This window comes from Neodiprion pinetum, chromosome 5 (genome assembly GCF_021155775.2).
Source record: "Neodiprion pinetum isolate iyNeoPine1 chromosome 5, iyNeoPine1.2, whole genome shotgun sequence".
NCBI lineage: Eukaryota > Metazoa > Arthropoda > Insecta > Hymenoptera > Diprionidae > Neodiprion > Neodiprion pinetum.
In genome coordinates, this window is record NC_060236.1 from 24,877,009 (window position 1) to 24,978,618 (window position 101,610).

The 101,610-nt window shown below is 37.4% G+C and overlaps 5 protein-coding genes and 1 long non-coding RNA gene across 11 annotated transcripts; 3 read left to right on the forward strand and 3 right to left on the reverse strand.

Moving 5' to 3' along the window:
* Positions 1-3,347: 3,347 nt before the first annotated feature.
* Positions 3,348-9,496, reverse strand: LOC124219304 (phospholipase A1-like). 5 transcript variants are annotated; one of them, XM_046626666.2, is made up of 10 exons: positions 8,593-9,496; positions 8,400-8,492; positions 7,318-7,768; positions 6,796-6,995; positions 6,051-6,178; positions 5,465-5,607; positions 5,030-5,209; positions 4,210-4,306; positions 3,666-3,793; positions 3,348-3,523 (listed from the first exon to the last, which is right to left on the reverse strand). In XM_046626666.2, the coding sequence occupies exons 3-10, from the start codon at positions 7,382-7,384 to the stop codon at positions 3,435-3,437; spliced, it is 1,032 nt and encodes a 343-aa protein (XP_046482622.1). In that variant the 5' UTR covers positions 7,385-7,768; positions 8,400-8,492; positions 8,593-9,496; the 3' UTR covers positions 3,348-3,434. The 5 variants fall into 5 exon arrangements, with proteins under 5 accessions (XP_046482622.1, XP_046482627.1, XP_046482623.1 ...); XM_046626671.2 differs by lacking the exon at positions 8,400-8,492 and having other exon boundaries at positions 9,199-9,496; XM_046626667.2 differs by lacking the exon at positions 8,400-8,492 and having other exon boundaries at positions 9,188-9,496.
* Positions 9,497-10,953: 1,457 nt separating this feature from the next.
* LOC124220240 (orexin/Hypocretin receptor type 1) lies at positions 10,954-55,938 on the forward strand. The gene is made up of 7 exons (XM_046628842.2): positions 10,954-11,734; positions 19,423-19,602; positions 24,560-24,654; positions 28,379-28,531; positions 36,691-36,885; positions 41,105-41,239; positions 51,133-55,938. The coding sequence occupies exons 1-7, from the start codon at positions 11,351-11,353 to the stop codon at positions 51,392-51,394; spliced, it is 1,404 nt and encodes a 467-aa protein (XP_046484798.1). The 5' UTR covers positions 10,954-11,350; the 3' UTR covers positions 51,395-55,938.
* A 14,768-nt stretch (positions 55,939-70,706) lies between these two features.
* Positions 70,707-75,867, forward strand: LOC124220246 (mediator of RNA polymerase II transcription subunit 15). Its single transcript, XM_046628850.1, has 4 exons — positions 70,707-70,805; positions 72,657-72,927; positions 73,465-73,826; positions 74,663-75,867. Exons 1-4 carry the CDS (start codon positions 70,794-70,796, stop codon positions 74,813-74,815), a joined length of 798 nt encoding a protein of 265 aa, XP_046484806.1. The 5' UTR covers positions 70,707-70,793; the 3' UTR covers positions 74,816-75,867.
* A 1,470-nt stretch (positions 75,868-77,337) lies between these two features.
* On the reverse strand, positions 77,338-78,965 carry LOC124220251 (prisilkin-39-like). The gene is made up of 2 exons (XM_046628862.1): positions 78,825-78,965; positions 77,338-78,052 (listed from the first exon to the last, which is right to left on the reverse strand). The coding sequence occupies exons 1-2, from the start codon at positions 78,834-78,836 to the stop codon at positions 77,534-77,536; spliced, it is 531 nt and encodes a 176-aa protein (XP_046484818.1). The 5' UTR covers positions 78,837-78,965; the 3' UTR covers positions 77,338-77,533.
* Positions 78,966-87,950: 8,985 nt separating this feature from the next.
* On the forward strand, positions 87,951-89,700 carry LOC124220247 (cuticle protein 21.3). Its single transcript, XM_046628851.1, has 2 exons — positions 87,951-88,077; positions 88,825-89,700. The coding sequence occupies exons 1-2, from the start codon at positions 88,066-88,068 to the stop codon at positions 89,575-89,577; spliced, it is 765 nt and encodes a 254-aa protein (XP_046484807.1). The 5' UTR covers positions 87,951-88,065; the 3' UTR covers positions 89,578-89,700.
* Positions 89,701-94,400: 4,700 nt separating this feature from the next.
* On the reverse strand, positions 94,401-101,313 carry LOC124220254 (uncharacterized). Of its 2 annotated transcripts, none has more exons than XR_006883544.2 (5): positions 101,179-101,313; positions 100,776-100,883; positions 96,378-100,156; positions 95,432-95,828; positions 94,401-95,361 (listed from the first exon to the last, which is right to left on the reverse strand). It is a non-coding gene; the product is annotated as an uncharacterized lncRNA (long non-coding RNA). The 2 variants fall into 2 exon arrangements; XR_006883545.2 differs by having other exon boundaries at positions 94,904-94,918; positions 95,188-95,828.
* Positions 101,314-101,610: the final 297 nt, after the last annotated feature.

Below are 101,610 nucleotides of genomic sequence, written 5' to 3' on the forward strand. Positions count from 1 at the left end.
AATATGATCGAACATCGTTTGTAAAAAGCAGATCTGATGGTCAAAGCATGTTAAAATTAACTTTTTGTTACAGAAAAGTAACAGAACCACCAACATTTTTATAGAAATATCAAATTAGTGAGTAAGTATTTATTTGTCACAATTAAATAGTTGGTACATAATTGTTTTAAAAAATTTCCCTCACCCAGAAACATTGATCGCGGTAAATATCATTTACCAAACTATAATTTTGTCCACAAATTGTACTGATCGCCAAACACCCTACTTTAAATTTTCTTTCAAGTAACACATCCGTCCGTGAAAACGGAATGAATTTCAAAATAATCAACGACTGCTCAATAATATAGCGATATTTAGCCGAAATGGAATCGCAAGCTCGTCACTAGCAGCCACGATGATTTTATGTCTACGTTTTAACTCGAGTCATATTTCTTACTTTTTTTTAGCACAGTTTTCAGCTGATGTTCGCTATTTTGTGCCAAAATTTTTAATCAAACGAACCACTGTGGCATCACAAGTTCACGAAAACACCTCTCACCTACGTTGACAATATAATCTGCAAGTGTAGTTTAATGGCAAGTAAATGCTAGAAGTGAACCGATAATTTTATCCAGCGATAACTCAACCGACTTTTTTATCTGCAGAGTACTTTTCCGCGTCAGACAATTTTCCAGCTGGATTTTCCTCGGCTTCCCTCTTACCGACGGATATCAGTCGCTGGGAATCTTCTCTGACCACCAAAGGTGTAGTTGTGCAGTACCAACCAGGATGCAATTCACTGTCTACGACTCGAAATATCTCGCAAACAATAAACACCCGTATGGTCGTGAAGATCGCTATTTTATCTTCTTGTAAAAGCCTGTGTATAGGTATAAAATTGAGATCACAAGACTGAGGCGACTACGAATATTGATTGAAACAAATTTAGAAAAACATTGATGAAAAATCTCATAAATTTTTAAACACTATGCAAAAATATGCAGTATTCTAAATACCCCACGGATACATGATTTGTCGAAAAACTAACTTTGTCTGCTTACTGACTTGTAGCTTCCAAATGAAGATTGACACCACAACGAAATATGCAGTCTATTATGTCAAACAAACGTACGGAAACAGGTGTTTCATAGATGGGCTGACATCCACCACATATATTGTACCGTTGACTTAAGACTATAAAAACAGTTTTACACCTGGTAAATTTTTGTGTATCAGTTTTCGACGGGCAAGTGGACCCAGGTGGGCCTCGGAGCGTTGGAGGTTTCTGCTCTATCGACTCTACCTAACGGACTTGTACCGACATTCGTAGCAACCGAAGTGGTGTCGGCATGGAAACTTGAGATTGAGACGGTACGAAGTGAATACGTAAAACTACGTACCGTTTGTTAATGTTAGTACCATATCTTTATTGACACTGTAATTATTTTATTTCAATAAAACGGACATGCCTTTTCAATGAGACATAATTTTCCTCAAATCGCTTGCCCTCATTTCTCTGTATTCGACCAAAATGTCTTGCAGAATTAAATACAACGAATTAATTTGAGACATGAAGAATTGTCATAATTATCGAAGTAATTATATTTCTTACAATCATTACATAGAAACAACAGTTTCGATTCCTGGCTCCGTCGTTAATTTTTCAAATCACCATGAATTTTCGAATTTAGATTCTATAGCATTTTTCTTCTCGCTAAATTAGATATAACGTATTTTCATATCACTAGATAGACGGCCGGGACCGTCTTACGCCAAAAATGCAGAGGGGTTAGCCTTCCTTTTTTCTCCGATTTTTGGGCCAAAAATTTTTCGTCTCAGAATTGATTCGTATGACTCTTTTCCAACCAATTGGACCCCAAGGAACTCAGAAAACGCAGCAAAAAGAGCGTGCGATCAACAGGAAATAAGTTACAAAGCAAAAAGCACCTGCTGAAAAATGTCGAAAACACAGGTGCTGGTTTCCTGGCTGTAATTTTTTGTCCGTTGATCGCAGCGTATTGGGACTGCGTCCAATCGATCTTTCTTGCAAAATCACGTCGGAATAGTGCCAGAAAAAATTTATTCCAGCACTTTTCAAAATCGCGAATCCTTTCGCCGTTACTTTTTTCTTCATTTTTGGGGCCGAAAATTTTTGGTCTCAGATTTGATTTGTATGACCCTCTGTTGACTAATTGGACCCCCAGGAACTCAGAGAATGCAACGAAAGTAGCGTGGGACCCACAGCAGAAAAATTGATCGCAGCTTATTGGGACTGCGCGCAATCGAATACCCGTGCAAAATCACCCGGATATTATGCAAGTCATGTTACGTTAACTCGTACAATATCTAATGCACCTAAATAACGGACATAGGCGTTTACGTGTACTGAGTTACACGTAATGAGTCGTCAGTTCCACGATGCGATAAAACGTTGGTACACTGGGGAATATTGAGTTCCAGGTATTAGAAATATTCTAGTCACAACAAAGAAATTGCCAGACTCTGGGTAAAAACTGATTTATAATTGTAATTGTATCAGTAATTTATTACAAGGCCGTAGGACAAAGTCCTCTAACGGCCAAAAGCATGAAAAAGTATACAGAGTGTACATAAAAAAAAGAGTAAAGAAAAAAATATAAACTTAAAACTGGCATATTATTAACATTACAAATAGTATGCAAATAGTAATCATAATGGTATTTATAATAATGTTATTAAAGTTATTAAAGTTATTAAATGGTCTCTCAACGTCATTTTTTTTTTTTTTCTAAACATCTTCTCAAACAGCCATTTAGCAGCTAGGCCATCGCACTCACTACTTCAGCACGCTCAGTAGCCAACAAATAGTGATGACAACTCGTCTTGAACACAGCTAACGATGAAGCAGTCGTTTTAGCCGGCGGCAAAGAATTCCAGAAGGAAGTGCCCATAATAAGGAACGAGTGCTGAAATATAGACGTGCGCGGGACTGGTGCAATGAGCGTATCAGTACGATTATTGTCTCGATGCCTGGCTATGTTGTGGTTCAACCTTACACGCTCACATAATAAAGAATTCTTACTCATAAACAACATTCCGTAATTAATGCAGCCCAGGAGATACAATCGACGATTGAGCGGCGCGAGCCAACCCAAATCAAGCCTGGGCCCGCTGATGTGCACCCGAAGCGGCCTGCGCAGTATAAACCACACGCAGTTATTCAATGAAACTGTCAGTTTCTTCTCAAGGCTTAAGTTTAGGTTAATTGAACCCGTAAACGCTTGTAACAGAATTTTTCTCAAGAAAATGACACATACCTATATGGATCAGAGTTCGTTTTCTTAGATGACATGTGATCTGGGTTCGAATTCACAGACCTCAACAAACGATTGTGTGTGTATAATGGAATTTTATTTTATAGTGCTACAGGGCTCTCGGCTCACTTTTAGACAGTTGCATTAAAATTATCTTTTGCTTCAAAAAAATGGACTATCGAATAAATTTTCATCCAGAGGACTGTTATCGGCAGGTATTACCGCAACATCAGAAGTTGGCGATTTCCCAGCTGTAAAACATGATTTCATGAGTGTTATGCGCATTCCACTAAAGTGTATACGTAAGAAAGATTGTAAAATTTGATACCAATGGTATTTCAGCAAAAAGTTGAATATCTGTGTATTTACTGTGGATAAATAATTGTGACTTACTGCAGTAGGGAGATTCGTTATTAGTTTCAATGTAGAATGTCCCCTGTGCAGAATATTTCTCGGCCATGGGTCCGACCACTGTCATCAAATCTTCGCTGCGTCCCGACTTCGTCATATTTTTATACCCACTGTAAATAGATAGTGAAAAGTATTAAAGTGAAAAACTGATCTACCTCCATCTTAGAAATGAAAGTTACAAATGTGAGTGATTTTTTTTCTGTTCGCGACGGTCAAAGAAAATATTGTTAATGGCACCGCACTGTTTCTCATTCATTCGTTCAACTGACGAAATAACTTTATATATTACTGTGGAGTCTTTTCAAAATTTTCCTAATTTCTTTCATACATTTTTTCTCACGGAAAATTCACTTTACAAGTTTTGACAGTGATTTTCATTTGATATTTCTGAGAACCGAATAATTATAAAAGTAAAAGACGTGAAATCGAACCAAATCAAAGTAAATCAAAGATTCCAGAGCAAATATTCATACATTTCTCGTAAATCATGTTGCAAAGAAATATGTATCAAAAGGTGATTACTCACTTATCCTTTGACCATGCCCTTCCTATGAAATTACAATTCGAATTTCTAATGGCTTCGATATAAAAATCGATAGCTCTTGCGTGCGAGCAGCCAGGTGCTGTGAAAAAAGAAAAACATTTTTGATTTGGGTTTAACGTTTTTGTATAACAATCAAACATGTGTAAAAACTATACACTCCCCTTGTATATATTGCTTTCATTATATCAACACTCAAAGTCATCATTTTTATCGTGTGAAATAGTCAACGTATATTATTTTACTGATTATGAGAGGTGAACACAACAAGATAATATATTGTCAATTATGTCATGACAGAAAATACTAAGTTTAGTTTGGATTAAGTTATATTCTCTAAATTTGCGACATCGAAAAACATATTTTTAAACGAACCGAGAATTCCGTCATTGGAATCGGAATTAAGGTGAAAGTTAGAATTTTGAAAAAGTTGGAAAGTCATATGACATTTTTAGAATCGGAGAAATGTCCGTAAACTCTTCGGCAGTGTAGATAAATTAAAACATGAAAATCTTTGTAAATCAAAAACATGAAAATTCTTGGCGACTTTCACAATTCAATAATAATTCAAATTCGCTCAATCACACAATACGAGCATAATTCTTAAGAGTTGGAAACAGTCACATTATTTCTACTAAAAACGGTCCGCAAATTTGTACGTTTGCGTAGAATTCTCATAGAAAAATCATTAATTCAAGCCAATGAAATTGCAAATTAGGATTTCACCGTAAACCCTGAAATATCGAACAGACGGTTTCAAAATCGATTCAATGATAGAAGTGTAAATGGCATGAACACAACTCACTCCTGAGTAAACAGCTGTGCTGGAATTCACCACCATTATAATAAATATCGACATGCCCGACGGGTTCCTGAAGACCAAGCAACGAAGATGTATGCGTCACTTCAACGAACGCAGCGTCCATTTTATCCAGACGATCGGCAGGGGCTACTTCTCTGAATTTGGGTCCAGCAGGATCGAGTCCTGAAAACGATTCGGTAATTTCTTACTCAGAATACGATTGTGGTCGAATTTAATAGCCAAATTAAGAAAGGCTGTAAATACTTGCAACTAAAAGTAAATTAAAGAAAAACAAGAAGAAAAACTTTTTTTTCCTCACTGCATATTTAATTATCTGTGGAATATTTCTCTCTCTCTCTCTCTCTCTCTCTCTCCCCCTCTCTCTCTCTCTCCCCCTCTAATAGCACAATTATAGCCTCTATTGAAAATTTATTTTACCCGTAATGCGTCCTAGTTTCCATCGCCTACGTAACTGGAGATCTTTGCCTGCAAATCCAGCGACATGGGCACCCAAACTGTGTCCTATGATCCACACATCTTTCGGCAGAATGGAATAATTGTCGACGAGCTTTTCGATGTATCTGCGGGCGAATATAATGTGAAGATATCTGAGATAATACGAATGTTGAAAAGATTCTATCGTCATAATAAACGTAAACCTGGGTAACTTTAACGTCAAGTTCTTGGTTATAGAAACTCGACTATGATATCTTCGTAAAATTGTTAACAAACTTCATCCTCGTGCAAACAGTTGGCAACAATTGAAACCAATCGAATAACGGGCTTGAAATTAATTCCGACAATTTTGTAAACTTGTTTGTTTATGTTTTAGATTTGTGATCGATGTAACATCTGATTTTTTGACCTGATGGCAATATGGTAAGACAGAGCTTGCATGATCGTGAATTTTCTATTACGCATAAATCAGTCAATTTCATACAGGCATTCGAAATGATCCGGCATGAAGTCGATGAAATATTGTCCACTGTAGATAAACACTCGACTTTAAAAATTATTACGTTACCTGGATACGGATTGACCGACTTCTTTAGTGTTTTCAGCTGCCGCGCCATATGTCTTCAATATCAGATATTTACTGCTCTCAGTACAAGCTCCGATTCTCCAATCGACCACGAAGATATTCCTCGGTTGCTGGAATAATTTTCCAATTTTTATAACATTAATTTGATCACAGGGCCCAAAATTTTTTAGATAATTATCGCAGAGCAGCGATAGAGGAAACAGAATAGCTAATATTGATTTTCAAGAATTAAACAATTTTCTAACATTGAATTATTAATTGTAAACTGTGTGGAAAAACTGAATCAGAATTCTGCAATTAGAGGGCGAGCAATCTTCGATTTTACGAAAAGCAGGAAATCTAAATAATCGACTGACTTGAATGTTTAAATAATTTCAATTCCAGCTGTAGCTTTTCTCCTTAAATCCAGGACAACTTTAAAATCTGTCGCTTGTTTCATAACCAATCAAGAAAATGTATCATGTTTTTCAGAATAATCATTCTCATCTAAAGGTTCCGTTACAAAATTTTCCATTAAAGGTGACACTGAGAGCCTGAAGTAAGACTTTTTATTTCCAACAGCAATCAGTATCTGACATTGTTCGACAAAAAAGTAAAAAAGAAATTTTTCGATTCGGTACCTTTTCGTTATAGCTTACCGTTGCTTCAGGGTCCAGTTTAGGGACTTGGAAGAAACGCGTGTTCAAAAATAACGATCAATCGATAAAAAGAGATAACATTAACTTACGTTTCGCAAAAGAGCTGACACAGTGTCATTTACCCAGTCCTTCGTCGCGTGGCTCAAGAATCCGTGTATAACAAAAACCGTATCCAACGAGGCATTGACAGGAAGCGTTGAAGGAACGTCGAAGTCTACTTCAGACGCGTTGGTAAAAATAGAGTAAAATAAAAGGTGGGGCTCGCCTGCACTCGTGATGCAACTTGTTTCTGTAAGAAGGGCAAATTAAAGTAAGAGAAAAAAAAAAATTAAATCCGAAGATGTATTTTTCGTCAGATTACACATTACGTAATAAAAGCAACTGCTGTAAGCAACTTTTCAAATGACATAAGAATTCTTCCTTTCAATGCAAGCAATGTTTTCCGCACCGCGAGTACGTTATTTCGTAAATTAGCAGGTTGTTTTTCATTCTGCTTTGATAATAGGTTGTACGAAATTACAGGTTGTATTGATTACTGGTGTACAAATGCAGCTTCAGTTGTAAATGATGGTGCTTTTGTAACGGATATGCTTAATACAACTGCAACTTACCAGTAACACCTTGGCCAAAACGTACTACAAGTGCAAGGATCAGCAGTAGGAGATTTAGCGAATACATTTTGACTTGAATTACTCAGTAAATTATACAGTCAATTATTTAAAATACAATTGTGACTGATGTTATTAGTTAACAATTATTTACGAAACGTTAAAGGCACTGCGGATGAATAATTTAAGCCTCTTTATCAAATCGGTTATTTTGACAGCTTCGAACCGTCTCGTGAACTCCTCGCGTAACTCAGAAAGATTTTATGTGTCACGAGTAATATTTTCAACGTTTACTTGAGATATCGGGATCGAGGGTATCACTGGTCCATTGCATTTAATCCAGTATACAAATGACCCAGTGACTGATACTCGTTAACGAGAACCAAGCAAACAGACTTAGGCCAGTCTACTGCAATTGTTCACTTCGGAATTACAAATCGATCACTGTGTTTCACTAGAAGCAGACGAAACGGATTAACTCAACGAATCCTGCAGTTCAAACGATGAATAAAACTGCGTTTCTTGTTAAGGAATGAACCGTAACCACCCTAGCAGACACATGAATAATTATGCACCCTATAGCAAATCAGAGACAAGATGTATTTTGCAAAAAAAGAAATGGAAAATATTTTTTACATCTCTGATACGGAAATGCTTCCTACAAACGGTTGAAAATGCTTGGAGTAAAAACGTGGTGCTAATTCTATCTCACTGGTTATGATTGTTCTGAGCGTTCAAAGATTGTTGGATGATATTTATATGGAGGTTTGCGGAAGTTTAACAACTGAGTATTCAGCCAGCTTGTAATCAACTCGAACGGATTTTCCTCATTATTCAACTTTCAAGTTGCAGTCCGATGTAGAAGTTAGTACGTCAGTATTGAAATGGAATATCTCGCCATTCCATTCCGGCAACGAATTTGGAAAAAAAAACCAGTTATTGCAAAGTTCTAATGCATTTTTATTCAAAAGTTCCTCGGAAAAGGTCATGGAAAATACACCGTTGTAACTGCTATGCTATTTATTTGCAATCGTGTGACGGAATTTTCCCGTTTAAAATACGCTGACGTATTTTTAACGTTATACTTTATTCTCCCGTCTTGTTATACGGTCATGGAAAGACCGTCTGGAGCTGGACGTCATGCATCAGACCAACTCCTGCGGTTAATTCTGTAGAAACTGGAGAAATTTTCTGGATTAATATTCGCAAGTAGACTGCGGCTGTATGTGATTCATAAATTGAGTATTTATAATCGTGCTTTACACAGCAATTTCTTACTTTGAGCTAATGTTAAGAGTTTTTATGTTAAACTTCCCAATATAGAGTATCTTCGGGACTAAAATTATTGTCCGTTATCGAGGAATGTCCGGTATTTAGAACAATATTGACACTTTACAATATTAAGGAATTCATTGTTGGGAGATATCCGTTAAGAAGAGTTTTACTGTCTCGTAGACTTTGCGTGTTCTTATCAGTTCCTTGTGACCACATAGCTGGCTTCCGGAGACAAAGGATACAACAACGCGTTTCAACACCGACGTAGGTATCGTATAAAGAATATTTCGAAAGACTTTACTGGAATTGCAACGATAAATCACGAATACTTGTGACTTTGGATAAATTCATTGCAGCCTTGATTGCAGGCTGCAATTATGTTTGTCTGCAAATAATTTCTGAAGACGTTAAACGGCTGTAGGCAATTTCATGTGATTTGAGACCACCGAGTTATTCTAAGAGAATCCAAACTCAACGCTGTTTCAAAACCGTAACGAATTTCGCATAAATTGGTTAAAATTTTGTGAAATAATGCTAAGTCTTTGTCAAAGTAACGGTTCAACTTCACCAAATCGACTTAACATATCACCTTACTAACACTTTACTAACGTAATTACGAGAAACTTGAACAAAAGTTCAAATAATCTCGAAGCCTGTGACTTCATAATAGTTTTCACCATGTGTGTAACACTTTCAGTAATTATTGACCCTTTGTTATTCACTAATTTTGATAAAACACGGGAAATGTTGGAGCGATTTTCGTAAAGATTGATGAAATTTGTCAACCGCTACTCTTATTGAAATCAGTTAAAATTCCACAAGACGTTGTCTTTTGTGCAATGCGGATTGACGACTAATTTTGCTGCGCGACTGCATCTGACCGTCAAAGACGACGTTCCTCGGAAACTGACTTTCATAATTACTCAACAGTACGCTATTCCAAGACGGTATCTTGTTAAATAGTGCCCTTGAGCCGTAACAGTCCTTCAAATACCTTGAAAGGACAAAGTTCAACTCCAGAAAAGACCTTGACTTAAAAAACGTGCTTCCAACTTGTTTTTACTCTTCACCACCAAAGGTTACTTGAGAAGAATACCGGTTTCGGTCGAAAATGATTTTGAAGAATTTCAACGATCGTTTACGAGCCGCCAATATCCGAAGAACAGGTTTTTATACAGATATCGGTATCTCTGTTTGTTAGTCTGTCTTTCCCGACAAAATTACCGCGATGAACTTGAAAACTTCTCAATGAATCAATCTGCCAATAAAATTTATAACACTTGACATTCGAATGCTGGGAATGAAACGTGCTAACATAATGTAATCCTTCAACCTGTGTGGGGGAAGTTCTAAATTTCTAGGAGTCTACATTCAAATTATGAGCACAAATATTGCTAAATTTTGTTTGAATTAAGTCTTCGCTTCTACCGGAAAACAACCGACTCGAAATTGAATAATAACAACCTATAACATTCACTTCTCTCTTAAAATAAAATGCATATTTCCTTTAGATTAAAATTTTTTTTTTTTTTTTTTTCATCAATTCGCAAGATAATTTGAACCGCATTGTGATAAATTTTTCAACACCAATTCTGAGAATTCCTACCCTATCTATGGAACAATTTCGCAGTACACCCTGTACCATATGCAACCTGCTGCGCGTGTACTAAGGTTACCAGTCGATACTATCACATTTCTCAAACCGACTTAGAGGTGGCGCTATTGGATGCTTTTGCAAGTAACATCGTTCTTTTATTCATTAGGATACGATTGTTTTTTGGTAAAGAATGTAAATGAAGATTTACCACTTAAGCATCAGCTGACATTCTTTATAACCTTGGAAAAAATACCTGATATTTTCTTTAGCGAACATCTATCGAATCTTACAAAAGCTCCCCGACGTGAAATACAAATTCTTTGATCTTGCAAAGGCTTTCATTACTAAAACAAAATCAGGAGTGGGAATTCGTTTACAAAAAAAAAAAAAAAAATTACAAGTTCGGCGAAACTTACTTCCCGAATACTTTCCCAATAAGAAATCTCTGGTTGCGCTCCTGCGAGTGAAAGTTTCTTATCTATTTGGTCCAAAGAGTCATTCGAAATTTTAAAGTTTCTAATATACAATGTGGTTTCTCTTTCGTACGCACTACAGATACATAACACAATTTTTGCGAATACGAGCAAAGCTTGGTTCGTTGAAATATCTTCTCAAAAACTTTCACCCTCTCCTTTGTATCCGACGCCGAGAGCTGTTGATCAAGACTTGCGCAGTAAGGGTTGGCGGTCCCCTTGTTTAGCAAGCTCAACTTTACCCCAAAGCGAGCATCGCGACGCCCGAACAGTTTACTACCCACCACCGGAGGCGTCGTACACTGGGGCGCCACCCCCAGTCTCGGGTCATTGAAATCGCTGTAAAAACATGGTGAATAAACAAACGAAAATACATCATTTGATACCGTTTCACCGGTGACGTGAATTTACGAGCTAAAATTATTCTCAGGGGACGAATAAATTTCTCGGCTCGGTGAAAAATGGAATTGTCATCGTCGTAACGTGGAAATGTGAAAGTTTTATGCACACCTACGCGTGATAAATATTACTTCAAATTTAATCAACGGTGAATCGTTCGACGTGCTCTAAAAATTTCTTCGACTACGAGAGATAATTGAAAGACTGTTAAAAATCGAGACGCGGTCACACATGTTTTCAAATTTGAATAATCGGTATTTCCTGTAGTCAACTGTGTCCGAACCGCATAACGATGACGCTGCACCTCACGGAGAAGGATATAGACGACATACCGAGTCAGTGGCTGGAAACTATTGTCCACTATATAACGGGCTTTCGAAATGACACGGTTGACTTTTCTCGGCCACACTTGCGCCCCTCGGTCGTCAATATCTACCCCCTTTTTGTGCTCATGTACGCCGCGCTGATAATCACAGGAACGTTGACGAACTTCGGTATGATGTATCACATCGTAAAGTGCCGTCATTACAGAGACCCGACTTACGCGTTTCTCATAAACATTGCCATCGCGGACCTGATTAAGTGCATTTTCGTACTACCGATATCGCTGACAGTGATGCTCGTTCAGAACTGGGTCTTTGGAAAGTTTCTCTGCTTCTTTTTGCCGATGCTTCAGGTGAGACTCGTTCATAGATGCGGTAGGCTAAGGATATGTTCGTTTCGTTCGTCGAAATCACCCGAAAATTTAGTGAAATTGAGTAAAACGAACCTACCCGAGATCTACTGGCACACGTTCCGGTTGGATGACTGTTCTACGAACGAATAGCGATTCCTCTCACGAGATTACGGTTCGCGAAATAAGAGGCGGAGAATTCAACCGAAGACAAATTTGCTGAGAAAATTTATTCCGGGCAGGAAAAGAATCTTCCTGACCTGAGGAAATTTTTTTTCTTTCCTTCAAGCTGTGAGCTACTTTTTTCAGGAGTAACATCAATTTATATAAACGACATTTGCCTGGCAGAAGTGCATTTGCTACTGTACTTCGTAATGGTGTACTCGTGTATTTGAATAACATTGTTAAAAATCAACAGCCGTGCTTCAAGGCAAGCTTCAATTCAAATTGCCACTCGTTTTATTCGATCCAAGCAGAGAAGAGAACACTCATTTACTTAATACGCATTACGACACAAACATTTACACGTTGTTCAAGTGCCGATGTAATTAACTTGTCTGAACATTTCTCATTCACGTTGCATAAAATTGTTACAAGGCGTAAGATATCGTTTGAAGTTTCACTCATTGCTAGAAGTAAGTAACTAACGCTGATTACTGATATAAATTGAATTATCTTCAGTAAGTTCTGCAATTTTGTGCAATTAGTTGAAACTTTTCACTACCGTTATAACTTATGTAATTAAACGTATGCACAAAGTGATGCGAAATAATTTCAACCCATGCCAAATGCAATAGAATACTATTTCATATAGTACTGCGAAGCTGCTAAAACTATGCCATCTAGTTACGCTGAAATATTGATAATGTTGAATTGACGTATATTCGTTAATACGATCAGAGTTGAATTATTTCAGAGAATAGAGATTTGTATAGATATTAATTGAAATGATCGAAACTGAGTATGAAAATATTGTGAAGTCATACCGTGAATTATAATCTCAAAATCCAACGGTAACTTTGACGTTTCATAACGAGGGTCTCAAAATAACTACAATATTCTCTCAAGCAATTATGTACGAGTGGTTCTAACCTAATTGTCAGCAATGAATTCGAAATAGAAGCATGTCAATAGAACGTAAGCCGATCACTTCGGATTATACTGTGAATATTACGGAAGCTTGACTAATTATCGCGCACGATATAGTTCATTTAGTTATTTGGAATTACAGTGTCATCAAAGTGAGCAAAGTTAATGGCATGATAGACGGTGATAATTTTCTTTTTTAATAATGTTTTTTTTCTCAATCTATTCAGCCTTATCCACAATCGACACAAGTAGTCGGAAGATCGGTCAATAATTATCCCCATCAAATTTTACTCAGTGTTACTCCTTGACATACTTTGGAATAATCTTACTTCAGCCTTTCGCTGACTTTTCGAATCGTGTTAGAAAAATCATGGTGTTTACGTGCAAGAATCTTCCGAATGAATTGCCTTTTCGTTGAAGAAAGGAATTTGAGACCGGACTATGATTGGATGAGTGAAAAAATTGAAATGATAAACGGTGTGATGTGTAACATTGTTCGCCCCAAACAATGGCCGACTATACTTATACAATAGTTCCATAAATATTTTAAAGATAGTTAAATGTCGCTTCGAAAACTCAAGTATGAATACCTGTTTCTATACCGTCAGAGATAAAAGCTTTTCGCGTTTGATCGAGATGATTCTTGCTTGCGATAAAATTATGATCTTGAAAGTTTCAACGAGTTCGTATCATTAAAGAGAGAGGGAAGAGAAAATTTCATGATACGACAACTGCGTTTCTCTATTTTATCGTTCCTTATCAGTTAAGCTCTGACATTTCTGACCTCAGCTCTTGATGTGAGATAGAAAAGACCGGAAACTTTCATAGTCTTAATCGGTTCTAAGCTTTTCTCAAGACTTTATTTAAACAGGATACTTGAATTGACCCTACTTGTAAGTTTGTTCGAGTATTATAAGTCGAATCAGAAACGTGAATACTATTTCATTACAGAAGAATTTTGGTGGGTAGGTTAAGTCGATGAAAAAAGGCCAGACAGATGAATGGGCTAAATTCAGAAAAACCGAATTATATAATTCACAATGACATGAGTGCACGTTGAAATTTCAGTAAAAAAAAAACATCGCCTTTGTTACATTCAGCCATATTTTTAAGGCGAGATATACGATGCCCCCGTTAGGAATTCGAAAAGGACGTCTTCTCCGTTCACATTGTTATAATTCATTTCTCTCTCTCTCTCTCTCCTTTCCACCCCGTCGTCTTTCTTTCATTTTCCTCCTTTAAGCCACAGTAGCTACATGCATCCGTTCAATTGTCCTGCTGTCCCTTCGCCTGCGTTTCTCTATTTCCTCCCTTAGATCTCTTTGGGGTTTATTTCTCTTCTGCCTTCCTTGTGGAAGAATTTGATCCAGTCATTTCATACGTATTTTTGTCGCGAGGCTCTCACCTTTCTCACTGTCTTATACGATACAACATTTTTTTGGTACTCTATCAAGGAGCCTCGGTATTTCAATTTCTCTCCGTCCAATTCTTTATCTATACAGTGTGTTTTTGAGTAAGCTCCGCAGTATGTTGTACCACTTGAATAAACGTTTGTCACTTACAATTAGAGAAGTTTTTGAACGAATCCAATTTTAATATTACAGTATGATATAAAAACTGCAGTTGGGAAATGAAACGTATCAAATTATTCAAAAATATGCGTAACTTAGTAAGTAATTTTGAAAAGTTAACCCAAACAAGTATCACGGTTTGACAAATGTTAATTTTTACTCTTAGCTTAGCTGGTTATTATTGATTGAACAAATTTTTAGGCACCTTGGACAATTGGATAACAACAGTTCTGTAGAGTGAATTTAATAAAACTTGTTCCACCTGCAAGTTCGAATCTGAAAGGTGAAAATTTTATTAGCTTGTTGATTTTGTACACTTTTAGGTTCAGCCTAATTAGCTGATTAGCTAATTTTTGCCGGCTAACTATTTTGACCGGCTAATTGTTTTAGCCAGCTAACTTTCAGCTAATTAACCCAGTTAATTATCTCGACAGCCTAACTCGTATAGCACTACTTTTTACAAACTTTACACGTCAGAGCTCGTAAAATAATATTCATAGTGGTTTCCTTCTCAATTTTTGGAAAATGAGTCGTGTCGAGTCTTGAGTCGTCATTTTATCTTCGTTTCAATCAATAAAGCGACATACCGTCCCGTATTTTTTCTCTCACGACTTTTTTCATCCTGATATCGGATTATTCAGCCACATGCTACATTACAAAAATTACCGTTGGAGCTTCTGCTCTACTTAGCATAGCAGCATTCATTCCCTCCTCAACTTTTTTCCGTCGTATCGACGACGAGCATTATTGTACGAATTTTCTAATATAAGTACGTACGTGTAACTTTATTTGCCATAGGATTTCACGCAGATTTACACTTTTCGAAACGAGGTTAAATATTCCTCTGTTATTTTATGCGCCAATATTCACTCTACCATGCTGATCGAATACATATACCCCTTTTTTATCAAAACATAGCAGTGACGGAACTGATACGACATAAATGTATTCAGGAGCTCTTGCGGTAGCTCTAATAAAAGGGATTCGAAGTTTCAACAATTTGCATGAAACGATAACGAACCACAAAATTCTTTGAGAACCATTGGGATTCCCAAAAACCAGAATCCACTGAACATTCCCAAAACTCCATGGAATCATTATTGGAATCACCGATAATAATGATTCTTAAAATGTGATAGAAGTTTATAAACTTTCCTGAACGCCTCATAAAAAGTAGCCAACACGTCGCGTCGTGGAACTTCCGTGGAAATCTCTCAGAAAAATTCTTTGAACCCCAACGAATTCCTGAGACTTCCGCGCACGCTTTGAGCTTCTTCTTTCTCTCAGAGTCAAGATACTTAATCGACTCAAAGGGAAGTGTATAAAAAGGTTGCGCATGACAACGATATTTCTATCGAGGCACACAGCATCGAACATCGGGAGACACGGGCCGGTTGAACTAACAATATCGCAAAATTCTCTCCTCGTGTAGCAATTGTTATAGCCAAGTAGGACGCTCCGAATTAACGATCTAATATGCGTACACAATTGGTTACTGCCCTATTTTCCCAGCCCACAAACCGAACCTGAACGATGGCCTCGATTTTCCGGGTGATCGTGCATCTATTTTCTATACACATTAGAAAACAATACATATTACCTGACACTCCAGCTTCGAGACTGGAGTTCGTAACAGTATCGATTGAAAGAAAAAATATCAACATTTTTATAATTATAAGTCATTTTTTCTATACATCCGGACATTTATTAACAATTTGCGGTCAAATGCCGGAATTTACTGTTTCAAATGGATCAGTGTTTAACCTCTGTTCTCTCCGCCGTTGAACATTTTATATTCTAAATTTAAATCGCAAATACAAGGGGAATAATGATTTTTGAAATAAATTCAAACCGCGCGTTGGAAATGAATCGACCGTGAATAATATATGCCCGTGAAAGAATCTCAAATTGTATTACCTAATTTCATACGGGTTGAAAAAATAAAGAATAGACGACGGAGCCCGTAATGTCGTTTTAAAGCAATGACATTCGTTCTCGATGCCATTTTCTCTCCCATCAATGCATAAAAATGTATGACTTGGACGTCGAATTCAATCCCATGAGAAGTATTACATTAAGAAAACGTTATTTTTCGTCCGTCATTCCTGCATGACCAAAAGTATAGATTCAAAGTCTAATTAGATTTTGTCGGTGAAACAGTGACTTTTAGAATTTCGTGGAAGAAACTTTACAGTGAATTCGAACTGTTGATGAACTGGCAAAATTAGAATACGACATATTTAACGTAGGAATTCTTTGCAATGCTAATGAACAGAAAGAAACCACGAATGAAATGAAAAGTGAGATTCAGGCTCCATTTCAACTCGTACATTAATTTAAACTTTTACATTAATAATTTATAAACGATGCAGATCACCCGTTAAGAAGTTTTCCTGCTTTCAACTTTGTTCCGAAAGGACAAAGAACAGTTTCAAACACTTAAGTGTCTGTGCCTTTTAGTTGGCTTATTGCACAATTTTCGTATAAATGGATAAATTCACCAAAGGGTGTAAGCGTCGGTCGGAAATTTTTTTCACAATTTACCTTCCACTTATTGAACTTTCAAGCACGTACCTTCGTCTGAAAAAGTTATGGATAAGGGATTTTCCGGCAAAAATTTTTCGCTCAAAACGGTATCGTCAATCATTATTCATTGCGAAATTTTATTATTCAATTATTTCAGTAAGATCCGTGATAGTTGAAGTCGTAGAAGTTCGATCGATTGAACAATTTATGTTTCTTGAATCAATTATGTCGCTTCAAATCGGATGATTGATAAATAAAAAAGTATCCAACCATTCGTCGCAAGTTCGAGAGAGTTATTGAAGAAAATTACATTTTCCAAACACTACATGAGAGCAAAAATGCCATAAATTTCACAAAATTGCGCATCCGCCTTACATGGAATCGCAGATATTAAATTCTGAGAAGATTGATGATACACAAAATTCGGTGCAATCACTACCTTGATAGTTAGAAGTTAACAATCTGTTGGAGTATCACGATATTATGGAGTGTTATTATAAAAAACTGTCGTAGACTAAACAATTTTTCAATATCTTATTACTTGAATGATTTTTTCCATGTGGTTGAAAATTACAGGGCGTCTAACAACACGATAATACCTGAAAATCCTTAAATGCCATGAAATTCGAAAAGTTGAATTTAAAAAGTTATGAAATCTCATGAAATTTTACTAATCAACCTGAAAATTTTATTTTCAGGTTGATTGGTAACTCAGATTTCAGCAATTTATAGAATATTGATACTCATTTACATTTTTATTAATTTTAAGTCTTTTGTACAGATAGATCGATTTGAAGAAAATGTGATTTTTTCTCTTCCCACGTACGCAGCATATTATTATATTTATTGCGTGAATTTCTAAGGTGATGTGAAAGTAAAAAAATCGACATGTTCATGTCAAGTTTCTTGCTACACTTTAAATATTTGTAAAATCGCATTCAAAAATTTTATAATGTAGTTGCGGATTGTCAAAAAGTTCATGAAAAAGTTCTTATTTTGTTCCTGAAAAAACCTTGAATGTCATGATTTCTTGATCGCCAAAAAAAGTTTTTATTGTTGTAATTATCTTTACTGGATTGTTCTTTGTCGGAATTTACAAAGATTTTTAATTTATAATACTTTGTTTCGGACATTCTCCCTTTTTCGATATGATACCGAAAACGTCCAGTAAAGAATGAATTATACATTGTACGAATTTCGTTATAACTCTGTAACAATGATCGTAACTTTTCAGTTTCGACCATTGTTCGTCGTTTGAGTTTCGTATTCAGAGTTTATACCGTTACGTTCGGAATCTTTGAATTCACCCTAATTTGGCCTCGTCTAGCCTTTTCAAACTTCCATCAAACTAAACCTCAATTTTACTTGACGCAACAAACTTGCTTCTCTGTTCGTCCAGCCGCAAAATTTTCATTTCTCATGGTTAGCAGGACATTGTAATTAAGTAGGTAGCGTTAGGATATCGAATATTAACGTTGTTGGAAATAGAGAAAGATTTGGGACACTGCAATTTTTTATTACAGCTAGGTCAAATTTGTTTTTTTACTGTCCCGCATTTTTGAGTCTAGCAAAGCGTTCGCATTAGTCTATTGTCTCAGCAACGCAAAATTATCGCAATAGTTACAAGAAAATATAGTACCAGTGACCCTAATTTAAGAAAAAAGCAGTTACACCTACTATAATTTATACATATCAAAATAAGGTAGAAAATAAAAGTAGTTGAAGACTGTATAATATCCGGATTTGAAAATTTCTCTTGTAAAGAGATAGTTGAACGTAAATGCATCGTCTTGAGGATACGAGAGACCGTGGCTGAACATTGGACGAAGTAATCGTGTTATTCGACAATCGTTCGTCGTTTTGCTTAAAGCAGCTTCGACTCCGTCAATATAATCCGAAATCCAATATTTTTTCCGTCTCTCTGAAGCAATAAACATGCAGCAAGACCCCATGAACGCAATATAACGGCACGTCATCCAAAAGACGAATATAATTTTTAAAAAATTATCTGTTTTATTTATCAGATAAATGCAGTTCAAAGGACCGGTTTGTCTCTATTTTAAATTTCAGCAGTTTCACAGTCGATTGTATACAAGGTCACACATATTTACGTACACAGAAAACTTGTGTCAAGTATTTAATTTCCAATCCAGCACCTAAGAATTCCTTTTTTTTTATATATACCTTTATTCATTAATTTCTTGGATATAAAAATGGTAGTATTTGCTACTTGAATATGACTCGTACATCTAGTCAAACGTAGTTAAACTACTAATTGAACACTTCGGGCGGGTAATAAAAAAATTAACAGCTGTGTGTATTTTTCATTTTGCTTCCTTGCTTGACGAAATAAATCTCGCAACCAAACAGTTATCTCACGATATTCTATTTCACGGTGTTCGGTAATCGAATAAATTTCTGAATTTTTGTATTACATCTACGATCTTGTCGATTGAAATCAGTCATCCCTTTTCTCGCTCTTACAGACATTGTTCCGTTTTTCAGGATATACCTCTTCACGTCTCGATGATCACTTACCTCCTGATTGCATGGGATCGTTTCCGGATGTTGAGCGACCCGGTAAAACCAAGAATTCCAGCATTCGTGTGCGCCTTGGGGACGTGGTTTTTTGCCGTTTGCATTGTCCTGCCTTATCCGATCTACACAACTTATCTGGATCTAGGGGTGAGCTTTATTCATTTACAAACGACGGGAGAAACGGGTTCAGAGGCATCCTTTTAGGGCCGGACTTTCGAAGAGGCTTGTGATTTACATTTGTACCATGAAGGTCTCGTCAAACAAGCCCCTGAAACTATTCGAGGCACATCTGTACCTTGTCTCAACCACTTTGTCTCGAACCTCACAGTGACTACGCGAGGAATCTTAAGCATCGAAAATGATGAACGCCATTTTCAAAGATTGGAAAAAATACGGATGATCAAAATCACAAAACAATTTTTTTTTCAGAAAATTTCGATACTCCTACAAGCAACTCAATCTGCACGAGACAAATGAAAATAAACTGGCTTTTAAGTCCACTACCAGTATAGGGATACCTTATGTTTGATGCAAGAATCTTTTTTCTTTTCTCGGAGTGTGAACTCGAAACTTCATGACAAATTTGTCCCACGAGTTTTCGTTTTACATGTCAAAACCTGGGAAGCAGCGCATGTCTTTTCGCGCAATAATAAATTTACGAAGCACTCTTCGTTAAAACACCAGGTGTTTCAGAGTAGGCACTAGAATACAATTTTTCTGGGAACATGTTGCTTTTTGCGGTACAAGCATAGAAAAAACGAGATCCTCTTTGACGTTAAAGAAATGAATAAAAAAAGAATCCAAATTTGACATTGTAAAAAAATCCGATGACAGATTCAGTTCCTAAGAATTTCGTGACACGAGAGCGAAATAATAACAGAAAATTGACGTATGAAGACACGAACGTGGAATATCAGTTAGCACTAGCCCTACATCAAGAGTCTCTAATTGTGAGCAAGGTTTGACTTGTGCAATTTCAACCCGCAGTTTTTATTTAAAAAGAATTTTCTCATACGAGCACTGCGCTTTACTGTAGCCGAAATTCACCACCAGTCCAGCAAACATATTTACATAAACAAAGCCATTTTCATATGCCGAACCTGTACTACCATAAGGCTATTCATTATATAACTTTTTTACCATAAGGCATTTACCTGTTTTACCATAAGATCCCCACCTGTTTGACCATGAGATCATATTTGTTCACACGAACGTATCGTGTGTACGTGCAGTAGTACTGGTGGCACTCTGAATCTAAAAATAACTCCACTCTACGATTATTATTTTAATGAAAGCAGCTTATTGAAATTATTCCTGAATATAAAAATTTATAATAACTTCTTTCGCACATTAGTTCTATTCTCCCAAGTATTTATTTTGCAGTATTATTTATCTTATTCTTAGTCAATGGAACCTGGATTTTTTTTTTTTTTTTTGACGTTCAAATAGTAACAGTCAGCTAAGAATTTTTTGAAAACCTCGAGAATTCATAACAATTTCTGATAGTATCATTAATTTTTCGTAAAAAAAATTTTGTACCTTGGTACTGACTCAGCCTTTTGATAATATGTAAGTTAGGTTGTACAAATGAACCTGTTGTGCGCAGTTGGTGAAATAAACCTGTCTATGACATAAAAACTGAAGATCACTTTTATTCAATCTGGTATAATTTATTTACGTGGAGTCGCAAAAATATGGCCGCCCTCGAAAGTTCTTCGTGATAATCCACAGGAGGTTGAAATTGGCTTTTGGTATAAGCTAATATATCAAGAAAATATAAGAGCAACGGTACCTCGAACGCCGTGTTACCCATAACTTCAGGCAAATTTTACGAGTGAAAAACTTGGCTCTAATTGCCCAAAGTTTTATGGATAAATTGATCCAGCACTTCGTAAAAACGATGCAAAAGTCGGCAAACAAAGATTATTCACTACAGACTTAACAGATTTAAACATTTTACACCCACATGATGCGAGTGTCTTGTAATTAATTCAGATCAAGCTTAAGGTCCGCGACTAACGTTCAATAAATTTGCCAAAGCTGTTACACTCTACAACCTTCTGTAACGTTCTTGGGTTTGCTTATTCTCTTTTACACTGCGAGAATAACCGAAAAGTCCAAAAGTAGGATTGAATGAATTTAATGTGGGTACGATTAGAATATCATTTCGATGTTTATTGCGAGGCGGATTGTTTGAAAGTTGGAGATGAAGTGCATTATACAGTTTAGAAGGTAGATGCGAAGCAACTTGGGATAAGTAAAACGAAGCATGAGTGAGTGCAGAAACAAGACAGCGGGATCAAGGTTCTGGGAATGAAAGGAGATAGTCATGTTTGCAGAGGATACACAAGAGATTGTTTGGTCTAATTAAACGAAGAGGCGTCTAATTAACAATAATAATATTCCTATTGTATTTTCCAATCTTATCAAATCGGTCAAAATTGATCTTCTTCTCACTTTTTTATCCTCATTGTCCGAGTTGTTGTTCAAGAACGAATTTGTTCGGTAAAATTCTTTGTCAAACAATTGGGAATTTTCGGAATGAGTGCTCAAAGTCGACGGGACTCTACATCTACGGAGAGTAGAAAATGAGCTGCTTCAATATATATCCCGATGTTCTAACCCGTGCAAAGCGTACTAGAATCACCGAGCAATCGTCAAGCCTTGGCTTGCCGTAAGCTTTAAATGCCTGGCTGGTTACGTCGAAACGCAAAAAGTTACCGGGGCCTTTTTCGGGGTGCGATGCGATACTTTCATGTGGGGTGGAAAAAAAATTGCCTCTTTCAAACTTTCCCAGCATCCTCTGCTGACATCGACACGATTACACCGATTCAGATATTGCTTCGCTGTTCTGGCTTACGTCACAGGATGAAATATCCGCGATCGCGTATAGTTGGAAAATTTTTTTACATCACGTTCCGTGAATTCGCAAATGCTAGAGACACCCTCCTGCAACCCCTAAAGCGCACTTTGACCAGTTTCTAATTAGTATAAATACGCGTAGCTATCCTCCATCTATTTTCAGATCTGTCTCTCCATTTAGGCATTCCTATTTATACCTTCTAAAAAAGAAAGACAGTGCATGCAAATATATGGAAGCCACTTCGCCAGTATCAATCAAAACTGTAGTGCACAAAAGACCAAAATATTGAAATTATGCAATTATAAATAGTCGTAGAATTCCATTTTTGAACCGTTTCTGGGACTTGCAAATTCTGGAATCTGGCAAATATTTCGCACACGGTACGAAATACCGCATCGACTTGTCTTTTTTATATTCGAATAATACTGGGAACGATATGCTTACCCTCCAGGTTACTTACATAACTTTATGATGAAAAATTCTTAATATATTTACAAAGATATGAAACTCCAACTGAAGTTTATTGACGCGAGAAATTTCTTCCTCTTTGCAATATATTAAGTATAAAATATGCTTCAAAGACAACTGGCGCAACGCTTTAACAAAGATAAACATTTCAAAGCATTTCAGAATGTTCCGTTTCTTTTCCTGCTTCCGTAATTATAATCATGTCAACTTGAGATGTAAAACGGAAATGCTGTTCGAGTTTTCATATCTTTCATAAAATAGTATAGCTTAATAATGCCGTATCTCGGTTTATTAAAGACACGCTGAAAAAAAAAAGAAAAAATTCAATTTCTTACAACTTCGTCAATACGAATGGTTTTGCAACTCATAAGTCATACTGTTGTCAATAGCGTTCGATCCAATTGATGTTTCCAAAAAATATTAAATTGAATTCAGAGGTAGTGGAATAAAAGTTTTGACGTGAGCCAAACTGAACTAGATACCATATCTTTTTTTTTATTCTGTTTTTCATTCAACACAGCATGGCAATTGAAGAACATTAACAAAAATATTTCTAGATTAATACTTTTTATACCCGTATGACAGAGGCTGATCCTTTTCTCAATAGCACAAATTAAAATGAGATCAACAATCAGTTTGGTAATCTTTTGATATCTAGATCGGTTGTTCACTTCCATGCGCATGTTATCAATTACTGGCGATCAATACCATAAAGTAAATAATTCAATTGTCAGAGCCATCCTGAACATTCGTCCAAAGTATTGATTATTTTGTTTTGTTATAGCCTCTGGAATTGGGGTTTTTGAAAAAATAATTCCAACGTAATCAAATTCTGTTTTGCGCACTTTTCAAAATAAATAAAAGTAAATATTGAATATTGACTTTTGAACATGGCTAAAAATTTCACAAAATTGGAAGAGAAAGAAAAATGTACCCAGAAGATCTGAAAAATCGAGATATTTTTTCTACCATATGAAATTTATTCCAATCGCTCTGAAAAAAACAGTTTTTCACCATTAACTGTAAATTAGAAAAAACTAGGAAGTATAATCCAATATTTTACCAAGCATAAAAGAACCGAAGTCATCCAACTTGTGATGGCGAAATATTTTTTTGCTTTCAAACTGAAAAGAATTATCGAAACAATTTTTAAGCCTTGTTTCATGAAAATACGTTCTAAGAAATAAAAAAATAACCACTCTGTTTTTGTTAATGTCATACCATTGTTGGGATAATAAATGTTCGAAACAAAAAAGTAAACATAAATTCGCATGTCGAAAATTGGTGGATGTAACGTCTAACAAAAATCAAGAACGATCCTTTTGATAGGTTAAAAATATGTCAAACATTAGCCAAATCCAAAATGGTCAGATCGAAAGCTCGCTTATATATTCTAACCAACACATCTAAGATTAAATATAATCTTGTCCGTCTATTTTTCTGAGACTTGTATAAAATTACTGATAAAGTGCTGTTTTTTTATGCCTTCGAAAAAAATATAAGAGCAAATTTTCAAATCAACTGCAAAGATTATTCTGTAGGTTAATAAATCAAGTTGTATCACCAGACTTGTCAATGATGCCAGACGATATGCGCAGCGAAGCAACCGTAGTTTGTGATCGTTAATAAATATATACGTCGGAGATATTTGCCACAGCAATATTTCACGTTCCGCATGAGTTGGCAAAAATTGCAACTTCGAATCAGCCGAGTGAAATTCTTACAGCATCATTTATACCAACCGGTATAATGTCCAAACATTTTTGTTCGCAGAGATACATGAAGGAGCAATTTGAGGGCGTTGGGATTTGCGCCGCCAATCTGGCTGACGACATGCAAGAGTATATGCGAGGACTCTTCATTGGGACGTAAGAAATCTGCGTTTTTTTCTTAGATTTTAACGACTATGTTGTTAGGGCGCGGCACGTTTTTTTTTCTAAATTAATTATCCGCAAATTGCCTGAACTCGAAACTTTCGTCGGATTATCAATTAACCAAAAATACAACCCGCGTTCTAATGGTGAAAAATTGTAAGTTACAATAAACCGATACCTTCTCAAAAAATGTATTATTTATAAAGCATATCACCTTGGCTCTGAAAAAAAATATTAGAATAACTGAATTTTCTTTGAATTCACGATGCTTTGATATTCACCAATTTTTAATTTCTCTTTTCTTTCTGCTCTTGACGTATCGAGAAACGAGGTTTTGAACAAATTTCGTAGAATTAGTTCATGATCCGACATTGAAACTTTATTTCACTGTCGCTAGGTTACGACCGCACTGTTTTATCCAGCTCGCAAGCCAAATTGAAAGCGAATTTTTAATATGTACAAAAACATGAATTGGACGGATTCAGAATCAGATTCTACGAATATTGGCGCGTAAATATTTTATTTCTCTTACCTTCATTTCCGACGTTCTCATCCGCTCGAGATTGGAACTCAGATCCGTGATGTACGAGGGAAGAAACGGTCGATGTCCTACAATAAAGGAATTCCTCCATTCAATTGTGTGTTGGGTGTGGGAATGTTCCAGATCGAAATCGTAAAGGACGACGGGATGGAATCTGCGGCATAACGTCCATCAGGGGCCTAGATAGGTTGATGAAAAACGGTCGAATCAGTATGCCGGATGGTATTTTACATGATGAAATATTATAGAACATCATAAAAAACCGTTCAAGGGCACAATAGGCGAGATTATAAACATTCGGCAATGCTTATCTTGATCCGGTTCGTGTTTTATAATACTTCACAATATCTACACAGGCCGTTTTAACACGAGACGCGAAAATAGGGAGGTGAGAAAAGCATTATCCTCGGGGCGTGAAAGTAAGGTGAAAGAGTCGTTTGCTCTTATGTTACGACCAGGCGCTGACAAAGCCGTCGTCGTTTATTAATTCAGTTGGATCCCCGCGACTAGTATAAATAAACCATATATCTTGCCTCGAAAGTAATTTCTTCGCAGGGATCAACTTCATTTTACTCTGAATCGTTTTACGCAGCAAATAGAGTCACACATAAAAATCATTTAGTGGAACACACAATGAATTGAGCAAAGACACAAGTTCTGAAAGCCTCGCGGTTATGTGTGCCTACTTCCATTTATCGGACTTCGTCGAAACGATTTAAGATCTTCAGACGAAGGTTTCGAATAAATCAAGCAATCCTAAGCTTGTATGAAACTCACTCAATTCCGACACGAGACTCGCTGCTGAATAGAACACGAAACCATCTATGCATACGATATGGAATTATGTTGAAGTGCGCCAATTTACAAACAATTGACATTAATCATAATTCAAATAAGGTCTTAGAATTGAATATGTTAAATTTGTGAAAGGGAGAAAGGCTGGGAGAAAGAGGAGGATACTCTTATCCAACCGCTGACACCAGTTGTAAATTTCTGCTCATACGGGTTCACGGAGTGATTTCTAGGAAAATTAGCGTTAATGTACGAACTGCTGCCATTCAAAATACAGTATACGTATAATAATTGACTACTGAGAAGAATCGTATCTGTTTCATCGTGACTCAACCTTCCTGCGTAGGGATTTTACCATTCGTAATTATTTTGAAAACATTTAATCAAGTATCACGTGCAATCGATATTGGGAATGAATTTTATTGTCCCTGACGCCGTAGACAGTTTTCAATTTTACAACCACATGCTATATTTCATGGACGTAATTAAACGCGGTGAAACCCAACAATTTTCGAATCCCCGTCCACTTTAATTTCGACTTCAAAAGAGGTTCGTAGATATTACCGGCACGAAGATCGCCACGTCAACAAGATTTAAAAATTGTAATTAAGGTTCGTGTACCTCACTCTATAAAGACCCTAATTGAGCCACTCTATTCAACAACAAATTGAAGCACATCAAGTTTTTGTACGAAACTACCATTCAAGGAATTCAAAGCATGATTTACGACTTCTTTCCTATTCAGGCAAAAGCGGCCAATTTCAGAATCAAAGATTTTCAATTTCCTAAAAGATTCCGGGAACGGTAAATGAAAGGACTATAAAAATTCGATCGAAACATAATTATAATATTCGAAACAAAAGTCAATCGCGAACAATGCTTAAGCGAAAATTCAGCAATTACCTGAGCAATCCATCAGCTTCAAGCTGTACGATTGATGTTTCGCAAGGTAAATATCCAGCCTGACTCTCCCCAGCTTCGCTTCCATTTGATTGACGATAATCCAACCATCTGAGCTTTCTCTGAAAGAAAATTTTTGAATTCAAATGGATTATCACATACGTACATTTTGCATTTGTTTTGCAATACGTTACATACTGTACTTTTGTAAAAATACAGATTACAAGATTGTAAACACCGAGCAACATTGCATATTGTTTGGAGAGATGACAATAGATACTGGATCGTTGACGTGGGATCAGCGAATTATTGATAGATGGCTGTAGCGAGGAAGCGGGATGCTTTTAATAATTGATTGCTCGGTAAAAATTCTTTATTTGAGAGAGATACACAGGTGATGCAATTTGTATAGCGTTAAAAAAAAAGTCACAAAGTAAATCAGCGATGACGGTGAGTACAAAATATTTAACGCACTGGTAGCGTCACGATCAAATGAAAACGACAGTATAGAAAACGGACTGCATTAACGTGATAAGATTTGGACGATACTGTTTTTGCTGAAAAACCTTTAACTGCGTAATACAGAGATCGCCGATAAAGGGCAGGAGAAAAAGATCGTTTCATGTTTTCATTTGCATTTTCCAGAAGACTCTGATATATTTTCCTAACGTTGTCTGACAAGAATCTTATGAGCTATAAATACGACGGATTTAAAATATGGTTCGAATGATCGTCAGAAAATTACTTATATAAAATGGAATTTTTCACTATTCGCGTATTTATGATAATGTTTTCTAAATCTTACATTCTGATACATTTACAGCATTAATTTACTAGGAAATATTTGTTTCTCGCCTTTTGCGATTACAAACTTTGAGCTTGAACAACGTCTGAAGCCTTGAAAAATAGTCTATAACTTGCTTATCTTATAATGTTTCCAAAATCTGTGTCTGCATTGGCTAAAAACTTATCAACATAACATGACACATGTTTATCATATGAACGAATCGTTAGAAACTTTACAGCGCTAGTGATCTTTCAGAAAAATGAAACCGCAACGTTATCCCGATTCTGTCGCAAATGATTGATCCGTCGCTACATTTTCAGCGAGACAGTTGTGACAGGAAAAAATCTTGTACACGCATCGATTTTGTCTCGCGCTTTCGCTTCTGGTGAAACAGGAAATGTTACAAGAATCGACTCAAAACGGGGAAAAAAAAAATAAAATTACCCAGAGCCGTTCTGGTAATACGCAACCTCTCAAGTCTCACGGAATCTTTCATATCCCGAAGTCCAGAGAAGCTGGCGATCCTTTAAGCGAACAAGCCCCTTGCAAACGTTGACACAAATGTGCACGAGCATGAGTAGTACACGTCTTTGAAGTAAACGTTTCGTTCCGCTGAAGAAAAAACCAAACGATCAAATAAATTAGACATAAAACGTTATCAATCAGTGATTCGGACGTGTTTAAACGCGTGATTACAGATACGTCGCACCGCTGACCATCACCACCTACCTCTACGTAAAGGCCAGCAGAGAACTCCAGACGCAGGAAGGTCCCTTGGCAGTGGCCATGTACGAGGCGAGAGCCAGGGATTCGTATTCAAGGCACGGCAGTCGAGCCAGCACCGACATCACGTAAGCGTAATGAATCTCTTCTTTGCTCCAGCGGAATAGAAGATCCCGAGCCACTTGTTAGACTCCCGGCTTTTTGCGACATTTTGACCTCGGCATTGCACATCACGTTGTTACGGATGAACGGGATCCACAGCTTGATTCAAAAGTTGGGAAAAAGGAACAAGAAACGTTAAAGAAAAAAAACTCTGGTGATGTTATTTTCGCCGATAATAGTCAACATTTGTGAAACAACCTCTCTGCTAGGTGATAAAAATGGTTTTAAGCACGTTCGAATGACGCAAGCTCGGACACCAATAATTTAAAACAAGGTTTTATGATCAGAAATTTTTAAATCATTAAGCTTTCATGTTTCTTATCCTCATGTCTTTCACCTCATTTTGTTCGGTATAGAGATCTTCAGAATTGGGCAAAAAATTCCCAATTAGTTTTCTTTAAAGTGGACAAAAATAGATTAGCGTAAGTACTGCAGAACAGATGATTTGCCAATAATTACATTTCCGCCATATTGTCGTGTGGAATGTCTGGAATGTTTTTCAAATGATTTTTAGGGATCTGGTCGGTCAACAAAATCAGTCCAAAAATATTAGAACTTCATTAACAACGCCATAGTTTCATCATTCGACACACAGCAGTGATTTTGTTTGATTCGTGTTCACTATCAGCAACGCGAATAAGATTGCTGGAGACTTTTCAAACGGTTCTTCTCTCTTCCTAACTTTTCATTTCGACTATGAGTCCCATTCATTCATACAGGCAAATGCATTTTGGTACATAAGTTAGTTCTGCAATTTGGCTTGACCCAAGAGCCGACGTAGCTTCGTCTAAGCAGCAGAAGATCAGAGTTGAAAAAAAATGTAACAAGAAAGAAGGTTTGGAAAAATTGAGGAAATAATTTAGGTAGCTGGCACGGAGCGGGTTTACAACCGTTGGCTGGGCCAGCTACCCTTAAATTTCACTGCAGCGTTCTGGTACTTTATTAATAGAATTTTTGACAGTAAGTCGTAGAAATTGCCGCAATCCCCTGTGCTCGCAGGGTGGTGAATTCCCTCCTTTTCAACGTTATGACGAAAACCTCAGAATTCTAGCACAAACTTTATTACAGCGGGTGGAACGAGAAAAAAAAAACTGGAACAATTTAACAAGACCCGAATGAAATCCGAACGCGTTGATCGATCTTCACGCATTTTTGTTCGCTGGGAACTAAAAGAACGAACATTTGTTGCATTCAAAATTCAAAAAATGTTCTCGTTTGTGAAATGTGATTGATACAATAGTCTAGATTAGTTTAATACGTACTCTTTCCCGTCTCTGTACAGCCAAAATTGTCCGACCAAATGTTCGAAATCTCGAGCATTCCAAAACACGAAATAACATACCCTTGGAACATAGATACGTGGGAGTTTATGACTTGGATAATTCGGTGATATCCTCTTAATCCCAGCATCATCCAAGAATCGCAAATGAAGAAGGGTGGCTTAGTTTATGTTAAACGAAAATGCGACAAGGATTATACTTCTAATTTCTAGACAAACGTTGAAAGTCCTTTTGCACTGATCCATTCCGCGTCGTTGTTTTCTGTCAAATGCACGAAAACCGGTTTGACGAACAACGAACGTACCTTGCCTCGCAGTATGCAGTTCAAGAATGCTCATAAAATGAGATTTACCTTTTGTTGGAAATCGTTGGGATCGGGAAAACGTGCCAAAGATTGTCGTCGAGTAGTCTGCATGTCGTTGTTTTGTATAGTGAAATGATATTGGAGCCTTTGGCTGTTAGTAACGGGCTTTACAGGCCTCGGAGCCATTAATGTGGACAAGGAGGAAATAAGAAGGAAGAAAGTTAAAAAAGGTTACGTATTTATTGTTCAACGGGAAGACTGATGTTACATTCTGAGGGATAAAGAAGCGCAAGAAATTGAATGAAGGGAAGATGAAAACCCCTTCACAAGTGATCCGTAATGTGATCGATCAAGACTCTTCTCCCTCTTTCGTCTTTCTTTTACAAAATAGAAGCCCACCGTCGAGGCTCTTTTAAGCCCTCAATATCTTCATTTAATTATAGGCTTCCAGAGAAGTCGGCAAGCCTTAGATATCGATAATGCCTCCTGAAATAATAGCGGATTGAAGAAAGTTTAATCTTGCGAAGAATAAGCCCCAGCGAATCATATTAGTAACCTCGAATTAAAAAGTTTCACCGAAAACAATTAAAATTAACTATTTCCCAGCAACATCGTTCAATCAACTTTATTATTCTACTCTACAACAGTCATGAGACATCCATTCGATGGCTTTTTTTTTGGATCTCCAATGTCTGCATAATGACAATATTATGTGAGTACAATTACAAGTCAAATCGGGCTTCTATTTCAGATGCGAGTAAATTTGCCTACAGACAAGGATTAAATTACTTATTTTCTGAATTTGTTATCAATATTCGTCGAGAGTAAATAATGGATTCAATTAATTTCAATTTTCCGTGTTCGAGTTTATTATTCGAATCTCAAAATTAAACTGAGGGAGAAATAACTAACGGCATGACTTCAAATTTTGAATTCAGCGTTGTATTTTTGCATCGGAAGATCTTTCAAATAATCCAAAATTTATGAAGTCAAAGATCTGAAAAAAATATTATACTTGTTTAGAGAATTTTAATCGTCACTTCAATCACCTGCCCCGGTTTCAATGAAACATTTTCAGTCACAGTTTATGTTTGGTTGTATGTAGGGTCTTATAAGGTTTGAGAGAGTTTTTTGTCACATATTTAGCTCATGCTTAAGATTTCTCGTCCCAATTTCATCTGAATCGGCAAAATTGTTTTACCTGTAACGAGTTTTAGACATCCAAAATTATGACATGGAAAATGATTACCATGGTGATGATCATGGGTGTTTAAAAAACACACCTATATACTCACAGCTGCCAATCTTGTCGATACATGCTGTACTTTGGAAGCTTACATCTTAATACATTATTCAAGGCTTTTCTCTCTCTCTCTCTCTCTCTAGTTTTTTCTCTCTTTTTGCAGCAATATTTCAACACCTTGTCGCCTCGTCCATACAGATTATATACAAACTGCAAATCTTCGAGCTTGGGCGATTTATCATGCGATAAAGCTGAAATTTCTCGGCAATGGAATAGAGGGCTTGACCCTTATCGATTTCGGGCCGAACGCCAGATGCTATATGACTATTCCCACTGTATATCACTATCAGAATTTATTTTCGTCAAACTTTGACGTAACCAAATTGAATATAATAATCTCGATTCTCCGAAAAAGGAGTATACCTATCAGCTGTAATATGATGTATATACGTTGGAATTAAGTCTTCACGACCGTCCGATCACTTCGAGTATCTCACGAATGCCGTTATTCTAAATCAGTGAAAGCATCGCGCCACATGGTGAGGCAGGAAATTTGATATTCAGGGTTGCTATCAGAATCTTAAGTCAGTGAACTTACTCCCAGAATTCTATGAAACTCGAAAATACGTGATATTTTTTCGGTATTGAATATTAACCGCGTTAAAACTTTGTTTTCAACAAAAATATGAGCAGAATATGAATTACTTTTCTCCTTCAATTATATACAATTCAGCCGTCATAGGCTACGCAACTTTCGGATTATCTCTACTTCTGTCTAATTTTTCCATACGTAGGCAGCGTTTCGAAAGTTCCATTCATTCCATTGGTAAATTCGAATGTATATTTCAATATCTAGCGTAAAATATGGTGCAACTAGCTGACATAAGAATTTCCTTGGGTAGTCAGTGTTTCAAAAATCGATTTGCTATTGTCATTTTTAAATTATTCAAGAGACAGGGATTTTTATCCACCGACTCTTATTTCATTGTCAGCCTTAATTGGCTTAGCACAAAATCCCGAGTAAGCCTGCGATGCATGAGATTAGTCATTCAAGTTCGGATGTCGACTTAATATTACAGTGAACAGTTCATTTTTGAAATGTGACCCGTGCCTGATCCTCAAACAGCTCTCCGGGTACTTTAATGGCTTACTTTCACTTGTTACAGATACTAATCCGAAATTAAGATGGATCTGAATATTTAGTCGTACGAAAAATAAAGAGTGGAAATTTCAGAGAGACGGACTTTATATTGTACACAGAACCTGTGAATTAAAAATTCCAGCCAATTCCAGCTTTGGTACAATTCGAAATTATGAGTTTCAAAATTTATTGTCCAATTTAACTTGTGGTTAAAATTAATTATTTACCTACAGATTAGCTAGATTATTTTAATCCCGAAAATCATATGGGACGAAAAGCTTATTTTGACTAGCTTCCAGCAATCCTAACTCCTTAATTGAATGAAAAAAATTTCCATTAACCTTAAACACATAACTTACTAAATGGACCCATATTCGGTATAACATTTTTATCAAATACTCTTCTTTTTTCTTCTAATGAAATCAATATTGTGCCAAATGACATGCTTGAAAGCCTAACAAGCAGAGGGCCACGAGTGTCCATCTTTATTTCCGAAAAGATGAAACAAGCCTTATACAGGTAAACGATTTCGCGTAAAGATGTCTCTTTCGTGTGAAAAAATAGAGGAGTGAAACAATAATTTTTTTCAACGTATACATACGATCATCGCCTACATTTAATCGTTCCGTCGCGTCACACTTCTAATTATGCCAGAGAGATGCAAAATGAAAAAAAAAAAGAAATACCAACAATAACGAAATGAAAAGGTGAAGAAAGAATGATGGTGAACTGCAAGAGAAACGCTTCTCGACTATTATCGTATGGATTAACAAAGAAAGAACCAATTCGTACCTACACAAGTTCGGAAGGATAACAATGTTTCTGTCACCCATCAAATCACGGTAATTAGCTACGAAGATCTTGGCTTCTTGGCTCTTGTTTAGGGGATAAAAAAACATTCGATATCACGGCGCCCTCATTAATTTCGATCTTCTAGTGATCCAGGGCCTGTTTCAAACATTGATAAACAGCTGCGGGATAACGAGCCAAAGTAAGCAAAGGTGTTTACAGCCGTCGAGAGTGCTCGAAGGTTTTCGTACAGGGTATTAAATTTGGCGCATCGTCGGGATTCGCTGCCCCTCCCATTAGGGATCCACCGAGGGTAATGAGTGGAAGTTTATCCCACCGTAATTAGGAATAATTATACCGGTATTCCAAAACTGTATGGGTTCTTCTTTGCCAGTCCGCCTACATTCGACAACGGTAGGGCCTTTTTACACTCACGCGTTATTCACGATGGCCAAAATTCAGACTTTGGGCTCTGCTCAAACCTGTTAACTCGCTTCACTTACCCTCGTTTTTAGCCCATTTACACGGGTATTTGTAACAGTTTTTTCCGCATTACAAATTTTGACGGATCGGCGAATAAATAATGTGCCTGTTATGTACTTGAATTAAACTGATCGAATGTGAAAAACCATGAAAGAAGAACAAGAGACATGGCTCTCAATTTCACCATGACTCATTACACATGGAGTAAATTAAATTGATAAGAATTTTAAATGCAAATAACGAGTGGAATGGAATTTCTTCATTTTATATAAAAACTCGCTGAGATGAATAAGGAAATCTCATCTCTTCATGTTCACATTTCATCCAAGTAGATATACAGTGACGAATCTGGAGACAGATTTCGTTACCGACACATTACCTACAATTAGCCAGTACACAAACCTTTTTCCAGAATGTTCGTGTGAAGTGTCGGTAACGGAATCTGTGCTCAGAACTAGCACTGTATATCTACTCATCCACTATCGTTACGTTGATATTAAAGGCCCCTAATTGATTCCCTGTGAGGAGAAAAATGAAAAGAATCAGCAAAATTACATCCGATAGATCGCGTTTCTTGAGCGTCTATAAGATTGCCGAAAAGTTTATCCGTTGGAAGTCCAAACGACCAAAAAACTACTCGACATGTAAACTTCTAGAAGACCAACAACCAAACTCGCTCAACTCTAAAGATGCGAGTTTCAAGTGTGCTGAGTACCGGCAAATAACGACTACGAAGGTACGAAGTTCTGGAACACCTTTATAATGTCATATCTACCACATCCGTCGAACTATGAAACCGTTGTTCAAGATTTACACGTTTTTTTTTTACGTTCTCGTGACAGTTGTCAGCGGCTTTCCCAATTCCTGTCCAATTTTTTCAAAATACAAATTGCCGTTTCAACTTATAAAAACGTAATACGTGTTACACACGTGTTTCAATACTCAAAACTTCTGGTTAGCCATGCGCTGTATACATTTCATAAATATTCATTGTGCAAAGTTTAAACGACCCTCGCCATAACTTGGATCCATGTGAAACTCACGAGTACAGCAACCTGCGCCTGACTCGGCCCATAAATTGCAATTGGTACATGCAGTACTATAAATTGAATAAAAAACTTGTTGACTGCAATTCATACGGAGCTTGAAAATTCCCGTTTACCATTGTCGTAATTTCACTCGAGTCTGCACGCATAAACACTCATCGTTGAAATACGTAACGATGTGCAGCTCTATAATCCAAAGTCAAGTTGTATTCCTTTTCTCCCTATGTGATAAACTCGACGAGAAATTAGCTCCTGTGCAGCTGAATGCGGAATCTCTCCAGCATAAGTAGTCAGCTTAGTTCGTTTCGCCTTTCCAGTCGTGTTAGCCACTCTTGTTAATTGGTTCCTCGTACTATCCTTCGCAAATGTTGTATTCGCCCAGTGCGCTGGAACTAATTGATAAGTTTTAATTCCTGAACATATCGAACTGAGGTGGACCGAACAAGATCAAATGAAGCTAGAAGTTCCCAACTCGTCGTGTACAATTTACTCATGGATGATTCACAGTGATTTAGATCATCTAGCTGACGGTTGATTTTTGCTCATATTGATATGTCCAAATTCATACTTGCCAATTTCTATTTTTGTGAAAAATGAACCAATGGACACAATATATAATATTATGTAAAAGAGATTGGGTGAAAGTGGGGAAGAGCACAGATTTAATTAATGAACTAAATTGGCATCGAGTCAAGTCTCATTCGTTCTCCTTCATTATTCTCAAAGAGTAGTTTTAATTTATCTTTCATGAAAGCACATTCCATACTAATGTCTGCTAATCAGCTGTATTTTCTCGAGTTGCGTAACAGGGATTGACTGAAAAAAATGGAGTAAAATTATTTATTTTTGCTTTAAGAAGTGTACTTTGATTCCTACCTATTTCAAATAATAAAAACAAAAGATGTCGATAATGCCGTCAGACATTTCAGGTGAATATAACAATAATATTGCTCCAATATATAATCGTGAACATATTACCAATCTGTGATATTTCGCCGAGACTCGTTCTTGGAACGAATTCTGATCGCATGAATGGCCACAAAGATCGCATGCTGGGCCTTGTAGCTGATGGGAAGTTTCTAGCGTTGTTTCATTGAATGAATATACAATATAGCTTGTCATACACGTGTCAAAGTACAGTTCATATCTTGGTTTTCTAGACAAATACACATTTTCTCCCAACATTCAAAACGCCATATTTCTATTCTTTACGACTTTTGCAGCGAAAATTTTCCCTCTTCAAATTGATAAAATCTAGTGTTCTTCGTATCTATATTGGTCTTCAAGATATTCTATTTTTCTTTTCTTTTTTTTTTTTTTTGGTAGTTTGATTTCGCTATTACGCAAATACAAGATCTTCTTCGGTTCTATTGAGAAAAGTATAATATTCAAAACGTATGATTTCAGATTTCAATTCCTACGATTCGATTTAGCGATAACTGAAATTATAGCCAATGAACTGAAATTGTCAATATCGAACAAAAACGGTAATATATTAAAAACTGTTTAAATCAACCTAAAAATTTTGACCTGAATTTTGTTGACCTACTGGGATATTTTTTTCTAACCGCGTAGGCGTAGCCTGTGATTTTTCTTTTCTATCAAAAGCAGAGTTTCTCTTATTTTCCATCAATTTAAATCGTTTTAACTAAGGGTGAGACCAACTCACGATAACGAGGCTGCACAAGTCGGGGTCCCTAGCAAAACCACCAACTTTACAATATACCTAAATATACAAATTGCTGATAATTAGTCGAAATACCGGTTCCTATAGAATGTGTAATGAAATCCTGAACACCTACGCCTTCTCAATAACACCTGATCGATTTCATCTTCCAGAACCGGACGTGATGGCAAACGAGAGAGTGGAAGCGTTGGCACCGGAGGTGCTACCGTCGGATTCTCTGGACTCTCCGGAGGATACGACCTCTACGACGCGGAGCTGGACGTGCGAAAGGAAAAGCGAACCCAAAAGTACCTGATCTTCATGGTCGCCGTCTTTGCCATCTGTCTTTGCCCTCTCATGGTGCTGAGGTGAGGGTAAACAGTTTCGTACACTTTAGTCACAAGGAACGGAAAACTAAATATAACCTCTTTTATCTCATGACCTGAGAAACTCGTTTTTGATAAGCTGACAAAAATGGAAGATTTCGTAATTTTCAATTTACAAAACTTATGATTTCAAGTTTCGTATTGTTTATTTACAAAGAACTGAAAATTAAAGATAACCATAATTCTCTTTTACCTTGTTACATGAGAAACTCATTTTTGATAAGCTGACAAAAATGGCAAATTGCGTCATCTTTAATTTACCAAACGAATCACTTTTTCCTTGGCATCGATTAACATAGCAAAAACTACGTTTCATAATATACCCAAGGTAGTCAGTTACTTTGTAAAGCAATGAGATCGATAATAAGCCGCTCAGTTTGTTTTCCGCCTGTGGATTTTCTGTGGAGATGAAATAAATTCACAGAGCCAAATTTTCATCGATATTTGCAAGCATTGTAAAATCAGACTTTCAGTCTCTTTGTTTAAAGTATTTTATCTTCATTCAAACCAGGGTATTAAAAGTGCTACGGATCCGTCTTGGCTCGGCAGCTCGTTCAACTTCAAGATACACGCTTCAAATATTTCATAACAGAAATCCTGATCGACGGCACGGATAAGCCGAATATATAATCTATCGCCGTATTATACCGTTTCGTATCTTGATACCTGTCAATGCCGATGATGGTAAAATAATCGTATACGTTACCCGATCGTTCAACCAATGATTACGTCAATTTGAATTCTCGTGTGATTAATATTTGCATAAGTACACGAAGAACACACAGAGTATCATCTTGTTTATTTAGGTCGATTTGCTTCTGGAAGAGAATTGGCTATTATAAAGTTTACACTTGAAGTTTACTTTGGTATGAACTCAGTCTGCAAGGATTTTAGCAACTCCCTAGTTACTGTCATACTTATTTTCTCCCTCAGTTCATGCAATCCATAATTATACTCATGTATATAATTATATCTCCGGTTTAAAAAATCGAGGAGAATCTTCTGATAATTGCCTAACTCCACTCTAGTTACCGATTTTCCATACCGAGACAATCTCTAAAAAAAACTTGCAAATCAACCGCGCATGCGTCAAATAATTAAATCTCATTGGTCGGCGAAATCTTCCCGCAGCGATATTCTTGTCTGCGATGCAGGCGGGCCAACCTACGCAAAATGTGTCCGTTTGAATTTTCAAAGAGCATAAGCATTAAATTCCGACCGTTCTTCGAAGAATCAACTTTCCAACCCAATAACAAATGCATCCCAAACCTTTCCGAGTCACCGCCTCAATTATTTGAGATTCTAACCTCGAAAATGCCTATCGACTACATCGCTGGCAGAAACAGTTTGACAGCTGAAACTCGGGATGGCCAGCCTGCGCGAACAGCCGATAAAACTCGCGCATGCGCATTTGATTTTCCTGGTATATCGGAACGACGTTTTTCTGATAAATTTCAATTCCATCAACTTCGTTCCCATTACACAACCGTTAAACTTTTGCTTTCTGATTATTTTCTTTCGTCAATTTATTGGCTTCAGAGTATTGTGCCTGGATATTTCCCATCGCGGTATTTTATTACCTTGTTTTTGCTCCTTTCTTCACCAACCATCATGGGTGAGGAAATTGCAGAATCGCTTGGAGCAGCTTTTTTCAAGCTTCGATAGTTCGAGTTTACAGTATATGGAGCGTGGCTAGAAGAGGAGTTCGCCAAGATGGTGTGGCGCAGTTTATTGTGTTTCGCGCGAACGATTTTTCCGCTGAACCACTCGATATATCGTCCTAAGGATCCGAGTGATGTCGCAAAGCATCCAATTCGTACGTCGCCGACGGTCCGTTTCAAGACCACCTTGAACAAATGGAACGAGATACTTTGTAGAATTAAAAAAAAAAACTGATCGTAATGTTTGGGTCCAACACTCCAAGACTTGGCCAAAATGTGAAACAATAATAAGAAGATTTCGTGGCCTTGTTTCAGACACCGAAAAATCGTTAATAAAGTCGATACTTCTCTTTTTTCCAACACGACGCAGCTCGAGATGAAAAAAATTAACAAATGGTACTGGGGATTTCATGATATTATTATGTTCTTGAGGTAATTTTGAAACAGCTAGTTCATCGGCTACCTGGAGTATAATTTTTTGCAAAGATTATTTCTGAGGTCCACGCAAGTCGAGAATGTCGAGAAGGAACTGTGATAATAATATACTGGCAAAGTTGCAGATTCGCGTAACATACATATTCACTCTAGAGTTGTTAAACAGTTCTAAAAGTCAACGATGTTAAAGTCCCTTTCCAAGTTAATGTCAAGTCTTTTGTTAGATTCCCAGTGGTACAGGGTTCAGGGTTTTGCATTTGTACGAAACCCATCAGCATCTCCGGAATTCACTTACGCATAAAGTATCCCAAAAAGCAATTTTCTGATTGCCCAACGCATTTTATCTTAATATGACGGTCGTGATAAATTACCAACAACAATAGCGATGACGATATCATTTTTGTGCAATAAAACGTCAAGTATACGTCGAGAAAAATTGTTAGGTAATTTCTTTACCCTTGTCGCATTTTTTAAGTAAGGTTTAATAAGAGTCGGACGCGCATTCTGGGTAGATTTATTTCTTTTCTTTGCCTTCCAAAAAGCTGGCGAATGTGTTGCGATGTGACTTGGAGAGATTTTTCATTTGCGCATCAGCCGTATTCGCGACCGGAACGAACTGCTCTGACCTTTCGTACATTTGTTCCATACCTTTTTTCACTCTTCGTTGAAAGGACCGGCTTGAGCTATGGTCCCGACCCCATTGTTCAACGTCCAACTACACTGTCTCAAGGGCGACTTTTCCACGTTACTTACGCCTTGAAAAACGCCTACGAAAAAGCTCGCCGTGTTTGCAAGACCCGTTCTTTCAATGACTCTTGAACAGGAAACAAGGAGATTTAAAAAAAACTGTCGTTCGTTGCTTTTCATCACTAAATTCATCACGTATAATCGGAAAGCAGAGCGCTTGATGAATTGCTCACCACAAAAAACGTGACTGTCGTTAAAAAAATAACTGTCGGTGTTACACACGTAGTCGATTACCTGATTATTTCTCGTGGTATTTTGAATCCTCACAAGCATCGGTATACGCTGCTGTTTTTTTTTTCTTTTTTTGTTTTCAATTCTGCGACCTACAACGAATACTTTTAAATTGCACTTTTTGTTCATTCTCATCAGCTCGACAATCTGGTTCGAAATAAAGCTAAATAGTCAGAAATTTGATCATGAGGTAGAATTTCGAAGAGCTTAGTTGAAGCACTGTGTTTAAAAACTATCGATAGTCAATTTCGACAATGTCGAAAATTCAGCAGTCTGTAAAGTATATTTGAAAATATCTCAGCTGCACGGTTCGTGCGAATATACGATACTCTCACCTTCCCGCAAGTATAATATTATCCAACCTCATTTTCCCCCATTGATTTTCTAACGGTAAGTCAACAGGATTCCTGATCCCTGAGCTATCCCTGATCTTTGATACGCGAAGTGAAAACGGACGGTGAAATATTCAGGAGTTCTCGATAGTTCCGAGACTTTGTGAAGAGAGAAAACACTGCCTGCGGGGAATTTCCAAAGTTGACGAAAAAGCGGTCACCCGAACCTTACCTAGTTCCGAATTTGATTAACCTGACAACTTTGGATGTTATTCCAATGGTTTTGAGGCTTGTTAGTCGTATCCCTCATATTTTGTTGCCTCAACTGTTGAGCGAGATGAGTTCCTCTGCTACAACAATGAATCCTACTTTATCATTCAAACAAGGGATCTCCGGACGATTCCGGTTCAACCGATTATTCTTCTCCTTTTTTCCTCGTCACTTCCAGCCTGCAAAAAAGGTTCCATGTCCAATTTTCATGACCGTGTTTTGTTCGCAGTGAGAATTATTTACTGGACGAATCGGAATCGCACGCGGCATTACTCAACGTGGAATTCTAACAACCCATTTCAGAATATTCTCGTCACATTCTGTCCCCAAGGGATTCGAACAAACTATACATGTCACAAACTCATATGTTTACACGTTTTTATTCCAACCTGAACTGCTATTAATTTTCTCTAACAACAGTCTGTTCTTGGGAACTGTTTTAGGCGAAATTATACGATACCTAAACTCTTCGAGAATAATAGTCGTGGGCACATGCTTGGTAACGATACACTTATCTTGTTTCAGACTTGCCAAGCTCGCACTCGTAGAGACTTACGAAAACAGCGGCCACTTCGATATTACTTTCACAATGTTCGTCTGGGTTGCCTTCGTTCCGGTAGTCACGACCCCCGGATTCTACGCCTCCTGGCAGTTGAGCAGGTTCGTATAATAACACCATCATATTACGATACGAGCTGCGATCTACGTTGTTGAGGATCAGTTTTAACAAGGAAATAACTTTTCGCCATAGATGGCCCGCGGTATAGTTTATGAAGTCCGATTGTCTGTGAAAATTTTATTTGTCAAATATCCAACGATTTTTTGGGACTATAAAAAATATCCAAACAGAGATCCATTATGGTTTCTCATATAATTACAAGCTTTCGGAAACGAATAGACGAAGAGAGCCGAGCGTTCTGCCTGTTACTTAAAGCTTGGGAATTTTGAAAGTCAACGTGATAAATGATTTTCAGATATTCATTAACCTTGGAGTAAGATGATGCAAAGATCTACATAATGTCAAATTATTATGGAATAAAAACTTCACTAAAACAATATTAATTCATCCTGTGGAAAAGAATCTAAAAATATTAAGATTTTGGTAGAATCTAATAGGCGGATGTTTTTTGGGTTATCGATAACCAATCCAAAGTCAGACTTGCTAAATTTGTAATGTTGGATCCGTTACAGTGGTTCCAAATTTTTTAAAAATCGTCATCTTTTTATGTAATATGGTAACGGAGGGCTTTGAAATCGTTAAACACGAATCTGAATTTGTAGTTCGAAATTCGAATTGGATATTTATTTATTTTTCTCTCTCTGAACATGGAACCTGCGGTGTGATAACGGGAAGCTGCATGTTTTATTTTGACTTCCGTCTGAATTTTGTACACCAATGGTCCAATTTAAACTCGATGATACGATGGCCCTTGAATATCAACATTTATGAAGAGCTAACCGTATATTTCCATTTTAATGCAGCTCACGATGTCGAAACTGTTACGATGAATTTTGTATTCCTGACATCATATTTCACCTCTCAAGCTATTCCAAAATCCCCTGATTACCATGCGATGCTCATGAAAAAGGATTCAGATTTACCGATTCGAATATAGAAGGATTTCCAGACCACCGCGGCTACTTACAAAGTTTAATACCTTCAATGCCAATCGATCTTTCGCGCAATCTTATACCTAAACATCGATCCACTCTTATCGGCAATGCCTATACAGCAAGAGATGATACATTTATTCACAGCTTGATGTATATTTGCTTTTGGGTGCTTTTCGCCTCGTGTTATTGATGTCGGTACACATCCATATCTGTTGTTTTTGCTACCTGGGTCAAATATTATTCATTTCATAGATTAAAGTCTGAAACGGCACGAGTATATAAAATTTCCAGTAATTTCCTCGACGGTCAACACGCAATTTAATTTCTCGAAACAGGAATTATTCAAAGATCTTCCGAAATAATCAACAATTCTTAAATCGTACGAAATCCTTCAATTTCTCCAAAATCACGTCAAGGATTTGCAAATCTTTTCAAATATGTATTTCTAAACTTTCAGTGACTATTAAAAGTTCCAGAATTCATGAAAAACATGTTACAGCTGAAATCTCAGATTGCAGAGTTGAGAACATTATCATTCACAGATCACTTACTATTCTCATGTAGATATCAGGTATCTCACATATCTATGGGAAATTCCATGCGAATTCGACCAACGTCTGATCCTCACCGATTCTGATTTTTTTTTTTTTTTTAATTTTCTGCAATTGTCCGAACTCCGAAACAATATCCTGAATTTTCATACATTTATTATTCAACTTTTAAATTATTTACAAATACATGAAATGATTTTGAAATTACTTTTTTTAAATTCTAAAAAATTCTCAGAACTGCACTGTCTTGTCGAAACGTTTCAAGTCCGGGCTCATAAAGAGCCGGTTTTTATTCCATTTCTTTTTTAGTAGCTTCGATTTTTTTGGTCTACTAAAACATAAAACAGTTCAAAAATTCCCAAAATATTCTCAAAACTTCTATTTTCACTTAGAACAATCCTAGACCGGTTCCATTATGGAGCAATTATTGTCTACTTACTTCGGACATTCAACTTTTTCCATCAACTTCATAATGAAACTGATCAAGAAATGTTCTGAGTAAATAATGAAAGTTTGGAGCATTTCTTGGGAATTTTCAGACCGTTTAAACAATGTTTTAGTTGATCGAAAAAATTAAAAGTGCTAAAAACGAAAAACGAAAAAAGAACCGGCCCATCATAGGCCCGGTCTTGAAATTTTTGGAAAAGAGAATGCAATTTTTCAAAATTTTAAAGAAAGATTCTATTCAAAATCGCTCTCAATATTTATAAATAACTAACCAGCTGGATAATAAAATCTAAAAAAATTCAGGGTACTGTTTCACAGTTGGGACAGTTGCAGAAATTTTTTTGAACTAAATCAACAATGGTGAGGATCAGATGTTGGTTGGGTTTGCATGAAATTCTCCATATGTATGGCTAATCGTAAGGTACATCGGATTGGGTCTCGATCCGTGCCGATGAAGCACATACGATATCACAAATCCAAATCCTCTTGTCTGCCAAGTCACGGTATCGATATTCTCATACTTCAGGCGTTATTCTGGTTTTCCCTTTTAGTAAAAGAGGTTGATTTGAGACTGAAACAGATATTCGCGTTATAATTGATCCTCCAAGAAATCTTTACTGCTGTTCGGTTTTACGTCACATCAGATTGGATCACACATGCGTCACGTACGATTAAACAAATCTTACAAAATCTGATAGCAAACATGTCCATGGGTCGTTGATTTACTCAGTTCTGTGGACGGACGCGGTTCGCGAACACTTCTAAGGAAGAAGGAACCAATGACGTGACCTAATCCTGTATACGGATCGTGATTGCTCCAGTAAATATTTTTCCTGTTCAAACAATCCCGCCAACATGTACGTTGGAAAGAAAAAATTTAATACCCAACGATGCGTAATTATTTTTCTACAGAAATCCATGCCAAAAGCGTGGTAAAATTTTCCAAATGATAAACTTTCACAAGTACAATGTGACTCCAATTAATGCTCCCTGCTGATTTATCAATATTATATATAAAATAAACTTGCCGCGTCAAACGTTTTTCGACGTGCGAATTTCATGGTGGTAATTGTCGACTTTAAGTTTCACATTCGAACTCGGTGAATATTAAGTTAGAAGACAGTTGACAGTCTCTCTCCTCTATCCACGACCACTTGATTCTTTGCATTCGACGAACCGCGAGGAAACCGCGTCCTGGTATGAAGGACATGAAAGAACGTGGCTTCGCAATGGTTAATTGTTCAGGTTCGAACAGCATGCTGGTAAATACTAATTTAATTTCCATAAGCTTGAATCTAGGTCACAGAATCCATTCCAGTTTTTCTTTTTTGTCTTTTTCAGTTTTTCTCTGTGGTCTCAGTTCTCAGAGATCAACTGCGTTTGACATTAAAATTGTAGACCGCATCTATCAACTGTCCGTTAACATATTATCATGATCAATCTCTTCCACGTCAGATTCTCGCAAGCAAGGTAGCCGAGTCCTTGACCAATAGATCATCAATAACAGCTGAAGGTTTTAACTAATCGTTTAACTGCCTCCAAGCTGTAGTCCCTGAACTTGCAAGCTGTACATCTTATGGGGATGAGAGTAGATCCAAGGGCTGGGTTTACTTAAGATTCGCTCAATTTTTATAATTATGTTGTGAAGATCTTCGGCAGCCGTAGAGCAATAATGACAACTTGTTCGTTACGAAGCGAGGATCCACGCTACTTTTAATTTTTGTCATAATTTGGTGTTATTTGTTTACACTTATTATTCGCTGATAGAACCTTTGTCGCCATTTATTGTAATACGATCGTAAATTATCCTCAAGATTTTTAGAAACACATTATTGATTAAAGAGCATTAGCGAATCATGCTCCGTAGATAGTTTGGTCTAGACTCTTGACAAAGACTGTGCGAGAGTCAAATTTCAGCTTACAATTTGATTTCAGGCGGCCATATTTGAAACGTTAAATTATTTCGGAGTTTCATTGATTCAAGTCGCAGCCTTTGAATTCGTTTAAGACAAATAAAACGATACTCCATACAGACTAAACGTGGGAATAATTCACTCAAGATCACAGTGAGAAAGTGACTGTAATCTAATAACGAATCCGAGAACGATAGAGCTCCAAAAACGAACGAACGTTTGAAGAAGGAAGGTCAAATTGCGGTTCTTGGTGAAAAAAAAAAAAATCACACCGTCTCCGTAATTCAATTTTATTTCAAAATGTTATATCAGGGACGCGTCGGGTCTAAATTGGAATGAAATTAAGCAACGTACATTATTATGAAAACGTCCAGTTGATCACGATATCATTTAGAATCACTTCTACGACATTCATTGTCAGAGGAAGCGAAAGGAGACCACTATTTAATTTCATACTACTCGCACAGTAAATTGTATAATAACAGTCTGCAATCAGACCAACAACGTTCCTCGATTGAGAAATGCTCGTTGTTTTTTTTTTCTCTTTTTTTCTTTCTTCTTCTTATTAGTTTGTTCATGGATCATTAACATCAAGAACGTCGAGAAATGCGTGAAAAATTTTAACGCAGATTTCAAATATTTTGCTAATTTTGTTTTCGGGACCTTCAAAATGTTTCGATTTTTTTTTTTTTTTTTTTTTCAATTCGTCCTATTCTCCGTAGGTATTTGATTTTCCGCATCTTGACAGTTGTTCACCCTCATGCTCAAATCCTTACCCCGGACTTTCTTGACACGATAAACAGCGAATAAAATGGGGCTGTAAAAAAAGTTGACGGTGATTTTGCCCAACGACGTATGAAACGAGACTTATAGCGTTATTAAACTGTTACGTAATCGCTTCGGGAGAAATGATTCTAGGAAGTAGGTCGTATAATTATATTACAGGCAACCAATGCGAATCGCTTGTAGGCAGAGATAACCACTCAATTTTTTAATTTTGACGTTTCTTTTCAATTATTGATGCATATTCAATGATAGAAATACCCCGGAACAATATTTTTTTTTTTTTTTCTTTTTAATCTGATACGAAACGTCTCATTTCACACAAACCAACTTTTAGTTTAATACTTAGATGATAAATAAAACCTGGAGAATTGCGGAAAAAAAATTACAAAAGCATTTCATGATTTTGAGATACATTATTGTTCTTGTTAATGAGTGTTGAAATGAAATGAAAAATGTAACATTCAACAGACCGTGGTTCGGTTCCTTTTTTTTCTCATACAACGTGTCTTTCTTTTTTCTTTCTTTATTTTCGATCGTCTTGAATTTTTTACTTCCACTTGACCATTATACAATTTATACAAAAAGTTCAACTCTGTGTATAAATCTAACGGGATCTTCTTTGACAATTCCCGAAAAATTTTATAAATATCTGATGCTTGAGTCGTCTCGTTTTCTTCCCTCATCTAACACGACTGACACTTTCAAATATTGAATAAATAATTGTCCGTCCCGATGTTTCATCGTTGCGAAATAAAATACTTGCCACGATGAAAAATTTATTTCCAAGGTTGTTGTTTCCAAGCAGAATATCCGGAATTCTAGAGAAACTGGAAAACCCGATGTCCTGCAGAATTTCCCAACTGTTTTCGTTCGCTCCGTGAAAAGATTCGGTTGAGCACAATAAGTCGGTAAGGCCATTCAATCACCGAGGGAGTTGGACCGAGGAACGGGGATGAAAATTGCCAGCGTGTACCACGAAACCCGTATAATCGCATATCCCAATTCTCCACACATGTCATGTAACGAGATTGTCGACCTCGAAAACGACGAAAACAGCTCACCTTGATATCAGAGTCCCGCTAAAACAGCTCAAAGTGACAGGAATGAGTGCGGCAAGTGTTTGCCTGCCGAATGGATCAACCGAATTACCCAATAAATATAGGAATAAGCTATTTGGGGGGGGGGGGGGGGGGATAAGGAGGATAAAACAACGATCCGCGGAGGAAGGTCTGCGGACTCAAACCTGCCGAATTGCAATTCGCTACAGGCATTTCTCTTATTGGTGAAAATATTTCGTGCTTCCCATGCCGATCACGAATCGAACGGAAAAAAGCGTCGAGAAAAATCGCGATGAATTTTTGCTGCTCGAGGAATTCTTGCACGTATCGAGTAACGGTTATGGGGCATTTTAACGATAGATTTAACAGTGATCAATGATATTTTCATCGCATTTATTTTCTTACATTTTTACCAATGTTCGAAGTTATACTCGTTCGGAATTCCTGTGATCGAATTTCTGCAAATTCTAGATAATAGATAGATAGATAAAAACAACAACAAAGATTTGTCGATATTCGAAAAAGTGGAAGCATATTTTTTTTTTTTGGTCTTTTTTTCTTTTTTTTATTTTTCTTATTCACATAACTAGCTATTACGTCGGAAAAATCACGTAGTATTCCTGGGTTCAATAATTTTTTTTTGTTCGAGCTGATTGATAATCTAACGCTATATCAGAGGGCGGGGTTGAAATTTTGAATTTCAGGAGTTACGAAAGCGTCAAATTCCGAATTTTTTCACGGTGAAACTCGAAGCAAAGATATCGTACTTTGACGAAATATCAAAGTCTTTAATGGTCCGAAACCCATCGCTGAAAATTCCGAAAGTGTGAAAATGAGGAAATTAAAAAATCTGAAACATCGAGATTCCGAAAAAGTTTGGTAAAAATTTGATTTCCTTATCTCAAGTTTCGCCACGAAATAAAGTGTTCGGAATAAAGTGGCTCGGAACTTTTCAAATTTGCAACTTGACTCTTGACTCGATCACCGAAAGCCCTATAAGCAATTTACTTTCATTAAGAAAAATAACTAGCAAAAAAACAAATTCTTTTCATCCCATCTATTCGCTGGATTACACTTTTTTGTCACTCTTTGTGTCCCGCGAGAGTAGATTTCCTGTAAAACGATCCATTCTACGAAGAGTGATTGAGACGAAACACACGATAGGAGGCAATAATAATTTTATCTTTCACCCTGTCCATCCGTGTGTGTCCGTATTTCCTTCTTACAATCAGTCTTCTCGTTGATCATCAAAGTGACATCAAGAACGTCTTATTATCCAGCTCCAATTATCACGTTTCCTAATGCCGAATGTAGGTGTAATCTCTCGCTCTTGTGATTTTCGGCAACGTCCTATGCCTTATAACTACATCGATATTCTCGCGAGCGAACGCTCAGGTATAATAGGCAATAAGCGGTTGCCGAAGGTGGAAGAAACGAAGGAGCTTTAGCCGGAAGTACGGATCTACACGCGGTAAAAGCGATCTCGATAAAGTTAGCCCATATACTTCCAAGCGATTCACCAAATAAAAATTTTCCCTCCTCTTCGCTTTCTGAGTAAGATGGATCCGCTTCCACACGCGGAAGCGTCTCTATCAGCTTAAGTATTCCGGAAGGAGGCAGCGAAAAAAAAAAAAAACCAAGAATGAAAATGGGAGCTTTTCCGCGACCTTAATTCACTGACAAATTACTTCTTCCTGGTTTTTTTTTCTTTCTTTCTTTCTTTCTTTCTGTCCTTCTATTCCTTTGCCACATCCCACTTTTCCCATTCTTCTCACCGATGAACTGAATCAAACATCCGGTGGCCAACGACAATTATATAAACTTGCTCTCGACGAAGGTGAAGAAGACTCGATTACACTTTTCCATTCACGTTTCACTGACCACGCTTTCGTTTAGTCTGCTCAAGCATTAAAATATGGGTGATTTTTTTTTTAATAACAACTTTAATCATGACAACAGATTTCGGTATTCGAAAATAACTAATAAGTCATTCATCATCGATCATCATTCCTTGAACCGACTTGTTCGAATTTCTATTTATAGATCATTTTTTGTAACAATTTGACGGTATAATAATCAGTGACCAATTTTTTTTTCAGACACAATGTATATTAAAAAAATTATATTAGAAGATATTAGTTCGTTGTACAATAAAATTGGAATATTTGTCTATCGAATAAAAATTATCCCGACTGCAGATCAAGATTGATTTTTTAATCGAGTATTCTCCGTCAATCCAATAAGCAAAATTTCCGCTTGGATTTACAGAATTTTTTCAGAATATCAATTCATTTGGTATAAAGAATTGTTCATGGAACGATATTTTTTATTTGTTACAGTGGTGGGTAAATTCGTTTCTGATAATATGCAGATTAAAAGAAAAATGTACACTGTACTGAAGTAAGTTAGATATTGAAAAATTCACACGTATTTTTTACAAGTATTTCGCACCTTGAATGCAATACGTGTAAAAGGCTATGTGTAGTAAAATTTTACCAGTAAAGCATTCTTTTTAAAATGAACAAAAAATTTATATCATTCTACTTTTTCGCAGACGGAGCAGCAAAAAATATGATTGATGCATGGTGGGATTATTCGATAAGCAATATTTCCGGTTTTCCACGCAACTGTAATTTTTTGAAAATATATTCTGAATAATTTCATGATCAGTAGTTGAGTTCCTGTTTCAAAATGAGATATCGATCTTTTTGTAGCGTAACTTTAAAGATAAGTTATTCATATATGCATGTATACAGCAACTCGGTCTATCAAACGCATCTTTTGAGAGTAACGTTCAAAGTATCAAAAGGCCTGTGCAACTCGTGCGGAAATTTTGATTCCAGAAATCCCCTATTTCGAACAACATCAAACTCTGTGAAAAAATATTGAAAAAATTTTTCTACGTGTCAAGTAAATTGGTTATAGACACGTTACTGATTTAGAAAAGACGAATAAGTTTATGTGAATTTCCTCAATTTACAGTTAAAGATACTTCAAATGAATTTCAATAATCAAATCAAGGATCACTTAAACCCCAATTCAGAAATCGTGAAACTTGTTCGACTAAAAAATCAAAACGAATAGGTGATTGCGATGTTTTTTTTTAAATCTTCTCTTAATCCCACTCTGTTGATATTTTACCATTTCTTTTTTTTTTCTATAGATATATATTCCACTTTCTTGTATAAAATTCGCCAAAATCAGGAGTTATTTTGACCTGAACATAGCCGTTTATGAAAAAGAAAAAAATAAGAACGAAAAGTAAAGGCGTATACACGCGATGTAAATGAAGGGAATCGCGACCTGAATCTCGAGACTAGGGATGAATTGTGGGGAGAACGAAACTGGCGAAGACGGAAGTGAGATAAAGCGGAACGGTGGTAATCCAGCAGTATCCGATACTCAGCAACAACACGGTTCTCCTGTAAAAGGAGGGTGAATACACACCCCGATAAATGTTCAGCTTTAAGGATAAACTGGACGAGGGCATTAAAAAATGAGCCATGCTTACGTCGCACAAAAATTTGATATAAACGATCTAAGACAACTGAATGATCATTGAGAATGTCGTGTAAGCGTCCACGGAGAAAAAATTTTCAGTCGTCTTTATGGTTCAATCGAATAAAGGAAAAATAGAAAATGCAACAAATCGGGTTTTCTAGCAATTTAACGATAAAATTTAGTATCTGTTATTTTTCTTTTTGGCTATGGTCGAAGGCATTTTAACTTTTTTCCAACCATTACCGCCATCGTTTGATGTCGAAGGAATAATAAATTATCGTTAACGACTCGTTCGAGTGAAACAAATTTAGTACAACGTAGAAAGTGATTTAATGTTGCTGTAACAAAAAAATTTATTTCCCAGCCGACTGTGATGTCACTAAATTATAGTTACTCGACCAAATTTTCTTGTGATTCCAAAAATACTCAAACCGTTTTATTGTCACGATACCTAACATCGGTAAATGACGATATTTTGTTATCTCGGTGTCTACGTTAATTCTGGCGAATTAATTTTTCAACGATGTATTTGTATATTTTAATTTCTCGGCATTTGGACTTCTCCAAAATGTGCCTGTAACAACTCAATTATGCTTTGGTTCGGAATATTGAACAGTTAGTTCAAATTTCTATCGATTTAAATCAGTTTTCCCTGCTGTGACGAAAACTCTACTCTCTTTCAGACCGGCAAAAGAACGGCTCCGAGGGTACTTCCGGTTTTCGAATCGTCGTTTGCCCAGATCCTGCGAAGACGGTGTCCGAATGGGTTCCAGGCAAATACCGCGCCACCCAGCCGGACTGATGAACGTTGCCTACACTCACCATGCCGGAACGGAAAGCGTTAGCGGAAGTAACGGAGGCGGCGGAAGCTCGCGCGGAAGCGCGAACTTATACAGCCCCGATTTAGTATCCAGCAGCACACACAGAGCAAGTTTGATGCAGTGAATAAAGCTCCGCTGTTTGCATTTTTCTTCTATTCTATCCACGGGGCCGTAACGATTAGAGCGAAGCATTTGCATGCTGGGATTTTATTTATTATCTGATCGCCAATCAAATGCAAGAGCTTCGCAATTTTCGAGGCTCTCCAGTCACTGGAAAATCGTTTCCCAGGAAAACGGAATCGATTTACGGTTGTAATACATCGAATGTATTAATTCTGTAGAGGTATATGATACGAATGATATCAGTGTCTGATTGGCAAATAGCGTGAATGTGACTAATATGAATGTTTGCACTTGACAATATGGGCATCGGATTTAATTTCCCCGTTTTGTGATTCATTCGATCAGGTTATATTTGTTCAGGTATTTAATCAGCGATTGACAAAGTTTACATTTGTGATACTGGCATGAGTTGCAAAAAGAAGTTGTAAAAAGAAGAAACTGAAAACGACCACAAACTAAAGCATAAGACATCTAAACTGGCAGAAATCATCGAAACAAACTTAAGTCTAACTATCAGAAACTGGACAACTGTCGATACAACTATAGTTCAGTTTTATAAACAACCTTTCGACAATTTGCCGCATTGCGTGAATACACCATTTCAATGCCAAAATCTTTTTAATATCAGTGATTGCTTACTATGGAAAAATAACGGGCTTACACCAATGAAATTTCAACATAAATTTTCTTCCTCTGATAAACTGTGAAATTTCGTACTGTGAAATCAGTGAACTGAATATTACGATTAGTAGCTAATTCTGAAGTCTTCATGTTATAAAGAAGTACGATTCTATTTCTGGCGTTGATAATTTAAGAGGGCAATATTTTATTGGAAAAACACTCAAATTGAGTGACAATTTTTTATCTTCGAAATACTGACATAGCTGTCCGACTAAAAATCTACCTACTTCACATTCAGTTACATATTTGGAGGATCAACTTATCTTTTTCACTGACCACGCAAAAACTTATCGATTTCAGTTATCATGGAGAAAATCACAACTGCTGCATATCCGATTCGACACTGTATATACTTTAGTAAAACACTCGAGTATACAAAATGTTTTTAAGCAAACGACGCGGAATGTTGGGTTGCCCACCGCTGAGGGGAACATATATCGGTAATATAGACCTACCGAGTTATCGGTAGGTAACGCGTTTACAGTCCTCGCAAATGAGCTGGAACTGGCCGTGTTGCCAAGCTGTGTGGATCTGGCCGAGCAGTTGATTGGTTGTTTATATTCCATGCCGAAGTGTTCAGCGATCGCGTTCCAAAGTCACGTTAAAGTGAATATATGACTTGACTAGACTTGAGTAATAATAAGAGTAGAACTGTTTTACCGATATTTGTTCCCGTAGGTGGTAGGCAACCCAAACATACTGCGGCGTGTACTTGAAAACACGCTGTAAGTGTACAATATTCGAAAACGATCCGTTATGCATGGGAAACTGCCCGATTCATTTTACTTCTGTCGTAGAAATGTCCACTCGATTTCTCTTAGAACGAGTCCACCAGACACGTCTGCAAGGTATGTGAGATTTGGATATCCATTACATTTATGACGTAGATATTTATAGGTAGGTATTTCATCGAAGTTCGTTCGATCATGTCCATGATATTGATGATACCTGGAACGGATATCCACTGAAGGTGGAATGTCGTTGTTCGCCTCTCGTATATATAAGGATGTGATAAAGAAAGTGCGATAAAAAGAAAGGTGGTAGAAAAAAAAAAGTCCACCTATATGAGAGCACCCTTAACGGTGTCATAAAAGTAATGCTTTCACATTTGTCAAAGCCATGACGAGCGTATTATCGCGATCACATGGGAGAAAAGATGGAACGAAAAGCCTGTAGTCCTCGATTAATGGAACTGGTATAATATGCCTAATACTTTTGAAAATTGCGACAAGCCGCGACCCGCGTTAAAAAGTACATTTGTCAATTTCAGAGTATTTTCACCATTCCGTTCTTCGAATGAAAGTTCATATGACGAAACTCAGTGAACGATAGACTTCGTGCATGAAATTTTTTTACTTCCACCTGTCAATGAATAACAAATTCTGTATAAATCAGTGCCAATAATCAGATGAAACGATATATGTGTGTGTATTGTTATCATATAATAAGTCAAAAATGTTAATATCGCTTATTGCGCATAACCCAAGGTATTTGAAATTTAAAAGCTATTCAACCGTACATAATCATAAGCTAATTGATAATGAGGTTAAAAAAAACAAATTGTATCTTGACTATTGCAAATGGTGAGTCAAATATATGTATAAGTATCTGTCATTTCCCTATAATAGTATTAATTATTACAATCAGTGGCTTCTGGATAAAGTATCGTGATATTTCATTCACATTTATTTTTTTGCTGTTGTTTTTTATTCCGTGTCAGTATTATTGTTCAGGCCGTATTGACTTGGCGATTTTCAAATTCGAAAATCCCAAGTCTTGAAGCCATTGTACTAGAATGCAAACGGAATTGCTGAAGATATAATCGAAGGACGTTTAAACATAGTTCCTTCGACAACTAGAATTAAGAGATCCCACACCCTCAAGATGAGCTGCGCTTAGAAAATCCGTTCGCGACGTTAAGGCATGGGAAAAAACGAATACATAAAGTTTTAAGAGTGTGATATCATATTTTGCACGTGTTAGCTATTAGACGTAATAAATTCTGTATAATAAATATTCAATGGAAGTGAAGTGACGTCGAGTTTACTCAACTGCACAATATATCATCGATGTAATCACTATATCACTGTTAATATTGCTATACTGTTATGCGGATTTTTTCAATAGTTCATAATATATGGTGTTTACAAAAACAATAAGTATTGAATTATTATATGTATTATATAATATTACGTAACGGTATAAAATGAGTCTGTAAAATGACCAAAAGATCGTTGAAAGACAATATTGTGACATCTATTAAAGTTATCCACACGTAGCAAACGAGCTAGGATTTAATTTGATATCGTTAACTGTGTGTATCTATACCGGGACAATCTCTTGAAACTTGAAAATCAACCGCGCATGCGCGAGTTTTATCGGCTGTTCGCGCAGGCTGGCCATCCCGAGTTTCAGCTGTCAAACTGTTTCTGCCAGCGATGTAGTCAATAGGAATTTTCGAGGTTAGAATCTTAAATAATTGTGGCGGTGACTCGGAAAGGTTTGGGATGCATTTGTTATTGGGTTGGAAAGTTGATTCTTCGAAGAACGATCGGAAGTTAATGCTTATGCTCTTTGAAAATTCAAACGGACACATTTTGCGTAGGTTGGCCCTCCTGCATCGCAGACAAGAATATCGCTGCGGGAAGATTTCGCCGACCAACGAGATTTAATTATTTGGCGCATGCGCGGTTGATTTTCAAGTTTCAAGAGATTGTCCCGGTATGTTTGTGCGAGAAGTGATATTATTTAATACGAAAGAATTATATGCGCGTATATAAACGTTAAACGTATGCATACGTAAATAATAGTACACTCATTCAAGAAATATTTAACCGAATGTCTGTGAGAATTTATTGCTTATTGTCTACTATTTGTCAACTATTTGTGCATTATCGTATTACATGTACGAATATAATAGGACGACATTAGAGTCAGCAGATATTGAAGAAAGAAAAAAAATGTGTCATTGATAATGCTTACATTATACGAGTATAATTTGGTGAATGTCAATGCTTCGACCCTTTTATTCACGAAACGCTTCATCCTCGGAAAGTATCTTGTTAGTAATGAGATTCTAAGAAAAAGTGGTAATTTTCAAAAATTTACATTATAATAACAATTCGTTCACTTCCTTTTGGTTCAGTTATTTCAATTTGTACAGTAATTTCTGCTACGAAAAACTGTCAGACGTTTCTTATTCCGTTGTCTTTTGGTTTCTTTTGTCGATGAACAAGATATCAAAAACGGGAGAAAAGCAATTTGTATCAAGATAAGATAATAACGATACACGGGTATGAAAGGGTTGATGAGGAGAAAGAGTGACAAGTGATATTTTTTAATAAACTGTTCTTTAGAATAAAACAAATATTTAAAATTTGTATTAGAATGAATATAGAAGTTCACTTAGAAACACAAATATATGAGCGCTAAGTATACGATTCTGTCTTACATAATGAACACAGTAATTGAGGCATACGTGAAAGATTCTCGTAGAATTTGTCAAAATCTAGAATAAAACGGGAAATTTTTTACGCAGAAGTTTATTCATTATACTGTATTGAGATGTCCATAAGTTGGAGTAAATTTGTATAAATATACGAATGCAGCAAAAGTAATTTTTTCATTTTATTTCTAAAAATGATGTGAATACAAGCCGATATTACAAAACTTCGTCAAAATCATAAGCATGGTCTCAATCATCGGGCCAGTCTATTTTTGTTACAATATATTTTTGTATTTTGCTAAAACAGGAAGTAAATACCTCGCCAAGTAGTGTAAATATACTTTTCTATGTTTACTGGATAAATATTCATTTCGGGAGAAGTATAAGGGTGTAATAAATATTTTTCAAGAAATTGAGACGATTATACGCTCTTGAATTTTGCAATCTGTAACGCTGTTGCTTTTTCATTTTATTTCAAGATCGCGTATTTCATTGTAGAGGTTTCATGAAATTTCTCATTATTTTCATATCTAGTAGGGATTTGAAATATTCAAAGAGAAAATTGTATCGAAGTTATTATTGATGTTATGTTGCTTGTAAAAGTATCTACACTACTTGTATTAGTATTAGATATCTCCGTCATACTACTCCGTAAAAAGAACAGACAATTTTGGAAACTCGGTCCTGTATCTTTCTTATAAATCTGAAATCGGCCAATATACTCTTGATAGTTATAGGATAAGCCGTGTTTCATGTGCTCGATGTAAAAACTTCATGTAAAAATGAAACGAATAAACGAATAGGTAATAATATCGTCTTTCATCGTTTGAAGCCTGAATCTTCTTCTTTCTCCTTAATTTTATTCGCTAATTAATTACCTCTGAAATCAATACGGAATTCAAATAAAATTCGTTCGAACGTAATTACGAATGAAAAATTAGTCTGGCGAAGTTTTATCGACTCTCTCTCTCTTTTTGACAGTGAAAAATAACAAACCGATAACAGCGAAAATTAGTCAAAATTTTTATTATTTGCATTCTTTGAATGCAAAGGCGTATAAATATCAGATTCTTATATCAAATAGTTTCCGAGATTATTGTGGGATTTTGTCGTGATAGACCAACATTTTTATAGACATCTGTTTTTCGAATACCAGGGGTCTGAAGACGTAAATATTTAGTGAAATGAGCAAAAGTTACATTCGACCAAAATCGATACCTGTCCTATAAGACCTTAGGTGTTAGAAAATGATAACGGAAAATTTTAAAGAATGTCTGAACAGCGGAGCTATTCACTTATTGAAATCGCAAACTACTTTGGAAGACAGTCGCTTTAAAAACACTTGAAATGAGTTGAAATCACGTATAATCACGCTTAAAATTGCATAAAACCACATGAAATCACTTGAAATCAGTTGTAATCGCTATGAATTCACTTGAAATCCCATGAAATAGTATGAGATCCCTTGAAATCGTATGAAATCTGGAATGCAGTTACTTTAAAATCGCATACAATTACATGAAATCAGTTGTAATCACTGCGAGTTCACTTGAAACCGTATGAAATCGTAGAGATCCCTTGAAATTGCGTGAATTCGCACGTATATTCACTCGTTGAATTCACAAACCGCTTTGGAAAGCAGTCCCTTTGAAATCGCTTGAAATCATTGAAGTAATTGCAAAATCGCTTGTTAAACGATCTACAGATTGAGCACCACCTCGGTCTGAGTTCTCTTTGCTTTAGATAATGTAAAAATTATTCTAAAATTACATTTTCTCAGTGTTTGTAAAAAAAAAAAAACAAAAAAAAAAGGAAGTTCACCGTTTTTATGCTTACTTTTTCACCTGCAGTACCTAACCCACCTTCGCAAACGCCCGAGATTGTACGGCATATTCGACGAGGAGAAGGTTTCGAAATTAGGTAAACGGGGCTTGTTTTATGGCCGAGGGTTCTACTCCGTAACACCGAGACCTAGGGCAACGGAATAAACTTTACTGAGCCAATTCAATGCCAAAGCAGCTACAAAGCTGGAACCGTACTTGCCCAGGATCCCATAGTTGCTGTAACAACTTCTGTCACCGCTGTTGTCAGTCCGCGAGTCGATTCGAACACACCCTTTTAGACCTTTACGGCTTTTAGAGTTTAGGAAACTTTGTAGGGGGGGGGGGGGGGGATGAACTTGCCGTCCGTGTGTGGAATTCGCGTGGGGTGTAACAAGTTTACTTGCTAACCTCTTTACCTGTAATACGTAAACTTTTACTTCTGTGGTTGCAATTATGTGACGTGAATTCGCGACTTGTATTAACGTTCCCATTTGATCAACGAACGGTGCCGGGTAATCAATTCATAGTTGGGCATTTCGCCGTAACGCCCTGTATATGCGACGTTAATATAACCGTGGAATTTCATTAGTCAATTAACGCAGCCGCTATTAACACGGCTAGTCCTACAACAGCGATAGCTACTGCAACGTCGCTTCGAATATTGCAAGCGCTAGTTATTGCGTCTGCGTTACAGATTAGCGAGATGTGCCGTATTAGTAGAGAGGAGACAAAGGGCTGGAAAAGGTACGAGGGCCAAGTGACCCAAAAATAATAACGCGAAAAAAAATATCCCGTATTCATTTTGTTAAATATTTTGTCAATTTCTTCTCATGGGTTGTTTCTGTCATGGATTATTCTTGTCTTGGGTTACTTTTGTCTTACGTTATTTTTGTCTCGGTTTATTTTAATCATGGGTTATTTTTGTTTTTTGTTAATTTCTTTCGGTTATTTTTGTCTTGGAGTATTTCCTTCGGATTAATTATTTTTGTCTTGGGTTATTTTTCACATGGGTTATTTTTGTTTGAGTTGTTTTGGTCTTCGGTTATTTGCCTTTGGGTTATTTTTGTCTTTAGTTATTTTCTTTGCGTTATTTGTCTCGTGAATTAATTTTTGTTCAAGTTATTTTTGGCTTTGGTTATTTCCTTTGGGTTGTTTTTGCGTTTGGGTTATTTTTCTCATGTGCTATTTTTGTTTTGGATTATTTTAGTTTTGGGTACTCTTCTCTTGGTTTATTTACCACAGGTTATTTTTACATGGAAGATCGAGGACGACAACTGTTGGAGAAACGTGTAAATATAAAAATTTTTAAACACATACACGTGTACCATTCATGCTGCTCTTACAAATAAATTTTACTCAAATATTACCGCTATATTCACAATGCCATTTCTGTCTTATATTGTCCAATTTAAATAATTCAAATAAAATTCTGAAATAAATTTATATAACTTACTTCAACATCCGTTACAACACATAATTTGCTCAGTTGACAATTGATCTTCGCTACTTGACGAAACAAAAATTAATGTAGACTTACTATGGAACTGTCTTTTTGTAATCTTTAAGGACTTAAAAATACGGAAAAGTGTTGAATTCAAGCGAAAAGTTGCTAGCCTTAATTTTAACACACGTTCTCCTTTCGCGCACTCTGGAGACCAAAAATCAGGCTGTTCGGGAAGTTAGGGTCCGTCGTTCTGTCGCACTGTCCGTCACAAAAACTCGGTTACCTATCCCGGAAATGGCGGTGATTAGAGTTCCGACATTTTCAGGGCATTCTCGGTTTTCAAGCAAGATGAGAAGCTCCCGTTCCTATGAGTCACATCCGGTGTAACCGGAAGTCGGGTCGGGTCCAAAATGAGAGGGTTTCATCTTGGATAGTAATCCGATATACCCTGGAAATCTGGGGTTGGGTACAAAAATGCGAAAGACCAAAACGTCGACGGCACGAAATCTCGAAAGTCGAACAACCGACATTTCAAAACGTAGAAAGTCCATAAATACGAAAAGATGACTTGCGGCAAAATAAAAATTGAAGCACAATAATGTGTAAATAAATTTATACCGACATTTTTTTTTTCTTTTTTCGTTGCTAATGACCAAAACTAATCGTGAAAAACTAATTTTTTCGGTTTCGCGGCTTGTCGAAGTATTAGCCGTTCTCAATTTTTAATTTCGAAACTTTCATTTTTCTGTATCTCCGCATTCTGTGCTTCGGTCATTCGGAACACCGGCTGTTCTGAAAATACTTTTTCGGAGAAGAGAGCGTTCGGTGAAATGAACTTTCGAGAAAACAGTTATTCATATTACTGAACTGGGTGACTTATCGAAAATCCCAACTTCGTTCATTGTTTTAAAATTCTTACATCGAAAATTTCGGCTTTTCGATCACTCGACTTTTTGGTCCTTCAGGATTCCGACCTCCACCCAAAATCTGAAACCTCTTTAATCAACCGTTTCGCATATTAGATTCACAACGGCATGACTATATTCCAATTAGATTAATCAGTTTCGCAATTTTTATTTTTTAAAAACCGTAAAAAAAAGTACCGGTAAAAAACGGCTTGCTGGATTGTTAGTATCAAGATAATACATTTTTATATTTACAATCAACGTTGAACGAAGCAAAATTTCTAAACACGGTGCCTGGGTGTTGTGGAAATTTTGAAATCGCGATGATAACCGCAGTCCGCGAACCGGATCACTCAAAGATCAATATCGACAATTTCACAAGGGTGAATAGAAAATCAACTGATCATTTTACCAGCCCATTCGACGCTCGGTAGAGAAAATTAAATATCAAGGGCTTGTGTAAAACGGTGAAATTAGATTTGCCCGCTGCCGGCTGTTTTCGGTAGAGAGGGTGAAAAAATATTGGGCGAAATTGAGTGTCAGGCTCGTGGTATTGACAACGAAGAAATCGAGGTGAGAATCCCTCTTTTATTCTGGCCACGATTATTATTTTCGGAACGTTTTTTAAATTTAAGTAATTCAAACAACGCAACAATAATAAGGTGTAACGCAAAAATAGACAAAAATATTATTCCTCATTGTTATCACATTTTAGGTGAAAAAATTCGATAACGTCTACACGTTTTTCGCGATACTTTTCATCACGATTAAAAGGCAAGAGTTCTCGAAAACGAGCGAGTGAAAAATCTGAAACAGATCGGACTTGGCAGCCAAATGAAAAAGTTTTGAAAAGAAATTTTTTTTATATCTTTCCATAAACAAAAAGGTTATACTTTTTTAAACCTGAATATATCAACTGGGAAAAGCATAACGGTTTACTTGGAAAAATTAATAAAGAGAAAAAAGTACATATTCGTCGTTAAAATATTGCTAATAGATTCATTTCCGGTAGAATCGGAAGTTCAAATTAAGCGGAACCCGGCAATTTTTCATGCTTATCATTTGATTGTAAACTTCTGAAGTTTCAATGTAAGCTGCGAATAAAACTAATTGAAAAATAGCAAACTGAAATTAAATACGCGTATCTGTGACTATAATTTTCACACTTTTTTGGAAACAATTTTAAGGGACGATATTCCAACCACAGCGAAGATTGTTTTGGCGTTATCCTTGAATGCTTTCGTGAGAATTTTTTGGTATTGACGATATTTTGGATTCTGTTTATCGTGTTCAGACGTTCAGCTTTTCCAATTCTCCAGAAATCTTCGACTTATATGCTATTATTAAATCAATTTCAAAGCTACTCTTGTAGCTCGAGGATTTTTCGCTTGCAATGTAGAAAAAACGTCACACAATGTATAATTAACCGAGTTTCTGGATCAAGTGTATCTTGATTTTATCCTCATTGTATTATTTCGTCCATTACAAATGAAATAATCATTTTTTTCACCGTATTGCACAATGAAAACCACAAACTCTTACAATTTTTCCTGTTTTACCGAACAGTGATGGATGAATTTTTTATTTCAGAGCCAACTTATACGAGTATCTCTTGAACGGCGGAGAAGACAAAGTTCCGACCCGTTTCTTTGCAATAAATATGGACACTTTTATACCCAAACAAAGGATCGGCAGAGGCAACGAAGCGGGAAAAAAATGCCTAGCGTAGTTTCCGGCAAGCAAATTTTCGTGCTGCGTCACGGAAGATAATGTGTTTACGTTTGATCCGGTCTACCGCTGGACGCATGAATATAATGAAAAAATTAGGTGAAAAAAAAATGATTTCCAACATGATCATCAATCGTCGAATGATTATTTCCAAATCTACCGTTAACCGTTTTCGATTTAAATACTTGAGCCCCGTAAAAAGCCAATGGAATTGAAATTTTCTTTGAATTCAAGACTTGAAAACCCGCAACTCGTATCATAAAAGCTCTATTTTATCATACATTCCGAATACTGTTTACGAAATATTGATATTGCAGCCAAATTGAAGGATGTTGTCTCGTTGAATTTGAGTAAAAAATTTGTCCGAATTTAAGACTAATCGAGTTGAAAATACGAACATAAAACCTTGAATGGTAATTGATTTAGTTTCGTTCGTGAGTGATGGTGAAACTTTTCCCATTTTATTCAACCCTCGTCATATTGTAGTTATATTAAACTCGTTTACCGCGCATCGGATTTTATACGCGGGCATGCAAAGAGATCCGAGATTATCGCTAATCCGTCAGAGCAGAGAGAAGGGTCAGGTTAAAATTACACCTTGGAAAATTGCCGGTTAAACAAACAATATGGTGAATTAATTCCTCGCAGTTTTGTTACAAATATTTTGAAGACGTATTAAAAATGGCTGAATTGGTTGATTTATTCACATGTAAAATCCTCACTCAACACTTTATTAGAATCATACAAATAGCTGAACTCTATATGTTGGAAGATAAATGACACCATTTTTTTTTTTTTTTTTTTTTTCACCGCCGTTTGTTTCCTTCGAGACGCGAACCTGCCAAAGAAGGGGTTGTATTCTCGCCAAGACGTCGTTTATGACGGGCCTAAACTTTCCGTCGTTAAACAGGCCGTTGAAATTTCCAAGTTCTGACGCGGCAACGTTAATGCAAGCTGCTTATGAAGTCTCGCTTATTCGGACAAACAATACGCGTCGTATGATATTCATTTAAACACCTAATTAGCTCTCGGGGAAATGAGATAGTGCAAAAAGATGTTTCCTGGAAAACATTTCGCAATTTCCAAGTGACATTTGACGGTGATATTAGAAAACTTCACGGAAATTCGCGATAAATTTTATTATTTTAAACGTGTAACAATTATGCATTATAACACAATTCCACAAAGATAAATGACTTTCGAAAAAATCGATGTGGTGAAAACAAATCTCTGACGCAAGTTGTTTCCTCTTTTAATATGTCACACGTTATTTAGACGTAAAATCCGAAAAGTTTTGTATGACCTTCGCAAAGTGTATTTTTTTTTTTTTCTTCTTCTTTATGTGACGTTCCGACTTATTTCGGTTCTGTAATGATAAAATCGGGGACATCCTGTAATAACTGATCAGACGATCGATAAATTTATCGATAATTATCCCAGATCGACGTCTCAGATTAATTACAGGGGTAGTCAGAATGCAGAAATTTATACGAAGCAGCCGACATCGTTAAGCGGTGGTAGAATAGCCTTCATTAAAATTCGAAGGATTCTAATGATCGTGAGCCAAAGGCTTTCGGTAAGATCTTGCAGGCTTTTCAATAAGACTCTTAAAATTGGTCCGATTAAACGCCGCTCGGCTTCCCTGACACAATTCGCGAGTTGTAGGTGAAGATGAGGTGAATATCTCCGGAAATTCGGAGCCTCGAGAGTAAAGTAGACGAAACAAGTAGGTTGATGAAAAATATACAGCCGAAGGAAATACTTGTGATCATAAATGTGATCAGAGGAAAAAGGAGATGAATGGGAAACCGGCAAATACGCCAGATTACCAAATTAACTTCAGAATAAGTATTACATGGAATTCCATCGTTTTCCGCATGTTAAACTCTAGACGACCAAATTTCCCGAAGGATTTAATTGTCGGAGAGGCGCCATTCGCATGGTTTTAATGAACGAGTATTCACTCCAGAAACTTTCTAATATGAGAACAATCTGGAGTTTCGACGGATTTGAAAACACCTATTTGCACCAATTCCCGCCAGGTAACGTCATCTACATCATGTAAGGTCATTGAGGTTGGCGGAGAAGATGAGTCCATAGACTTAAAGTGGCCATGTCCGGTTACGTACCTAACTTTTGTTTGTTAGAAATAATAATTTTTTTTGTCAATTTTTCTTGCACAAAGGAATTCTGGATATAGAATGAATATTTTTCTAACGCCCAAACTATTCATGGCTCAGGATGTGGCCATGGAGACTTTTTTTCCGAATGCCTAGATCTACAACGTATAAAAATCCAGACGATTTCACTGAAATCCAATTTCCGTGAGGTTGTTGCGAGGTTCTTTATACCTACGGTAAGATCCAGAACACCATGCGATTCCTGTAAATTTCACTGGAAGATATTTAATCTCTTCGGAAATATTGCAGATGGCTAAAGGTGAAGAGAAAAACAAACTCTACCAATAATTCTGTATTGCCAATGATTGGTCGCTATACAAGTAGAGAAATGTGCGTTACGTAGAAATATGAGAAATCAATATCGAAGCATTGCCACTTCCGAAAATGGCCACCACTATGAGTAGGCACTACTCGAATAATTTTGCTGGGAGGTTTGACGAATCATCAGAGATTGTTGGGATCCCCAGTCCCAGAGTTTAGGGTCAGAGATCGATCTTCCTATTACGAGGTGATGAGATATCTTGTGCATTCTATTCCCTCGACGGTAGGTTTCAGTGTTGAATATATTAACGTTTTTTTTTTTTTGCTTTTTTGCCGACGTTTAAGTGCTTCCAGAGTAAAGTTCTCCACATTGGTAAAGAAAACCGTGGGATTTTTGCCAAGCGTAATCCCAATGCGATGTAACTTCACAAGGGGATCAATAGATGCTTGCGAAAAGTAGGTAAAACAGGTGGATGAAGGGGTGAATATGGACTCAACGACGCAAAAATATTACCTGCAGGAAAACTCAGCTGGTGTAATTTAAGAGATAAACCGATGTCTCGAGTAGCCGTATCAAACACTGTCTGCAACGTCTTTGGAACAAAATCACTCAACCCCCTGACGTTAGAGGCAAACAAATTGAAAAGTGTTCCAATGTCAGTGAAATCCGTGGTACGAATGCACCAGTGATTTTTCCCCGGAATGCGGTATATACGTTAGAGAAGTAAGAGGTCGTGGATAATTGATTGGAGCTCGAGAGGCGAGTGGCAGTTAGTCAATCGGTTAATTCGGTCAAATACGTAAGGCCGTTTGCGACGAGGAGAGCAATTAGAATATCAACTTGGCTGACCGAGTACCCGAGTCTATTTGCCAGACTAAAAGTGTTTGTCGAACACTAAAGCCTGATACATGATGTTAATGAAAAGTGACTTGTGTTCCAGATGTCGTTTAGGGTACTCATCGACTTTTAATTACGACCGTGCGTGATAAAATTTATAAAAATCGAGTCAAATTAGATGTAGTTTGTGACGATTTATATTTTGAAATAGGATGAGAGACAGAGAGGGAAGGAGAGACGAGAGCGAAGGCTCGGTAGATCTACGTACTTCGAAATGATAAGACGTGTTTAAAGTCAGTGAGTTGAAGCGCAAATCCTGATCAGGTAAAAATTTTAAGCCGAGCATAGTACGGAGAAAAAGAAAAAACTTCACTCGCAACGTTTTATCCGTTTTTAAATATCTTCACCGTATTGTATATATACACCTCGTTGAAAGCCTAGCTCGTATAAATTTTATTTCACTGACAATTTTCTCCTCACAATCTAAGCAAACGGTCAGATCTCTCAATTTTATAAGATAAACTATCTCCTTTGTTATGTATCATTTTTAATCTCATTTTCGCCCATCGTTTTATCTTTTCATTTATACCTACGTGTGTTTTTTGTTATTTATTTATATGTGTGTTTAGACCAACAGGCTGGGTTTGTTAGTCCTGCGACGCGTAGGTTATACTGCAAAATGAAAAGACTAATTCAATTGATGGTGGATAAACAAAAGGAATAAAAAATAGAAGTTCCAAAATTATATAAAATACTCAATTTCTATCGGTGTTTTGATATTCGTGTTCTCGAATTCATTTTTGAAAAGTTACTTTTTTTCACACGATAAAAATTCTCTACACATATAACATATTTACACCCTATCGTTTTCAGAATACCCACAAATTCCTCACTTTTTGCGCGACAATGTAATAAAGCTGCTGCCGAAAAATAGGTACGACGAAAAAAAAAATAATATGTAAATGTTTTCCCACGTTACGGTGTTTAAGGCCGATATTCATGCGCATACATTATACGCGGCTGGTTATTCACCGACAGCCATCCATTCCAGGACCCCTGAGTGCTGGCAGTGTTTTACACCAATGATAAATGGTTCATAATCCTGGAGACGGGAATTGTCATCGAGACTACAAACCGAGCAGCATTTCGCACCGCATGAATACACGTGGACGTAACGACCATTCATCCCGGTATTTATCGATGGAAATTTTTCTCACCCCTTCGCGCCCGATGAAAACACAATAGTCACGCACTCGCCTGGCTCTCTTCAGCCGTAAATAAAACCAGACCCGTTTGTTTAACGGTTCGTTTCGAGAACATCGCCAAGTGGCCGAACGTCAATTCACTTTCAAGATAATCGAAGAGATAATTGAGTTTTTAATTTTTGTTTTTTTTTTTTTTTTTGTTTTTTATTAATTCTTACCTCACCTGCAAAAGTTTATTCACGTGAGAGGAAAATTTTCTCGACTCTTAATTCTAACCAACCTTGACAGGATTTTTAGAGTCGATGAAAACATTCGACATATCAGTTTTTTTACGACAATGGGAGGCCGTTACTATTGAAGGGTTGAATCAATTCTACGAAATGACGTTCTTTCAGCAAATAATGCGCGTATTCATTGCTTGTACGATGTTTAAACTTCACGTCGGTAAATAGCTATCTGAAAAAAAGTATTTTGATAAATCTCCTCCGCCCAACGTTGACAGGTTGTGAAGAAATTACAGTATCGACTTCTAAGGGTAACGCTTCTACATCCATTTCAAAGTTCTTATACTTTCCGTCAGTTGCACAGAGTTGATAAAAACACTTGCCGCGGCACTTTATACGGAAAAAATACAAAGCCAACGACACCCTGGTGAACTGAAGGCAAAAAAGAAGCTGACTCCTAGCTATTTCAATATCTATAGTTGCTACATAAGGATCGTACACAGCATTCGCTATGAATGGAAAAAGTCAACGTGATATTTGAGGGTAAAAGAAACGAACAGACGTAATTCAGCGACTGACTAACCAGTGTAACGAAGAAATAACGAGAGGGATGGGATCAGTAGGTGGAGGCGATAAAACAATTTCAAACACAAACTCCGCTGAATGGGAGATTTGTATTCCGCTTGAATAATTATTCGAACGACGGAGGGAATTAGCTCAGATTTTTTAAACGTTTAAAATACCGATGAAGAGAATCCTCGCTTGCACGGGATGTTGATGATTGGACCAATTGCCTACCGCAGAGCACGTAATCCTTGTCTGTCGCAGAAGAAGATAGCTAATCCCATCCCATTCCGGTATTAGGTTTACGAATCCCATTCTATTCCTCGGTACTGTAACTTTGCGTTACAAGAATATAAAGGGGCTTCGCAAATGCAGCGAAAGACAGAAAATTCGGGGAAAATCGTATATCAGAGAAAATGGGTTCTCTCGAGTTAACGTCTGGAGAAAGACTTAGATTACAATAATGGCGGTGGGCGTAGCAGCAAAGGAATTCATCTATCTGTAACACGCTTTTATCTTGAAGGGCTAAGATTCCCTTGTTTACCCTGTACAGGTAAAGGGTAAAAAGTTACCTGTTAGTGACAGACCTCACAGCCGGGTACTCGAAGTACCCAAATTTCTTTTTATACTAGCTATAGGTCTCACAGTCACCCTTCTCGATAGACTCGAAACAATAATAGTGGACTCGGGGTCCATTTAATGATTCATAATATAGCCACCAGATATGAAACCGTACTTCAGGGTTTATTGGACAGGCTTTACGTTCATTCAATCAGTCGTTATTCAACGCTTGTGTCAACCTGGGTAACTTTTTAGCGGTTATCCGTTCAACACGGGTCTCGTCGCGAGCAGAACCTGAGTAGGCCCCAAGACGACGTGTACAGGCACCATCTCACCCGAAATCATCGGTCAGTACCTGTACTATTTTAACCGGGGGCTGCAAGCCGCGCCGGTTTCCCGACACGGAAACCACCCCGAGGTAGCTTAGCTACACCAATTTTGTGTGATTTGTTATTTATTTTCAAGTGTTCTTGATCCGCGGACTGTGATAACCACCTTGGTTTCCCAACGTGTCAACCACCCCGGGTCAAAACCTGAATCATGAGGCCCCGGGAAGGCCAGCGCAAAAATCTCTAACCGGCTCTACCCAGTTCTGCTTTCGCATCTAATTACTCGACCACAGGTGACATTAGAAACACGTTCCAACGTCATTTAATAATCAAATCGATCATTATGAGCCTCGATTCGTCGAGTTGATAGCCCCATGTTCACACAGTTCACCGTATCACTCTCGCACACATAACGAGCTACTGTAAACAAGACTCACGTGTTGTCTCTTCAATGTTTCGACTACTACTGATCTGGTTTTGGATTCTGCTCCATATTCTCCTCTCACTTGCTCTCGCGGGGATTTTGAGAACTGTTGAGACTGTATCGTCTCATTGACCACTCGGCGTAGCGTGCGTGAGATTAGCGTACTTGGATTCATTCGCACACACATCGTAGTATTATAATACATTCTGTCCCTTTGCTACTCTCTAGCTGATCTATAGCGATCGTACACCCCCTCGCCTTACCATACCTCTCTGTTATTACATATGGTTTCAAGTAATGCTCGTCCAAATTGTAGTGCCATTGAGTACACTTCTTAATTTTTTACACATTCTCAGGTTGAGATCGCGTTAAACTTCGGATTATAACTTAATAATCACGTGGGGCAATAATGGTCTGTGGCAATGGTCGATTACGAAATTATGGATCATAAAGCACTAGTTACAGCTGTTGTTTTCTGTCTATGTATTGGTATGCGTCGCCAACAGTACCTAAGGAACAGGTGCAGTGTTTAAAAAGGCAATGTCATTCGGTGGAAAACTGGAAGTTCTAACAAAAAAGCAGTTACATTGGCTGAGTCCCTGATTATCGCAAATCCTTGACGAACGCTAATTTCTGATATCGATTGAACCAACACTTCGAAACTTTACGAACACGTAAGATCCAAACAGGTGAAATGATACTTGTTTTGTGAAACTACACGACGTTTATAAATTTAATGTAAACGAGCAATGTTCGAGCTTTTCTTCATTGCAGCAGGGTTGATGCTGGAACATCGTTGAGCTAGATTTTCAGAGAATTCTTTAGTGGGATAACGAGTCAGAAGACTTGACAGTTAATCAACGTTTCAGCAGGGTGCATTTAATGAAATTTAAGTTCACCGCGGAATCTCCGCAATCAGTGGCTGCGGCACAGCACGAAGCGTTGAAATTTGAATCGCAAATCTGAAATAAGAGGCAAGAGCCATCGCGTTGGTGTGCGCGGCATGAATCAGTACATTTGATGAGTAAATAAAAAAAAATCGGAGAAGTTGGGTGGAAGTGGCGACACCGGTACAGAATAATTCATCGTTCAAGCGTATGTTTCATAAACGTCATGACCATTACGGAAGTTGAGAATGGAAAAACAGAAGGAAAAGTAAATAAATAAACAACCGAAGCCTGCAACACCGGAGTGTTCTGGAAGGGGTGATCGATACTATGTTTCCCTTCGGTTTAACCGATCATAATGTCGTGCATTGATCGAGAAACCATAGAAAATAAAGTAAAATGAGGTTACCGCCATCGCGATGTAGAAATTCACGCGAATTTTCAACGTATTCGATGAAAGGACTCAGCGGCCCAAATCCTAATACACGATCAGAGGAAACACTTTGCTTTTTTTAAAAAATCAATTTATAGCCGCATTGTGTGGAAAATTTTCTCTTGGGAACACAATATTTTTTTGTAAATATCAATATTCGTGAAATATTTGTTTCAAAATCACGAAAAAAATTTAATTGAATAAAATATACTTATAAATACACAATCTCGATTTTAACTTAGTTAATTTAATGAAATAATACTTTTTTTTCATAGTATCATCAAAATATTGAATACCCTCTGGTAGATTCAATTAAATTTCTTCATACAATACACTAAATCTATTCAGAGGATAAAGATTAGTAAAATTTACGAAATAACGAGAGCTACTAATTGATTACCACTATAAAATAATATGTTACATTATTCGTGGTCTAATACCATTGAAGCAGCCTGTCAATTCGCTATGGCATGTTTCTTTGTCATTTCTTGATGTGGCAAATAATTCATGTAGCATAAATTACAATCAAACGATAACTTTTTCAACAATCATTATTCAATCTGTACAAAATGATTTCATTCCGTTGATCTGATTTCGCAACTGCAACAGAATCTATGGGACTGTGGTCCCAAACCTTTTCTCAGACATTACTGAAAATTTTGGTTTCTGCGCACTGTAAAATGAACTAATCGTAAACTGTTCGTTTGTGTGAAAATAATGTCCGGTCGGATGTATATTAACCAAGAAATTTCGTAGCAAAGAACAGAATTTTGGTCATTACGCCCACATTTATTTATTTATTTTATTTTATTTTTTTTTTTTAACTGTACTTCGACAGTACGTGATCGATTGACAATGAAAGTCAAGTTCCGCCTGCCTGACCTGGACAGAGATAACACAACGTGTCGAATCGAAGGAGTTATTAATGGCAGCAGCTCCCGAGGTTCGATACAGAATTTCAATTACCCCGCGACAGTTTTTTTGGAGTCATTAGTCATTACCTTCCGATAGACTGGTGCAGAGTGGCATCAAGTATGCAAATTCGGTTTCATACCGAACGGGAATTGAAAATGAGCGACATCGTTGAAGTGGCGCTGTATTTCCGCAAGATGAAAAATGAGGAATCCGTCATAATTTACCGCAACCACTTTGAACGCTTCGTTAATTCCTCGACTCCTGACGCCAGGGACGTAAATCGAGGAGCACAATCACGGTGTAGTTTCTAAGACAATTGCGATTCCAGCGTCGTATTACTCGGGGAAAGTGAACCTCTCTGATCACCGTTTGTAACCTGCACTATGCCAATCACGTCTCGACGGACTCACTTCCGACGTATATAACTCCCCACGGCATCGTTGTCCTGGTTTAACTCTCAGGAGGGTTACCTGCGAGCAAACGATTCCGATCATACCGCAGTTGCACCTTCGAAGACACGCATCGCTCAGATCGACACTGGTCAAATTTAATCATGGATTTAACGGTGAGCTAAACACGTTTTTATCGAATTAACTCCTTCGGTCACAGTGGAATGCTCAGCGTTCCACCTCAAAAATTTCCATTTCTTGGCCTTATCACAGTTTATTTACAACTTCGAATAGTCCTTGTTACTTCGTACAATCCCAAGGACCACCGAGTAACAAGTTCCTGCCAGAACCATCGAATTTTTATAGTTTTTTTGATTTTACATCCGCAATATTGAATCCGCCATCTTTGATTTAGAAATTATCAAATTTTGACTTCAGTTTCGTGCTCAGCGACCACAAAAACCCCCCGAGTAACAAAATTCAGGTCAGAATATTAAGTTCAAAAATGTGCAACTGGAAGGGTTGATACATATAAAATAATTCACGTATGTGCGGTGCGATGTATTTGCCTTTGCAAAATGTTAATGAACCTCTTGAAATGGAAACGTTTTTTGAAGGACTGGAGTGAGTTGAGAAATTTTTTCCCACAACGCGATTTGTTCGCTCAAAGTATAACTGTGTTTCACAGACATTTCACGATATGTTCAAAGCCTTTGTAATTCTAATGGAGTATTCTGTGACGTCGTCACGTTGACCACAACGAACAATATTACAATGATTCGAATTCTTTGACCTCAGTTTCAGAATTCGAAGAAAGATCTTGGCGTATTTTATTTAAAGAAAAAGAAAAGAATAAACTATTGAAGTACCCAGGTTATAAGAAAAGACCTAGCGTCCTATTTCAGAGACATACTAGCAGTTGATCGGCCGTGTTGAAAAAAAGGAACCAAATCACTATCTTCATAGATTTAAATTAACAATATATCGTGAGTGTACATACTCATGCGAAGTCATCTTCTGGTGAAAGCGGAATCTCATCCAGTTGAACTGGATAACCGTAGCAGCACTTAAATAGTGTTTGTATTACCCAGAGGTATCTGACTGATTAGTGAAATGGAAATGTAATGTGAACCTCTCAACATTCCCACTCAAAGAATCCAAAGGAGATTGTATATTTCATTTTCAATTATGGTAACGATCATCAAGTCAGTCATGACCCATCTCATTTGATCTTGAACTTACCCAACTCAACATGTCGGGTTTAATTCAACATTAATCATACACAATTAACATAAATGCATTGTTTGAATAAGAAGATATGAGTTCAACCTAATTGTACTCATGTACTTTGGAATATGATTAATTAATTGTTCTCGGAGAAATCCGTTATGAAAAGATCCGTTCAAGATGGCGAACTTTTCGAGTGTCCATCCTTCAATTCAAAATGTTCTTGAATACCGACTGCATAACTCCGTATTGAATGTCTTACAGGCATATTAATCTTATCGTCCGAGTCTGCTTTTTGCACACGGTACAATGACCTAGCATTCTTTGAAACCCTTGGACTTTGCAAAAATTTCGAAACTTGAATTCGACGATTAATTCGCATGAGAAAGCGATTAGCGCGATGTTCATGAAAGCTATAAGCCGTGTACATTTCCAGTGGCGATATACAAACGATTCAGCTTGGTGAATGATTAAGGCTCGGTAGTGCGTGATCGTTCCACGCCGCTAGTCGAAATGTATGAATATTCAGTGGAACAGGTTGCCAACGGTAGTTGTGGCTGGCGATAATCCCTGAAAATTTACGTGAAAAATCCGGTAAATCCTGAAAATAATCGAAAGCTCTACAAGCTTGCAAATGAGCGGCAGGATGCCAAACAATGCGAACTTTACGAACAAAGGGAAAAAGAACCGACAAGCCAACTCTTGGCACTCGGCACTCCTGCACTTTCCAATTTTCACAACTTTCCACGTACTTCGAATCTAACTCGTAAAAATGATCACTGATTTCCGTCATCCCGCAGAGAAACGCAATCGCCCTTGGGCTGTTCTGCGTTTTGGCGACCGCTGCGGAACCTCCAGTACCACAAGGCATCAGAGCCTCGAATGTCCTTGGAGGTTCGGGACAACACGCCTCCTTTAGCTTCGTAAGGCCCGGACTCACGCAGACCTCGTACTCCTTCAACGGGCCCAGTTCACATCAAGCCTTCAGTTCCAGCATCGGCAATCCTCACCTTGCCCAAAAAGTGCTGCCCAATGTGGCCCAAGCCTTGGCCTACCGGAACCCTGGACTAGGTAACGAAAAATTTATCTTTTTCCTATCCAAGCTAGGTATACATCAGAGGAGAATAAGATTATCCAGTCTTGTCATTTTTCAATCTTGGTTACTTTATCCAACGGGTAGTACAATTCCTTTCTCAAATTTCATAGTGCCACAATATGATTTATTGACTTGACAAGTATTTATACGTTTGCTTACGATCAGTCTTCAAGTACAAATGAGATTGGCAATGAAAGTGCCTGTTAGTGTTAGAAACTATATGCAATCATCTCTGTATCTGATCTGATTCGTCCGAACAGTGAAGCTTGCATCGTGCTTAGTCCAACGATTGAATCATCAAAGCTTGACTAAACACGTTTTGCATGCTCTGTCGATAAAATGGCGAAAAGATACTGTTCCGAATATATTTCGGTTGTTGAACGTACTGTTCCGTTCAAAAGTAACTCGAAAACCTGAAAAAGTTTCAAACCACGTTCGGTACGAAGTTCCAAGGTCTTCGCCTGGTCCGCTTTACCCGATCTGACTTTTCACCGCCAATTAACTTTTCCCAGGCTACTTTCCAACTGGCCCGATAACAACCGCGTACGCTTCGTCCGGAGTACAGGCCGCACCTGGAGGTCATCCTCCTACTCTCGGAACGCAAGTAGCTTACCAAGGAGCACCGGCTCCTGATCAATCCGAGGCGGCTGCCCTGCGCGCTTACCTTCAGCAACAATACCAGCAACAGTACCAGCAGCAGATTCAGCAACAATACTTGCAGGCCCAACAACAACATCAGCTGCAGAATTCTCAAGCTGCACCGCAAGCACAGCCAGACGCCACGGCTTATCAAGCTCAACTTGCACAGATCCATGCGTTTAGACAGGCGCAAGCGCAGGCTCAGGCCGCTCAATCTTCTGAGCAATTACAACAGGTATGGCAAGCCATTTCGGCGAGGAAGACTTATCACGATTTAATGTGGCTGAAACATATTTTTTGGAACGAATTAGACTAGTTCGCAGTCAATCGCTGATCAAATACTCTGCAATTTAATTTTGGCGAAACTTTAACACGGTAGAAAGTAAAAAAGTTATTCGGAAAAACAACGCGTGGGATCTCTGGTACAACGTGTTTTTGAATTTCTCTGTGGATTTTTGTCTTAATTCAACAACTTTTCGAACTAATTATGCCGTTGCTCTGTTCTTGTACGAAATTCATTCTTACTACGTTTTTAATTTGAATGAAACGCAATTTTTTAATATTATTGTACATATTTTTACTGGAGTTGTACCAAACTTGTATTTATAACGATAATAATATCAATTTGAAATTGGTTATACGAAGCACGATCCATTGAACAAAAAAATAGGGTAACGTGTGTACGAAACAAAGTTCCGAATCGATACTTGTGGGTGATTGATGACGCAACACGACCATTTATGGATGAAGTAAAGCTACAGTTCAGAAATTTTTTGATACATTTCAAACGAGTTTGAAAACTTGCGTAAATAGAAAGAAGAATGTCTGAGTAATACGGAAGGGCTTTCAAGGTAATTTATAGAAACTTTCTCTCCAACTTAGTTTCGAACTTTTTCCCAGAGATATCAGAGATTTTCTTAGAAATTGTCACTTAAAGAAAAAAAAATCCTTTCTTCAGTCCTTTGACACAAAATTCGCACTATTAAACAAATCGCAGTTGAATTGACACTTGGAAAAGTTTTTACGCCAGAGGTCGAATCTTGCGTACTTTAACATCAACTCTTTTTCCAGATTCCCGAACAAATACAGCTGCAACAGCGAGAACAACAACAACAACAGCAACAACAACAGCAGACTCAGAACTTACTCGGCGTCGCTTATTCATCAGCCCCTTCGGTCGCTCACGTGAAAGTGAGCGGAAATGGATACAATTTTGACTTTTAAATAGCGTGCGTTTATAACGTGAATAGTATCGGATTTTTTGTATATAGTACACGAACAAGCCAAAGTGCTTGTGCTTTATATCATCGTTATAATACTTTTTATACGTTGCATAGTTTTGTCAATTAACGTCTCACTTGACACTATTTATTCCTTTATTATCATCCGCACTAACCTGTATGATATTGGCCAAGTTTGTACTTTGTTATGTCAGGATGTAAATCGTTGGTTGAATATCGTATTCGTGGGAGCTTCTTCCTTGAAACGGTTATTTTTCGAAATCCGTCTCATCGCAATCTTTGTACTATGAAATTGCGTGCAAACTTAAATGTTACAAATTGCAGATTCGAGACTTATATACTGCATATTTTGTAATCTAACCTTCAGTCACATTGACCCTGATGTCAAAGCTATGACGCGAAGTCGATGAAATGAAGAAGAAGAAGACAGTTGGTCCTATTATCGGTAATGCCATTATCCAAGTCGTTTCTTGAGCAAATAAAGTAAAAAAAATTGTACAACGTTTCGTCATTTTTTTAAACCGATTTGCATTTGTCGATACGGTATTTGGAAAATAATATTCTTCGTGGATTCTTAAAGTTAAGACAGGACGGTGATTGTGCGGATAAGAAAAGACGCGGATAATCTTTGAATGAAAAGATTAGATGCCCTCGCAATACGGTTCATCAGATATTGTGTATCTTTTTGCCATAAAAAAAGGAATTAATGTTCTTAATACACGTTAAGATTTAAGCAGTCGTAACCCCACATGGTTATTGCATGTACAGATATTGAAAAACGTGTTCAGCTATCAAATTTATTCAGTAAACTGCTGATACTTCTCCAAACATTTTCTGCTGGAACTTTAGTCGTGTACTAATTATACGGTCCGTTTTATATTCCGATCATACCTCACGAGACGTGACCAAGGAAATGATTTCATACCACATTTCAGAGAGCCGTGTTCATCCATTAGACTTTGAACTCTAAAGTAACATTCAATCTCAAGGTACCGTTGCCGAAATGAATTTTACCATACTCGAACAAATTGAGAAAGTAATAAAATAAACTCAAACATTGGAAATCACATCTGTATCCACTTACTTTTTACACAGGCGTATTGTTGACGAACATTTATCAAGTTTGAGAGACCGCACTGGAATCCCCAATGAGAAAGTTTCAGAAAATTTTTCAACCGCGTGAGCTTACCTCGATTCCCAAAGCTTCCTAACTTGGTTGGAAAACTCATTACTCTCTGTTATCCCAGCTGCAGAATTCGTTATCGACATAATTTAAACTTGTATAATCTATTCAGGTTAGCATTATACTTTTCCTTCGAGGCCTTCGTTTGACAATTCCCCTGAAAACGGTCTGACCGTTCTCATTAATGATTAAAGTATGCAAAACGGATGTAAACTGTTACCGTGATAGTTACGTTTCAATGAACTCTTCAAACTTTTAACTGCGACGCTAAATTTTCATTATTACTCATAACTTTCAAAAAAATTGCTACTGCTCGAAGGAACACTGGAATGAAAATATAAGATCTCACCGAATAGATGATATCTTCCCACACGGAACACTCCATATATCGCAGGTCTATACAGCATCGACAGCTCCATGAAATATCCATATCCACGGTGCATCTCTAATAGATGTCTAAAGAAATCCACAATATCTACGGTCAGATTAAAGACGGTGATGGATATCTATCCATGTACATAAATAGTGGTACTACAGACAACCACCAGGTGGCGAATGGTCGCCGGTCTCTCTCGCCACGAAATATAGCTCCAAATTATACAAATCCCCATCATTTCTCCGAATCACATCCGGTATCTACGTGCTTGATCCTTCTTAGTGTCTAGTCTATATTACCTAGATCTGGGACTTATTGTCCGCGACAAAACAAAATTTGCACATGATACGTAAACAGCACTAGATGGTATAAAAGTAACGTCGATTAAAGGGATTAAATTCTTCCCTACCAAATCCGTGATATCTCCGATGAAGATCTATGTGGACATCTAGTAGAGTTCTGCTAGATGTACAACAACCGGACTTTTGGATCATTACTAGAGCTCTCTATTGTACTTCATTTCGGTTGAATTGAATGTTTAATAGACGCATTTACATACCCATGATGGGATGTCCGTGACAATGTAAATTTCCTGAGTGGGTTGTACACAAGATTGACTTGAGTAACATTTTATATTAACAGATAGGCGTTGTTTCGCGTAGTCGTTATCCATTCCACATAAAAATTTATCATGCTGACCACGTGGTCTGTGTTTGTCCCGTTGAGCAGTGGTCGGTACTATGACAATCAGTGAAAATTGTCAAAATCGGCGATGCTAATCGAAATTGACCAAAATCAACCGATTTGGACTATGTGGCATATTCGGTAGCTGACGTCAGACGGTGTTCGACTAGCACGAAACTGTAGTCCATAGAACTCACCGCGATACTTTTCCTACAGCGTACTGCTACACAAGAGTATCATTGTAAAAGACAACAGCGCAAGATTGATCCAAACGGTTCGTTTACTTGAGGTATAAAACTTTTGGGTACATGTTTACGGATACGTCGACACATTGCAAGCGAGCGTGCACATGGCAAAACGTATAATCTAGGAACTGTTTTAATAGTATTCTAAGCCATGCTATAGACCATGAAATTGCTGGGTGGGTGTTCCGTCTATCTCCCGAGGGTTCGTCATCCTCAGTATCCATATCCGGTACCCAGTTCGCTGAAAGACCCGTGTGCTGGGTGGTGGCCAATTGGCGAGGTCTGGTAGGCCAGGGGCTGATGCTGGTAGTTCAGGGGTGCCTGATACCCGGCGCCATAGCCGCCGTTGAATCCGGAGAATCCGGAGTATCCATTCCTCAGTACCGGGGATGCGAATGTCGGCGTTGGGTACGACAGGCTCCTCGGGGCGAAACCGGAAACCGAAGGGTAGGAAACGGCCCCTGGTGTGTTCCTTCCTCCATAGCCGTAGGGAGAGCCGTAACTTGCGGGTCTGACAACCACGTGTCCCGTTGGAACTCCGGAAGAGTAAGAACGACCAGTTGACAATGGATAACCGGACGTCCCGTAGCCGTAGGGAGACGAGTATGAGGAACCGGCCCTCAGGAGTCCTGGATTTGAAACGTATGAGGTCCCAATCGTCGGTCCCACGGGGTGACCACTGTTTATGAAACCGGCATGAGTGGCCACTGCCAAAGCGGCGAATACCACGAGCTGGAATCGATGGTTTGGTGGTTAGATGGCGACAAGGTGAAAGCGGTGAGTAAGCTCTTCGTGTAAATTCCGATGGTGGGTATTCCGCAGGGGATGACCACTGTTGAATTCTACTGCATACTAGTCGTTGAATTGGATTTGTGTGATTCGGAATATGTGAGAACGATTGAGAAATACTGTGCAATTTGGGCTGGAGGATTCTGAGTTCTTTGGCAGCGGTATAAAGCGTCACAAGTCATCGAGTGTAAGAAATCGATTGATTGGAATTTTTCGGAAGTCGTGTGAAATATTTTCGGGATTAATGGACCACGCTATTTGAATCGGAATTGAGGAAAAGATGATGATCTGTTTCAATAATCTCCACCCGTAGTTTTCACCCACATGACATAGTGAAACAACATTTCCACCATGTAATAGAAGTGAATCTAATTGTATTTTCAGAACACGATTTAATATATCAACCATTTGGGAAACGGTTTAATTAAACTTTGGCCTTTTCATCAGATTCTTCTTAACTTTTTCTCTTCTTGTAACTTTTGATTCCGATAACGGGACCCATTGATCGTTAAATGAAATCCTTGGGATGCGAGAGCTTCATAAGAATCACTTGAAATCCCGTAAAACTTTCAAAATTCTCGATAATTTAAACAGTGGTAAATTAATGGAACCTTTGTTCGATCAATCGAATCACATAAATCCCTGCCGGTGGGATTCGAAGCGAGCGAGTTGTGTTAGTCGTCTTATACGAGGTATTAGGAGAAGTTTCACTCACTTTGAACGTCATCCTGGTAAAGTTGGCTCTTTCCTGTGAGAGATTATATTGCCTTATCTGACTTAGTGGCGAACTTTTTCGCTTTTATAGCAGTTGCCGAGCTCCCAAACCGCGATTCGTCTCTTTTACACCACCCCACCAATGCCCCTCTTGGCTCTGCTTGTGCCTGTACGTACTCACTGCAACTGCGGTTACACTACCACGTTTACACCTGGACTCGATACCCCTGAACACCTCAAACTCGGTCTCTTACAAATTGACAAAAACAAAGCTATCATTTCTTAGTCTTGTATACTTCGGGCAGCAAACAACCCTCGTCGAATCTGTTCAGCGGAAATTCGTCTCGACTAATTAACAAGGTTAGTTGGCCAAAAATCGTGCTCGTTATTAATATATCGTTACGAAGATAGTCGCACGTTGAGTATTCAGAAAATTGACAAATATCTTTGTCGTAATTTAAAAATAGACAATAATGGAATTACAAATGAAAGCTTGGACACCGAACCTTCGTTACAAAATTGCTAACAATCCAATAGATTCGTTCAGTTTTATTCTGCATGCTCAATTTCAATTCGCTTGAAAATAGTCAAAAATCTAATGGATTTGATTTATTTCACTCTACGAAGGATAATTTTATTCGGACCAGTATTTTATACACACTCGAATTACACCGCGTGCGGCTTTATTTTCCAAATTTACAATTTTAATAGCAACTCAGATTTATTTCTATTCTTCAATAACATCTTGTTATCAACATCATCTTATACATTCTACATAGCCAAATTCTCACATAATAATTAGTTTAAAAAATTTGTACAACTATCTCTTCATTATTTATTCAAATTTCTTCCTTTTTTCAATATCTTTATTTATTTTCTTAGTGCTTGAAAAATACGGCTCTCATTTGAAATGACTTATATGAACTTAGTTTTCCATTTTCTCGGTTCTTCGTCGATTACACTGTATAATAAATAATTTACTAATAAGTATTTCCAACCTTTACGTATACTTTAAACAATGATCAATTTGTCATATTTCAATTTCATTTACATACGCGTTTGTATTCGGATTAATTTTTTAATTTCTGTTCAATTAATTTCTTCTGTTTCAACATTTTCTTTTCTTTGATTACCCCTCATGCGAAACCAATAATATGTATAATCAATTTTCTAATTATTTACTCTTGATATGCATAATAATTACGTATCACTGCAAATTACGCATAATTGTAAAAGAGATAATAGTTTTCATCAATCACGAAATAATTCCGCTCACAATGCTAATTGCGAGATTTCATTTATTCTGACGTGGAATATTTCGACTCATTTTTCGATTACATTTCGAATAATGAATGTTTGATTCGCCTCAGATACCGAATACCTAAAATCATTGAAAATTTCCGACATCTTTACCGAACCACATTCAAATTCAATATTTTTTACAGTCTGGGATAATATTCAGACTGCAGACTTTGGATCATAGGTTATATATACAGGGATCGGTTCTCGGATAATCACCTATACCTACCGATATTTCGCAAGGCTAACTTTGGAACCTGAGAAACTCACGATGTATTTTATTTTGCCGATTTATTTCTCAGTGTTCTAATACCTCGTTTTTTTTTTATTCGTTTACTACTTTTTTTTTCCATCCGGCCGCAAACTATCTTATCGCTGTCTTTGGTGTCTTGGGTGTATGACATAATATACGTACAACATATAGTGCATAATATAATCCATTCTGCAGACAATTATCTGAATATTGAATAACGTATATAGGTATTAAATACTACGCGTATCAATGCGTACTTAGCACGCATGTCATGTGATACAAATTTTCGATTGTATCGTTCCACACAAGACGCGAAATGACCTGAATTTAAGCTTACAATACGGCCGTGAGAATTGCCTCAAATCGTATTGTGGCACCATTGTCAATACCATTACTCCTCGATTTTACTCACTCATCGGTTCATCGTCATCCAAATCCACTTTCCTTGTGCAACAAATAATTTGCAATTCAAGTCTTTCCTCTCCGCCGTTTCTCTCTCGTGTTCGAAAATCACTTCCTACGCCTCTATTATTCGCACTCTTGTTACAGGAATAATTTAAGAGGCCCCCGACCCAGTTTTGCACCAACTTCATCGCTGATATTGGAAACTTTCAAAGTAGGTATTAATCTGACGGTACAGTCTCATCAAACGTATAAAAATCTAAGATAACTAAAAAAGAACTTATTTTCAAACATTCATCTTGATATATTTAATACAACCGCCCGTACAATTTATTTGAATCGAACAAAAGTGCAGAACGTACATCGAACATAGATTCGACGGTTAATCGAAATCTGCTTTCATTTCCGAGCAACTTATTTACTTGGAACAATTAAAGCAAATAGATGAGTAACGTTATCTCTCGATGTTTGCGCTGCAGGAATATACCATGCTATTTATTAATAATAAAAAAAAAATAAAAAAAAAACGACTGAATGTGCAGATTCAAATGAACTGGTAACAAAATTGTCCACCTTGAGCGGGAAATAAGGGAAATTAATAACCACTTTCAAAAACGTCGGTAATACATCATTACTTTCATCTCTCCAACTACGATTACTAATTAATTATCAAATACCGAATAACTATCATCAATCTGTATACGACGCATATGCTGCAAAATATTTGAGAACGTATATTTTGTCTCGTATAATAATATAATAATCCATGAATAAAAATCGTAACATTTTCTATGATCTTGTTCGTCGTGAAATAAGTTTAGCATACGAGCCTAGAAAATAACCGATAATTTATTCAAGCACCTGTATAGTACAGACGGACACTCGTGTATTCTCATAATCGCTTAGGCTGAGAAATTGATTCAGCCGCAGTCAATATCGATACCGGATTATTTATTCGGTATTATATTATTACAAACGATCCCGTATATTTATTAATAACCGATGCATGTATTATCAATATTTGCTCGCTCTGAAGTGTACAAGTTGCAGTGGCGAAACTGTTGAGTATTGTGTACACGAATCGACCATGTGTGCGTACTCTGTAAGTGAAAGGGTACCGTACCGTAAAGTGTGCGAATAATGATGCGAGGAATGATTAAAAATGATTATAAAATTTGTGTGAATTTTTTATGCTCGGATTAGATCGAAAAAAAAAAAAATTTAAGCACGAGGATAAACATGAAATGAATATAAATAGTAGAAATGGCAGCTTTGTTATTTGGAATTATAATTGTTATAATTGTTATGAGAATAGTATAAGGGAAACGGTATATTAAGTCGAGTTTTGCAATGCGGAATTATGATTTATGATTAGGCAAACGTCGCTCCCTGCGGCTGTATACTTGTGGCGAAATACGCTGATCGTATTTCGATACGGTATCCATCCGCTTGAGAATTATTACGGAGAGAAAAAATAGGAGTGTCGCATTGTCATCTAACTAGACTTGGAGTAATCGTAATCTTGATAATTTTAAAGTAACGTGAAAATCCCCGTTTTAGATTAATTTTTTTAACACATTAAAAAGAAATACCGAAAACTCAGTTTGTTGAAACGTTGACTGGCTCTCAATTTCTTTTGCAAACCTAGGATTTCTAAATTTCTATCATTCGTCCGGACTTTTATTCATCGTTGTTTGTCGAACGATCAGTTAGCATTTTTTTTGAAAAATCAATTAAAAATCCTCAGCCAATAAAGTCGATCTAAGGGAATAAAAATTAACCTTCGGAGTCTATTCCCAATTTATCGTTGGAAAAATTTTCTCTGAATAAAAAAAACCTAGTTTCGTTGTTTGAATTTCCTTCCACTTGTCGAAACAGCGATTTTCTGCATCATGCATGTATGCACGAATCACCTGAATTTGAGAGAAAAAATTAATAATGACAAAATACGGGAAATAAACCAAGTTTTTTTCTGATGCGTTTAGCCACGCATAATTACGTCGTACGAAACCCGAAATAAAATTATATCTTTTGTACACGCATGTCCAATCAATCGGACTATCCGTCAACCGCTGAGCTGCTGTTATACATAATTCATGAGAAACGTTGATAATTTATTCAATTTCATTTCGTCCGACAATATTATAGCTGCGGCCTACGGTGAAAAGACGTAACATTAAAACAAGACTCGCGGACCTTTTCGCTGATATTAAGTCAAGGACAGACTTTCTCCGTTCGCGCACCAAGTGTTACTTTAGACGTGGTTACACGGGCACGAGATCTTCAATACTCACGAATCGGGCGTGACGTGCGTACGATTGTGATCAGGACGTGGCACGAGACAGAACGATATTTTATCCGTCGTTGTATTTATCAGTCCATCATTCATCCCGCACGATAATCGCATCGTAAAGTAAAATGACTTACAGACTAATCTCTGTTGCCGAACGTTGCTTCGAAAAGAGCATTTATCTTTTCGTTCAATTCGTACACAAACTTTTTACCACTCGTACATTCATTTTATACAATTATTCAATATTTAAGGATTTGGCAACAAGTCGTTGCAATAATTTTTACACCTCGACTTGATTTTAATCAAAAAAATCTTATTTTCCTTATTAATCTCCAAAATTGAGAAAAAAAAAAAAAACTGCAACCACGTTTTTGTAATGCAATTATCATCTCGTCGTTTACAGTCAAAGTTTAAACGCAAAGACAGCGTTTATCCCGAGAAATATTAGCACGAGCTTGCGTATCGTTGTTCAATATTGACTGTGGTAATATGTTTTCCTATAACCAATTATGGGTTCTTATATTACACCTCAACCCCGTCACACCCTGTCCTTCGTATCGAAGATCGCCGACTCGAGTTCAGACGGAATTACACACTCAAGTTGAGCGCTTTCAATTTCCAATAACTTCGACGAAGTTGAGTAGACGATGTACTATAGAGTGTAGATCGTGTATACCTGATATCGCAGAGGATGAAGGCAAGTCGAGGAATCTCAATATATTTTACAGTGCGACGATGTCTCTCACAGAAGCGACACGCCTAGGTGTTTTTCGATAAGTTAATTCAAACGTTATTTATTGACAAATAATTGCCCGTTTCTTCATCGAATATTGAACGACTTTTATTTAGATAAGCTGAAATCACACATCAAAATCAATATTTTTAAAATCCCCTACGCATTTCACTAGCTATGAACATGTAGATTGAGTAATTTTTTTCCAGATTCAAATTTCCAACAATTAAACCGCGTACCGCAGAATTCAACGTGTCTCGCGAGAATGACTCCGGTGTCGCAATATTTTAATATTTGTCGAGAATAAGTTGTTATATTGTACTTAAATATTTATGCCTAATAACTTTCTTAGATATTCCTTTTTCATTACTTTTTCTTCCATGAAAAAAAGAATTTTACAGCGGTGTCACTCCTCAAATACTCGCGCTGCTCAAATATTAAATTATACATTTTTTTATAGTACCGTTAAATGTTATGTAAGTAGGTTTTTTTAGATCGGAATAATCCGCAAAGGATTCTCGGATATTTGATGCTCTTAACGCGATATCCTTACAGGAATATTTAAAACATGAAACGTTTTAAACTCGAAATATAAAGCTCGCTTGGATATCACTTCAAAGGTAATCGGATTTCACTTAAACTTCAACCGTGATCGCCAAAGTCCATCATTTCACTGTCGTGCTCCATTCGATGCAATTTTTTACTCCGATGAATTATATAACCTTGGCACGTTGCTAATAATTTTTTTCGCGTAGATCTAATATTGGGTGATTCGACAGATCCTTTCTCTCGGCGGACTAATGAGGGAGCCGGTTTTACCGCGATCACTCGATTATTCAAGCGCGTTTCTTTTCCCTTTCCGCGTTGTTGTTGCATCAGAGAATTCGCACCCCCGAGGCAAATTGACGATGACATTTCGTTGAAAATTACGCTGCACCGATCATACGTCAGTGACCATTATGTCCGTATTGAAATCTGACGTTATTCAAAATGTGGCGAAAGTAAATTTTTCAATTCATTCGTAAACGCAGCAGTAATTTATTGTATCGATAATAATCACTTACTTCAAAATACATTTTTACAAAATGTTGTTACTGTTTTCAAACTTATAATTTGTTCGTTGTTATTGTTGAACTTTTAATTTTGCCAACTTGAAATGACTTTGACACCGAATTGTAGCAGGCTTATTTTTATTTTATGTTTAACCGAAAATTAGCTTCTCAACTTTTCAATTACATTAGCACAACGTACAGCTGTTGTACTTGTTAAGTGACCCGTTTAAATATACGAAAATATCAGAATGTTTCTCTTCTTCTTCTGGAAAAGCTTTACGAGACGCTGTAAAATAGTTGCATAAAGATTCGAGAACTGCTCGCGTCAATAAAGAGGAAGATTTCCGTCTCGCAGTTTAATACAGGTGATTTAATTTCCGTCGACTCGTGGAATTCGAAGTATAACTCGCAGCGTGGGAAAGCCCCATGCCTGTTTATTTTCACCACACACAAAGCACTGACCAGTTCTCGACTCTAATTGTTATCCTACCTCTGCTTTGCATAACGATACTAACCCAACGACTCTACCTATAATCATTTGTCGTGAAAGGTCCCTCGGTTTTCCCTCCTCAAAATTGCAGGGCAAGTTACCCTCTTCACCCAGACGATTGACCCGAGCGACAGCAAGAGAAGAGAGAAATGAACAGCAGTGAGACAATTGAAGTCGAAATTTAGATTCATACTCTTGTATCTTTATTATTCATCGAATTAAACAAGTTCGACAGTCGTTCATTTTGTCAACGAATTTGTTGAATTTTTATTGGAAATCACTCAAGAAATACAAATTTTTAATCATTCGAAAACTAATTTTTTTTTTTTGCACGAATTGATCGCAAAATATCAGGATCATTATCAGCATCGCGATATCTCAAAATGAAAAGGAAACAGTTGTGAATGATATTAGAGTGGGAATGTCGTCCCTCCACACATTTTGATATTTTTTCTGGATGCATGCTTCTATTCAATTACGCGAATAATTTAAGAAAAGCCAAGTGGAGTGAAAACGTCAATTGCAATTTTCCGTATTTTTGGAAAAAGGTGAATAATATCCGAGGTCAAATGACAAAGTAGCTAAAAATTGAATAGGACTTGACTGCTGTTTGAATAATTACGTCGGCTAGCCTAGTGAAAATTTTAGTGAAACAGCTTCAAAGTACGTATTATAATAGAAACTGTAAAAGAAAAAAAAAATACGTCTGTGAAAACTCTCTGGAGTTGTACAGATACTTTGCCGAGTAAATTATAAAAAAATTGTTGATTTTATCATGACCTAATTTACCGTCTAACCTATTTCAATTTTACCGTATAAAATTGAAAAAAAAAATTCAATTTACACATTAAACAGAGGTTGAATTTATCTCGAACCACGGTCAGGAAAGTCTCGGACTCCCTGAAGAGTGTCACAAGTGAGTTGCGCACATTTACAAAAGATACAGAGAAGTAAATAAGGCGACACGGGCGTGTCTTTTATTATTATGCCCTGAAGTCTGAATGTACGAGTGAAAATAAAATTTAACCGAAGATGCATGAATAATACGGTAAATATGCACGCGTGAATATAAAGGCGTTCATTCATTTCCTGTCGCAGGTATCTGAGAAAGCAAAGGAAACGAAGTATTTCCACCTTCGCAAATATTACGTTACACATCTATACATTCACACACACACACACACACTGGCGAGAGGAAATGAATAAATCAATTACGCTGTACCAACGTAACATTCGCTACTGTACGTGACTGTGAACGTTGAATCGAACTGAAATAAGAACACAAAACTTGAAGGAACGGTGAGCTATGAAGCTACGGATGATTCAGCATTTCTTGTTAGAGCAAGGCTGGCTTTGATTAGAATTATTCTAACGTGCTCCGAGGAGAATCCCTTTGTGTCGAAGAGAGGTGGAAGTAGATTACGGGGTGCGAGAGGGACGGAGGGAGGATTTGCTTGGTAAATAATTCGTTAATTGTACTCACAACCTGAGAATAATTAACGTTCAATCTGGATCTTCTGAATATAATGGACGACTACCTGGGTTCCAACTCGTTACAAACATTACGTACATCCAAGTGTACGACTCATCTAAACTATCCAATCCCTTTAACGATGAAAAAGTACTTGTGAAACTGCCAAGTTTTGCGGAATTAAGTAAAACGTGTGTATAATATTTTTCTTTAGTGACCGATAATTCAGATCGAATTATATCAACCCAATACTCGTATGAATTCGATTTTAGTGATGTAATTTATCCAGATAACATCGTTGGACTTGGAATCAATCCAACGCAAGTCCCGTGACACAAATACTGAGAAAAATGAATTAGACTGACGAAATTGATCGCAAGTAATTGTAATCCATGAATTAAGATTGTAAATAAATGTCACCCTTAACTTCCATGCACTGATTAGTATTGTTGTAAAAAAATCTTGCACCAAAATATAGTAATTATTTGCATGCAGAATTTCGTACACGAAGTTCTTCTGTTACCTTTGATTCGTGTTTGAATAGCTCATCAGACTATTCTGTACAAGATTTGCGTCATAGTTTTGACTGTTGGAATTTAATTCGCATTCATTCGTTGATACGAAAACGTTCGTAGAATCGCGAAAAGAAAAATGAATAAAAATGTCGATTCAAACTTGCACGTCCTTTACAGTTAGGTGGTGCAGTGTGCGTTTACTTGAACAAGGAATATCCTTACCCCTGCACGAAGGTAAAAGAAATTTGTCACCCAGGGCCAAGCGCGTGTATAATGGATAAAATAAAAGGAACACAAAGAGAGCGAGAGAGCGCAAGTTGCGGCATGGTGCAAGAGATCACCGCGTGGCCTTCCTAATAAGTGTCGACCGTTCCAGATACAAGAGATTGTAAATCCGCGAGGCCCGGACCTGGACCACGCCTCGAAAACGCGTTATATCCATCTGGTCCACAATGATCTCGTGCCTCATTGTCTCTGTCTGGCACGTTACCGAATATATTATATGTGTCAAACGCGATTGCCGGCGATCTGCTGCCGCTGCCGCTGCCGCTGTTGATGTTGGTGTTGGTACCCTATGGCGAAGCAACGCGATGGGGAGGAGAATGAAGGGGAGGGGGTTCGAAATCTGCCCGTGCTCGGAGGAAACCTCACTCAGAGCAAATTGTATATAAGCCCGTGCCAAATTAATCCTAAGCCAGATCTGAACCAGCTCTCGAAAACCAACAACCAGCATCATGGCATTCAAGGTGAGTAGGCTTACCAGAATCTACACGGAGGATACACGAGCGGAAATTACATCCAGCACCTGATTAGTCACTTCCCGTGTAAAACTCACGCTTTATTAAAGACGAAATGATTATTCAATCCAGAATATCCGGACTTGATTGAAAAACGTTAATTTCTCAAAATGAATATCTCTCGGTTAAGTATAGAAATTGCTCAACTTTTTGATCAGTAATTTTGTTTTTTTTTTTCTCTCTTTTAATCAGATCAGCGAATACAATACAATAACTGCAGTCTTACTCTCGATGCAAATTTTATTATTTTTTTATCAAATCAGATTTTTTTTTTTTTTGATATTTTGCAGTGGTTTCGTACCGCAAATCATCTTCAATCGTCTTCGCAATAATTCTCGAATATATTCGTCTCTCACTTCTCCGTGTGGTAATTTTTTGAGGATGAATCAAACAACGGAATCGGTTTGAATTTTCCTTATAACAAGTAATACAACATGTCGTAAAGAAAACCTAACAAATCAATTAGAATGCGAGAGGTTAAATTTGCATATATTTCGTGTCTCGGATCATTTGAGGTTAAATCAACTTTATTTCCGTTAATCTCGAGTTTCAAATAAATCCCAAACTATCTTCACACCCCACGTAAATTCGTAATTCCTGTCTCCTCGATCCCGAATTCGGGTTTCCCGCTCTTTTTGCGTACCAACGTTGAATTAACTCACCTTTCTAAATTCTCCAACTTTGAATTACCACCAGCTTATCGCCCTCTCCGCCCTCCTCGCCGTCGCTCACGCCGGTGGTCCAGCGGCTTACGACATCGCCACCGCAACCGGTGACCACGGCAGCGTGGGATACACCCAAGAGTCGACCCACAAGGGCTACGCCGGACAGAACGTCGTCTCATCCTTCAGCAAGTCAGTCGACTCTCCCCACTCCAGCGTCCGCGTGAGCAACAGCCGTGTCACCAACGACGCCCTCTACAGCCACGCCGTCGCTCCAGCTCTCTCCTACGCCGCTCACGCCGCTCCGGTCGTCTCCTACTCGGCTCACGCCGCTCCGGCCGTCTCCTACTCCGCTCACGCCGCTCCGGCTCTCGCCTACGCCGCTCACGCCGCTCCGGCCGTCTCTTACTCGGCTCACGCCGCTCCGGCCGTCGCTTACTCGGCTCACGCAGCCCCGGCTTACGGCTACGCTCACTCCGCGCCAGCTTACGGCTACGCTCACGCCGCGCCCGCTTACTCGTCCGCCCCGTCGGTATCTTACAGCTCCATCTCTACCCCGGTAGTGGCTAAGACCGCTTACGCCGCCCCGGCCCCGGTCTACTCTTACTCTCACGCTGCCCCCGTCGTCGCCAAGGCCGCCTACGCCGCCCCCGCTTACAGCTACGCTCCCGCAGCCCCCGTCGTTGCTAAGGCCGCTTACGGAGTTGCCCCGGCTTACGGATACTCCGGTGCCGCCCCCGTCGTCCACGCCACCTTCCAGGGTCTTGGTGCTCACTACGCTTGGTAAATTATCGCGACCCGTTCTGCGCGTCGAGGGTGTCTCGTGATGCCGTTATTAGCGTCGATTTAATATGTAAATAAATTGTACACTATTTATGTCGTTAATAAAATTTCAATGAGTGCTATTTAATTATTTGATTACTTTACTTTCTCATTTCATACTCACTTCTCGACTGGAAAAGGAAAGATTTCTAACAAATGGTTAACAATCACCTTGACAGAAACTCTTCTCTAATAATCACGGGATTTTTATTTGTTTTAATGTTTTAATGTTTACTCGTCACTGTTCGGCTAATATTTCTTCGATTCTATGATTTATAACTCAAGTTCTTACGCTGTGTCTACGAACGTATACCTGGTGAATTTAAATCACATTATAAGTATAGGACTCCTAGGAGAAGCTATTTGATTATAAAATAAAAAGGCAAAAGGTGAAACCACCTTTATAGATTTACGTCATAGAATATTAAAATATAATCTGGAACTTTGGAAATACTCTTTATGTCTTACAATTAGTTCTGTGTTTGCCTTTACAATTCCTCGTCGGTTCTAAAAATTTTAATCGTAGAACAACAGTGAAAAAATTAGGTACATTTCCTGGTTTATTTTTTTCTAACTCCTGAAGACGAGCAATTGCTTTTTAATCCTATTCTCAAATGAGCAACCTTTAACAAATGTCTCAGCATGCTGCTTGTAATTATCGAACTGATTATTTAAATTTGACAGCCGTACTCGCATTGTCCTCTTATTGACTCTGAAAATGCAAAATTGAGGAAATTGCGCAAAAAATTTTGAAAAAATATGCCCGATGGAAAAATAGTTTGATAGTACAATAAAAATATACATTGAATCGTGCAATTTGAGAATTATTTTGATCGTCTGTTTGATTTATATCCATGAATATTGAATGGTGCACGTGCCTGATTAACAGAAACGTGACGATAACAGTTTTAATCACTGTACGTGCCGACAGATATTAAAACTAATCAAACGCAACCCCCTAGCCACTGTAGTTTACTGATTGGCGACAAACAAGAGTTTCAATATCGGTATAATCATGCCAAGCCCGCGTCAAAACACACGGTGTGTTATTTTATCGTCTTATCCGTAAAGAAGCTTTTCGGAACAGCACAAAAAAACGGCACGCAAATAACTGTACTTCCAAAATAAATCATTGAATTACCGACAGAGCTGGGTAACTGATTAAGAAAAATAGTTGGAAAAGGTTTACTGGTATTTTCTCAACAAGCTTTCACTGCAGGATGACGAAAAAAATCATCTGATTTCTAGTTAAAGATAAGATTCTTTACCATTTAATCTGATACCAGACTTCAGGAAATTAATTTCAGTTGGATTGGCTTGGACAAACGCGCAAAGAAGTTCGGTATAGTACCTATAACCAAAACTTTCCTGTTCATATACGTTTTGGTATCTTTATAATTTCCATTTTCTTCCACCATTACTCCCGTCAATTAACAAATTACATTATCTATGCATACAAAATGATGAATTACTCAGCAGAACTTTGAACTAATAAATTCATTACAAGTCCCCGCCAGAAGGTGTAATGTAATTTATGCATCTTGGAAGAGTAAATCTGAGGAACGGAAGGGGGTTTCACCTTCCGTCTTATAAACGGATATAATTAGTCAGATTTCTGACGTGTGACTTTCGTTGTTGGACTAACTTCAGCTAGAGTAAACTATATAATATATGGTTCACCAAAATATCCGTGAAGTTAGCGCTACACAATATGGAAGTATTTCATTTTTACTGCACCTATTGTTTCGGGCCCATCTGACACACGCATGAGAATTTCGTCTAAACAATCTAAGCTCGAAAGAAGAGTGTACTGACACCTTTTGGCAAATTCGATCTATAAACCCTTTCTCTGTACGCGCTAGAGCGTTTCAAAATAATGGGTAGGTTCTAACTCCAACTTTGAGATCTCGTGAATGGGCAGTGCGGTCTAGACCAATCAGGATAATTACCGTTACCTTGACTTTATCTGTGAGAAATGGCACCGTTTCAAAAACTCTGACTTTTGCTCGTACTTGGTCTTACTTTGAACGATGATGAAGTGCCACAATAATCAGACAGAGAAAAAAAAAATTCCTCGATAATAAATAATACCGAATAAACGGTGTGAGTTGTTAAAAGTGTTACAGTATTGAATGTCGATCTAGAAATTCATTTCACTCTCACGATGATCAGGGCACTGATAACTACGACCGGTTCTTTGGCCGTTGTTATTTTTCTTATTGCCATGGATTTAGACATATGTACGTGTACAATTTAATTCCTGCCCATTCTGTTACACGTTTAACGATTTGCGAGTGTGTTACGTACAACAGTTTCACTGACACCTGACATTTAGTAGGGATATTGCCAAAACTTAAACTGTCCTGATTATCGCTATGATAATCTAGAAGAATTACTTTCGCAATGAATAATGACGTATATGTCGCGTGATACAAGATATTGAGGAAAAAAATTAGATCACGGTAGGGCGTTATTTTCTTAACTTTTTTAATTTTTATTTGACCCTTGTTTGCCTTACTATTTGAGATTATTTTACGAAATGGAATAACTCTGACGAAAGGAAATAAGCCACAATTTGTGATCACGTTCGAATGTTCTCGCAGAAGATTTACATTTTACAGAACTTAATCGCATTGTTTTGTTAATCATCATATTTTTCGTCCGGGGTTTTGTCAAATGATTATATGTGACGTAAGTTATTCTAACAAATATTATACATCTAAGGAGGGTCCCCAGCAATGGGCTGAAACGTCAACATCTATGGATGTTTGGACCTTGGATACCAAGTGAAAATCTCTCTTAATCATATCAGCTGCATAGTTCAACGTTACTTGTCATAATTTGAGATATGTGTACCAAAAAATGTCCGTATTTTATGGAATTATATAATCTTCCCATGACGATTCATTAACGAAATTTTGGGTCACCTGACTTGGAGCATATAGGCTGTCAACTGAGAACTATAACAGTTGCACAATTTTTATGACGCCTGGAAAAGTTGATTTTAATGGTGATTTAATGCACGGGCACTAATAACCAGGAAACGTGTTTTACTCAATCTCAAAAGAAGATAAGATTCCAAGCGAGAGTGAATCAGTATCTGTAGACACTTTATCCCAGATGCCAGCACCAGATACATCTCGCTCGATAATACGGTTGGGCGGAAAGTTATTGGAGGAAACTGTCTCGTAGATTGGTTCAAGCAATCTGACGATTTGATTCTGTTGCCAGGATCACTTATCGCCTCTCTTCCCCAGGGACGCTTCTGCACACGTCGCCTTCTCGGAGAAGAAAATATACGGACTAGTGGATGAATGCTATTCTATTTCCGCTTTCCCTTGCACTCCCGTTATCCAGCCTTAATTCTTCTTCTCCCTCACTAACTGGACGAGAAAAAAAATTTCGAGCATCCGCTGTGGTGAACAAATGTGAATGTAGACGACGTGAAATAATTGACTTGTAATTGCGAATAGTATTTGTTTTACTGCATTTCTTCTAAATTCAAAATTCCTTTCGAACAAGAAACGGAAAAATTTTTGCACCGCCAGATTCATTTTCGCGTACTGAAGAAGCGTCTCTACGATATTCGATAAAAGCTCGCTTCCGACAGCCAGCTTCGCAGCTGACTCGTAACTTTATCTATCGTATTTCATATCCTCTGTGGTAGCCGTGAATCGATCGACCACTAATCTACCAAGATTGTCCTTCCCCAACTATCAAACACTGAGAAAATGTCCGGATGACGTCGCCAGATGGTTTTACGTCTCGTTTTATGAAGTCCGAAAGACTTACGTCTTAATGACGTCTTCAAGGCTTTGGTTGTCTTTTGGGCGTCGTAAAACGAGACGTAAAGCCTTCTAGTTTTCGGCTTCTCGACTCTTGCAATCCGAGAAGCTCGAATCTTCAGAAAATTGACAAACTTAAAATGTCAGTCGATCAGGATTATTGCAGCATTCGACAGTCTAGCCATACTGTATTTCAACTTTTTATTACAGACGTTAACTTCGACTCTCCGCGTAATAAATAACTACCGTCACTGCTTCTTGATTCCTATCGATACCATGAACTCGGAGTATCGATAACAAACATTTCGGATGTACGAATTTTTTCTCACCCTATACCAAACTAAAAATATCAAAATTAGTAAAATTCTGTTTCATTGATTCAATTTTTTCGGCCTTGAAATTTGATTTCTATGTTTATTTCGGACTGCCAACCCAAAGGCAAAAAAAATACATTATACACCTGCACCTTTTAAGGTTAGGATTACCATCCTTCAGGGTGGTAAAATGAGCCTAACTTAAACAAGGGGCCAATGTCACGTTAATACGTGGCTGATTACTGTGTACCGAAATCCCAGTTTAATCTTATCCTCCATGCCTCCAAGGCTGCTTTACTAGATAATTAGTATATGAGAGTGTCTGTGCCTGACACATCATACGATACTACATACGGTGGTACCGAGACAAATTCCTCATTAACCCACGGATTACACACACAAATATATTACATCCATGCATTTTTACATTACAGTGTGGATGAAATTCTCGTGGATAAATTTTACCGCAAATGTTATTAAACCAAATTTTCTTACCGTCTGGACGGTTAATCTAATTATTTTCATATTTACCTTAGCCAGAAGAGACTCAAGTACACCGGAGCTGGAGTGTCCTGTGTACTCAACTTGCTGCGGGTCGGGTCAATATTAAAAAAAAATGATAAGACGAATATTTGTTCTTGTTTCGACATATGGTATATTATTTGTGAAAACTCGGCCACTTATTTTCTCCACTCGAGAATAAAACTCACGGATACAACGACGATATTAAATTTGAAACATTATTGCAAAAAATTTAATAAGTATGGGAATAAACTGTCAGATTATTTATGATTATAACTCACCGGCGGTGAAATGCCAATAAAACAGGTAAATCGAGTGAAAAATAAGAATTAAAACCTGCAATTCTTCGGCTTGTTATCGGTCCGAAACAAGGTGCGAGTTCGATTCTATACGAATTATGTGACAATGACTCCCAATCTCTCACGACAGCTGCGTCGCCAGTCATTTGTCACATAATTCGTATAGAATAGAACTCGCATTTTATTTCGGATCGGGAAACAAGTTAGCCGTAAGGGTAAGGCATCAATGAACATTACTAGGTACTTGGACTATTTTTCTCCAGTATATGTCTTCTTGTTATGTCGAAAGAAAACGAAAATGACGCAATCAGAGTAGCATGTGTATCATTGGAGAATTGTTTGTTGTTTATTTAGTTAGTCTTCCTTATATTTCTCCCTGCGCAATCCTGCCGAAAAAAGAGGACGATACAATATATCCAAGATTTTTGATTGCACGGCCAGTATTATCAACCCGTTAAAGTTTCGAACGTAGAAGTACTTAGTCATCATTATCACAAATAGTTAGACTCGCAAGTAGTTGCGAGTGCATCGTAATTACAGCTGCAACGAGCCAACTCAAGGACCAAGGATTCTGTCAGTGTTAATTTCAAGCAAACGGTGAAAGGTGCGATTAGTCACGAATCGAAAGATCAAGAGCCGCATAATATACGTATACCTAATAGTTGATAGATATCCACTCCTCTGCAGTCTACCGGCAAAAATAATATGTAAAAAATGAGCAGCCTTACAATCTGTAACGAAATTGAATCGCAGTTTCGATATTGCGATTTTTTGTTACTCATCTTCGATCTATTTTATTTTCTTCTTTTTCATTTCAGCCTGTTTGTTTCTAAAAGCGAATAAAATATTGAAATTTGAATATCCATATACACGACAATATAATATAGAATCGGACTTACGTTTGAGCTTCTATCGATGTTACAATGGTGTGGATAAATGATGTCCATGCTTATTCGCATTTTATACTACACTGGCTATGGGGGATCGGCTGTACTCGTATAAATACAGTTTCATCGAAGTTGAAGAACTGCAGTAGAAGGTTGAACATAGGCGAGTTTACATCACCGCAACGCTTCTTTCTTGCATCTAACAGCTCCAGCGATCGCACATAAGGTACGTCAATAATATTCCAACGTCTTTATAGGCGATGAATTGCATCATCTCGTGTGTGAAAATTCTCGGACCAAGAATATCTCCTGAACTTAGGCGTCGCTGGTGTGATGCAAACAGTGCAAAATGCAAAGTGTCTTGTCATTAAACTGATCGTGACTGCTTGTTCGGAGATCTGCGGTGTTCCTTCGAAAAACGATTATGCTTATGCGAATTGAGTAAGAGCAGCGAAGATTAATCAATTTTACAAATTCACTCGGGGAAACTATGTGAAAAATGAAAATAATGTTAAAAAAATTCTGCTAACTGTATGAAAAATAATCCAAACCTAAACGAGAATGAAATTCCCACAAGAATTCAACGGGACATTAAAAAATAGTTTATGGTTATTGAAATAATTTCATCCATCAGTAAAATGACGAATGACTTAATTTCATAAAAGTATATAATCAGAATATAATATCTTGAAAAAAACCGAAAACTCGAATTTGATTCTTAAAAATTTTATCACATGCTTCTTAATTCACGAAAACGTTGTGGAGAATAGGCAAATTATTACTTTGCAGGTTAATTTTCCAACGAAATTTCGAGTTTTCATGCCAATCGCCATGCCCGAGTCGCTCTTTCTTTTCTAAAAATCTTACCATTAATTCCCCTCGATGAAATACTTGTAAAAATTCAAAATATTCAAAAATTTAAACCAATACGATTACGGAAATTTATTGTCATACTTACAATTAATAAGTAAAATAAACGTAGAACGTTTCATTCTTCTGATCACAGTATAAAAATTTTCTCTTCCAGCAAAGGAGACATTCGGGTATGAAAATTTTTTTATCACGCACATTGCACCCACACGCGTGTGTTGTTGACCTGAGGAAAATGAGACGCTACGATCTTCGGAGCGTACTTATTCTGATCGTCGCCTGCAGCTTGCTTGCTTCTCACGCCTCCGCGATTAGAAACACGATCGATATGATGGGAGCGGTTGAGTCAGCCGAGAAAAATAACGCCCCCGGGAGTCACGGAGGTCGAGAAGTCAATCCTCCTAAGAACACTGTCAATACACCGCCTCCGCAGAATCAGGGTACGTTGGACCAAAATTCACTCAAGTATGATCCAGGAACACTGGAGATTAACGAGCCAAACGCGATATTTGTCTAACGTTTAAATCTCTATGCTACGAAGATCCTGCTTTAAGACTGCAAAGATAAAAAGGATCAAAATTATGAAGAAAAGAATGGATATCGATTGGGGTTCGAACGAGTTTTTTATCAGACTTCTTACAAATCGGTTTCAAATATGTTAATTAAAGAACGGTTCCTTAATTTTTTCACATTTTTATCTCGATTATAATCCCTGCCTGTAAGAGGTTTGATTTTTCTATTTAAAACAGACATTTTTCGGGTACAAACTTAGTGCATATTTTATTGTAGTAATAATTGAAAAAAAAAAAATTTTAACTGCATGATTTTAGTGGGCGTTGGTGCTACTATCTGATAATGAATTCACATCATCGTAAACGGCAATCTAAACGAATTGTACACCCTATGAATGAAAAAGTCAGATGCCACCCTAATGCCGATGCCTTGTTGCAAATCGTTATGATATTGTTAAAAATCTGGTAAATTTCTTCGATTTCATTTATTTTATTCAGTAGACTGTTTTTGGACAAAGTCCTGGAAACAAATTTCGCGTTTTTCAATAGTCAAGTCTATATTGCTATAAATAATGTACAGGGCATTCCATGCTAACTTGATCATTATCTGCCCTTAGCTGAATTTTTAGCACGCTATAAAACAATTTCTGCAAGTTTGAAGAACACTGGGTAGTTTTATTTCAACTACTCTTTCAGTATTGATGATTTTGACTTATAATCAACGTATTTTCAATCAGCGATAACATTCAATACCAGCTGTTTAAATGAAAAAAGCTAGAAGAAACGCAAATTACTCGTTTTCGAAAGAGAATGCGTTAAAAAAAAATCAGAAAAAGGTTTTTTAAAAAATCCTCATTCGATTCAACCTTTCGAGAAATGGTGAAAAAACATAACCTCGAAACTTGAAAAGAACCGTTTATAACGAGTTTGAACAAGAGAGTTGGATCAAAATTTGATGAAATTTTTCAGGAAAACAAAATTTGCATTTTAGATTCACGAAGGTTCAAATTCATCCTTTCCACCCCTCAACTATCTTAGAAGAATTTTTCTACGTTAATTAGAAAATCAGGCATCAGATAGTCTTGGATTGACACCAAATTATAATCCATAAAAACCGAAACCGCGTTTGCCTTACGTTCTGGAACATTTGATTCCAGTCTCAGTTGCAGGACCTTCGTTAATCCGGATCGCAGCTGGACCAGGAATCCAGACCGTGTTCTACTCCGTACCCGGAAGCATTTCGATATCTTACGGATCACCTGGCACATCGACTTCCTACTTCGTCTCGTCAGGTTATCCCGGTGAAGCTTCCTTGCCTGGTGCGCTAATCCAGGGCCCAAATACCGCAGGACAACAGGAATACGTCAACTATCGCAAGCATCCGGCTTACGCTGCGGCGACCCGGAACCTACAGATCGCGAGTCAGATCATCGCTGGAATCGCTTCGGAATTTCGTCGTCAACTACGCATCGTCGACACGGAATAGCGGGAATTTTTGGTGGTGTCGAAATGGTCGCTGATTGGTAAAATAACGCGAGAACGCGGCGAGTAGTTTGCCGACGGTCACTTTGTCGGAAAATTGTTTGAAAAAATTCGTCTGTTTCAATTCTTATAAGCTGTGGATCGAAATTTACAAAAACAACGTAAAACAGTGAAATTAACAAGAAAGCTTCATCATTTACGGTGATTCACCGAAGTACAATTTGATGCTTCCAGTGTGGCCAAAATAAAAGAGGTATTTTGAATTGGAAGTGATTAAGGTTTCAAAAATTTTGTCATACTTCTCTCTTTTCTAGGTATTTCTTTTTAAAGAAGACATTTCACATCCAATCTCGGAATATCGCTGGCTTGAAGCTACTTTTCCGTGGGTATCATTTGTTGGGTTCGTACTCGGATTTATGCAATTGACATCTAAATCAATCAACAAATCATCGAATAGGTGTCCAAAGGGTTTTTATCGATGCCTTTGCAAAACATTGAAAATTTCCGACCTAAAAATATCGCTGATCAAGAAATGTGTCGATGTATTAGAAAGTATCTTTCTCTAATCGTAACCCGGAGTCGTGGATGGTCGAAGGAATCGAACAGTTTACAAACTTACCAGAAATTTCAACAGACTTGAAGTCAATTTCAGTTTCAACCATAATTAAAACGGATCAGCGGTTCCGTAACGCTCTCAAACCAGTAAGGCAAGCCGATAATGTACTCGCGACCCTATGTTCTAATTACAGGATCCAAGGAAAGGATCAGGTATTAGGAATCCCTAAACAAGGAGCCCTTCGGGATCCCGGGGTTAGGGACGCTATCCTTGTAAACTGCGACAACGATACTCGAAGTCGTTACGCCACGCTTACACATTGGCTAAGCCTGTGAAATGCCTTATACCCAGAGTTCTGGAGTTCTCTGTAATCCCCGTAACGCGTTTGGAACAGTGGCCAATATCCAGAGTACAGCCAGAGTGGAAAAATATAGGGACAATCCACAAGGGGGGGCCGGATAGACCCGAAACAGCCACAAACTGCGTCACTCGTGTCAAGAAGCAACGCTTCCCGAAGAAGTTTAAAAAGGTGATGTGACAAGTTTCCAACGAATTTTGCTGACCAGTTTTATTTCATCAATGTCAAGTTGGTTTCGGAATTTCAGACATTTTAGGATATTGGTTTGCGAGTAAACTACAGACGAAAAAAGTCCTTCGTCATTATTACATGCGGTATTTTGAAAATTTCACAAGTTCGATACGACCTTTTAGAATTTTTTAAAAACATTCTGTAATCATTTTATAACACTAATCGCATTTGTATACTTAGAACAATTTTGAAACGAAAGAATAACAAATTGTGTTGATGGGGTTACAATAATTGGCGAAGAACGGAGAATCTGTCTTTGCATTTCACTTTCTTGGATATTATCGCGAAGAAAAAGTTTTAATGACATTTTTCAAATTCAAAACTTTCGGCTCCTTTAACTCTCATAATGCCTCATCATTTTTAGCAATTAAGTTATCAGCTTCTGAAGACTTTATTATTGCCATACAGCATTGATAGCTTCGCAACTCGTCAATTTTTCAAACTTCATTTCGAAACTTATGTCAAATTATTCTTAAAGCTACAAAAGAAAGAATAAAGTACCGAAATACGAATCGGTAATGCATAGTTGCACAAATTTTTACGATGTACTACTAACGTCCATTAAGCGATCAGTTAAAGTTACCGATTATCTTCATATTCATCGCATGGATTTGGTCGAGCATCTCTTTCTTCCTGTCGTAGGGTATACCGGGTGCATTGATTATCATATCTGATAAACTCCTATCTGATCTTCGAACACGTGTATTCGCAGAGTTCGCCAAGCGTTCCTGAAATACACATATATTACGAAACATGCACGCTGTTTAATTAGTCAACGACTCATTATTGCTGGTTAATACCCAATTAAAGATGAATAGTATGCCGTTAGATTAATTGGAATAAGACGACGTGGATCTTTGGATTGCCAATGGAGAATAAAAAGAAATTAAACGATTCTTCTGGAAATGATAACATTTACGTCTTCTAATCGCGTATACGGAACATAAATGTATCAATAGAATTCTCTCGAAATGATCGAATTCAATGTTTCGGTTCCAGTACCCAGTTCACGGGCAATCTCGTTAGCAGAAATCTTAGTAAAAGCGTAAGATAAATTCAATCGATGTGAGTTACTTTTCGTAGAATCTAATATCTTTACAGTCGACTCTCTCAATAGAGCCGTTTCTTTTCAAGAAAGCTCAGAAGCGTAGCCGCAATTTTTCCAGATACTCTCGCAATAAAACTGGCAACAAAAGTGAAATGTTTGAAAAAAAAATAGCGTACCAAGCTCGTTGATGGGAGTATGCTAATTTTTAAAAATATCCCCCCCCCCCCCCCTAAACCCCCCTAAACCTCCGTGACCGGCCCTATTTCTAGTACCGATTGTATGAAAACGGAAATACTTACGACGAGAGAAGCCGGCTGCCTTTCGCTGGCTTGAACTGAAGATAATCCAACCATCGCAGTTAGAACGATTGCAGAAACGATTAGAACGACGGTCTTCATGGTGATCTACTGTATGAAAAAAAATTACTCTCAGTAAATCGTTGATTATTCCACCGTCACAAATAACCATGCAGTCTGTTCTACTATTTGGTCAACTTATGTTATTCACGTGCACGAGATGTTTAGTGTTATAAAAAGACGAAGAAAAACGCATGGCAATTAATTTGATCCTCATCCGGCGATGATACGTTTCAAAATCGGTGGTATTGCTTTCAACCGGTTAATGATAGTTAATATTTTTTTGTCACGTTGTGAAACACGGGGAAAATTCGTTACGAATTGTACAATGACGCTCAATCCTTACCTTATTCAACCGGCTCTGCTTCAAGATCGTTAATGTGCTCTTCGCTTGCAAAACAAGGCCTTTTATAAGACGGGAGTAAAAGCGCGGAATCTTCTTTGAACTTGCGTGACTGCAGCGAATCATCGATAACCTCACAATTGCTTGACGAATCTATATAATATTAACGCTGACATGACCCCGAGACGATAAGAAATGTTATTACTTAAGGTGGTTCCCCGGTTTATCTCGACGCTGACGTACACATCTCCAGATATGAAAGTCCACGTATCTCTATCGCAAAAAAGGCTTGACACAGAAATATCGAAACTTTCGTAGCAACAAATACTCGCAGAAAAATTAATAGTTAGTTTACAGATACGCATTTTTAGTGTAATAAATATTTTTCCTCTTTAATTTATCACAATATAATACTATTTTTCTACACGACGTGAG

Coding starts and splice junctions, on each gene's coding strand:
- LOC124219304 (XM_046626671.2), bottom strand. CDS start 7,384: ATGTATTCGCTAAATCTCCTACTGCTGATCCTTGCACTTGTAGTACGT. Junction 3,794..4,209: donor AGGGCATGGTCAAAGGATAA/GTGAGTAATCAC, acceptor ATCTATTTACAG/TGGGTATAAAAATATGACGA. Junction 3,524..3,665: donor TAACGAATCTCCCTACTGCA/GTAAGTCACAAT, acceptor CATGTTTTACAG/CTGGGAAATCGCCAACTTCT.
- LOC124220240 (XM_046628842.2), top strand. CDS start 11,351: ATGACGCTGCACCTCACGGAGAAGGATATAGACGACATACCGAGTCAG. Junction 24,655..28,378: donor CGAGGACTCTTCATTGGGAC/GTAAGAAATCTG, acceptor GCGTGATTACAG/ATACGTCGCACCGCTGACCA. Junction 28,532..36,690: donor CGAGCCAGCACCGACATCAC/GTAAGCGTAATG, acceptor TTCATCTTCCAG/AACCGGACGTGATGGCAAAC.
- LOC124220246 (XM_046628850.1), top strand. Junction 72,928..73,464: donor CTACCGGAACCCTGGACTAG/GTAACGAAAAAT, acceptor AACTTTTCCCAG/GCTACTTTCCAACTGGCCCG. Junction 73,827..74,662: donor CTTCTGAGCAATTACAACAG/GTATGGCAAGCC, acceptor CTCTTTTTCCAG/ATTCCCGAACAAATACAGCT.